Source organism: Notolepis coatsorum (assembly GCF_963971535.1).
Source record: "Notolepis coatsorum genome assembly, chromosome: 3".
Taxonomy (NCBI): Eukaryota; Metazoa; Chordata; class Actinopteri; order Aulopiformes; family Paralepididae; genus Notolepis; species Notolepis coatsorum.
Window position 1 is genome coordinate 31,897,083 of NC_140167.1, and position 144,179 is coordinate 32,041,261.

The 144,179-nt window shown below is 44.5% G+C and overlaps 4 protein-coding genes across 7 annotated transcripts; 3 read left to right on the plus strand and 1 right to left on the minus strand.

The window, feature by feature from the left end:
* The first annotated feature begins 3,044 nt into the window (after nucleotides 1-3,044).
* On the plus strand, nucleotides 3,045-11,532 carry LOC311225531 (KH domain-containing, RNA-binding, signal transduction-associated protein 1-like). Of its 3 annotated transcripts, none has more exons than XR_014619513.1 (10): nucleotides 3,045-3,381; nucleotides 4,162-4,292; nucleotides 4,841-4,957; nucleotides 5,633-5,779; nucleotides 5,908-6,032; nucleotides 6,219-6,489; nucleotides 6,603-6,682; nucleotides 6,774-6,835; nucleotides 7,118-7,291; nucleotides 11,177-11,532. XR_014619513.1 is itself a non-coding variant. In XM_084310864.1 (9 exons), exons 1-9 carry the CDS (start codon nucleotides 3,228-3,230, stop codon nucleotides 7,219-7,221), a joined length of 1,191 nt encoding a protein of 396 aa, XP_084166990.1. In that variant the 5' UTR covers nucleotides 3,045-3,227; the 3' UTR covers nucleotides 7,222-8,453. The 3 variants fall into 3 exon arrangements, 1 of the variants encoding a protein (XP_084166990.1); XR_014619514.1 differs by lacking the exon at nucleotides 11,177-11,532 and adding an exon at nucleotides 9,189-9,241; XM_084310864.1 differs by lacking the exon at nucleotides 11,177-11,532 and having other exon boundaries at nucleotides 7,118-8,453.
* Nucleotides 11,533-17,715: 6,183 nt separating this feature from the next.
* tmem39b (transmembrane protein 39B) lies at nucleotides 17,716-38,963 on the plus strand. Its single transcript, XM_084311018.1, has 9 exons — nucleotides 17,716-17,881; nucleotides 18,593-18,807; nucleotides 19,150-19,369; nucleotides 19,975-20,058; nucleotides 20,368-20,522; nucleotides 22,335-22,668; nucleotides 24,680-24,867; nucleotides 34,200-34,320; nucleotides 38,567-38,963. Exons 2-9 carry the CDS (start codon nucleotides 18,677-18,679, stop codon nucleotides 38,798-38,800), a joined length of 1,467 nt encoding a protein of 488 aa, XP_084167144.1. The 5' UTR covers nucleotides 17,716-17,881; nucleotides 18,593-18,676; the 3' UTR covers nucleotides 38,801-38,963.
* Nucleotides 38,964-40,847: 1,884 nt separating this feature from the next.
* On the plus strand, nucleotides 40,848-50,897 carry ccdc28b (coiled-coil domain containing 28B). 2 transcript variants are annotated; one of them, XM_084309780.1, is made up of 6 exons: nucleotides 40,848-41,002; nucleotides 42,076-42,379; nucleotides 43,608-43,777; nucleotides 44,344-44,498; nucleotides 50,580-50,602; nucleotides 50,736-50,897. In XM_084309780.1, the coding sequence occupies exons 2-6, from the start codon at nucleotides 42,144-42,146 to the stop codon at nucleotides 50,788-50,790; spliced, it is 639 nt and encodes a 212-aa protein (XP_084165906.1). In that variant the 5' UTR covers nucleotides 40,848-41,002; nucleotides 42,076-42,143; the 3' UTR covers nucleotides 50,791-50,897. The 2 variants fall into 2 exon arrangements, with proteins under 2 accessions (XP_084165906.1, XP_084165907.1); XM_084309781.1 differs by having other exon boundaries at nucleotides 42,131-42,379.
* A 5,524-nt stretch (nucleotides 50,898-56,421) lies between these two features.
* togaram1 (TOG array regulator of axonemal microtubules 1) lies at nucleotides 56,422-119,867 on the minus strand. Its single transcript, XM_084310006.1, has 22 exons — nucleotides 118,766-119,867; nucleotides 116,590-116,656; nucleotides 86,002-86,130; nucleotides 85,619-85,870; nucleotides 84,975-85,255; nucleotides 77,304-77,527; nucleotides 68,334-68,434; nucleotides 68,053-68,223; nucleotides 67,042-67,107; nucleotides 66,572-66,714; nucleotides 66,348-66,471; nucleotides 65,863-66,081; nucleotides 65,357-65,480; nucleotides 65,130-65,235; nucleotides 64,716-64,951; nucleotides 61,741-61,899; nucleotides 61,528-61,654; nucleotides 61,265-61,380; nucleotides 58,071-58,254; nucleotides 57,703-57,922; nucleotides 57,518-57,604; nucleotides 56,422-57,371 (listed from the first exon to the last, which is right to left on the minus strand). The coding sequence occupies exons 1-22, from the start codon at nucleotides 119,798-119,800 to the stop codon at nucleotides 57,118-57,120; spliced, it is 4,425 nt and encodes a 1,474-aa protein (XP_084166132.1). The 5' UTR covers nucleotides 119,801-119,867; the 3' UTR covers nucleotides 56,422-57,117.
* Nucleotides 119,868-144,179: the final 24,312 nt, after the last annotated feature.

A 144,179-nucleotide genomic window follows, 5' to 3' on the forward strand; every position in this document is an offset into this window, starting at 1 on the left:
CCTCTAGGATGGAACCCAGGTAGGTAATTTCATCTTTCCTTGTGACAATATTGTCACCCACTGTAACTGAGAAGCCGTCGGTCTTGCTGAGTTTGTTATTTGAACCGAAGAGAATGGACTCTGTTTTGCCCATGTGTAATGATAGTTTGTTGTCGGCGAGCCATATGCAGATTTTGCCTAGTTCCGAGCTGAGGGGTTTTTCAACCTGTAACTTGTTCTTGTCAGAGACCAGCAGGGCTGAGTCGTCCGCAAACAGGAACAAGTTGCAGTCACAAGCTGACGATATGTCATTTGCATAAATTAGGAACAGTAGTGGTCCTAGTATGCTTGTCCTAATAAACTAACCTACACTGTAACACGCAACACTTTGATGAACATTGTTGCTCAGCTGAGTTGTGCCCTTCCTGATGGCTTGTCGTACAGAACTTGTAAGTCACTTTGGATAAAAGCGTCAGCTAAATGACTAAATGTAAATGTAAATAGGAGTATTGCGGCTCTGCAGCTGCATGCTTGCTTCTCAACATTCTCGAATACACGCTGACGTCACGAGACCGTCACGAGACCGCCGACATCTTGGGGAAACAATCTGATATATTTTACTCATACAGTAGTATGTACATCCTCTGGCCTGTTTGTAGAACTTCCCTGTGTTGTTGACAAAGCTAACCCTTATTGATATGAAGTCTAAATAACATGAAAGGATGCCGTCATTATTGCACTACTGAATTATTTGCTAAGAAGAAGAATTATAATAATACTTTTGAGTTTTATATTGTTTAAAACTTGTGACAGTATGATGTCATAATAGAACATTCTAGAACATTTGTGATGTCACAGTATGTCATAATAGAACATTCTAGAACATTTGTGATGTCACAGTGTCATAATAGACCATTCTAGAACATTTGTGTCACAGTATGATGGCATAATAGAACATTCTAGAACATTTGTGATGTCACAGTAGCCTATGTCATAATCAAACATTCTAGAACATTTGTGATGGCACAGTATGAAATAATAGAACATTTTAGAACATTTGTGATGTCACAGTATGATGTCATAATCAAACATTCTAGAACATTTGTGTATCTAAGTTATATATTCAACAATTCCCTCAGAAGATCTCATTGTGCAAACAGTACTGAACAAAAAAAACAGTACTGAACAAAAAAAACTGGCAAATACTGCGGCATGGTCATGCTGGACCTACAAAAGGCCTTCACTGTCAATCACTCCATTCTAATGGACAAGCTAAAAGCAATTGGTTTTGATAGCTTATCAGTGAGCTGGATGCAATCCTACCTGGAGGGGAGAGAACAGATGGTAGAGGTAAACGGTACTCTATCCCCCCCCCCCCCTCACAGTGAGCTGTGGTGTTCCACAAGGAAGCATACTAGGACCGCTACTCTTCCTAATTTATGCAAATGACATGTCGTCAGCCTGTGACTGCAACTTGTTCCTGTTTGCGGACGACTCAGCCCTGCTGGTCTCTGACAAGAACAAGTTGCAGGTTGAAAAAACCCTCAGCTCGGAACTAGGCAAAATCTGCATATGGCTCGCTGATAACAAACTATCATTACACATGGGCAAAACAGAGTCCATTCTCTTCGTTTCAAATAACAAACTCAGCAAGACCGACGGCTTCTCAGTTACAGTGGGTGACAATATTGTCACAAGGAAAGACGAAATTACCTACCTGGGTTCCATCCTAGAGGCAAATCTTTCCTGTGACAAAATGGCATCCAATGTAATAAAAAAAGTCAACCAACGAACTAGATTCTTGTACCGGATCTCCTCTCTGGTAAACAAGAATACCCTGAAGACTCTGGCAGGAGCACTCATTCAAGGGTACTATGACTATGCGTGCACCTCATGGTACCAAAGCACCTCAAAGGCGCTTAAAACAAAATTACAAACATCACAAAACAAACTGGTCAGACTACTACTTGACCTGAACCCCAGAACCCACCTCACCCCTGCCCACTTTGACAACCTAGGATGGCTTAGAGTAGACGACAGAGTACAGCAACTTGCAATGGGCCTGGTCTACAAGATACACTATACGACCGGGGTGCCCATGTACATGTCAAAATACTTCCCAAAGGTCAGTGAATACCACAACCACTACACCAGAGGAAGCTCAACAAATCATGTTAAACCCAGATTCGGCTCAAACAAGGGACTAAACACGTTTCGCAATTATGCCACAACAATGTGGAACGCCCTACCCAAAGCTGTAAAGGAATGTGAATCCCTGCCCACATTCAAAACCGCTCTTAAAGAGCACCTACGGGAGGCTGCAATTCGAAACTGGCCACCGTAAATGCCCAAAACCCCCACCACCTCCTAATAGACAGTCTCCTCCCCACCGCATGTATATATTCCCTCCCCGCTGTATGTATATTTCTCTCCCACCCACCCCCTCCTAATGTACAGTCCCCTCCCCATCATATGTATATACTCTGTCAGGATCTAGGGGTAACAGTACTGTATATTTGAATACCGCTTATGTCACAAATGTATCCGTACTAAATACCTATGTCCCTATGCCATAAATGTCATGTATGTTGTGTATGTCATAAATGTCTATATGAATTGAAAATGGGGGACCCTGATGGAAACAAGACAAACGTCTTTCTCAGGTCTGCATCCCCTTAACAATTGTATGTATTGAGCCGTACTGTATTGTACCCATTCTGCAATCTGTTAAATAAAGTTTTCATTCATTCATTCACAGATAGACTAAACAATAGCATTTCGCAACCACGGTGCCTTGCCTACCGTTTTGCTGTGGAAAGAGACAATACAGACCCTCTCCCCTGTCTAGTTTTTTTTATTATTATTTATTTTCAATTTATGTTCGAAATAAATAAACGCATTCATTCAAGATAGTGCAATACTCCAAATCAGCCAGAGCGCCGCTGGCTCTGCGGCTCTGCAGCTGCATACTATTGGTCCTTGGGGGTAGAAACCGCGACGTCACGGCAGCTTTACGAATACCCGCCATTAGGAGGAAGCCATAGAACTATATAAGGGCTAACGGCAGTCAGCGTCGCCGTCGTTCGCCTTTGTCCAAGTCTAGCGAGCAGAGGGTGCGCGTGAAGATTCAATTCGGCAATATAATTTACATATTTTTGGCTAGTTGCAACCAAATTTCCCCCTGAAATTTCACCCGACAATTTATAAGCGAGCGTAGCTATTTTTGCGCGAGCGATTTCGACAAGAAGATGAGCCAAATGAATCTTAACAAGAAATCGGAATCAGAAAGCCCCGCACAGAAGAAAGGCAAAATGGACGACAGTAAATATCTTCCGGAGCTTCTCGCAGAAAAAGACAGCTTGGATACGTCGTTCACACACGCAACGAAACTAATTTCTGCAGGTAATAATGTCTCGCTAACCGTGGGGGTCAACAGAAAAGCTAACTAGATTGTGTATTTGTTGGTGTATTTTCAACGGGGCCTAGTGGTTTTGGGGCCCAGCCCCGCCTGAACAATGGTGGTCGGGCTTTAGCTCGTGTTTCCACGTGGTGGTTAAAATGGTGCTCGTTTCAAACCAATTCCCTCGCTTTCTCTCAGAGTATCGGTAATATTTCCCCTGTTGTTGACCCCACTCGACTTAAGCATAACTTATATTAGTATTTGCTTTGATATTATCTGCTCATTTGTTGTTTTTCGACCAAATCTGTTATTTTTTTCAAAAATACACAATACAGTAATAATAATTATAAACAACTATAATAGACAGGACTTCACATGACCATAACAGTAGTAATAATAATAAAACAAAATGATAATAAATTGGACTAACAAAATAATGTATAATAAGTCGCCGCTTAAATTCTATGTAAGGAGTAGGTCTTAACCCTGTAGTGGACCTCCTGAGCAGCACCCGCCATCTCCAAATCCACGGAGCTCATTTTTTATATAGCAAGTACCTTTAGTCATTTGGTCTCCATGGCCTACTTGTTTTGTGGCGCAGTATTGGTGTGCTCGGCCCTGATTGTTTGGTTTCCCTGAAAAGCCCATAATCGGCCCTGTGGGGTTCGTTCTGTTTCATATTGTAAATGGTTGGCCTAAGTCATAGTTACTACGTTTTATCATATTACTACTAGCTCATTACTTTTTCCGGTAGAGGTAAATACCATTCGTCCTATTTACAGAGATCGAAAGGATTCAGAAGGGTGACCCCAAGATTAAAGATGGAGACAAAGAAACGTACCTGGACCTTTTCACAACAAGGAATCTTAAGCTCAAGGAGCGTGTGCTCATTCCCACCAAGCAATACCCAAGGGTAAGTCATTCGTGCTTTCAGTTGGATGCTTAGATTTATCATTAACGCCTTTAAATCATTAATGCGTTTTGTATCGACAATTGTATGTCTTTCGTGGTTTGTTACGTTTTTTTTGCAATGAAACTAGTCTACAGCTAACTATGTAATTCAAGTCGGCACATTGTCTTCCTTTGTATTCCAGTCTTTGTTGGTGAGGCACATGTAAAATTAGGTGGGCAGTGTTGTGATCGAATTCATACAAAGACTATGGAAAACCATTTTCCCATAATGTGCCCTCGAACTGCATCCTGCTTCTGTCCTAGGAAAGCCCGCTTCCCCGATCCTGTGGTCTCAGTATTTGTCTAACCATGCATTCAGTTTCCCTCTAAAACATTTTCTCCCAGGAGCGAGTGTGCAGTAGCTTTAAGTGCAAAGAGAATTAGAGTCGCAGACTGTGGCCCTGAAGAGCTGAAACTGCTGACCTGGTTTCATACCACTTGACCTCTTTAGTCTGCCTCGGGACATCATAGTCATAGTTTTAAACCTGATATTTTCTATTTTTTGTGCAGCACAACTTCGTTGGTAAGATTCTTGGGCCACAAGGCAACGTCATCAAGAGGCTCCAGGAAGACACGGGTGCAAAAATCTCAGTTCTTGGGAAAGGATCCATGAGGGACAAGAATAAGGTAAGAGTCGGGCAAGGTTATGGCGGTGTGTATTTGAATGTCCTTTGAACTTAGATTTTGGTAATGTGGTGGACCTACCTATTAGGAATGTGAGAACATTTGATCCAACATCACCAGGGCTCAAAATTACCTGGACCCACCAGCACTTTTTGCTGCACAATATTCGTGACCTTTTCTGATGTTTGTTTATTTACTGCCATGAGCTGTGGCTGACGTTTACAAGTCTACTCTTATGGGTGTTTCCTGTAGAGTCCCACTGGATCAGGGTTTATCTTTAGTTGCATAAGCGATTTAGGCATTATGGAAGTGACGAGAGGGACATAATTAAATTAATTACAAACTGGACACAGTGAGTGCATTAAGCCAAGGCGGAGAATGACTGAGTAGAGTGAAGAATGACATATTCCCCCCCCCCCCCCCCATCCTTATTCTACTCTTAATTTTTGGACTTGGATGAGTAGGCTAGAATGCCCTGCGGTTTCATTTAGCAGATTCTTTTTTGTGGGCCACCATGACATTATAAGCTGTAGTGGTCTAACCATGGTGCAAAGATTAGCCAATAGTGATCTGTCAATATATACTCTTAGAATAAAATTTAATTACAGAACTGTACTGCACTTCTTTGAATTGGTTAATCTGTAAAACTGATTCTATTGCATTTGATGTGATATGTAGGAGGAAGAGCTGAGGAAGGGGGGCGAGGCTAAATACGCTCACCTGTCCATGGAGCTGCATGTCTTCATTGAGGTGATGGCTCCCATACCTGATGCCTACTTGCGCATGGCCCACGCCATGGAGGAGGTCAAAAAGTTCCTCGTCCCTGTAAGTATCCTAAATGTTATCAAAAGCTCAGTGTAATTTCTATTAAATTAGTTTTTGGTGCCATCTTGGGTAATGACAACAAGTTTGCCCCTTGGGTTCCCTGTCTGATGACCTGTTTTTGTGTACAGGACCCCAGTGAAGAGCAGTTCATGGACCCACACTTCCTGAACGGAGCGCAGGATGGCTCCGGCAGGGGGCGAGGAGGACACCCAGGCAGGGGACGAGGAGGACCTCCCAATGCTGCAGGGGCCAGGTAGGATTTTCACAATATATTAAAAAGAAAAAAAATCCTATGCTGTACTGCCCCCATGGATAATAACCGGCTTGCCTCATGATCTGAGCGAGAGCTTTAAAATCTAACTTTTCCTATTAAACTATCCATTATAGAAGATTTGTGTTGATGACAATTCAATTTACAAATGTGGCCAATTTTCCACAGGGGGCGTGGAATGCCACGAGGCGCCCCACGAGGAGGTGCACCACGTGGAGGAGCCCCCAGAGGAGCACTCGGCAGGGGCGGAGCACCTAGAGGTGCGCCCGCTGGCCGTGGTGGACTCCCTAGCTCCCAGTCCAGAGGGGGCAGTGCTCCCCGCTCTAGGCCCCCTGCGCCAGGTGGTAACAGAATGCTCCCAGCCCAAGGCCTCTCACACCAACAGCACCAGATGCTCCCACCTTCGTCACAGCCCAAAGCTGAGGGCTATGAGGACTATGTAAGTCTCATGCCAAAGTCCCCTCTTTGTCACATCACTAGTAACCCTGTTCATGCTGAATGACCAGTTTTTCCACTCTATTCACTGCAATTTCTTCTTCTCCCCCCACCCAGCCTTCATATGAAGAATCTTATCCTGAGGCTAACTACGGCGAGGCCTACGATGGGTATTATAGTCAACCACCTGCCCCAGCGTAAGTCTATAATATTGGGTTCAACTTCTTGAAGAGTTGTTAATGGTCCCGTTTCCTGTGTACCCATCTAAATTTGGTCCTTTCTGCACAGGGATACAGAGTACTACGACTATGGCCACGGAGAGACCCAGGAGGCATCGTATGAACCTTATGGTGAGATGAGGGAAATTAATTCATGTTACTAATGTAAGACACTTATTTTGACGTATTATGTTATCGCCCACCAAATGTTTGCTGTATTTCAGCAAGAGATATGCTATATGACATCCTTTTTTTCTTATTTTTAAGCAAGAAATGTCTTTGCCAGAGTTGAGCCTTGTTTGCCCTATAACTATAAATATCAAGTCTTCAGACAACTGTAAGAATGATTTAGATCTCAATTCTTAATCATACTGTGTGCTTTGTTGTGGATGTTTTCCTTCTCTCACCTTTCAGCTCAAGATGACTGGGAGGGGTCTTGGCCCAGCACCGGAGGGAAAGCCCCCCCTGCCAGGCAGACCAAGGGAGCGTACAGGGAGCATCCATACGGAAGATACTGATTGGGCCTACGGTAGATGGTTGCCCTGGCAACTGTCTCCGATTTGTAACTCACTTTTAACTCTTCAAAAAGTAATTTCCTTAATTCCTTGTACTCTCTTTTAACTCTTCAAAAAGTAATTTTCCTCGTTTGTTCCTTTTTTTATGTTTATTTTACGTTTACTTTTTTTTATTATGACTTGAACGAGAAATTTCATTGGATGTTTCATAGTGAGCGCCAGACAAAAAAACGTGTTTCCGTTGTTCATATATTTCCATTTAATGTTTTTCAGTTTTCGAAGTTGGCCGTTTAAGATCTAAGCTTGTTGTTACTTAATTAAAGAGGGAAAAGTGATTTTCAATGGTATTTGTTATGGATATAATGGATATAATTTCAGTAGGTTGTTCCTAATGAGGTGAAATTGTGGCGATTAGTTTTATCTAGCCTGCATTTTCAAACGTCCTTGATGTCAAGGCAAAAAAAGTGTCACTCCTGCCTCGATGTAACTTCACCAGCTAGAAAAGATCAATTTGAAAAACCAAACGCACCTCCTAAGAGCTGTTTTGAAGAAGAAAAAATAAAATTACAAAAAAAATAGTTGCGTTCATAGCAGATTTATTGTTTATATTTTTCAAATCTTGTTTTGATCCATGTTAAAAAGTGTTCATGTCAATTTCATTCAACTACTGCAAATATATAGTTGCAATGCTTCAGTTTGGCTTACTTGGATCCAAAATGTATTATGTGGTTTTGCTAAATGATCGGTTATCATCCACTATTTGTTGTGAAGTTTGAATGATTATTAAACGGTCCTTACAGTCTGCAGCCAACTCAATATTTTGTACATAACCATAGGACAACTGTATGTGCTCTCTAAAGCCCTGTCGTCTCAAAAATGCTCAATGCTTATGTACTCTTGGCTAAATAGGATACTAAATATATCCACACAAATGTTTTTCTGCCGTGCGTTGTTTCAATAAAGCCTAGATTTTCTTTTTAATGAGTCTAAATATGGTGTTTTGCATTTGTTGTATTAGAAAATGCCTTCAATTTCTGAAAATGGTCCTTTATCTTCAGGATCTCAACAATATTGAATTAAGTTATTCAACTGTATGTATACACCTCATCAAACTGACTCAAAATGTTTTCTCTATTTTGACTAAGAGCACAACCTCCATCTTTTCTGTATACAAAACCGATCTAGATGACACCTGTTATGTCGCCCTCAAAAAAAATAAAGCAATCATTCTTTGAGGTAATGTATTGCGAAATACTTGTTTTATATTTGAGAATGATGCAGTGCCTTGAATATGTATTGATCTGTCATCAACCGTTAGATAGCATATCTCTTCCAAGCTCCCCGGACAGTACCTTTGGCCATTTTGAAATAACTCAATCTCAACAGTATTTCAAATCAAGCTTGCAGGGATCTTACTTGACTTTGATGCAAAGTCATGCTGGCTGGTTTTAAAAAAAGAAAAAAAATCGCTGAGGAGAGGATGCTAAAAGCCAAAAGATCGCCACAAGAAGGTAAAACTAACCCCAACACTCATTTGTTAGATTTTCTCTTTGCTTTTGTTTTTTTGTTAAAAAAGAAAAGAGAAATGCAAGTCATCCAAAACCTGTTTTCAAAAAACATAACGAGTTCAAAATCTTGCTATGAGTAGTTTTTCCCAAGCAAAATTAGCTGCAAAAAAATCAAAAGGGTTGTAATGCAACTCTTGCTCAATAAAACCAACAATAATGGTCCATTCATTTCACTCACAAATATTACTTACTCCCATCTTCCTAATTTGTTATTGAATGTAGAATGCTGAAAATTTGCAATTGCAATAAAATATTTATATTTTATATTAAAACAAAAAAAAATACTTCAGCTCGAGTTGCATGATACTCTCATAGTGTAAAATTAGTATTGCATGAGTGTTCTCCACTGTGCACGTAGTCACTTGACATGTTCAAGGTTCTCATATATGTTTCTGTTCTTAGGTTGTCAGAGTATTGAGTGTCTAGGTGCATTTGAGCCATTGTGCATCTGTTTGAAAAAGCCTTCACGGTAAGTTACAGTAGTGATGGCAATATTTGAGTTCTTCTCATTTTAGACTTCTCGAGGCCTGTGGGGCCTGGCAAGACCTATCAGATCCGTCGAGCCAGGGTTCAGACTGCACATTAAAAGACCTTTTCAAGGGCGGCTACGTGGCGTAGTGGGCAAGGCGCTCGCCACAAATGCGGAGACGCTGGGCTCGCCTGTTCGAGCCCAGCGCGCCACATTGCTTTCAGTTTAGCTGGTCGTTCATACTAATACACATTGGCTGTATTAGGGGGTGGGAAACTGATGGGTGGGGATCGGGTGTTGTGGACAGCGACTCCTACAGGTCGGTTGGTGCGCCTGCGCAGTAGAATCAGGAAGTGTCGGGGGCAGTGTGAGCCTCGCCACTGCGGGATCGAGCTGCGCAGGTGAAAAGATGCGACTGCTGTTGCCTCAAGTACCGGAGGGGACTTGTGCTATGTATGACTTAGTCCACATTGCAGCCGGCTTGTGGGAGGCAAGAAACAGCGTTCGTGACAGGGGAGGGTTGAATTGGATGATACGAAATTGGGATGGGAGAAAGTGGATAAAAAAAAAATCTTTTCAAATGTAACTACATAAACGTTCATAAATTGTTTGCAAATATAGCTGATGGCAAATTATTTGGGCCCAAGCTGTTTCCTAGCAATGCAATTCCATTTGAAAGGGTCTTAAAGTGCTGCTGCTCAATGCACGCAGTGCTCCCTCCCCCCTTTTCAAATGTCCCCCAAACTGGCTCAGCTGCTGCTGTTCTGCTTTGAGAGCATCCACTATCATTGAATGTCCACTATATGGATTAATGGAGTTCTCTGGAGTTTGTATTGACATGCAGGTGTGCCTAATTAGTTATCCTTTGCCTAGTTCCTATTTGAATAGGATCATAATGGCCTGATTATGCGGACTTATCGTGGAGTGAACAAGAAGTTTAGAGGAGAGGATGTCATGTATTTGTGTCAACTCAATACATTTGGCACTATTGTCTTTGTATGTATTCATGCTGCTTCTAAATCTGGCTTAGTTGTATTTGAATGAACCATTTTTTAGCAATGCAAAATGTTATGTTAAGAACAAATTACTACGATAAGAATCTGGACCTATACCTTTTTAATATTCAAGCATGTTTTATTGAGTAGGCCTTAAGTCGGTCTATGCTCTTTCCCTGCTGTGCTAAGCATGTTTTATTGAGTAGGGCCTCTTCAGTCAGTCAGCTCTTTCCCTGCTGTCTGGCTGCTCTGAGGTCCAAGCAGTGTGCTGGGCATCAGTTTCCCCACAATCTGGCTTTCTTTTTCTCAATTTGTGCTGTTCTGCCTTTGGCTCTCATGGGCTCTAATTTTCAGGCTGTTCAGAAGTCTATACCTCATTGTCATAATTGGGACCCACTCCAGTCAATTTAGATTCTTGTAAATGTAATGTTAAAGGCCTTGCATGGAATTTCAGTGTAGTTCGGTCTTCCAACATTTTCTTTTTCTTATTACTCAATTTTGTAAACTCATGTTGCATAATGTTAATATTGTGCTTTTCCAGTAGTTTACCTAAACTCATGTTGCATAATGTTAATATTGTGCTTTTCCAGTAGTTTACCTACTCTACCACTTCACAGAAATTGGGTTATTTTCTCTTGAAATTGGTTACCAATGGTTAAAGGCAGCCATACTGGAAGAAGGAACTACACAAACATTATTGTGCAAGGCCTCTTGTAGAAGCCAGAGTTGTAGCTGTCAAATCTACAAGAATCAAACATTTGAATACAATTTAACTTTAGCTTCAAACTTGGTTACCCATCAAGAATATCAAAGTAGGTTGAAGCCCTGCCAATTCACTATTTCTCAAATTCTATAATATAGAAGGAAATGGGTGTTTGGCTGCTGTGGACATGTGATTTTATTAACTCTGTCCTCCATCTTCACAGGGTCTTATCCATTGAAAGGCGTTGGAGATGGAAGACGGGACTTGTGGTGCCACTCAGACTGCTGTTGACTATCACTCTTTGTGATCCCTGATGGGAGCCCTTTCTGGCGATAGTCATAGAAATTATGTGGAGTAGGCATCTCCATCAATCATGGATAACGTTCTACTCTAATGTCAGTGTTGTAAGTGCATAACTGTCTTGGAGAATCTACTGTATTCAAGTGTGGTGCTCACACAATGTTCTTTTGCCTACAGCTAGGCATGAGTGTTTTAGCAAATGTCATGTTTTTTTATATATATTAATATGAACTCTGTATACATTTTTTAATTTTTACAATAAACAGTTTTTTTTAATGAGTTGTGTTGATGTATTATTCAGTCATAACATGTCAACATTTGTAGGCTTGTCTTGATTGTGACTGGTACATTACTTATGTAGTGAACAAATCTATAATATAGCTTTTAGTAGTGTCCTAGCCTATAGAGTTTCTCAAACTGAACATTAGTCTTGAAAGATTGCAGTTTTTGGGGCCCATCACAAATGACAGTTTGGATGCTTAAAAATAACATGTGGTTAATGGGCTTGGACAAGAAGATTCATAGCTTGCAGCTGGATAGCTTTACTGAACACGGGGAGTATAGTCTGTTCCTGGAGAAGACTAGTGCATTTCCCATAATGTAGATGTTCCTTAAGTGCCATTTCTTGCACTGTAACCGGTCTTAAACACTTTAGTGTGTTGAGGTCATGGTCATCTAAACAATGACATTGGTAAAACCGCAGGGCCTGAAGACTTCACCATGATGTGGCAGCAACTGGGGAGGAATCGATGAGGTAACTCAACAGGGTGAGAGTTCACTGGCAAACACTGATTGATCGGTTGTGGTTAATGGGGTGCCCAGTTATGCCAGACTGCCCCAGATGTGAGTAACGGTGGTTCTGTAGAGGGTGTGGTACAGATGGGATCTCTACTATGAGGTTATAAAAGGGAATGAGAATTTCTGGTTTCCAAGAAATATTGAGATTTTGTTAAAGAGGGCTCGAATACAGGTTTGGTATACTGTGAGGTCTAGACTCTAGAACACAGGTTTGCTATGTTGTAAGGACTAGTACATGTTTGATGTGTTAGGACTAGAACAGGTTTGATATGTTGTGAGAGGACTAGAACACATGTTTGATATGTTGTGAGGACTAGAAGAACACAGGTTAGATATGTTGTGAGAGGACTAGAAGAACAGTTTAGATATGTTATGAGGACTAGAAGAACACAGGTTAGATATGTTGTGAGAGGACTAGAACAGGTTAGATATGTTGTGAGAGGACTAGAAGAACACAGGTTAGATATGTTGTGAGGACTAGAACACAGGTTAGATATGTTGTGAGAGGACTAGAAGAACACAGGTTAGATATGTTATGAGGACTAGAAGAACACAGGTTAGATATGTTGTGAGGACTAGAGCACAGGTTAGATATGTTGTGAGAGGACTAGAAGAACACGGGTTAGATATGTTGTGAGAGGACTAGAAGAACACAGGTTAGATATGTTGTGAGAGGACTAGAAGAACACAGGTTAGATATCTTGTGAGGACTAGAAGAACACAGGTTAGATATGTTGTGAGAGGACTAGAAGAACACAGGTTAGATATCTTGTGAGGACTAGAACACAGGTTAGATATGTTGTGAGAGGACTAGAAGAACACAGGTTAGATATGTTGTGAGAGGACTAGAAGAACACAGGTTAGATATGTTGTGAGGACTAGAACACAGGTTAGATATGTTGTGAGGACTAGAACAAAGGTTAGATATGTTGTGAGAGGACTAGAGGAACACATGTTTGATATGTTGTGAGAGGACTAGAAGAACACAGGTTTGATATGTTGTGAGGACTAGAACACATGTTTGATATGTTGTGAGAGGACTAGAAGAACACAGGTTTGATATGTTGTGAGGACTAGAACACATGTTTGATATGTTGTGAGAGGACTAGAAGAACACAGGTTTGATATGTTGTGAGAGGACTAGAAGAACACAGGTTAGATATGTTGTGAGAGGACTAGAACACATGTTTGATATGTTGTGAGGACTAGAAGAACACAGGTTTGATATGTTGTGAGAGGACTAGAAGAACACAGGTTTGATATGTTGTGAGAGGAACACAGGTTTGATATGTGAAATTCATATCTTGAGTGTTAGAAGAACACAGGTTTAATATGTGAGAAGACTAGAACAGGTTTGATATGAGTGTGTTAGAAGAACACAGGTTAGATATGTTGAGGACTATAAGAACACATGTTGTGAGAGGACTAGAACACATGCAGGTTTGATATGTTGTGAGAGGAACACAGGTTTGATATGTGAAATTCATATCTTGAGTGTTAGAAGAACACAGGTTTAATATGTGAGAAGACTAGAACAGGTTTGATAGGAGTGTGTTAGAAGAACACAGGTTTAATATGTGAGAAGACTAAGAACAGGTTTGATATGTGAGTGTGTTAGAAGAACACAGGTTAGATATGTTGTGAGGACTAGAAGAACACATGTTAGCTATGTTGTGAGAGGACTAGAACACACGCAGCCAGGTTTGATATGTTGTGAGAGGAACACAGGTTTGATATGTGAAATTCATATCTTGAGTGTTAGAAGAACACAGGTTTAATATGTGAGAAGACTAGAACAGGTTTGATAGGAGTGTGTTAGAAGAACACAGGTTTAATATGTGAGAAGACTAAGAACAGGTTTGATATGTGAGTGTGTTAGAAGACTAGAAGAACAGGTTTGATATGTGAGTGTTAGAAGAACACAGGTTTAATATGTGAGAAGACTAGAAGAACACAGGTTTTATATGTGAGAGGGTTAGACGTTTTGGGTTTGGTTCCCAAATGTCGTTGAATGTACAGTTTCATTCCATGTTCTGTCTTTGTTCAATTCCACCACCAGCATGACTGATTCAACTTAATGAGGTATTGATTAGCTGAACCGCCTGTGTGGGGGTGGTGGAATTTAATAAATCCATTATTTACATTAGCTGGGGTGCATAAGGGAGTTGTTTGGGAACCAAGCATGCAAATTCTTGTTTCTTTTCATTGTATAAATGCTCTTTGTATTTATTCTAATGTTATGCAGTGAAATAATAATATACACTGCCAGACAAATACTGTAGCTTTAAATTTTCTTAGGAGGCCTAAGACTTTTGCACAGTACTGTATGTTGGTTCTCTACTGCAGAGGTACCTGGATTAAAGGATTTACATGCATTGATATTGAATCCTCATGGAATTGCTTTATGGCTGAGCACTCCTCACTGAATATTCTGAAGCATTATCTTTCTTCAGTAGCAATAGGCCTGGCAGTTGAGTTGACCCACGAATATCATTTGAATAGGCTGACATGAGATTAATTAGAATATTATAAAATGTAGATATTATCGAAGCAGGCGTAAAATGCCTATAATTAACAAGTTCATTGTTAGTACTATGTATTACATTCAACTGGGAATTTGCCATTCAAAGTCATATATATTATATATTTAATGAAATTAATTCCAAGCCTGCTATAAACCAGCGAAGACAAGATCATTACAAAGAGACAGGAAAATGCAAAAGTGTATCTAACAGCTCTGAGCTTTGTCATCTGTCATCAACACATGAAACCTGAATGACCTGCTGTACTTGATGTCTTTACCACACACACTGTCGACTGCCACAGACATGAACAACTGAACCCGTGCACCGATGAACCATAGAATGAATGTGATATATCACCAGAAAGTACTCAGCCTACTGTCTACGAATGAACACAATACTCTTACCACCTCTCGATAATAAAGTTCGTTTTGCGAACAAACAAAAAGAACAACATTACTCCTCTGAAAACGTAAAACAGAGTTGTATGGTTCTTCATCTATGACACTCAATTCAAAAAGTACTTCACTTGTACATAACGTGGGTGCCTTTATTCAGATCTAATGCCTTAACATTTATCATATTTGTGTCTTGTTTTCCTCTGTAGAGGAGCCATATATAGGAGCTATATATTTAGGTTATTGTATTATATGAATGTTTATATGTTTATTTTTATTACCTTACATTGAAACGGCATTAGGAATATTGATTGTATTTAGAAAGTCATTGGACAGTCTTATTTGTCATAATAGAACATTCTAGATGTAGAACATTCGGGATGTCACAGTATGATGTCATAATCAAACATTCTAGAACATTCATGATGTCACAGTATGATGTCATAATCAAACATTCTAGAACATTTGTGTATCTATTCAACAATTCTCTCAGAAGAGGTCATTGTGCATCGTGAAACAGTGCTGACAAGTACTGAACAGATAGACTAAACAACATAGATTGAAGCCTGCATTTCTAGACCAGGGTGCCTTTCCTACCGGTTTGCTGTGGAAAGAGCCGGCAAGTTGATTTACGGCTTTCAGGTGAGGAGGAATTTTGTCGTGTCGAGTCGGCTGTGATTTTGGAGACTGGGAAAATACAGTTTTCTTACCTTGTAGTACTAGTGACGTGAATATTTAGGAAAATAGCTTTAGGATCACTTCTGTAAAGAAAGACTTCGCTGTGGAAGAGAAATAAACCATTTGGATATCTTTGTTTTACACCGGAGCGGCTGTGGACATTATTTGTCTTTATCAATGAACGTACTACTCACGAGTAAGCAACTTTAACCAGTAGAGTGGAACGTCGGCCCTCATACTCTGCTCTTGTTTTCTCATCTCACACACACCTATTAATACACTAGCGTATTTCCCCTATGAATATCATATAGGCCTACTCTCATTTCTATGTAATAATTTCCATGCACAATATGAGTTGACACAATGCAGTAACAACCAAGAGGACACCTGTCTTCATTCTGAGAAGATGCAAGAGACTGAGAGGTACTACAGCTATTCATAGACTGCTATATAAACTAAAAAGAAAAATCTCAATCTATCTCACTCTGACACCCAGTGGTGAGGGTCTACACATCACTGCTACTCTACCACCGAGCTTCTCCACAGGGGGCTAGGGGATCTGCAAGATGTTAGTAGATTATTGAAAATACGAATGACTAGTTACATGCATAAATAAAAATACACCAACTCCATAAATAATACATAGCGGTTCATATATAATAGCCTTTAAAGTCTATATATTTTATACTTTGTGTATAGATGTCACATCTATGTTTGCTATGAATAAGATAAGATACAATGTTCCCCTTGGGGAAATTGAATGGGGAAAGGGCTGATTTGTAAATATCTGAGGACTACGATATCAACAGTTGCTTTTGAATCATGTATGAGACCAAATGGCATAAGCTGCTGGACTAACAGCATGGTGGTGTGTACAGACAGGCTCACAGGTTATCATACCCCCTGTTGGGGCCCTGGAATAACACCAATTTTTGGTGTTGCCTTGGGGGCAAGAAGGTTGAGAGCTATAATTATGCTATATTATGCTCTACTGGGGCCTCTCTTTATTGAGTACTGTGTTCACCGCTGTTTAAAATGTATTTACAGCAGGTTTGCTCATTACCAGTCATGGAGAAATGTTGAGCAAACAAGTTAATATTCTCTTATGAAACTGATGTTTTTATAATTATTTTACCACACTGCAGATTTCTATACAGACACTGTACAAACATGTGCAGTTTATATAAATATGATTTATAAAGCACACATATTTCCATGTAGTTGTGGGGGCATAGTATTTTTTTTTAATAATAATAATAATTTTACAAATAGGGGTAATTACTTGGAATGAATGGTCATGTGAATGGTGAAGATAACATTTTCATTGTGTGGATAAAGACACAAACCAATGTTCACAACTTGAAATGGTTAATCATGGTTTTGAATCAATCAAGTCTATGTCAATAATTCAATTTGTTAAGTACAATGCATTGGCCAACTTAACTATAACTTCATATTCTACAGTGGCTGGAAGCGTGAATACTTTCGACAACAACTGTTTGTTTCCGCGTGCGCGTTTTGCGCTCTGATTGGCCAGGTCATGTGACATGTGCGCCAATCGTGGGACAGCAAGTTCTGCGCCCTATTTCCGGGTCTAACTGTCTGCAAACTACCTGGCGTTCTATCGCCATGCTCTAAGACAAACTCTAACCACAACCAACTTCGAAAGAGCGCCTAAGCTTAACCAGTGTAGACACTTGCGGTCCCACGATTGGGCGTACATGTCACATGACCAGAAATGACCTGGCCAATCAGAGACGCCGAAACAAACATTTGTTGTCAAAAGTATTCAGGCTGCCTGCGTACGTGAATCCAAGAGGAAAGTACTCTGATTACATTACTGACTAATTCAACGGAGTGCGTTGCTGGATACATGAAGTATTATAAAATTGTATTTGTATCTTACTTAACGTACAAAAATAACAATCTTCCCATTATTTATTACTTATTACAGTGTCATAGCTAGTATATTATTTCTATCAGTACATCATCATGTAAATATTGGCTGGTTGTGCCTTTAACACACTCCCCTCCCACATGGTGCTAAACATACCCGCGCCCCCCATCCAACACAGTCGAGGCTAGTGTTCACATCAACAATGAGTATCTTCGTTCATTATGATGAAAACCCTGCTATTATTTCAGCAAATAATCAGAAAATATATTATGCTTAACCCGATCATCTATGTAACGCGGTTTGATCGAATCTAGATCGTCTGCACTGAGACAACGGTAGGCTTAACATGATTTCTACTGGGTGACTATCCTGTTTGTTAAGGCTTGGCTAGTAGCCTTTAGCTTCAGCTAGCTAGGCCGCAGTCTTTTGTATTTTGTCGAGCATGCATTTTCTTTCCCGTCTTGGCGGAAAGATTGGGGGTAGTTGTGCTCATTGTAGAATCACGCTGTGTTTATGGTTCAAATGTGCAAGCTTATCATAATACGTATGTGCCCTGTCAGTGAGCAACATGATGCAACTAGCTAGCAAAGTCAGCTTCCGCAAAACTTGGTCACATCATCTACTAGTAGTGTAATGTTTTGGCCAGCCTGTGCAAACATGTTTAAGATGAGCTGCTTGCTTCCAAAAAATTGGGGAGGGAGCACGTGATATTAATGAAATTGGGGAGTGTATTAGAACAATGTGTTCTGGGGACATGTGTTGTAGACTCCCATTTGTTTTGCAACCAATTATTACCAGAAATGCAAAGATGCATGTTTTACTTTCTTTGGGATAGTGCCACAACAATAGGTTTTTACACAATTCTTGGCTGAGATTTCACATTATTGCCACATCAAATGGGCCAGTGAATCTCCCTGCTGAATCCACATCACAAGTTGACTTGAATGTGTACCAGCCGTGACTTGCTCATTATCATCACATAGCTGTGTGGAAGAGATGGGATCAGCCTTCGTAATCAGTTTAACATCTGGTCTGACTTCCCTTAGGTGTGATCAGCGGCGAGATCAAGGAAAGAAAGCAAAAACGAAACCCAGTCAACAGTGAGTGAGGTGTGGGTGCGTGTGTTTGCGATGGCTGGTGGAAGGAGAGGGGCGAACCGCACTACTTACTGCAGGTCTCCACTGAGCAGTGAGCCAGGCTCGGTTGGCAATGGAAACCACTCCACCAGCTCCCCGGTCACTGGGGTGCGATCTCGGACAAGGTAAAAGAGGGACACCATTCGACATGTCGATGTGAAACGAGACTCTTCTCGGCCAAAGAGTGTGGGAACATACTGTACTTAGTTCTGTGTGGCTGACAACTTCCGTAAGGTCGTTTGATTTTTGATTGGAGTAACCACCCTCCCCTTTAATGTGATAGTGTTTACGTCACTTGTTGCTGCACAGTTGTATTACCAAGAAATAAAATCACAGGTGTAGTTTGAATCGAAAAAAGTAAACAACAATATATTGTATTATATAAGAAAACATTTCCATATTGTCCAGCCGTGATACATTCCTTAGGGCCTCCCACGTTCTTGCTCAAAAGTCCCTTCTGCCTGCAGGAACGGCTCTGGAACGGGCATCTCTAGCCCCCCACTGGCAGCCCAGACGGTGGTCCCTCTGAAACATTGCAAGATCCCAGAGCTGTCCGTGGACCGCAACGTGCTGTTCGAGCTCCACCTGTTCTTCTGTCACCTCATCGCCCTCTTCGTCCACTACGTCAACATCTACAAGACCGTGTGGTGGTATCCGCCGTCACATCCCCCCTCACACACGTCACTGGTGAGTAGAGGTCAAGGGTCGGGCCATGCTGACCGGCGCCTGTGTCATCTCTGCGCTGGTGAACAGTGCTCGGCTTTATTGGTTTTTTAGCTTTGTGGAATTATCTAGTGTTTTCTTTTGTCAGGGGTTTGTTGTTGGTTAATGATGATGTCATTACTGTTGTGTTAAGGGTTTGAGTGGGTTTGTCTCGGTTCAGATGTCGTTATGGGTCCCTCTCTGTGTAGGTTTGTTTTAGAGGCTGGGGGAATGAACCATCTAGTTGATTAATTCATCGGGGGATGTTCTTGTGGACAATAGATATACTAGGATGGAGCCTTCTAAATGGAGCCTACATCCAGTGTTGCAAAGCACTATTTTACCGTAGTAATACGTTTGAAATTCATATATTGTATATGTTTTACTTAACAGGGAATAAGTCATGTCATGATTGGTTTTGCATCGGTTGATTAATGATCAAAGATACTAGTCAAGATGGGGGTCCCATATATATATATATATACGTATATATATGTTCTTTTGACAAATGATTGAGATTGTTTTTCCTACTACTGTTGTGGAATCAGCAATCACGTGACTTTATTTATTTTTATTTTGTGCTTCTACAGAACTTCCACCTCATTGACTATAACATGCTGGTCTTCACCGTCATCATTCTGGCACGGAGGCTGATTGCAGCAATTGTTAAAGAAGTAAGAAGAGTTCCCCTTTTTAAACATTTTACACTTCTGTCTTTTTAGCATTATGCCATCTTTTTTAGCATTATGGCATCTTTTTAGCATTATGCCATCTTTTTTAGCATTATGCCATCTTTTTAGCATTATGCCATCTTTTTTAGCATTGAGCCATCTTTTTACCATTAAGCCATCTTTGTCCTTGTCACACAGCTTTAGATTTGCTTACTCGATTGCCTTCTGTAAATGAAAACCTATTGGCATAACAAACAGTTTATGTATATCGACTCTCTTTCTCCCTCCCTCTCTCTCCCTCTCTCCCCCCAGGCATCACAGAGTGGGAAGCTGTCCTTTCCACATTCTGTTTTCTTAGTGATGGCGCGGTTCGCCGTGCTGACGCTGACCGGCTGGAGCCTGTGTCGCTCCCTCATATACCTCTTCCGGTCGTACTCGGTCCTCAGCCTGCTCTTTCTCTGCTACCCGTGAGTATGACACACATCTGGCCACGTGGGGAAAGCCACAACACTGTTCGCTCACATCTCAATAGTGACATAGATCAGAGTGACACATTGTTTTGATTACCGCAACACTCGCTTGTATCAAATTATCGTTACCCTCGAATGCTTGGAGTCAGGTAAGAGGTGCTGTAAACTAAAGGCCTCAGGATGTGATTGGAGCTCAGTGATTGATACGCCATGTGATTGGAGCTCGGTGATTAATACGCCGCGTGCGATAGGATGAATGCTTGGAGTCAGGTAAGAGGTGCTGTGAAGGCCTCAGGATGTGATTGGAGCAAGGTAATTGATATGCCGCGTGCGATTGGCTCAAAGCTCTCTTGTGCAGATGACGCGTTGGGCTTGTTTCTCTAAGAAAGTAATATATTCTTCGTTACTCATTTCAAAAGTAGTAATATTACTTAACTTATTACTCTGTGGGAGCATAAAGTTGTTTCCTTTCTTACCATCGCACAGCTACTTGGCCTGTGTAACACTGTGCGAATGGTCACGTCAGGGTAGCACTAGCAACACCTCAATGGACTTTCAAAGCAGACCAGCAGGCTGCATAGCAGTGCTGAGATAGATCATTGTTTCCAACTGGAGGACTGGGACACGGTGCCCACTGCCAAGCCGCAGAGCACAGCACTTCTGCTGTGAAGCTCATTAACTAAGAAGCAGCAGCTTCTCTCTCCAGGACCAGCAGCATGTTTGGTAACCAACAGGCTCCTACAGGCTTGATCAAAAGCACAGCTGGCTTGAATCGATTAAGGACAATCTTTTTTTTAGCAAGTCGTTGTTGTGCTGTTGTTGGATAGCAGGTGCTTCAAGCGATTTGAGGTCAGATCTTTCTAAAGTGGGAGAAGTCGGGGCTCCTCTTGCCCTCTAAAATATATATTTTTTTGGATCCACTTTTTCAATTTTTCTCCCATCCCAATTACCCGCTGTGCCAATTCTCCCCTCCCCTGTCTTGAACGTTGCTCGCATATGCCCCCCACTGGCCGGTTGTAGGGAGGATAGAAGCCTTGCATCACGTGTCCCCTCCGATACACGAGGAGGCAACCTGTCACATCTTTTCACCTGCCAGCGCGGAGAGGTGAACGTGTGGGAGGCTTACACTACCCCTGCCATTTCTTGTCTCTGCTGTGCAGGCGTCCCCAACCGACCTGTAGGAGTCGCTGTCCACAACGTCCAGATTACCACCCATCGACTTCCACCCGCTAACTTTGCCAATTGAGTTAGTATGACGACTGGCCCAAGCCGGAGGCAACCCGGTGTCTCTTGCGTTGGTGACGAGCGCAATGTCCGCTGCGCCACCCAGCCGCCCTAGCCCTCTAAAATTATGAAACCGCACTGATGATTTACTCTGAAACTTTTATTCTACCCAGTAGGGTCGAGGATTCTACCTGCCTCCATGAAATACGTACGGTAGCCCAAGTGAAGAGCACACTTTGGATCGATTACCGATCGACAGTGATGTTCTGGTTGTCTTTGGTGTTGACACAATCAAAGTAATGGAGTAACAAATAGTTTTTTGACAGGGTAACTATCATATTATTACTGAAATTGAGATAGTAATTCGTTACACTACTCTATGGGAAAAGGATGTGGCCCGTGTGTGTGATTGCCCAGCTGTGTAGGTGGTAGCACTCGCTATCCACTGGGAAGGGAACTACCTTTTTAATAATGAATTGAACTCATACCATTGGCTATGTTGGATATATACAGCTTCAAAACAAATGTCCAAGATATGTATCCCCCCCCCAAAAATCTGAAAGTTGTACCCGTCGCCTCCCACAGATTTGGAATGTACATTCCCTTTTTCCGGCTGAGCTGTGACTTCCGACGAGCGGGTCCCCTCTCGCCCATCGCCAGCATCGGCTCCAAGGAGGTGGGCAGCGTGGGGCGGGGCAGGGACTACCTGACGGTGCTGAAGGAGACGTGGAAGCAGCACACCAGCCAGCTGTACGGCATCCAGGCCATGCCCACCCACGCCTGCTGCCTGTCGCCGGACCTCATCCGCAAGGAGGTGGAGTACCTGAAGATGGACTTCAACTGGAGGATGAAGGAGGTGCTGGTCAGCTCCATGCTCAGTGCCTACTATGTGGCCTTCGTGCCCGTCTGGTTCGTCAAGGTGAGACGCAGACAGAGGGGTCTTTTACTGTGGTGCGTTGGTGGTTGGAAAGACTCATCCGCTCACTGTTAATGTATGGAGTCATGATGGGTCTTTTAAGAGTTGTCATACAGCACTTTGCTCCGGGAGAGTGTAGGTAGTGTAGTGTGCGGGTACAGAGGGGGTAGCTCTGGGATGCTGGAACTCTCTATTGAGCCCTTGGGCTGGAGGTTGCATCATGTGCCTAATTCTGTGAAATATCTGCTGTGAGTAGTGCCTGCTAGAGGTGCACCGATTCGGGAATCTCACGTTTCGGTTCGATTTCGATTCCTGGGGTCACGATTCGCTTTAAAATCTATTCTCGATTCAATACATGCATAGAGCTGATTCTAGGTTGCTGTTTTTGAGTTACAGTTCCCATTTGACTGCGGTAGACAGTTAGTTCAAGAGGTCTCAAAGAAAATAAGATAGAATTGCGATTCTTATGTGAATCGATTCCCCCCCCACCCTTAGTGCCTGCTTGATAACTCAAATGACCCCTTCCCTTCCATTCCTTTAACCGCTAATCCATGTTCTTGCATGAGCATGGAAGGCCAACGGCTTCTCTGTTACAGTGGGTGACAATATTGTCACAAGGAAAGATGAAATTACATACATGGGTTCCATCCTAGAGGCAAATCTTTCCTGTGACAAAATGGCAACCAATGTAATAAAAAAAAGTCAACCAATGAACAAGATTCTTGTACCGGATCTCCTCTCTGGTAAACAAGAATATCCTGAAGACTCTTAACAGGAGCACTCATTCAAGGGTACTACGACTATGCTTGCACCTCATTGTACCAAAGCACCTCAAAGGCACTAAAAACAAGATTACAAACATCACAAAACAAACTGGTCAGACTACTGCTTGACCGTACTCCTAAAACCCACTTTACTCCTAAAACCCACCTCACCCCTGCCCATTTTGACAACCTAGGATGGCTTAGAGTAGACAACAGTACAGCAACTTGCAATGGGCCTGGTCTACAAGATACACTACACCACTAAGATACCCATGTACATGTCTAAATACTTCCCAAAGGTCAGTGAATACCACAACCACAACACCAGAGGGAGTTCCACAAATCATGTTCAACCCAGATTCGGCTCAAACAAGGGACTAAACATGTTTTGCAATTATGCCACAACAATGTGGAACGCCCTACCCACAGCTGTAAAAGCATGTGAATCCCTACCCTCCTTCAAAACCGCTCTCAAAGAGCACCTATGGGAGGCTGCAATTCGAAACTGGCACCGGTAAATATCCAACCCCCCACCCAACCCCCTCCAATGTATATATTCTCTTTTAGAAACTCTGTCTCTTAAACATTACTGTATATTTGTATATCTTGTATGTCATAAATGTCTGGATGTAACAGTACTGTATATCTGTATGTCATAAATGTTATGATGAATTGAAAATGGGGGACCCTGATGTAAACAAGACGAAAGTCTCTCTGGTCTGCATCCCCTTAACAATTGTGTGTATTGAGCCGTACTGTATTGTACCCATTCTGCAATCAATCAATCAATCAATCAATCAATCAAGCACTCACCCTACATCCTGTGCACTGTATGCTAACCTTAGGAAGGCACCAACATTAATGGAAATGCACTTACCATCTTCTCCAGAGTCAGACAAGAAGATGGATACCAATTTCCTCTCTGTACGTTCAGTAGAAGGCTATCCGTCTGCAAGCTAGCCTAGTTTAGCACAAATGAATGTAAGTGGATACAGATCAGCTAGCCTAGCTGTTGGCCAAAAACACCTCTGGAGTTTTAAGCTAGGCTAGTGGTTCGTATCCACCGGATAGCTTTCTACTGAACGCACAGAGAGGAAATTGGTGTCTTATCATCTTGCCTGACTCTGGAGAAGACGGTATCTTATCTTTTAAATATAATAATAATAATAAGCTTTTTTGCTAGGTATCTCTTATCAGTCAAAAGGCTTTAGATGTCTCCAAAGTTTCCATTTTCTACCTCTTTCCTACAGAGCACCCAGTATGTGGACAAGCGCTGGTCCTGCGAGCTCTTCATCCTGGTGTCCGTCAGTACGTCAGTCATCCTCATGAGGCACCTGCTGCCGCCACGCTACTGTGACCTGCTCCACAAGGCCGCAGCACACCTGGGCTGCTGGCACAAAGTAGACCCCTCGCTCTGCTCCAACGTCCTCCAGCACATGTACGTACCTGGGACAGGACAGGCTGGGTGATGAACTGGGGGCCTGGAAAGAACTCTAGCCTGAATGCTGTTTATTACCAGCTCAGGTTGAAAGACCATACAAGTAGGGCTGGGTGATTGAATCGAGTTTAACACTTTGATCGCCATGGGTTAAATTCATAATTTACCATCCCTCGCCAGCTCTATTTGTCTATGGAAAAGTTCCCCTTCTTTGCAGGGCTATAACTTTTTAAATTCTATTGCTACATTGCCATTATTATGGCCCATTCAATGTCCTATATGTATTGTTCAGGGTGTAGCAACGTTAAACTTTTTCATTCACATATTCATACTAAAATATGGTCTAAAGTATAAGTATTTTTTTATCGTTTTCTGCAGCTTTCTTCAGAACGTGATTTATAGCCCTAAATGCATTATATTGATGATGAAATACAGTTTGGTAGCGATCGGCGCGAGATGAAAAATTTCAACTGGACGTACTTCTAGAATGATCTACGTATGATCTGATGATGACCGGATGGGCGGGGGATCGTTTATAATTCCGTGGGCAACGTTAGATGATTCATCCAGAGTGGGTCATATGTTCATCATAGCAGTTTATATTGAACACGTTAGAATATAACGCTGAATCGTACCGTATGTTCCTCGCGCCGTTGGACGATCAGCGTGGAGTAGACCGTTTTGATTATGGGATGTAGAAATGCCCGATCCATTTCCAGGTTGTATAATAGTATATACGTCCAAATAACGTTGTTTGAGTTAGGGCGAGCGATCTATTATCCAGTGTTTCAAGATGGAGTCGCGGGAGCTATAGAGAGTGGCCGGACCACATTTGCATGAGTACTACTGGTTCAAAGGTTAATATCCGGTTGGCGATCTGCCACCAGATGGTGCTCTTGAACCGCTAGAGAGTTGAGAGGAGATCACACTTGTGTCTCAGGGCCCCGGAAAGGAAATATGATTTCGATGACAGATTTTTGAAATATTGACATCAAAGACGAGTTAAGGCGTCCTCGGCGTTTTCGGCGGTTAAAGTGTTAAATTTTGATTACGATTTTGGCTTCCCACAATTGTGAAAACAAGATAATCGAGATGAAGCAATTATTGCGCAGCTGTGAGGATGGGGTTCTTGCAGAGCCCAATAGCAAAACACAGGAGGAGAGAATGGAGCGGTTTTAGGGTTCTTTAATTATTCTTCCCAACCAAGCAGAGTATAACAGGAATGTGAAACAGGAATGTGAACAACACAGAGGTTATATTAGTGATGCACGATATATCGGCCGCCGATATAATATCGGCCGATATGGCCGTTTTTTTACACATCGGTATCGGTCCGATATCAAGATAGGGCCGATATTACAAAAAAATATATATATATTTTTTTTTTAATCTTTTTTTCTTTTTACATGTTTTGGCCTTTAGTTTCAAAATATCAGTCATTTCTGAAAATAAGTTACAAAAGTAAAAAAATTATGCGTTTTGGAAAATAGCTCTTTATTTGATTATCATAAAGTGTTTTCTATACAGAGATATCGACATCGGTAAATATCGGTATCGGCCAGAACAGCAATATTAATATCGGTTATCGGTATCGGCCACAATTTTCACATCGGTGCATCACTAGTTATAATGTTCTTGGGGGGGAGAAGAATGAGAGCAGGTGCACTTCAGTGCAGCTGTCGGCAGCGAGAGAGAGAGGACACAGGTCTTGCGCTTGAGAGCGAGCAGGAGTCCTCTTTGCTTGGCTCGAGACGTCAGGGTGGAAGGACGCTGGGGCTCGAGACGTCAGGGTGGAAGGGAGCTGGAGCGAAGTCCTGGGGCACAAGAAACAGAAGGTTAGGGAAAGCATAAACAGGGGTAGTTACAGCTGGTCTTCAGGTAGCGTCGTCGTACCTCGGTAGGCAGTTTAACACTGCGACGTCAGATGACGGGATCTGCCAGTTGAAGTAGGGAACGCTTGATGAGGTGATCTCTTGCAGCCGCGCTGATTGCTCCTCATCTGGCAGACTCAAGCTCCGATCGTGACAGGACACCCCCCTCGACGGGCGCCTCCTGGCGGGCCCCCAGGCTTGTCCGGGTGACGGCGATGGAAATCCCGGACGACCTCAGGGTCCAGGATCATCCCTCGGGAGACCCAGCTGCGCTCCTCTGGGCCGTAGCCCTCCCAGTCCACGAGGTATTGGTACCCACGACCACGGGGACGCACGTCCAGCAGCTGGCCGACGATGTAGGCCGGGTGGTTATCGATGATCAGCGGAGGAGGAGGCTCTGGAGCAGGAGGAGACAGGGGACTGGAGAGAACCGGCTTCAGCTGCGACACATAAAAGGAGGGGTGAATGCGCATGATGGCGGGGAGCTGGAGCTTAACGACCGAGGGGTTGATAACGGACAGGATTTTATACGGACCAACAAAACGGGGGGTGAGTTTGCGGGACAAGGTCAAACCATCTGACCTGGTTGGTAGTCGGGAGCCGGAGTCCGGTGGCGGTCGGCGAAGCGACGGTTCTGCTCAGCAGTGCGGAGCAGCGCGGCCCTCGTGTCCTCCCATATCCTCCTGCAGCGCGAAGGTGGTCCTGCACCGAAGGCACGGCGATCTCCTCTTCCTGTGCAGGGAACAGTGGGGGTTGGTAGCCCAGAGAGGACTCAAAGGGAGACTGACCTGTGGCCGCGGAGGACAGCAAGTTGTGGGCGTACTCGATCCATGGCAGGAACGTACTCCATCCGGAGGGGTCCCGGGTGGTCACGCAGCGGAGGGCAGATCCCAGGTCCTGGTTGGCCCGCTCCGATTGACCGTTGGTCTGCGGGTGGAACCCGGAGGAGAGGCTGACCGTGGCCCCCAGGGACCGGCAGAAAGCCTTCCATACTTGGGAGATAAACTGCGGGCCCCTGTCGGAGACGATGTCCACCGGGATCCCGTGGAGACGGAAGACGTGGAGCACCATCAGGTCTGCGGTTTCTGAAGCAGAGGGGAGTTTGGGGAGAGCGACAAAATGCACGGCCTTTGAGAACCAGTCCACGATGGTGAGAATGACAGTGTTACCGTGTGAAGGAGGCAGTCCGGTGACGAAGTCCAGGGCGACGTGCGACCAAGGCCGACCGGGAACAGGGAGCGGCCTGAGGAGCCCGGCTGGTGGTTGGTGGGAAGCCTTTCCACGGGCACAGACGGTGCACGCAAGGACGAAGTCGCGGGTGTCCTCCCTCATGGTGACCCACCAGAAGTGTCGCTTCAGCAGGGACAGGGTACGGTTGATCCCAGGATGACAGGCGAACCGGGAGGCGTGGGCCCACTGGAGCACCTGGGAGCGGACAAGGTCGGGGACAAAAAGCCGGTTAGGTGGGCCGTTACCTGGATCAGGCTGGACGCGCTGGGCCTCCCGGACGACAGACTGGATCTCCCAGGTGGCGGCGGCCACCAGGCAGGAGGAAGGAAGGATGGTGTCCGGGTGTGCGGAACCCTCCTCGGGGACGAACTGCCTGGAGAGGGCGTCTGGCTTGGTGTTCTTGGAGCCAGGTCTGTAGGTCAGGGTGAAATTGAACCTGGTGAAGAACAGTGCCCAGCGTGCCTGGCGGGAGTTCAGGCGATTGGCCGTCTGGACGTAGGCGAGGTTCTTTTTTTTTTTTTTGATCCACTTTTTCTCCCATTTTCTATATTTTCTCCCATCCCAATTTCGTATCATCCAATTCAACCCTCCCCTGTCACGAACGCTGTTTCTTGCCTCCCACAAGCCGGCTGCAGTGAGGACTAAGTCATACATAGCACAAGTCCCCTCCGGTACTTGAGGTAACAGCAGTCGCATCTTTTCACCTGCGCAGCTCGACCTCTTAGTGTCGAGGAGTAACGCGTGGGAGGCTCACGCTGCCCCCGACACTTCCTGATTCTACTGCGCAGGCGCACCAACCGACTTGTAGGAGTCGCTTGTTCACAACGTTCGATCCCCACCCTTCAGTTTTCCCTCCCCGTAATACGGCCAATGTGTATTACTGCGGACGACCAGCCAAACTGAAAAACAATGTGGAGAGCTGGATTCGAACACGCGAATCCTAGCGTCTCCACACTGGTGGCGAGTGCCTTAGACCACTACACCACCTAGCCGCCCTGACGTAGGCGAGGTTCTTGTGGTCAGTCCAGACCAGGAAGGGGGTCTCCGATCCCTCCAGCCAGTGCCTCCACTCCTCCAGTGCCAGTTTGACTGCCAGGAGCTCCAGGTTCCCGATAACCTAATTGACCTCTGCCGGGGTCAGGCGGCGAGAGAAGAAGGCACAGGGGTGCAGTCTCTGGTCGAGAGCGGAGCGTTGGGAAAGGACCGCCCCCACTCCGGTACTTGAGGCGTCTACCTCCACCACGAACTGGCGGGACGTGTCCGGCTGAACGAGGATGGGCGCGGAGGTGAAGCGCTGGCGTAGCTCGGCGAAGGCGGAGTCCACTCTGTCCGACCAGACGAAGGGCACGGAAGGCGAGGTGAGTTGAGTAAGGGGTGCAGCGACCCGGCTGTAGTCCCTGACGAAACGCCGGTAGAAGTTAGCAAACCCCAGGAAGCGTTGGAGCTGCTTGACGTTGGTGGGACGGGGCCAGTCGGTCACCGCCTTGATCTTCTCGGGTCCGCCCGGATCTTGCCACCCTCGATGATGTAGCCGAGGAACCCGATGGAGGAGACGTGGAACTCACATTTCTCCGCCTTGACGAACAGCTTGTTCTCTAGTAGGCGCTGGAGGACCCGGCGGACATGCTGGATGTGCTCCTCCATGGAGCGGGAGAAAATCAGAATGTCGTCCAGATAGACAAAGACAGAGCGGTTCAGGACATCACGGAGAACGTCATTGACAAGGGCCTGGAAGACAGCAGGGGCGTTGGTCAACCCAAAAGGCATCACCTTGTACTCGAAGTGGCCGAGCGGGGTCTTGAAGGCCGTCTTCCATTCGTCTCCCTCCCGGATGCGGACCAGATTATAGGCATTTCTGAGATCCAACTTCGAGAAAATGGTGGCGCCTTGCAGGGGTTCGAAAGCAGAGTTAATCAAAGGCAGGGGGTACTTGTTCTTAACCGTGATGTTATTGAGACCCCGGTAGTCAATACAGGGGCGAAGGGAGTGGTCCTTCTTGGACACAAAAAAGAAGCCTGCGCCGACAAGAGAGGAGGAGGGGGTAATAATACCCTAGGCCAGGGACTCGTGGACGTACTTCTCCATAGACTCTCTCTCTGGGCGTGAGAGGTTAAACAGGCGGCTAGCGGGGAGCGGGGCTCCCGGGAGCAGGTCTATAGCACAGTCGTACTGGCGATGAGGAGGTAGGGAGAGAGCTTGTTGTTTGCTAAACACAGCCTCTAGGTTGTGGTAAATTGGAGGAACAGTCGAAAGGTCAACAGGTTCGTTGGGAACGGGAGAACCAGTGTCCCCCAGTGGTGACCGCGCCGACCGGAGACCAGAGGCGTGACAGTGAGCACTCCAGCTCGTGACTGAGCCCGTTGGCCAATTTATTACAGGGTTGTGTAGCTTTAGCCAAGGCATGCCTAGAACGATTGGGTTATGGGGGGAAACAGTGACGTGAAAACGGATCTCCTCGCTATGATTCCCGGAGAGTTGGAGGCGTGGTGTGGCGTGTTATTTGCGAGAGCAACTTCCCGTTTAGTCCTTGGGCATCTCGGGGAATGGGTAAGGCGTCGGTGGCAATGTGGTAGTGGGACACTACCCCAGCGTCGATAAAGTTTTCGTCTGCGCCCGAGTCGACCAGTGCGGACAGAGGGAGGGATTGACCGTTGTGGTAAAGCGTGGCACTGAATTGCATATTCGGACCGGAACTGGGAACAAATTTAAGGCTCGTGCATGTGCCCAGCGTCACAGTCGAGCCCCGTCGTTTGGGCGAACCGAACATGAGGCGATGGAGTGGCCTAGTTGCCCGCAGTACAGACATGCCCCTGACCTGAGTCTGTGACGGCGTTCGCGGAGAGGAAGGCGAGAGCGGTCGAGGTCCATGGGCTCCGAATCGTCGGTTCTGCGGTTCTGCAGCGGGACACTATTAACGGGGCGCTCCTGCTCAGCGGCTCTGCAGCGGGACACTGTTGACGGTGCTGGCCTTTTCACGGCGGCGTTCCCGGTGATGCGTGTCCAGATCTCTGGCTAAGTTCATCAAGTTGTCAAGGGAAGTAGGCTTCTCCTTCGACGTCAATTCGTCCTTTAGAACTTCGCTGAGGCCCTGGCGAAAGGCTCCGCGTAATGGTTCATCATTCCACTGGGAACCCGCTGCCAGAATACGGAATTCGATGGCGTACTCGCTCACACTACGGTGTCCTTGGTGGATGGTAAACAAGGCGGCCGTTCTATCCGAACCACCGGGAGGATGGTCGAAGACCTTTTGCATGTCAGCGATGTACCCGGAGTACGAATTGCAGAGGGGGGAATTACTGAAGTGAGCATTCCACTCACACAGCTTTTTCTTGGTCATGCAGGACCGACAGAGGAGAGGACGAACTGGAGGAGAGGCGGGGAGGACATGCGACAAATAACGTTGGGTGCTGGGATCGAACCTGGGTCGGCCGCGTAGATGCGCGAGGCACTATGGTATGGGTCAGCAAACCAGACGACAGGTAGGATATTTTGGATTTGTCGCTCTGGAATGTTAGAGGTTGTTGCCCAAACACTAAAGAGCATTGGAAGAGGAAGGCACGACATTTGGCAACGTTTCCGTCGTAACGCTCTGGCGAGGGTACGTGAGGTTCCCGGGACTGGGATACTACAGGTGGGGATACCACGAGTGGAGAGACAGCAGGCGGAATTGGCTGGGCTGTTAAATATGCTTCGAAACGCTCTAATCGTTTGTCTTGCTCCGCGGCGCTGAGAGTGAGAGCGCTGAGTTGGGCAATAGTCTCATCCAGTATCTGTGAGTGTTGATTTACCAGACTGGCGTGTCCGCTGACGGCGGCCTGGATGCTGGTGCTCCATTCACCGGCCTCCTGTGCTGCTGAGTCCGACATCATGGTCGCAGTGTTCTGTGAGGATGGGGTTCTTGCGGAGCCCAATAGGGTTCTTTAATTATTCTTCCCATTATAACCTCCGTGTGAACAACACGGAGGTTATAATGTTCTTGGGGGGGAGACGAATGAGAGCAGGTGCACTTCAGTGCAGCTGTCGGCAGCGAGAGAGAGAGGACACAGGTCTTGCGCTTGAGAGCGAGCAGGAGTCCTCTTTAGGGATGCCCCGATCACGTTTTTTGCCACCGATACCGATCACCGATCGTTGTGAGCCATATCGGCCGATACCGATCCGATACCGATTGTTTTTGATTAAAAAGAAATTAAAATTTATTTTATATAAATTTTTTTTTTTTATAAAATATATATATTATATAATTAGACTTGTACTTGTATTATCTGCGAGACATCGCCACCACGCAACAAGTCAAAATGCTCACTATCTGCAAACAGCTCCACTGTCTGTGTGTACTCTAGTAGCCCAGCTCCAAAAAGGATTCTCCGGCGCTGCAGCGGGACCCCATTGGTAACGTTAAGTGCTTTGGTCATTTCACATTCAGCAAGCCCTCAGCTCGAATACGCATTAAATCAATGTTATAAGACATTGATATCAAGAGCTATCTGTAGCTACTGCTAGCCGGCTAGATGACGTTAAGACAGAACTTTAGTTCAATGGGACATTTCGTTTTGAACAGTAAACGAACGTCAGCTAACGCAAGCTAACTGAGGTATGAACATGAACTACTAGACTTTCTGGATCATTTGTTGATATCAGGAGCTATCGGTAGCTAGCCGGCTAAATACCGTTAGACAATGCCTACTAAACGTGAATAGTTGACTGGGTAATTTTGTTTAAACAGTAACGATAGCTAGGTAGCTAACGTTAGCGCAGGTCGAATGCAGTGCACTACAGACTCGAGCAGAGGAGCCGCACCTCTTTGTTTACAAACTCTACACAGGGGCGGGCGGGGCTAGGGAGGAGGAGCAGCGGCAGTTTGCAGGTCGTGTGTGTCTGAGACAGACAGCGAGTGAGAGCTTCGCTTGATCGGTTTCCGCTATCGGCGAATATGACTAATTATCGGAATTCACAGATTGCATATTTATACTGAGTATCGGCCGATAACGATCGGTGGCCGATCGATCGGGGCATCCCTAGTCCTCTTTGCTTGGCTTGAGACATCAGGGTGGAAGGACGCTGGGGCTCGAGACGTCAGGGTGGAAGGGCGCTGGAGTGAAGTCCTGGGGCACAAGAAACAAGGTTAGGGAAAGCATAAACGGGGGTAGTTACAGCTGGTCTTCAGGTAGCGTCGTCGTACCTCGGTAGGCAGTTTAACACTGCGACGTCGGATGACGGGATCTGCCAGTTGAAGTAGGGAACGCTTGATGAGGTGATCTCTTGCAGCCGCGCTGATTGCTCCTCATCTGGCAGACTTGAGCTCCGATCGTGACAGCAGCATGCCATGTGTTGCTCTCATTTTGTCTTGTGTTGTAAACGCAGTGCACCCTTCCTTCACAGCGGTGCGCTCAAATTTGCCATAATCAAGCAGCCCTACATACAAATGTAATTTTGACTTCTCGGCTTCTCGCCACTGCCAGAGATTGTATACGGTGTATGTTTTAGTAGATCTGGGCTCACCTTACTAAACGCTATTCACGCTGCCATTGATGTTGAAAAGGAAAAAGGGTTGAAGGTTGCAATGCTAGACATAGAGAATTCACCCTTGTGAATACCACGTGGCTTTTTACACTCGTACGCTCTGAAAACGCTCCACTACAAGCCCTGTGTGTCGAACCTCCACATTCAGTTGGGTGTGCTTGCTATTAAATCCCGGGTGCTTTTGATTGTTGCACGCATCGAATGGCTTTCAGACAGACTAATACAGTAACGTTAGACAAAAGAAAAGGGTGCTGTGGTTTTCTCAAGGGTGAATTAGCTATGCCTAGAGACTTTCACGTTGCATGGAGTGTGTTTCCAACCCTTTTCAACATCAACGGCAGTGTGAAAGGTGGGCTTTGGTAGATCTACCAAAATGCACACTTTATACACCCAACTTTTGAAGTTGATTGTTGCACGGTTACACTGACTGATTGAATTGCATCCAGGAGAAGCTCCAATTAATGAGATGCCAGTCTGAATCAATCAGTATTTTGCCTGATCATTATAGAAAAATAGAGTTGATTCTTTAAAAAAAATCTTATTTTTCTGCAATTAGCCGATTCAAGCATGAGCTCTTGGGGAACCGGATCGGCACTGAAAGCAACACTATCACTGTATCCGATTGGTGCACGCTGTCATCTCTCATCAACAGGTCTGAGTTCTGCTCAGGTTTAAACTAACCTCCTCTCTCTGCTTCCTCTCCTCCCACAGTTGGACAGAAGAGTACATGTGGCCCCAGGGAGTCCTGGTTAAACACAATAAGAACGTGTACAAGGCCATGGGCCACTATAACGTGGCCGTCCCATCGGACGTGTCCCACTATCGCTTCTATGTGAGTATCGCCAGCTGAGCAGACAGGGCCCCTGTACAACTCTGCTGTAAATCAATAACACCCGCAGTGAGCCGCGTGCAAGTTCAAACTGGGCCTAGTTATACGTGAATTATTACTAAGCTGTGATTTATCCATTTCTAGAATAAAAGCAGTCGCACTGCGAAGATAGGTTGCAACGTAACTCCCGAAGGGAACGACTAGTCACACATGCCATAGGGTCGATGAAAATTATACAATGTCACAGGATTATACTTGCTAACGGTAAAGCAATATCTTTCCTTCCACACATAATTTTTTCATTAATTGCATACCATTTTGCAACAAGGTAATCCATTAGAGACCTCATTGATGTGATATTTCAATATCGATCTAGCTCACTACAATGTTCTTTGCTTTTTTTTTTTTTTTCACTTTTTCTCCCATTTTTCTACATTTTTCTCCCATCCCAATTTCGTATCATCCAATTCCACCCTCCCCTGTCACGAACGCTGTTTCTTGCCTCCCACAAGCTGGCTGCAATGTGGACTAAGTCATACATAGCACAAGTCCCCTCCGGTACTTGAGGTAACAGCAGTTGCATCTTTTCACCTGCGCAGCTCGATCTCTCAGTGGCGAGGAGTAACGCGTGGGAGGCTCACGCTGCCCCCGACACTTCCTGATTCTACTGCGCAGGCGCACCAACCGACCTGTAGGAGTCGCTGTCCACAACGCCCGATCCCCACCCATCAGTTTTCCACCCCCTAATACGGCCAATGTGTATTAGTATGAACGACCAGCTAAACTGAAAGCAATGTGGAGCCAGCGTCTCCGCATTCGTGGCGAGCGCCTTGCCCACTACGCCACGTAGCCGCCCAATGTGCTTTGCTTTTATAGATTTTAATGACAGAAATAAACAACATCACATCCCACCCTCTATATCTCAGCACGGGAGCCCCCCAAGGCTGCGTCCTTTCACCCTGGCTTTTCTCCCTATACACCAACCTGCTCATATCCCTCCACAACTCCATCAAAATCTACAAATATGCAGACGACACAACCCTTATAGGCCTCATCACAGACAACAATGAAACAATACCGTACACAGATCAACCACACAATCACCTGGTGCACAGACAATAACCTCCTCCTCAACTCATCAAAAACCCAAGAACTCATCATCGACTTCAGACGCCAGCCAAACCCCAAAACCCCCATATCCATCTCCGGCAAACCCATAATCACCACAGACTCCTACAAATTTCTCGGCACCCACATAAGCAATAACCTCAAATGGAAAACCAACACAGACCACATCCACAAAAAAGCCAATCAAAGACTCTTCTTCCTCCGCCAGCTCAAAAAATACAGAATCAGAAAACATCTCCTGCTCCGTTTCTACCAGGCCATCATTCAAAGCATCCTCACCTTCTCCATAACAGTTTGGTACAGCAGTCCCGACATTCACTCCAAAAACAAACTCCAAAGAATAATCAATAAATCCTCCAAAATAATCCGCACCCCCCTCCCATCACTCGAATCGCTCCACCGCTAAAGCACAATAAGAAGAGCTAGACAAATTATCTCTGACCCCACTTACCCAGCACACCACATCTTCCAGCTGCTGCCCTCCGGGAGGCGCTACAGATCTCTGACCACCAAAACATCCCGCTTTAAAAACAGCTTCTTCCCCACTGCCATACGGACACTGAACTCCCTGTAGCAACCCCCCCCACCTCTGTTGCTATGGACATGGACATAAACTATGATATTGTGGTCTTTGTAATTATGTATTTATGTATTTAACTGCATGTAATATGTATGTATTGTGAGTGATGTTATATGTTCTATGTTGGAACAATGCTGTAACAATGCTGCACTGAAAACAAATTCCACCAGCCTGGCTGGGTGGTCATTAAAGAATCTAATCTAATCTAATCTAAATCCATCATAATCAAAAAGTCAGAAACCTGCAAATAGTCTTTTATAGATTTTAATGACAAATCTATCATAATCAATAAGTCAAATCTATTACAATATATATTTGTATAGGGGCGGCTACGTGGTGCAGTGGGCAAGGCGCTCACCACGAATACTGGAGACGCTGGGTTCGCCTGTTCGAGCCCAGCGCTCCACATTGCTTTCAGTTTAGCTGGTCGTCCGTACTAATACACATTGGCAGTATTAGGGGGTGGGAAACTGATGGGTGGGGATCGGGCGTTGTGGACAGCGACTCCTACAGGTCGGTTGGTGCGCCTGCGCAGTAGAATCAGGAAGCGATGGGGGCGGCGCCCCTCCAAAGCGCAGACCCCTGACGCTGAAAGATCGCGCCGCGCAGGTGAAAAGATGCAACTGCGGCGAGCTCCCGTAGCTCACCGCGTATCTCGGCGCTATTTCGGCGTCGGGGACAACCGTGCTCGTCACGGATCTGGGGTACACGAGTTCGACTCCCGGACTCGCCGTATTTTCTCAGAGTGTCTTCCCCTACTCTACATCCTATTCAACCTGTTTCTGTCGGTCATGCTTGACCAGAAAAAGTGATAAACGCTAAAAAATGAAGTTAAAAAAAAAAAAAAAATGCGACTGCTGTTACCTCGAGTATCGGAGGGGACTCGTGCTATGTATGACTTAGTCCACATTGCAGCCGGCTTGTGGGAGGCAAGAAACAGCGTTCGAGACAGGGGAGGGTTGAATTGGATGATACGAAATTGGGATGGGAGAAAAATAGAAATGGGAGAAGTGGATAAAAAAATATATATATATTTGTATAGATTTGAATGACATGCAAATAAATGTGGGTGGTTTTTAACTCATTCAGCGCCAGCGTCTATCCCCATCCCTGTGGTCAATGGGCCACGCTGTAAAAGATAGGCATTTTCACGTGCGTCACGATGTTTGCAGAGCTATATCTATATTCTATATTATAGCTATGGAGTATTATTTTTTTCATGTATATACGTTTGCTATGTGCATTTTGCTAAAGTCGTTCACGTTGCTCGCCTGGACACGATACTATTTCCAAATCAAAGGTGTATAATAGGTATTATGTTTCATCATGAAGGCATCAAAGGGGGGGGGTCGTTTTGTGATACTCTGATCATCAGCAATGGCATACGTTTGAGTATGTTACATAATCGTTGTGATCAATGTGAAATTGTAGGATCAAAGTAGGATTGATGTCATATAGTCAGTCCTTACCTTTACTAGGAGGTATTCCAAAATGAATATTCCAATTGTCTGATCACGATTTCCAGTATTGATGTCCATCGTGTCCCTGACATGAAATGGGACAAACTATGCATCAAGTGTGCTGGACGCATTCCAAGTGGCTCGAATGAAGCCTTTCACTTGCCCGGGTACCATTTCTCCGCCCGGTCCATATAAAATGTAACACACAGTGGGAAATAAGGTTTCAAAGGGTAGGCGATACTGCCACCTAGCAGGATTCGGCCGGCATTGCATTCTCGAGGTCTCAATGATACACCGAGGTCGGTGAGACTATAGAATATTAAAATCGAATAAAAGAAAAAACGATGAACGATCGAAAACCCGACTTTTCTCTGGTTTTGGTGCTCAACCGTTGGCGAGATAACCTGACTTTTTTTACGCGATTGGCGCTGAAAGTGTTAATGTAAATTCTCTGAATCATGCCAATTCTATGCAAATGTTATGCCTATGTCTATTTTATGTCTACATTACTGCTGTGAAGCACTTTGAGCTGCAATTATTGTATGAAAGGTGCTATACAAATAAAGTTTATTATTATTATTATTACAAGTGGCTCATGCCAGCCAGCAAGCTGATGCGTGCAATAATCATGACGATGGAACTCTTATCTTTTGAAAGTTTATTAGCCCCTAAGTAATTAGTTAGCCCTAAATAATCACGGTGCTATCGATTTTAGTCGCCGATTTAGTTACAAACAAACTAGTAGTTACTAAGCCTCTAGTGTCGACATGACACCCGAACCTGGGAGAGAACCTACGCATAGCTGGCGGTGCAGCCCAGTGCAGAGGACTACTTCCACTGCAGAGCTCTCACTTTAATCTCACAGCAGCACATAGGATTTAGTCATCAAAGGTTTGCTTTTGAAGACTACGATTAATTGTGTCAGGCGTGTTGGTGCCTGGATGGAATGGGAGCCTGTACCGACACAGAGCCCCCCCATCTAAATACCAGAGAACATTATAGTTTATGAAACTTTACACGCCCCTTTGTTTTTTTTTTTGGATCATTGACAAAAGCGTATCTCCTTTCTCTCGTCCTCCAGTTCTTCTTCAACAAGCCCTTACGAATACTGAACATACTCATCATCCTGGAGGGGGCCATGATATTCTACCAGCTCTACTCGTTGATATGTTCTGAAAAGTGGCACCAGACCATATCCCTGGCGTTGATACTCTTCAGCAACTACTATGCTTTCTTCAAGCTCCTAAGAGACAGGATAGTCCTGGGCAAGGCCTACTCATACTCAAACAGCTCGTCCGACCAGAAGATCAGTTAAGGAGACATAAGTTATTTTGTTGCAAATTCAAACCATGGAACAAGAAAGAAACATACATGAGAGCTTTGTATTTTTTCTACAACTGCATTTTGTGTCACTGTTGTTTTTTTTTGTTCTGATCTGCCATAATAAAGAAGAACCATATTTTTGTATTACTTTAAAAGTTTGTTTGTGTTTTTTTTTATACAACAACATACATGTCTTTACGTGTTCTAGCCACAAGAGGCCCCCATCTCTCTCTGAGCTTACTTCATCTCCTATCTCCAGTACTTGAGCAATAATGCCTATCTTTTGTGAACTTTGAACTCCCGAGTTGGAGGCACAAGGAAATTACATGTTGTGCATTTTCATGTTATACTGAAGCCCTAATTGGAATATAATTATATTGACTTAATACAGAAATTAGGCAAATAAGTACAAATGTTGTAAGTAAATAAGTAGGTTATTTATCAGCATAACCTAACTATTTGCAATTAAAGCAAAGCCAGATCTTTGTCATTTGACACCAAATGAAAAATTAACCATGGGACAGCTTCACCAATGAGCCTGTCCAGATTCAGATAGTATTCTAAACTACGTAATCTCACAACGGTGTCTTCTTACAAAACATTTAGATGGCAGGAAGCTAGTATAGCATCATGGCTGCATTAAGCAGTGTATCCTGAATGCGTGATTTTTTTTCGTAGCCTATGTGTGCGTAACTGTGTAACTGATTGGCTAGCCGCGTACAGCGAAGACCCTCTCTGATTTCTTTAGCGCCGAAGGGTCTCTTCCGCCTTGTACATATATATTCTCTGCTTCAAAGTGGTTATGCTTTGGCCCTCTTTCGAAGTTGGTTATACTTAGTAACTTAGAGTTAGGGTTAGGGACCGGTTAAGGTTAGGGTTAGGCGGAAGAGACCCTTCGGCGCTAAACCAATCAGAGAGGGTCTTAGCTGTACGCGGCTAGCCAATCAGAGAGCGTCTTCGCACACATAGGCTACGTTTAAAAATCATGCATCCAGGCCGCGTCTATTCTTATCCTAACCCATGTTTGCATGTTTGCGATCTGATTGGCCACTGACGTTTCTGGTCATGTGACATGTGACCAGCCGCATTTCATTGTATACCTGTATGCCGTGACAATTAAAACTCTTGAATCTTGAATCTTGAAATGTGCGCCCAATCGCGTGACGCGACCATTTCCGCCTCGACCAGCAGCAAACTATCTAACGCCTACGATCCACACTAACCTTAACCAACTTCGAAAGGCGAAAGAACTTGCCATCACACGATATCGCCCTGCTCTAAGACAAACTAACCTTAACCAACTTCGAAAGAGTGCCTAAGCTTAACCGGCGAAAGAACTTGCCGTCACACGATAGGCGCGACCAGAAACGTCAGTGGCCAATCAGTGCAAAACGCGGAAGCGGAAGCAAACATGGGTTAGGAATCGGGATAAGAATTTAGGCATCCAGGCCGCGTCTATTCTTATCCTAACGCATGTTTGCTTCCGCGTTTGCGTTTTGCGAATATGATTGGCCACTGCCGTTTCTGGTGTGATCTGATTGGCCACTGACGTTTCTGGTCATGTGACATGCACGCCCAATCGCGTGATGTGCCCATTTCCGCCTCGACCAACAGCAAACTACCTAACGCCTAGTTTATCACTGGTTAAGCTTAGGCGACTCTTTCGAAGTTGGTTAAGGTTAGAGTTTGGAATCAGGGCTGGCGTTCTATCGCCCTGCTCTAAGACAAACTAACCTTAACCAACTTCGAAAGAGTGCCTAAGCTTAACCGGCGAAAGAACTTGCCGTCACACGATTGGCGCGACCAGAAACGTCAGTGGCCAATCAGAGCGCAAAACGCGAACGCGGAAGCATACATGCGTTAGATCCAGGCCTTCCTGACAAGTCACTGAATAAACAAAACAATTAGACCAACGCCCCCGCCCAGTCCATCCCTGGTACCGAGCATCATGCACTGGCCCTTTAAGAACAGGATAAAGACGAGCTCCGCTCAGCCGAGGGCACTGATGCCGCGCTTTAGATTTCGTTAGGGGATTTCTGGGGGTAAATGTTACGTGAAAGAGGTAGAAATTCCATATAGATGGATTTTTAACGTTGAATGCTTTTACGGTGAATATATAAATGTTAGTCCAAGGAAGAGAAAAGTGACCCAGTGATCACTGGGCTTGTTGTTTGTGCGTACTGTAATTCATTCGGTAAGTATTATTGTCATCTGTTATGAACGCTATTCATTCAATCTACACGAGTCACTTGAGATGCTCCGTGACTTAAATACATAAATTATTCTTATTTCGGTTTTGCTCCAATATTCTGGATAAAGAATTGATTTAAGCTTGGAAAGTTCGCATTGTGGTATAGTAGCCATCTTTGGACGGAGACCCCCTTTGATTCTTGTTCAGTGTTGCACATACATTATTATGTGATGATTGCTATATTTTGATAATATTACGACTTCCAATTATCACTGTATGTGAAGATGCCTCATGTAGGCCAAGTGTCCTAGAATAAACATGATGCGCTGTGTTGGACTTAATGCGGTCCCCTTGTCTGGTCCAATAACACTGTCCCGTTAGATTATTGGCTACGGCGACTCACTCAGACATCCTGTCTCAAGTGTTTGACCTTAAAACATCGCACTGCAATGTGGGTCTATTTGTGTATAATTGACTGTTCTACAAAGTATATGCCTATTACTATTTAGTCTTGCCATATGTATGTAGAATAGTATCTTTGGGTTTGTGTAGTCGGCCTACATGGCGCGTTGTTTAAACTGCAGTTCAGGACCTGTCAGATTGGCTCATGTCTTGCCCTAATTAGGCTATAGTCTAAGTCTATAAATAGGATAGTTTGTTTCCCACAACCCCCCCCCCCCCCCCCAGTCATATCTGTCATATTCACCTTGGAAGATTAACAGACCTCTGAGATACAGATCCTCATGCAAAATAGTAAAGCTTAGAAGGGAAATAATTGGCAGGCTCATACCCAATTTGTTTGTCATATTTTCATGCTGGTGATAATGTTGCTAAATTGCTGTTTGGAATAAGAAGGTTTGGGGGGATACCATTAAAACAGCGATGCTTGTATAAATGCTGCTGTGTGGAAGAGGCATCTTAAGTTTGGCACAGTTTTCTGCAGACTCACCTATAGTCTGTATATACCCTCCAGTCCAGTGCCTCTACGGTCAGGACGTTTGTTAAGGATTGAGAGAGGAGGGGGGGGGGGGGGGGGGGGGTTGCTGGCTCTGAAGTTCCTACCTTTGTTATTTCAGGACATCCTGAACGCCCGCCAGGCATCGCCCGTCTGTCTCCTCTTCTTCCCAACAGGGCTGCTGCACCCATGGAGGACAAACGCAAGAAACGGAGCCCCAAGGTCTCCCTCCCCCAGCCCCCTCCTCCCCCCATCAACCCCCGGAAGCTCCCCGTCCTCCCCGCCAGCAAGAGTGCCACCTTCTCCCTCGGCCTGCCTCAGCCTCCGTCTCCCAAGAACCGAGGGAAGTATAAGAGGTCCATCGGGGCGCCGGGACAATCCAAAGAGGTGCTCGGCACAGTCGCGGCTCCGCCGAAGGTCACCAGGTCTGTGTCTCCAGGACGATGACAATATCATAATAATAACTAAGACTTAAAGGACAAGTAACAACAGCTGCCCGAAAAGCCCTTAAAGGGCCAACAATAATGTTGCCCGAAAAGCCCTTAAAGGGCCATCAATAATGATGCTCGAAAAGCCCTTAAAGGGCCAACAATAATGATGCTCGAAAAGCCCTTAAAGGGCCAACAATAATGATGCTCGAAAAGCCCTTAAAGGGCCATCAATAATGATGCTCGAAAAGCCCTTAAAGGGCCATCAATAATGATGCTCGAAAAGCCCTTAAAGGGCCATCAATAATGATGCTCGAAAAGCCCTTAAAGGGCCAACAATAATGATGCTCGAAAAGCCCTTAAAGGGCCATCAATGATGCTCGAAAAGCCCTTAAAGGGCCATCAATAATGATGATCGAAAAGCCCTTAAAGGGCCATCAATAATGATGCTCGAAAAGCCCTTAAAGGGCCAACAATAATGATGCTCGAAAAGCCCTTAAAGGGCCAACAATAATGATGCTCGAAAAGCCCTTAAAGGGCCATCAATAATGATGCTCGAAAAGCCCTTAAAGGGCCATCAATAATGATGCTCGAAAAGCCCTTAAAGGGCCATCAATAATGATGCTCGAAAAGCCCTTAAAGGGCCATCAATAATGATGCTCGAAAAGCCCTTAAAGGGCCAACAATAATGATGCCCGAAAAGCCCTTAAAGGGCCATCAATAATGATGATCGAAAAGCCCTTAAAGGGCCATCAATAATGATGCTCGAAAAGCCCTTAAAGGGCCATCAATAATGATGCTCGAAAAGCCCTTAAAGGGCCAACAATAATGATGCTCGAAAAGCCCTTAAAGGGCCAACAATAATGATGCCCGAAAAGCCCTTAAAGGGCCATCAATAATGATGCTCGAAAAGCCCTTAAAGGGCCATCAATAATGATGCTCGAAAAGCCCTTAAAGGGCCAACAATAATGATGCCCGAAAAGCCCTTAAAGGAAAACATTAATGACGTGTGAAAAGTTGTCACAACACTCGTTCATGTGTAGATACAGTATGTCATTGTCAACTAGTTTTAGTATCGACTTGTACATTTTCATTCCACTCCTGCATTTCCACTTCAATTGTAATGAATATCGTATGTGAGACGGAGCGAGTGGAATGTTGCCAGACGTTACTATCGTGTTGTCATGAGTCTGATGTTTTCTGCCTCTCGACGTGTGTCTCTCAGGCCCCACAAAGAGAAGCCCCGGGCCCCCCAGCCGGCGGGGCCCAGCAAGGTGGCTCAGTCTTCCCCTCTGCAGCACTCCTTCCTCACAGACGTCTCCGACGTTAGAGAGATGGAGGGAGGGCTCCTCAACCTGCTCAACGACTTTCACTCCGGCAAACTCCAGGCCTTCGGTAAGACGACCTTGGCAAAGCCAGGGACCACACTGGGAATATTCAGTTACTGCCTGAAAAGAAAGCCAGGTGAATAGTGGCTCAAACACATTGGACAGAAAATAAATCGAATAGTCGTGGTGGCGCTATTTGTGTCCAGCTGTCACAATGGAAACTTTTCTCTTTTGACTTTCCGTCGATTTAGTTACAGTGCCGTTGTACTGTAGGTGTTATAGACGCACACATGTTATACATTTAATCATTTTGTGGTGACATTTACATTTAGTCATTTAGCTGACACTTATCCAAAGCGACTTACAAATTGTGAACAAGTCAGCAAGAGAGGTACCTCTCTGGCAACTAAGGGTCAGTGGTATTGTTCATCAAATAGTAACAAGCTTGAGTGTTACACAAGTGCATAGTAGTGCGTTGATTTTTTTCGGTTTATTTTAAATGTACTTAATCATTTTTATTTCAGATATTGTTACAGAATAAATACTCTTTAAAGGTTGGTAACCCCTGCTCTAGTAACTGACTGAGCATAGATATAAATCCAGGCCTGTCTGGCTAAAAGCTGTCCTTTCTAGGCAAGGTGTGCTCCTTCGAGCAGCTGGAGCACGTGAGGGAGATGCAGGAGAAGCTGGCGCGGCTCCACTTCAGCCTGGACAGCCACGTGGAGGAGCTGTCGGAGGACCAGAGGAAGTGTGCCTCCGACCACAACCTGGAGCACCTGCTCTGCAACGTAAGTGAAAGAAAGGGAAGCGTAAAGGACTGTATGATGTCTAACTCTTGCTAGCTCTGAGGGATGGCTACTGTTCGCCTTACTAGCTCCCAGGGATGGCTACTGTTCGCCTTGCTAGCTCTGAGGGATGGCTACTGTTCGCCTTGCTAGCTCTGAGGGATGGCTACTGTTCGCCTTACTAGCTCCCAGGGATGGCTACTGTTCGCCTTGCTAGCTCTGAGGGATGGCTACTGTTCGCCTTGCTAGCTCTGAGGGATGGCTACTGTTCGCCTTACTAGCTCCCATGGATGGCTACTGTTCGCCTTGCTAGCTCTGAGGGATGGCTACTGTTCGCCTTGCTAGCTCTGAGGGATGGCTACTGTTCGCCTTGCTAGCTTTGAGAGATGGCTACTGTTCGCCTTGCTAGCTCTGAGGGATGGCTACTGTTCGCCTTGCTAGCTCTGAGGGATGGCTACTGTTTGAAGACACAGGACATGGGCTACAGGAGACACAGGCGTATTTCAGTGGCTTGTGGGTGTGTGTGTGGTTAACCCTTTCACTACCACACTACCAAAGGGTTAACCCTTTCACTGCGACAATACAGAAGGTTAACCCTTTCACTGCCACACGACAAAGGGGTTAACCCTTTCACAACCACACTACAGAAGGTTAACCCTTTCACTACCACACTACAGATGGTTGAACGTGTAGAATAGGTTACAAGATTCCATCCCAACAGTGTTGTGATGTAAGGGGGACGCTTACCAATAAGGGCTTTAAAAAGAAACAAATACCAATGATAGTTACACCATTCAATTAGAGAAGGCCATCCAACCTTTTCATAAAGGACACAGTGGTGGGTATCATACCGGTTTCGTAGATAATCCAATGTACAGTTACCCCCCCACCCCGCCTACCCCCCCCACCACACCCACCCAACCACCTCCAATGTACAGCCCCACCCCACCTCGTCCAATGTACAGTTTCTTTGTCAAATGTATATACTATTTTTTTCTTTTTTTTATATCCACTTTTTCTCCCCATTTGTCTTTTTCTCCCATCCCAATTTCGTATTATCAAATTCTTCCCTCCCCTGTCTTGAACGTTGCTAGACTATGCCTCCCACTGGTCGGTTGTAGTGAGGACATTGCATCACGTGTCCCCTCCGGTACACGAGGAGGCAGCCTGTTGCATCTTTTCACCGCAGCAGCTCGAGCTCTCAGTGGGAGGCTCACGCTGCCCCCGCTACTTCCTGCTTCCGTCGCACCGACGTCACCAAACCGACCTGTAGGAGTCGCTATCCACAATGTCCAATCCCCACCCACGGCTTTCCCACCCTCTTACAGTCTCTCACAGTCGAGAATGCAGCTGTGACTGCGTCCCCGACCGCCAAGAACCTTGGTGTTGTCCTCGACGACCAGTTGAACTTCTCTGCTCACATCGCAGCGACGACCAGAACCTGCCGATTCCTCCTGAGCAACGTCAGAAGGATCCGCCCCTTCCTGACAAAAGAAGCCACCCAACTCCTCGTCCAATCAACAGTCATCTCCCGCCTCGACTACTGCAACGCACTGCTCGCTGGCCTCCCGGCCACTGCCACTAAGCCTCTTCAACTCATTCAGAACGCAGCGGCCCGCCTGATCTCAAACCTACCGAAGTCGGCCCATGTCACCCCACTTCTTAGGGACCTGCACTGGCTCCCCATTGCTGCACGAATCCGCTTCAAGGCCCTCGACCTAGCATACCGTGCGGCAAAGGGAACCGCTCCCGCCTACCTCCGGTCAATGGTCTCTAACTACACACCCTCAAGACCCCTACGCTCTGCATCTTCTGGCCGCCTCAGACCTACTCCTATCCAAGCTCCGGGAGGGTCATCAAAGAGAAGTCGCCTATTCTCAGTCCTTGCCCCACAATGGTGGAATGAACTACCCACCCCAGTTAGGACAGCCGAATCACGTCCAATATTTCGCCGTCGACTAAAGACGCACTTCTTCAACCATTATCTGAATTAAAAAAATAAAAATAAAAATAAAAAATCTAACCCTAACTAACCGTACTGTCATGCACTTGTCCTAATAAACTAACCTACACTGTAGCACTCAACACTTTGATGAACATTGTTGCTCAGCTGATAGAGTTGTGCCCTTCCTGATGGCTTGTCGTACAGAACTTGTAAGTCGCTTTGGATAAAAGCGTCAGCTAAATGACTAAATGTAAATGTAAATGTCTTAACACTTGGCAATTGTGTTAGTATGAACGACCGGCCAGCCGGTAGCAACGCCGAGAGCTGGGCTCGAACCCAGCGTCTCCTGCGTTAGTGGCGAGTGTCTTGCCAACTGCGCCAATCAGCCACCCATATACTATTTTTTTTAACTCTTTTTGTATCACAAACAGTACTGTATTTGTAAATATGGTATGTCATAAATGTAGCAGTACGGTCTATCTGTATGTCATGTATGTCATATATGTTATGATGAATTGAAAATGGGGGACCCTGATGTAAACAAGACGAAAGTCTCTCTGGTCTGCATCCCCTTAACAATTGTGTGTATTGAGCTGTACTGTAGTGTATTGTATCCATTCTTCAATCAATCAATTCAATCAATCAAAAGTCACCAGTAATAGATCTGAGGGCAGAATGACAGACAGAGTCCAGTGGTTTAAGAGTTGAAGCCACAGCATGCCCATAAATCTCCATAGTACAACATCGATAAGAAAACAGCTTCCACAATCTGTTCTACTAATCACAGGAAAGCTGGATCTATTTACTTATTGCTGTTATTGGCTCCGAATCCAGACTGATGTGGACTTAGTGTTGAGTGATTTGAGAGGAAAAACAACTTGAGTTGATTATTTACCAAGGTCTCAAGAAGCCTAGAAATAGGACGATAGTTGTGCAATTCATCCCTATCACCTCCTTTGTGCAGGGAATCACTCTGGCAGATTTCCAAACTAGAGGAAAACTCCCCCTACCAATGGAGAGATTAAATATGAACTGTTTAGTGTTTAGTAATAACTGGGGAAGCAAGTTTAAAAAAAGAAAAAGAAAAAATGTAAAAAAAAAGAAAAAAAATCACTTAGGCATTTCAAGGCATCAAGTGCATCAATGAGTGTAAAGGGCTGGAAGGAGAAATGAGAGATCACGGGTCGGGAATAATCAGTAACAGCATCAACAAGAGGGGGCCCTGTATAGTTTCTATCCAATAAATGACCAGCCTTGGTGAAGTGCCTGTTAAAGGCAAGATACATTTCGTTCCGATCAGAGATCACACAGTTATCTACTTTAACACGTGTAGATAAGGTATTAGTGGTTTTGGTTTTGTCTACTACTACTTTCCAGAATTTCCCCGGGTTTGAATAAGAGCTAGTTATTACATTTGTTTTGGCTTTTCTCACAGCCGAGGAGCATTTGTTCCTAAGCTGTCTGAATGATAACCAACGTCATCAACCGGGATCACCGGGGCGTCTGGCTCCAGACCAGGCACTGTTCCTTTCTCTTTAATTCTACGTTCTTTGAAAGGCGCATGCTAATCAATCATCTAAATAAAGGTTTTTATTAAAGAAAAGTCCAGTGCTAATTGCAAATCATGGATCTCAGTTGTATATTGTAAGTCACTATGAAAAATGTAATTTAAAAAGGCTTGATTATTAAAATGTCTTAGACATCTTTTAGTAAATAAGATAGTCAGATGAACCGTTTAGACAATTCAGGTTAAAATCACCTACTATAATTAATTCATCATCAGAAAAACAAGAAAGATCCCCCCAAGACATCAATGGAACCCAGATCCGCAGATGTAGGCCCCATCTGAAACTCAAGACATCTTGATCTAGTGACAGCATTCAGAACAGACACAAAAAAAGATTTGACAAAAATAGCTACCCCTTCCAACTCTGTCTACTCTATGAAGGCTGTAGCACATTAAAGCTTCATCTGAGTTAATACTTTTATTTAGCCAGTATTCACTAAAGACCAGGATGTCAGGATCACTCTGCATAACTAGGACATTGCTATGATCCAATTTCTGAGATAGACTTCTAATATTTAAGTAAATTATTCCTAGTCCTTTTCTACTTTTAAAAGGTGAGTGGAGTGAGTGGATAGTTTGAAGTAGGAACAGGAATAGTCATAGAGGGATGTAAGAAACATTTGAAACAGTAACTACGATTTGAATAATAATCGTAATAATAATAAATAATAATAAGGAATGGATGATGAAGTAGTACATTGTTGATAAAAACAGTCTGAACCATTACTAGATTAGGTAGCAGACTCCTGATAACCACTTCAATGTTGTAGTTTAAAGGACTATTGTTCAAAAGTGCATGTATTTTAGAGACAAGAGAAACAGTCATTAAAACGGCTCAGACCCACTCTCTCTCTTATTAGGTTTTTCTTGTTTTTATTTTGGCTCATACCAAGGTGCATAGTATTATTCACAAATGCAAGTCTGGCCCATGCCCTGTAGGGATCACATCCTACATGCTGTTGCATGCCCTGACCCCCCCCTCTCCAATATAATAATTAACAGTCATTCCATTAAAAACAACCTTAAAACATAAAGAAAAGAAACAATCTTGAGATGAAAATGATATCGTTCATAAACCGGTTTTAAATTCTTTGTTGAGGAACTAATATGTCTAAATGCTAAACGTCGAAGGTCAGTATGTACGATATGTATAGTAGGCTACTTAAGAGGACTACTCCTTCCTAGTCATCCACTGCTGGGGTTGGTGTGTGATTGCTGTGGTATGTGTGAGGGTGGTGTGAAAGCTCTTCAGCTCATTACAGAGATAGGGCTGCCAAGAATACTCTGTAGCTGTGAACACGCCAGAATAGTTCCGCTTCAAAACAGACGTGCTGTGAAATGACTTTCTCTCCCTTTTAATTTGGATTTGAACAGAGTGTCTGTACATTTAGCTCCGTCAAATAGCAACTCTATGTTACCAGATTGATTGATTGATTGAAAACTTTATTAACAGATTGCAGAATGGGTACAGTACAGTACAGCTCAATACATGCAGACCAGAGAAAGACTTTCGTCTCGTTTACATCAGGGTCCCCCATTTTCAATTCATCATAACATATATGACATACACGACATACAGATAGACAGTACTGCTACATCTATACATTTATGACATACCAGATTTGCAAATACAGTACCGTTTGTGATACAAAAAGAGTCCAGAAAAGAGAGTATATACATTTGACGTAGAAACTGTACATTGGAGGAGGTTGGGTAGGTGGGGTGGGGTTGGGGGGGGACTATACATTGGAGGTGGTTGGTTGGGTGGGGTGGGGGGTGGGTAGGAGGGGTGGGGGACACTGTACAACTGTACAAGCAAAACTGTACATTGGAATATTGACAACCATACTTGGTCATTTACTGTACATTGGAGGGGGTTGGGTTAGGACATTTACAGGGGCCAGTTTCGAATTGCAGTCTCCCGTAGGTGTTCTTTGAGAGTGTTTTTGAAAGTGGGTAGTGATTCACATTCCTTCCATGATAGTTTGAACAGAGCTTTTGTACATTGCACTCCTTCAAAGAACCACTCTATGTTACAGGATGATAAGAGTTTGATTCTAGTACTGACCTGACCAAGTTATATAGTACCTATCCACACCTGTCTGTATTTACCTGCACAATGTACTTTTACATATCTGTAGATACTATCTGTACATATCCTACTCTTACTAGTTACGCTGCTGGACAGTATGACTACTACTATACTGTCTTTACACCTGTATCACCGTACATATTATACTACAACTCTGGATTAGCACCGATTAACACTCAGTAGTACTAATTTGTATATTTTGTACCCAGTTTAATATCCTGTACATTGTATATTCCTGTTGTACTTTACTGCTACCTTTGCACTCTGGTTGGATTCCAAACTTCCTTTTCATTGTACTGTACCTGTGCTGTATGATGACAATAAATTGGAATAGAATCGAATCAAATCTAATCTTGTGTAATATGATCACGTTGAATGGTTTTCAACCTGTGTTACCACAACATCAGATTCTATTTCTAGCTCAGGTTTTGTTTTTTGCTACAACACTCAACTAATTGTGTTTTTCTTTCATCCCCAAAGCTGGAGGAACTCAGCACCTCAATGTATCCTTTTTGTAAATCAATTTCCGGTCATCTATGGGGGGGGGCTCACCTGATGCGCCAGCTGCAAACCCTGGGTGTGGATCATCTATATTCATAGCTCTCTGGTGTGAATCCTTAATGTCACCGCGTTCAGACAAAAGCTTCACTTGGCTGAGAATCAGGACCCTCCCAAGACATCCGGTCCCTGACCTGACCATCCATGGAGGGGGCGTGGGGAGACGGCTCATCTTCTAGCAACATCCAACCGGGCTCGGTTGCCATGACACCGATCCAGCTGCCTTAGCAACAGAGAGCGTGGTCCATAGGGGAAGGGGCTCATTTCCGTTTCCTCATTATGTCAATGAAGGGGGGGGGGGGGGGGGGGTTATTGCAGTGAAGCCAAGCACCATAATGCCACATGAACTGTGAACCAAAGTCATAGATTCCTCTTTCACAGCACACGGTCCATTCAAATCGGTTTACCGTGCAATTGTGAAGAAAGAATAAAACGTTGATGATAGTTTAGCTGGTTATAGACCTTTTCAGAAGAGGTCTGTTGTTAGGGGGACAGCCCGAGCCCCAGTGTGTTTCCTGTCAGCTTCTGCAACAGGAAATAAACTTGGACCAGTTTAGAATGTTTATGTTGTCATATAGCAAAGGTCTATACATCCCATTTTGGAATCAGCTGGCAAATGCATAAATGCTTGAAGTTAATATATAACTTATGTGTTCCACCTCTCAAAACTACAAGCACATCTGATCAGAATGACCGAATTGGGTCACATTTTCATGCCCACCTCTTACACCGTTCTAGGGAGATATTTGTCTCCATTGGTGAGGTACAGGCAAATTGAGCCATAATGGAAGTAGCAAATGTTCGGCCCATGTGTCGATGGAGCCATTGTGGGTCAGCTCAGGACCTCTTGAAGGATTTTTCACTCAGCCTCAATTGTTCACAAAGCGCTCCTCGTTTTTATATCTTTGATAAAAAAAAAGAACACTGGAAAACAGACGGGATGTCATACAGGCTACACAGAAAGTGGTGTATTCTGGTATAAAGGGGGGAGGGGGGTATTTTGCAGCGCAAGCAAGGCAGACTACATGAGTAGGCCTAATGTACAAAGTGTATATTTCATTCAATTGAACCATGTGCAAGAATGTATGAAATGAGACAACGTATTTACAATGTGCTCCACGACTACTGAATTTGTTGCGATGTTTTGATATTGGGAACTGGAAGGTTTTGTCTGTGACACGTCCGAATGCCTTGGTTTTTATTCTAGAGGGCTCAAACAGCAGCTTCCCTCTTAAGCACAAGCCAACGAGACCTGCTTACCGCAATGCTGTATAAAACCAACAATACTGTAACATGCAGGTCATGCGGATGATTCTGTCCCTCTCTCCACTCTGACAACAGAGGACATTCAGTGGGATATCATCCGTTTTAAGACACGTAGCCTACACACTGCGACAGGACATTCAGAGTATATTCACGTCGTATAGGAGTGAATCTCTGCTCTGAACATTTTCACAACGGCAGCTACTTTCACAAGTACATTATTTGGGAGGGGGTGATCATGGTTTATTATGTAATTGAAAAACAAATTGGGAGGTACTGCACCTCAGGCATGCTGCTGTATAGAGTAGACCAGTGGTTCTCATCCTATTTCATGTCAAGGACCCCCTACATTGATACACATAAGGCGTATATTTTACACACAATATGACGATTGGTTACTCTCAACGATTCTCAAATCTTTCCATACGATGTGTCCTTTAGCTTTGCTGTATGCCTGTGCTCTCTCTCACAAGTAGAGATAATTCACTTCAGTAGTTTGATGTTTTCATAACACTGCTAAAGTGTCAGATTTAGACACCATGCTGTATGCATGACACCAGGCATAGGGTGAAGTATCTTTGTGTTTGTACATTTATTAACTGTACCTATAAAAGCTAATGAACCTTGTGAGTGGTGCTTTTCTGTACTTTTCACCATAAGGAAACACATTTATCAGAGTAAATGTAGTTATGATAGAGCGTGTACAAGACAAAGGGTGCTGAATGTTGAGATATTAAGTGATACAGTCCTGTTTTATTTTAAACTAGTCAATAAAGTAACATATATACTGTACATAGCTACCTCAGAAAACTTCATTCATCATTATAAATCTACCTTTGACGTCTGTAAACAGGCTTGGTTTGAACGAAGTGTCCCTTTTCCCAAGAACATGAGGCTAACCACACTTTATTGTCCAATGTCAGAAGCACAGTGTGTGTGTGTATTCTTTATGAAATAGTTGAGGTCTAAATAATCTATCCAGTCTTCAATATCCCACTAACAATTTAATGAGGCAGCTGGAGGCAATTTTACAGAAATAAAACACTTTATTTATATATATATATATCAATCTGTTTTTCCTCTTGTTCACAAACAAAGTTCAACATAATTTAACAACGAAATATCGAGAAGGCTACAAGAAGACTGGCACTATACTGAAACAGATTCACAGATTTCAGTCACTGTTTCTGAATCCACCGTTAGTGTAAAGCGAAATTATTTTATTATACCCACCCAGCAGAAATGGTTTGATCCCAAAGTTGATTTAGGCATCGGTGTACATAGGTAATCTCCTTAACAAAAATATAAATATTTTCTTAATCCCATGTCAGTAAATTTTGGTCATGCGGAAAAAAATTAAAATAAAGGGAAAAGGACGGTACCGACTCAGCACATTATAGAACTTTAAAACCATTATGTTACACAATAGATACGTTATATACTGTAACATCATACAGCATACGATTACATATTAGGCTAATACTGTGCAATTACACATTAGAGCTGTACAAAATTGTTTTGTAATATCCACACTAATCTCACACATCTTCAAAACAACTGCATAAGACACGTCTTAGAAATATCACGTCAAGTTAAATGAAACGGCAAAAGATCATCTTTCGGGGTCCCGCGCTTCCTCTTTTCTTTTGTGCATTTAATTGTTACATTCTGCAATGATGTCTGATTTGTCTACAGTTAAGATTCTTAAAACACAATAAAAACAGCAATGACAATCATAGGACGATACATCCAATGTAAAAAGTCATGACATCGATCATGATAATGAGCTACTTCTTCAAAGTGCAAAGAGAGCAGGTTGTTTTTGAGTATGTGATACCTGATTCCAACAGTTAAAGGTCTGCCTGGGCTCCTGTACCAGAGGGCATATATCACTGAGATAGGGGGTGGAATTAAAGGGATATTTCACTTTAGTAGAACTTGTCATAAATAAGCAGTCTCGCCTCCCTCTAAAGTCAAGCTAGCATTCACTGTCCAGGTGTCACTTCACTTCCATTCATTTTGAGGACCATGTTTATATAAAGCTGAACTAAATAGAACAAACTACAGTGATATTATTCTGTGTGATATATTTTTCTGTGTCAAAGGTACTTGGTCTTTTTGAGCTAATGTTGCAATTTTCAAATGATCAGTAAAGGAAATATTTCTATCTTGAGGTGTAGTTGCTCAACTGTCAGCTTTTCATAGAATGTTTGGAATATTTCTTTCATCAAGGGAGGAGATAATCATGGGTAAACACTCCCCGAACATTCCATGCAAGGCAAAGATAGACAGCAGCACACTCCAAATTACAACAAATTGACCAGATATGCTCTTATCTTTCAAGGGTAATAAATCTGTAAAGACGCATCAAATGCCAAAACAAACACTGTTGACTCAGAATTGTCTGTTTTATTGCAGAGCATAATTCTTTTTTATGTTAGAAGTATGATTTAGACTTGGTCCTCTGGATGGAGGTGTTGATAGCAGACGACAGGGACAGCAGTGGTTGCTAGCTTACTTGTAGATGCACTGACAGAGTATAGGTAAGACTGCTGATTTCTAATAACGTGAAATATCCTTTTAACACATTGAGTGCCACGCCCCTTCCTGGAAGTGACCCCTTCCTTGCCGTCCATTAACCCCATGTAAACGTAGTTGTAGTTTGTAGAGCTAAACCTATATTTTATAGTATATCTATGGGTCTAATAACGCCGTCGAGTCTCAGTTAGTTGCTTCCAGTCAACGTGCAAAAAACAGATACTTTTTTCATCCGTACGTTTCCGTTTTATACCGTTTTGAATATGAATATAGTTTGGTTGCTTCTGAGTAATTCCAGGGAAAAGACACGAAAACAGTGTTTTTGTGTAATTCAATAAACACGCTGTCATTTTTCGCCTGATTATTGGATCTTCCTGAAATCAACACTAGATCATCATCATTATCCTTCCTCGTGCAAGCATGCAATGTGGTTTAGACCGCCGCTCCGCCCCCCCCCCCCCCCCCCCCCCCCCCCTCCTGCAACCCAACGGAAAACAGCCACACACATAAAACAGATAGCTTCAATCGTGGTAGAAATAAATATCAGATCAACGCAAGCTTTCATATATAGTGTCCTTACCTGGTATCTGATGTAATGCAAAAAAAAAGAATCCAAATATCTGATCGCCATTCCAGTTATCCACAGCGATCCTGTCTCCGACGTTGTTGGGCATTGCACTTCAACGGGCGGGCGGGGTCAGTAGTCCAAACCATCCCTACAAGCGTGTGTTTTGTCGGAGTGTTTAGGACCCGCCCCCACGCCGCAGCTCGGTAGAGAAAAGAAAATAACCCGTTTCAAACGGGGTGCAATAATGGCAGAAGGCGTTAGAGGGCGGTATAAGACCGTCTGCCAACTCAGACACACTCGGAACAGTATGCACAAGGTGCCCCGCTGAATTATGAATGGCAATAGCGAATAAAAGAAATACTGTGAGAAAAACGTAGATCTATGTTTCTGGCACTCAGCGATTGGGCGACAGAAACGTAGTTCTACATTTTCGGCAACCAAATGGTTAAGGGCTCAATCGTGTTTCATCTTAAGGCCTTTCTCTTTTAATGTTGTAAAAGTGCAGGCACTATTAGAAATGTAGAATTTTTTGTTTTTACGATACCCTTAACACTTTGAGTGCCAGCCATGAGAAATCTCGTTATTTCATGCCATGCGTTCAGTGCCAATGACGAGAAATCTCGTTTTTAATCGTTATCTTTTTTATTAGCGATTTCCATTCATTTTTCATCAATCTAGCCTCACGTTACCATTGGGACTGGCTTTGAGCTCGAACAGGGAAAATACCGCCCCTATCGTCTCTCCGGATGGTATTGCACCCATTGGATTGGACTGAATGAAATGGATGGGAAAAAAAGTCTCCGGAATCCACATTTTACTTATCAGGCATGTAACCGGAGACGATCCCATTCATTGCCCACCCTCAGAACAGCGTGCAATATGTGTTTCGAGTACCCAGCTTTGGATCAATAAACTGCAGAATCTAAATTTGTTTCTGGAAGTTTAAAAAAACGAGCGTTTTTATTTTTTTAAAGCTACTTTTTCTCCCATTTTCTATTTTTTCTCCCATCCCAATTCCGTATTGTCCAATTCTACCCTCCCCTGTCTCGAACGCTGTTAGGCCATGCCTCCCACTGGCCGGCTGCAATGTGGACGAAGCCTTGCATCACGTGTCCCCTCCGGTACACGAGGAGGCAGCCGTCGCATCTTTTCACCTGCACAGCGCAATCTCTCAGCGGCGAGGGTCTGCGTGGGAGGCACACGCCGCCCCCGTTACTTCCTGATTCTGCTGCGCAGGCGCACCAACCGACCTGTAGGAGTCGTTGTCCACAACGTCCAATCCCCACCCACCAGCTTCCCACCCCTAACACTGCCAATTGTGTTAGTATGAACGACCAGCCAAGCTGGTAGCAATGCCGAGAGCTGGGCTCGAACCCAGCATCTCCTGCATTAGTGGCGAGCGCCTTGCCCACTGCGCCACTTAGCCGCACAAAAATAAACGAGCGTTTTTCAAAATGGTATAAAACGGAAATGTACCGATTAAAAAACAATCCGTTGGGGAGCTCCCGTAGCTCACCGCATATCTCGGCGCTATTTCTGCGTCGGGGAAAACCGTGCTCGTCACGGATCTGGGGGACACGAGTTCGATTCCCGGACCCGCCGTCATTTCTCAGAATGGCTTCCCCTGCTCTACATCCCATTTCAACCTGTTTCTGTCGGTCATGCTTGACCAGAAAAAAGCGATAAACGCTAAAAAAAAATAAAAAATAAAAAGTGTTAAAAAACAATCCGTTTCGACAATGTTGACTGCAAACAAGTCATTGATAAGAGACAGGCGTATTAGACACATAGCCATAATTTAAGATCTAGTTTATGCGTTCGCAAATGTGCTCGCCCTCCCATTGACTACAGCGCTGGCACTCAAGCGCTAAATCGTGCACCCCCTGCTGGCACTCAAAGTGTTAAAAGAAAATAGAGAACCTCTCATTTTAAACGTGAACCTGTTCCCTGCTTCATTTCCTCAATAAATATATATTACCAAAAGAAAAAAAAGGAAAAAGAAATGTATCGTCTTCAAGTAAGTTCCGTGTTACTTCTCTTCCAGGGGTTTGGTTGTGTTTCGATAGCGTCGTTGATTTCTCCTCCTCGGGGCTAGGGCAGGGTTCTCAGGAACTTATTTAGGCTCATGTGGACGTTGACGGACTGGGAGGCGGCACACTCCCCCAGGCGGGGCCCCATCTGGGCGTGGAGGGCTTGGCACAGGTCGGCGGTGGCCCCCCGCATGCTGGGTGCCCGGCCATGAGCCGTGCCGCTGTGGCTGGGGGCGTCCAGGAGGGGCCACAGCAAGGGCAGCACTTTCTGTTCCACCATCTGGGGCTTGCGGTGGTACAGCTCCGTCACCAGCTCTGGATGTTCAGGACGGGAAGAGAACAAACACACAAGAACCCGTTCCGTTTATTATTAAGGTAGACAGTCGTACAATAAGCGATTCATGTTGAGAACACAGCTGTGTGATCTTAGTTTCAGGGTGGTGCCGTGAGACGAGACAAACCTGCAACCTTCTCGATCAGGTCAACCTTAGCTTTGCCGTTTAGGGCCTGGGCCTTGGAGCAGAAGGGCTGGAGGAGGAGGCCGTTATCTGGAGTGCAAACAAAAGAAAGTCAAATAGAGGTTTATCCAAACATCAGATTCCACAGAGGGAGCAATCCTTTGACTTTAATACCTTGCCATACATACCAAGGTTTGCGATGAGGGCGTCGATGGCTCCGACAGCGGCGGTAGAGATGCCGGTGGTCTTGGAATTGAGGTGATTATCAACGATAGCGGGGATGAGCATGTTGACCACCTGAGACATGTTGTCCTTCAGCAGGCCGACCATCTTCTGGAGGGACTCCAGCGCGTACAGGTTGACCTTACTGTTGGACTCCTGCAGCCTGGCCTTGAAGACGTCGAACACCTGGAGGAGAGGAGGGACAAATACAAGAAATAAACAATAAAGAAGAGATCGCTGGGAAGTCCACGTGGCGATCGAGGAACTAGCTGCAGGCGGGAATAGAATATTGATATGTACAGAAACACACACAAAGCTGATGGAAGTTACTAACCGGGAATATGCTATTGATCACCATGTTGGGGTTGTGCTGGCAGTCGGCCACGAGCTGGTCGATGCCCTTGATCCTCTCTTTGAAGTCCTTTGAGCCTAGCACAGTGGAGAGCTGCTTGATGTACTCCGTCTTGTCTGCGATACTGTGCGTTTGAGATCTGCAGCTGTACTGGCTATTAGACTCCCTGTAGGTTAGAGGAAAAATAGGTCAAATCATGGTTGCAGCAGCTTCCCAGATTGCTAGCAAATGTCTGGGCCGCAGATAATGTCATACAATTGCCCCTATGTACTTTCTCATATTTGCTCCGTCTCGCAACATGTAATCACACACCGAGCACACCCACTCGATTGCTATAATATTATGAAATATAATAATATGAAGTGAAAGGTTGTTCCCAATATAGGGTCTCTGACGAAAGGAGAGCACTGAGGTAGGAAACGGAAGTGAATAGATTTCCTTACCAGACTACGTATAATATTGCAACAATCGTATAGGTGTGCTTGGCGTGCGATTACATGTTGCAAGTTTGTACTTGAGTACATAGGGAAATTGTATGATCTTTTCTGGGGACAAACTACAGCGGCTAGTGATTCAGAGACTGGCGTTCAGATTACAGCATTTTAAAGTCATCCTCGGTGGTATCGGTTGAGGAGGGCGGTACGCCGGTACATTCTGCCAAACCGGCCTGTATAGTTTTAAATAGATCGCACTGCATCTGCAAAATTCAGGAGACAGGGCGATTGCAATAGCAAAAAAAAAACATAATGAGATGCAGGGTGGCTAGGTGGTGCAGTGGGCAAGGCGCTCACCACCAATGCTGGAGACGCTGGGTTCGAGCCAAGCTCTCCACATTGCTTTCAGTTTGGCTGGTCGTCCGTACTAATACAATTGGCAATATTAGGGGGAGGGAAACTGATGGGTGGGGATCGGACGTTGTGGACAGCGACTCCTACAGGTCGGTTGGTGCGCCTGCGCAGTAGAATCAGGAAGCGACGGGGGCGGCGTCCCTCCAAAGCGCAGACCCCTGACGCTGAAAGATCGCGCTGCGCAGGTGAAAAGATGCGACGGCTGCTACCTCGAGTACTGGAGGGGACTCGTGCAATGTATGGCTTACACGTCCACATTACAGCCGGCTTGTGGGAGGCATGAAACAGCGTTCGAGACAGGGGAGGGTTGAATTGGACGATATGAAATTGGGATGGGAGAAAAATTGAAAATGGGAGAAAAAGTGGATTAAAAAAAAAACATAATGAGATGCTCATACTAAAACAATTCTTACAAACTGCTAAATAAGGGGGTCTATATTCATTGTTTGAGTAAAAACTAAGAGCTGAATTTTGCTTGGCTTAACACCTGGTTTAGAAACCCACGCCAGATGATGGCAAAAGGTTGAGATGCCTCTGCCATTGCCGCCAACGTCAGCACCATCATCTCTCACTGAAAATGAATGATGACGTCTGGCCGTGATGTTCCCCGTTAGGACGCTCTCGGTGGTGCATGAGTAGAGATGACATAGTGTCTGTTCCTCAGATGTCTGACCACCTCTCATCAAATATTCTATATTCTTATGTGAACCAAAGAAATTCCAGCGCACACTAGGATAGTTTGATAGACATTCTATTTGATAAATAAAATGTTGTATTGATTTTTTATTTGAGCATTATACATAACCGTACATAGCCATGAACCACAACAAACACAACGCAGAGGATCAATAAGAAGGAGGTGATGAAGGCTGATAAATGATCAACGAGAGGCTGAATACGAGTCTAATCTAACACTATATATAATATTCTATATTCTTATGTTTATAAAAAAATCTATATACTGTGAATACTCTCTGAATATACATATAGTATAGAATAGAATAGAATGACATATCCAATCCTTGGCACATACTGATTGGTTGCATCTAATCCAACTGCACAATACAACCCATCTATCATTATATTTGACAGTCCATCCACTCTTGTATATATTTTGCCTGTATATATTTTGCCTAGTGTATACTAGCTTAATACATTTTTACTCTTACTTGTATCGTATAGTAGCCGACTCTGCAAACAAACATTTCACTGCATATTATACTTGTACGTCACAGTATGTGACAAATTATTCTTGATTTGATATCTTGATATTCACCCGGCAGCTGTGTGTATTTGCCATGTCTCGCCCCTTCATCAAGGCCGACACACAGTATTCCAATACACATCTCACTACATCCTGCGCATGTATAATCGCGGGAGGGGGCCGGGGGTGTGGTCTTTTGTGTGTAACCTGGACTCGCAATGGATAGGTTTGTTGTCTGAAGCGGTGCCGGTTGGTCGCGATGAAATGGGCTCTGCACATAAGCAGCTGCTATACCACACTGAGGTGAGATGGCTATCTTGAGGCAGAGTAATAAATCGCCTTTTTTAACTCAGAGAAGAAGCGCAAATTTTCCTTGCAGACAAAAACAACCGATTGGCAGAGAAATGTGCTGATAATGAGCTGGATTACGAAACTCCGTTAGTGACACTAGGTTGTGTCTCTAGGCCGTCGTGTCTCTAGGCCGTCGTGTCTCTAGGCCGCCGTGTCTCTAGGCCGCCGTGTCTCTAGGCCGCCGTGTCTCTAGGCCGTCGTGTCTCTAGGCCGTCGTGTCTCTAGGCCGCCGTGTCTCTAGGCCGTCGTGTCTCTAGGCTGCTGTGTCTCTAGGCCGTCGTGTCTCTAGGCCGCCGTGTTTCTAGGCCGTCGTGTTTCTAGGCCGTCGTGTCTCTAGGCCGTCGTGTTTCTAGGCTGTCGTGTTTCTAGGCTGTCGTGTTTCTAGGCTGTCGTATTTCTAGGCTCTAGTGTCTCTAGGCTCTAGTGTCTCTAGGCCGTCGTGTCTCTAGGCTGTCGTGTTTCTAGGCCGCCGTGTCTCTAGGCCGCCGTGTTTCTAGGCCGTCGTGTCTCTAGGCTGTCGTGTTTCTAGGCCGCCGTGTCTCTAGGCCGTCGTGTTTCTAGGCCGTCGTGTCTCTAGGCCGTCGTGTCTCTAGGCCGTCGTGTTTCTAGGCTGTCTTGTTTCTAGGCTGTCGTGTTTCTAGGCTGTCGTGTTTCTAGGCTGTCGTATTTCTAGGCTCTAGTGTCTCTAGGCCGCCGTGTCTCTAGGCTGTCGTGTCTCTAGGCCGCTGTGTGTTGTGTGCAGTACAGATGTTTTGGTGGGTGTTGGGACCCACCTGTTGTTCTGGTTGAGAGGTTCTCTGGTGAGAGACGAGGCCCTGACTGTCCCACTGCCCGGGAGGGAGCGTCTGCCCCTGGCTGACGGGGTGTCCTGGGGCATCTCACCAAGACCCTAAGAACATACACACTTCCTGTTACATTGGAAACATGTAAAAACACCAACCTCTGCCACTACCTGCACCGCAACAGGGTTTGGTGTCCCATGACACAAGTGTGACTCTCCAAGGACAAGTCCACAGGCGACCAAACTGTATGTTACCTTAGTCTTCAAGGTAAAGACGGTGTCTTTGACCGTCTGCAGGTCTTTGGCGGGGATGTATTTCTCCAGGATCTTCTCAAAGTCATGATGGGATGACAGGAACAACAGCATCCGCCGCCCAAAGTAGCTAAGAGATGAGAGAAACGGGATAAGAACCTGATGTTGGTGACAGTGTTTTGAAGCAGTACAAAGCCCCTCTGTGTGTCTGCGTACCGGGCTTCCTGTGACGAGTCTTGTGCCAGCTTGGTGACAGCGGGCAGGATTCTGTCAGTGAGGTCCTTCCCACCAGACAGGAGGCGGGCAGCGCCGACCTTCTCTACCAGCTTCGTCAAGTGATGAGCAGTGCATTTCCTCACTACCGAGTTCAGATTACTGCACAAAAAAGAGGGGGGGACACACACACACACACAGTTAAATGGGAATTGAGCAGATTTTTAACCTGAATCTTATCGTTCTGTTGTGAGGAGAGGAGATAATGTGATCTCCCAGTGAAACTCCTAGCAATCGGGTGGAAAGAAGCTACTGGCGATGTGTCTGAGGAGTCATGTGGTAGTTCTACACCCTCCCCAGACCAACAGTAGGGCAGCGCAACGACCAGGAGGGCATTGGCCTAACAACTCTGTAACTGAGGGGTACAATTCCCTGACTGTATTGATAAGTATGGTATCATTAAACCACTACCGCTTTATGTACTTTAACTACTGGCCATACAGTACACGATATCTAAATATGATGAACACTTTCCACAATGAAATCGGTTCCAGTCAAAGGTAATAATCAAATATTTAATATAGCAAAAGGTACATAGAATATTTATCTTACATTTATCATTTGAATGCACTTGTAAGGCAAATGAGTACTCTGGTCAAATCAACACTGAATGTCCAATCTCTGGTTACGCAGGAAGCAAGTATACAACCTGGCTCTTAGGGAATTATAGCTATGGTACACTTAATGATATAGCGGGATATTCTGGAAGGGGTCCTCCCGGTTGTAAGCCGGTAGGGGGGGTAGGAGAGCCGTCGGTAGTAGACCGTCTGGTCAACGATATCTAGGGAGACTTCAAGTACAGAAGACAGTGCGATAGACTCTTGATCCGCAGATGAATACACCTTGGTTCTCTTGTAGGCTGTAGCTCCACAATGAAGAAGAAGCTAGGCGACCTCAGTCTCTCTGAGCGCCGACTCAACTTGACTCCTCTCGGGGGTAAATCCAACACTCACAGGCGTCGGCGATTATCCGCTCCACAAATCACAGTACCAAAGCAAATATATATTCCAGCCGCATAGGGCTCAGCAGTCGTCGGGTAGGTAATCCAGTGTACATGTCCCTCGGTCCTCGCCTAGATCTCCTCGGATGAAAGCGCCATGTGGTCGGCCCAACCTGGATAAGACTCTAGATAACACGAGGAAGCGTTGGAGATGCTGGTCACTTTAGAACTCTAACCGCACGATACACCATACACAATAGACTATTATTAACTTAATAGAAATACGTCGCACTCGACGGTACAGTGCCAAACTCTGACAATTCAGCTATTAATTCGCACGAGGTCTCGATGCTATTCTAAGGCCAAACAGGCCATACTTCACCGCACGTCGTATCGTGGGTGAGGCTTCACGTTCGGTTACTAAGTTGGGAAGAAGGGTAAGGGACTAAGGGACTTCTACATTTACTTGCGCCATATTTATATGCACGGTGAACAAATAGTGCCACTCTCATTTCGGTAGCCGTATCCCTGAGCGGAGCCGGGGCTAGTACGGACATGTCTCGTCGGTACCTTTGAACTTGACGCCAAGGGCTGGTCCCCTGGCGCCTGGTCCTTTTGTCCAATAAGAGAATGAACTATTATGGGCTATAGTAGGCTAAAGGGATATTCCGTGTATATGTACAAGGAATATACAAGGGATATCAAACGATATACAAATACTATTCAATATATATCCATAAATAAATATATATATTCGGTTTAATCTGATCCTTCGTAACAAACTCAATTGGGGGAATGGGAGAAAAGGTGATGCAATTGGCGAAATACCACATTACTTAATGATCAATGGTTGAAAAAGGCTGTGTTTGTTCCCTCTGCTCAGGTCGGGGAGAAGGTACTGCATCCATAACTCAGGCGGAGCTTCTACCCCCAGGCCATCCGGATCCTGAATAAGGCTCGACATCCCACCCGTGCTCTGCTGGTCTAATTAATTAAATTAAGTGCTTTATAACACTGGCCTGTTAGAAATTCGGGCTCATTTATTCATAGTGCCACGTAGTATAGCTGGGGTTGCAGCGCTAACGAACCGAGCGTTAAGGACTACCGCTTGTTGTTCCCAACAGGATGCCCCCTCCCGTCAACAACAACAACAACACTGAACTCATTATTCTGCTCGCCTGGTCAATTCTGTGTACCGTATATTTATAAAATGTGATATACTGTGAATGTTCTGTGAATATACATAGTCCTATGTTATTCATAGTCATATAATATTCTATTGTGCCGTCATGTTTTGTTTTATATTCTATGTAAAAAAAAAAAGAGAACATTTAATTTCTTTTATAAAGAGAAATTGAAATACTCTGAATATGCAAACCTTGGCAGATACTGACTGGTTCCATCAAACCGGTACAACCCACCTATGATTACATATGACAGCCCATCCACTCTGGTAAATATTTTGCCTAGTATATATACTAGCTTAATTTATTCTTGTTCACCTAACCTATTAGTATAGTAGCACACTGAGGCTTTGTGTCCACCGGGGATGTTTTTTTCAAGACGGACCGCTTTGAAAAGCAAAACAAAAAAGCTCAGAGCGTTTTCCTGAGTCTCGCGACTGCCGCGGCTCCACCACTTGCTCGATGTTGATTGGTCGGTCGAAAAAAGTTACCTTGATGAGCGCGCTCCTCTCCAAAAGTTGAACTAGTTTCAACTTTAGGCGCTGGGAGCGCTCCGCCCAAAAACGCTGGCCGCCGAGAGCGCTAAAACGCGAGGCGCGGCGCTGGGAAAAGGAGCGCGCCTGTCGCGTCTGTAGCATAGAAATGAATGACAGAAAGGAGCTGACAACTCATAAAACGTCCCCAGTCGACACTGGCCCTTACGGAGCCGGCAACAAACATTTCACTGCACATTGTACTTGTATGACGGAGCAGCTGACAAATAAACCTTGCTTTGTGTTGGTCTGCATGCTGACCTGAGCCCCCCAGTGATGAGGGCGCTGATGCTGCGGGTGGGGGTGCAGTGCTGCGCCATGCAGTCCAGCGCCGCGTCCACATCCTGCCTGATGAAGACGTTGCTCTCCCCGGCCTTCTGCAGCAGAGCCTTGGCCGTCCCCTCCAGCTCCTGGTCCATGGCTTTCTGGAGGTGGCTGTACAGGTCGCCCAGTGTGCACACTGCCCCCCTGGAGACCACTGACCGCAAGTTCTTCACCTGAGGTAAAAACAGGGAGGGGATGTCAGGGAGGGGATGTCAAATATATCAAGAGATCAATCTACTGTGAATCACAGGCCACACTGCATGTTCATGCTCAGGTTTAAAGAGATAATTGTTGTAGTTGGGATAAGACAACACCGCAGGATACGCGAGTCTGACACAGCGACAGTCCTACCTCTCGGATGAGGGCCAGACAGACGTCATGGAGCCGGTCGTGGAGTGAGTCGCCGTGGTACTGGGCCAGACAGCGCATGACGTTCAGACCCTTCATCTTCTTCTCCCTGCATTCAAAGAACAACACAACTGAAACTCACAACAGATCCAATTACCAGCGCTGCTGATCGACGACGGTAAGAAACACTGCGCTCTGCGCATTTCTACTCTGCAGCGGTGTGTGCTCACCAGTCTTCTGAGGTGAGAAGTTTGAAGCTTTGAATCAGTGCAAGGTCAGGCTTAGAAAAGGGCCGGAGTTGAGGAGGCTCCGCTGGGTCCCTCTTCTGACTGACCGGGCCTGGGAACAATTCATCTGGATGCAGCCACCCAGCACCACACACACACACCCAGCACCACACCCAGCACCACACACACACACCCAGCACCACACCCAGCACCACACACCCACACAGACACCCACACACACACACTTAGCTTCATGTTACATCTCTATCACTCTGAAACCAAGCAGTGCATGGACTGAAGGCATATTAATAGTGTAGGCTGTCAAAACAAAGCACTGTGGCCCATTATCAGAGAAAACATCTTACCAACCCGTGCTCTGCTGGTCTAATTAATTAAATTAAGTGCTTTATAAACACTGGCCTGTTAGAAATACGGGCTAATATACAGGTACATCGATAACAAGGCAAATGTTGGACGTTTACGGTTGTGCGGGTGGCGGCTCCACTGACCTGAACTGTGCGAGAGAGAGGGCTGCGTCCTGTTCAGGTTGGGGGCCCTCCGGCGACGAGGTAGGGTCCTGGGGTTGGGGGGCACCGTGGGCGGGCTGGGCTGGTGGGGCGGGCTGAGGCACTTGACGGGGCTCTGAGGTGCCGGGGGGCTGCAGGGGGGCTCTGAGGGAGGAGAGTCGGCCTGGGTGGAGGGCGGCGCGCTGCCGTTCCGATGCGCGTCTGCAACAATCACACGGATGTCACGGTATGAGATCTACTACACTGCGGTAGTTACCTTGCCTGTGAGGAAACCTAAACCCCAGTCAGTTAAAGGAACGAGCCAACAACTGGTTGGTTAGCTGGTCTGTATCCGCTTCCGTTAATTTGTGCTAAGCTAGGCTAGCTTGAACCCGACGTCTTTCTACTGAACGTACTACAGAGAGGAAATTGGTATCCATCTTAAGACTATAAGCATATTTCCCATAATGCTGAAACATTCTCTTAACCTTTTATGGTGGAGAACTCCTCTGGCTCAGAAAACATCCGTTTGACACGGTGGAGGATCTCGTCTCGAGCACGCTCCCGCTGCCCGGAACGCCCATCCAGCTGATCCCCGCGCTGCAGCCGGATCTTATCCGCGCACACACACAAAGAGAGAACAAATCAGTACTTTCAAATTGTTGCCATTTTAAAATCCTCTTTATATAAGGTATGGTGTGACTCGACTAACCTTAGTCTCCTCTGGACCTGGACGTTCGTCGGTGTCGAGGTGGTCGTCACCGATGCCTGCTGGGGGTTCGCTGGGCGGCCTGGCCATATAGTCACACTGCTCATAAAATGGCCGGCCGGAAAAGACTGCCGAACCCAACATGCCTGGGAAGATGGAAGGAGAGAACATAGACGGCTTAAGCAAATGAGCGGAGAGGTGGAGACCACAATGACAGAGAGCTGGTAAACTAATTGATAATCGGAGAGGACATGAGAGCTTGGCTGTTTTTTTATGGCGAACGGACATGCTGTGAGCTCTTGATGTGGTCAGTATGTTTGCACAAGGCCAAAGCATTGCTGGGAGCCAGCCCTAATGCAAACAGTTCTTGGCCGTCTATCTTTATGGTTCAAACACAGAGCTGAGCCAGGACACCGTGACCACAGAGCAGTGTTGGAACATGGGGTCATAAATAAAGAGCTGTGGAGACTCACCCCTGCCCACCACTGCTTCAGGCATGTCCACGGATGGGGAGTTCCTGTTGCTGTAGCTCTGAGATCCTAAAGGCACAGAGGAGATTCATTATTTGTTATTCCATCATTTGTTATTATTTCTATTCCCTTTTCTCCCCAATTTAGTCGTCATGCCAATTTCCCTTGTGTACCAGGGTCCTGGCCGTGGCACTGCCCTCTGGGGAGGGTGTGGACCGGAGTCGCCAGCCGCTTCTTTTTACCCGACAGCAAGGAGTATCACTGGGAGAGCGTAACGTGCGCAGAGGTTCACGCTACGTCTCCCAGATCCCCTCCCCGCTGAACCGGCCGACCAGTAGGAGTCACTCTTGCAACGACCAGGACTCGTACCCCACCCGCGAACACTTCCAATTGTGTTCATAGTAACATCTGACCAAGCTGCTACCGGGAACTGAACTGCAGTGGTAGGCTAGTGCTTTTACCTCTACACTACCCAGACACGTCTATGCTTTAGGCAAGTGGCTTGTCCTTCCGCGTTCCCGTTTTGCTCTCTGATTGGCCACGCACGTTTCTGGTCATCTGACATGTGCGCCCAATAGCGTGACGAGCTGTGTCTTTGCCCATTTCCGCGTCGAACAGCCTGCAAACTACCTGGCGTTCTATCGCCATGCTCTAAGACAAACTCTAACCTTAACCAACTTCGAAAGAGTGCCTAAGCTTAACCGTCGAAAGAATTTGCCGTCACGCTCTAAGACCAACTCTAACGTTAACCAACTTCGAAAGAGTGCCTAAGCTTAACCGTGCAAAAACTTGCCGTCCCACGATTGGCGCACATGTCACATGACCAGAAACGTGCGTGGCCAATCAGAGCGCAAAACGGGAACGCGGAAGGACAAGCCACTTGCCTAAAGTATAGAAGCTACCCCGACGCCCTGAGGAGATTCATTATTGATACATTATTTAGCAATTGATCCTCCCCATTTCTCTGATAAAGCAAGGTGTTCTAAAATGGCTTCCTTCAGGACAGTGGCTGACCTTTGGCAGGCCTCAGGGCTCTGATTGGTTCGCGACAAGCCGGTCTGACTGGGGGCGGTGAGGGCTCTCTGGGCCGGTCCTCATCCTCAAATTCGATTGGTCCATTGGAGTAGGTGACTCTCTGGCCAATCACACCCACCTCCGGTGAAGCTTTGTCTCTCTGAGACGAGCCTAAAAAAAAAAAAAAAAAAAATCACACAAATTAAAATATTTTGCGAGGACAGCCTGAATACAATATACAACACAATGAAGTGGCCAAAAAGATCCAATCTTTATTTTACCTTGAAGGCTACTGAAGTCCATGGACACCGAAGACCTCAGTTTTGCAGAAGGCACTCTTGCAATGCGAGGCTTTGCTGCTGGGGAGGAAGAGCTTCCTGAGCTGTTGACAGATGTGACAGGTGTGAGACAGGGTTGGTAGCCACTTACCAGAATACTTAACACTTACTAAAGTAACACCAGGCGTATAGTGTCAGTCTTGTCACATGGAATACCACTTCTATCAGCAGCAATAATTAGTCCCTCCAAGATTTTTTTTTGTGATTGTTGCAATAAAAAATACTTGATTATGCAGCAGCTTTTCTGTTGTATGTGATTTTCTGTGGTAAGATTGTGGGACTTTATATACAAAATTGCAATTTTTATATAAAAAAAAGAATAGGGCTGTCAATATTAACGCCTTCATTCTTTCCTCGACAATTAATCACATTATCCTTTTTTACCCCAACCACTTCCCATAGTTACTTTGACTTCCTCCTGGTGGCTGGTGTGTTTGTTTACATCCCTGAATAACTCTGTAGGGCGTTCACTCACTGCTCAGAACGTGAGGAAAACCGAGCATGTAAATACCTCTTAACTCATTGGACACCAGACCCGATCTAAGTCGGGTTAACTCGCCATGCTTTGGACGCCAGACCCGAGATATCTCAGGTTGATAGTTTTTCCTTTTTTTCCAATATTTTTATTCATTATTCATCCAGGGACCTTGGTGTTACCATAGGGCAGGGGTGGCCAACCAGTCAGAGACTAAGAGCCACAAAAATTACTGTGGTACCACAAAGAGCCACACCATATATACCAGCGTTTCTCAACCTTTTTTTCAGTCACGGCACCCTTCATGTGTTTATAGGTCCCACCCTCTGGCCTCTGATGTTGCTAATGTCTTTTTTATTTGGGCCTCACAGGGTTAACCTCTTAAGCCCGAGCGGTCCGGTACTGGACCGCAAATGACATCAGGCAAAATCCATCTCTACAGAATGTATGAATTATGTTGCGTTTTCTTTTCAAATGTAGCCAAGAGTAAAGTAAAGAGTTTCAGCATTACTTTGTTTACCAATGATTGTAACGGTTATTAGTGAAATATATGATTATAGAAATCTCAGGGCATTGAGTCGGAAACCGGCGCATATTGATGGGAGGAAGTGGCGCAGCCAAAGGTGAGTGTAGTCTTTTGAAGGAAGAGACCCAGGGCTTTTGATGGACTTTCGAATTTCGAAAAACTACCCTACCCAGCTCAAGCCAGCCCCTGTCAATCATCGGACTTCTGGATTCACTTTTTTATTTCTCTTATTTTTCGGGATGATCTCCCACAAACCTGAACGTTATTGCCATAATACAGAACACCGTTAGTTTCTCTACCTTTCTGTGAACGTCTAGCAAAAAACGGCGTTGCAATCTGATGAAAAATATTGGAGAAATTTACATTATAAAAAAGGAACTGTACTTGTGAATCACGCCTGGTGATACTAAATCCAGATTGAATTCTGCCATTGGAAAGGGGAGATTTGGCCCGATCCATAGATGTGCGACTTGGCCATAATAAAGGTAATTTATAGGCCTGATATTCTATAATCATATTTCAAATTGCATGTGTCCAGATGGCAGAATTCAGTACTGTATCTACAAAACCTTCTGTTTATCATCTTCCCTTTATTAATTATATCAATTATATGGATCACGGCATCACGCCTCCTCTTTCCAATGGGAGAGTTAAATCTGGATTTAGTACCACCAGGCACCAGTTACAGCGCAACAAAGACTGAACAAAATCTACTGTAAGTACAGTACTTTTGCATAATGTCCATAGCGCTGCAAAGCGAAAAGAAATATGTCACGTCAGACGGCAAGACTCCAAGTTTGACAGGGGCTGGTGTGAGCTGGGTAGTGTCGTTTTAGGACATTTTAAAGCCCATAGAAAGCCCTGGGTCTCCTTTTTCTTAGGACTACAAACTTGAATGACGTAATTTCCTCGCATCTATATCATCCGGTTTCCGATGCTCCAACACTTCACAAAATCATGTGAAAATACACTTTTGACTGCTATTTTGATAGGATTTGGGTCTTTACTCTTGGCTACATTTGAAAAAGAAACGCAACATTAATTAACACATTGGGCGCCGTGCATTGTACCCATCATTGGGTCCAGGCTGCCACCGCTGTGAGCCTATGGAGATATTTACCTTCTTTGCAGGGCTATAACTTTTTAAATATTATAGCCATATTGACATTACTATGGCCCATTCAACATCGGGTATCTATCGTTCCGGATGTGGGAACGTTATATTTTTTCATTCATACATTGTTGTGTTAATACCGTCGAGAATATAAGTATGTTTTTAAGCTTTTCTGCTGTAATTCCAAAGACACGAGTTATAGGCCCTGAAGCATAGATTATCGATTGGCGTTTCTTTCCGATACACGCTATATTAAAAAATTCAAATGTATATGATCGGTATACATTATGCTTCATCATGCGTGAAGGAAAGGGGGGGGGGGGTCGTTTATAATTCCTTGATCGTCAGTAACGGCTTTATTTAGTATGGGTTGATACATTGATCAGATGGATTGCAAACAAAGAAATGGACAATCAAGATGAAAATAACGTTAGATTCCTCTTACCGTTCGCCGATGAGACTGGAAGAAAAATATTCCAATTATTTGACGTCGATCTGCTAGATCCATTTCCCGTTTGTATGACGCAATAAACGCCGAAATCATATAGATTATTGCGTTTCGAAAGTGATCCCATGCACTCGAGTGTTTGTCTGGACCCACGTAACAAGATAGTACTGCTGGCGGGATTTCCTCGATGCACCAGCGCCACTTCCGGTTTGGCGTAGAGTGTAACTCGCCCGTTCATTCACCAGGCGGCGGTATTGACGCATTGCAATATCAGACAGGGTGCAGCTGCAGTCCCGCAGGGAGGCTGGATGAATTATGAATGCCATGGCGAAAAAATGAAATATTGATCCCAACAACGAATTATCACGTTGTTGGCGTTCAACGCATGGCGGGCAATAACGATTGGCATCCAATGTGTTAATATGGACTGTATTGATTATTTATGGCGTGAAATTAATCTCGGACCGCTCGGGTTTAACTCATTCTGCACCGCCCATTATCCTTATCCTGTTCTAGCTAGGCTACGCTTTAAAGACAAGGGGTGCGTCTTTTGTTTGTAGAGCTATATCTATATTCTATATTATAGCTATGGAGACAATACTATGGTCATTTGACAGTCAGTATCTTCCATCGAACATGCAAAAAAGTTTTTTTTTTTTTACATGTATACGTTCCCGCGTTATCCCGTGGTGAATATAAGTATAGTTTCGGAGTGATCCGGGCTAATTCCTGGTAAGCCGAGTTATAGGGCGCTACGTGTATTCTACTATAAGCGTTGGCGTTCCCTGGACACGCTACTATTTCCAAATCAAATGTATACTAGACAATGCCGCGCAGGGAAATTGTGAAAGTGTGGGTGATGCCTGTGCACCGCCGGCCAACGGGAGAGGGTCTGTATTGTCTCTTTCCACAGCAAAACGGTAGGCAAGGCACCTTGGTTGAGAAATGCAGGCTTCAATCTATGTTGTTTAGTCTATCTGTTCAGTACTGTTCAGTACCGTTTCAAGATGCACAATGAGATCTTCTGAGAGAATTGTTGAATAGATACACAAATGTTCTAGAATGTTTGATTATGACATCATACTGTCTGTGACATCACAAATGTTCTAGAATGTTTGATTATGACATCATACTGTCTGTGACATCACAAATGTTGCCTTCAAAATCTTGCGCCTCCATTCCAATGAAACGAAAGTAAGCGGCGCCTCACCTCCACCTCTCTACAACAAGCACGTGGAGATTATCCGTGTTGAAAACAACAAGGACATGTGCAGCAGACATGTCGACGAAGAAGTCATCAGACGTGTGGTTACACTTTAAAATATGCAAAGACATGCAAAGACAATGCCCAAAAAGCAGAGTGCCAGATATGCCAGAAGAAACTCTACAACAACTTTGTCAAATCACCTAAAAAACGTAAGTATCGTTGTACACGACGGCGACGCCACACAAAACATTAATAAGGCTATACCTATGCTGCTATGACTAATGTGTTACCAAGTTGGCTAATTTAATTGTAATCATCTGCTTTTGTAGGTGCATTGTCTGATATAATTATAAATTAAATATAATATAATTGTTTGCTTGATAGACGAAGGTTGCAACATAATTATGTAATGTCATGTCGTTGGCTGTGAGAGCAGCCCCACTGCACCAGGCCCAGGCAGCGCAGCCGAGTGAAACCTTGTTGGCTGCGTCAGTCACGAAAGGGGCTACTTAATTAATGAATCCAATCCACTTTATTTATAGAGCACATTTAAAAACAACAAAGTTTACCAAAGTGCTGTACAAGTCCCACAACATAAGATAAAAAATAAAAATAAAATATTATAATTCATATTTTTTTTTTTTTTTTCTTCAAAGCTTCGAATTAAAATCAAAGCTCGGCCCGAAGCTTCGATTGCCAAAAAAAGCTTTGAAGGTCAGCCCTAATTATGACATCATACTGTGACATCACAACGGAACATGTTTGAGTTCCATTTGAATAATATAAATAATATGTTTGGTAAGGCTGTCCCCGAAGCCTGTTTTTGGGATTCAAACTTTAAAGATTTTTAATTTTTTTATCCTCAAACTAAATCCTCAATTTGAATAAAGTGATTCAAACTTCGTCAGGGTTTTTCGAACGGACGTCCAAACCTTCGTTTTTAATTAAAACATTTAACAATTAGACAAATAGACAAAATAGACAATTCCGCGCGGGGAAATTGTGAATGTGTGGGTGATGCCTGTGCACCGCCAGCCAACGGGAGAGGGTCTGTATTGTCTCTATGACAAACGGTTAAAAAGATACAAAAAGGGAGCGCAGCCTAAGGACGTGGTCAATATAGACCAATGAAAGAGGATATCCCTACTGAGTACAATGGTACAACCCGCAAGTCTCTACGACAAACGGTTAAAAAGATACAAAAAGGGGGCACGGCCAAAGGATTGGGGGAGTGGTCAACATGGACCAATGAAAGAGGATATCCCTACCGAGTACAATGCCACAACCCGCAAGTCTCTAGGACAAACGGTTCAAAAGATACAAAAAGGGGGTGTGGCCTAATGGGGTGTGGCCTAAGGATCGGGGGAGTCGTCAACATAGACCAATGAAAGAGGATATCCCTACCGAGTACAATGCCACAACCCGCAAGTCTCTAGGACAAACGGTTAAAAAGATACAAAAGGGGCGTGGCCTAATGGTCAATGGGTAATCCCCGGAAGGGGGAGGAGCCGAACCATGGGGGCGTAAGAAGAAGAAGAGTACAATGACAAAACCCGCAAGTCTCTACGACAAACGGTTCAAAAGATACACAAAGGGGGCATCAAGGGTTAATGTCCTGAGAGGTCATTGCTAGGCAGGGCTCTACGCTAACCTTTAAATGAAAAAATTTAGGAGCACACAAAGAAATTTAGGAGCACCCAAAAATATTTAGGAGCACAGTGAAAATATTTCAAGTAACAGAGTTATTTTTTTTCAAAAATAAATGTATATTTGTACTGTGCGTGCATGTGTGTAAATTAGCTCTTGCTACAACCCTGCATGTTTACATTTTGTATTTTGTACTTGATGTACATGTGCTGTCTCTATCAAATAAACTATCAAATCAAACTACTGCTACAAAAGGTTCAGTCACTTAACTTTAGCTTTTGCCCCTTTTATGCATACAATGCCTATGTTTTGGCTGTGTTGCTCTTCTAGAAAAATAATCATTTCAGGGTTGCCTATTGAAATACTGTACACCTCCAGTACAGAAACATTGTTTATGAGTTTGCGTGTCAGGTAGACCATTGATTGACAGTCGAGTCTGCCAATTACATCACACCGCTTGCACTCCGGCGGTCCGGCGCTGCAGCTGGACCCTATTGCCCATCTCTGCTGTTGATAACGCTAGCCAAGTTATTATACACACAAGATACACAGTGGGCCAGTGACTTTGGTGTAGGGGTGTAACAATGCATCGATCCTAAGGGGGAAATTCAACTGCATCGATTTGAAAATGTTAGAATAGATTATCGCAATTTTAATGTGTACACGTTATGTTATTGTCATGTCCGTTACAGCCAACACACCGACATACGCTACTGCATCAACGTTATGATTAACAAAGCAAGGCATTCGTTTTGTTGCATTAACGTTATATTACTATTGCTATCGATAAATCTAGGTGTTCTAAAATCTATTGCTATTGGTAAGAGAGATACTATAATAAGTTAGTGTCTCGGAAAACGAGAGCCCTGATCGCAATGGCGGAGTTTCAGGAAGTAAACAAGCAAAATGAGAGCTTCCGATTGGTCATTTGCTTTATTTCCCATGAAACCAGTCACTTCACTCTACTGTGATTGGACCGTTGGCTTGAGTGCAATGTGGGACTTGTAGTTTTTAACGATTCTCAGCGGAGAAATAAAAAGTACACATATTTTTAGGGGCATATGCGAGCAATATGGTCGCACTGTAGAGCCCTGCTAGGTCAGCAGTACTGAGTTGATTGACAGCTCCCTCTGAGTCATGCCACCTGCTAGCCCTTAATTGATTAGAATCCTAACTGATGCATGCAGACTATGGACCCAATGTATTTCAATGAGGGCTGAGGCGTCCTTCACTCTCACGATGATTAAAGCAAAACGATAAGAGATGAAGCTTAGTGGTCGTAATATGAGCACTTGAAGGGTTATGTGAAGGGTTATGTGCGATATTGTGTAATTCCGTCGACAATTGTGGCCTGGGTGGCAATCGGAAAACAAGGGAAGGAACGGTAAAAATCTGATTTTAGCTAGAGTGGAGAGCCCATTCGTGTCTATGTGGAGCATGACTTTCAAAGAAATGGTCATAAGTTGAGATAGAAATGTCCAATTCCATTTATTTTTCTTTTGTGAGCGAGGGGACAGTCGTGTCATCGTTTTGATGTGTTGTTTTTTATATCTATGTCCAAAATTGAGATCACTGTCGCAATTTACAAAAGGTGATGGTAAAACAAAAAAATGCAGCTTCTACACTCTATACACTCTAATTTCCCGTTTAACACATTGGACGCCAAGAACGAGTTACGCCATTTTTGCCCGCCATGCGTTGAACGCCAAGAACGACTTACGCCGTTTTTGGGATCAATATTAAATTTTTTCGCCATGACATTCATAATTCATCCAGCCAACCTCCGGATTGCAGCGAGACCCTGTATGAGATTGCAACGCCTCAATACCGCCGGCTGGTGGATGGTCGGGCGAGTTACACTCTCGCCAAAACCGGAAGTGGTGATCGGTGCGTCAAGGAAATCCCTCCGGCAGTCATATCTTGTTACGTGGCTCCAGACAAACACTATAGTGCATTTGGATCGCTTTCTAAACTTAATAATCGATATGATTTCGGCGTTTATTGCGCCATACAAACTGGAAATGGATCTAGGAGATCGGCGTCAAATAATTGGGATATTTTTCCTCCCGTCTCATCTGCGAACGGTAAGAGGACAGTAACGTTATTTTCAGCCCGATTGTTTATTCATTTCACTGCAAACCATCTGATCAATATATCAACCCATACTAAATAAAGCCGTTACTGACGATCAAGGAATTATAAACGACCGCCCCCGCCCCCCCCCCCCCCCCCTTCACGCATGATGAAGCGTAATGTATACCGATCATATACATTTAAATTTTTTAATATAGCGTGTATAGGAAAGAAACGCCAATCGATAATCTATCATATGCGTCAGGGCCTATAACTCTCGTTTTTGGAATTACAGCAGAAAAGCTTAAAAACATACTTATATTCTAGACGGTATTAACACAACAATGTATGAATGAAAAAATATAAAATTCCCACATCCTGAACGATAGATAATCGATGTTGAATGGGCCATAGTAATGTCAATATAGCAATACAATTTTACAAGTTATAGCCCTGCAAAGAAGGTAAACATCTCCATAGGCTTTCAACGGTGGCAGACTGGGTACAATGATGGGCACAACCCCCGGCGCCCAATCTGTTAAAGTCAATTTGTAGCCAAACGGTGCGGTGAAACTTTCCAAAAAGTAATAACAACTCGAGTTGGACCAAGCCGGTCGTTTTGATACCTTACACCTGTATGTGGTGCGAAAGCTCTGGGAGGAGTTAGCAGACAAAAATCGGCGGAATAAATAGTATAGATTACAATAGTGTCACCCACACTAATAATAGGTATTATGTTTCATCATGAATGCATGAAAGGGGGGGGGGGTCGTTTCTGATGCTTTGATTGCCAGTAACAGCATTCGTTTTGAACACTACACACGCTGATCAGCTGGATCGATATGAAAACATTGTACGATCAAGCTGGAATTTACGTCAGATAGTCCTTACCTTTGATCGGGGGTATTCCAAAAAGAATATTCCAATTGTCTGCTCGCCATCAAGTGTGCTAGATGCGTTTCGAAGTGGTCGGATGAAGCGATCTACTTGGCTCCGTCTAAATTCAGCCACCTAGCAGGATGCGGCCGGTATTGCACTTTGGCAATCTCAGAATAATTTCCTATGGTAACACCGAGGTCAGTGGATGAATAATGAATAAAAATATCGAATAAAAGGAAAACGGACCAAATAACGAGTATACTCGTTGTTGGCGGTCAAACGATGGCGCCCAATAACGAGTATACTCGTTGTTGGCGGGGAATGAGTTGAGGGGTTAAAGCACATCTTGATTGTTGTTATTTCATTGACTGTATATATACGGCTCTCTGGATTTGGACATGTAAAAATACATTTAGCTAAATTGCAAGCCCCTGCAAATATTGCAGAGTTTAGTGGAATTTGCATCAATTATTACGATCACAAGATTTCCTGGAGGGACTGAATAATGGTACAGAACTTCACTGAACAAGAGTGATTCCCTTACCTAGTTTTGGTTCCATTGAGGGTGGAGTAGGGGGGTGAGTAAAGACTGGAGAGGGCACTCTCGCTGCCTGGGCTGGTTACCGTAGGGGAGCTGTGAGAGGGAGAGTCCAGGCCCAGCTCTAGCCTCATGGCTGAGTCTGGGCTGTCTGGGTCCGAACCGCTCAGGCTCACCTTGGCCCTCTTCTTGGCAGCGCTGTTACGCAGTGAGCGCAGGGAGTTCAACATCTGTGAATAACACAGTGGCACGTTAGAGCAGTGTTCCAAAGCAATTGGTTTGATAGTCTATCAGTGAGCTGGATGCAATCCTACCTGGAGGGGAGAGAACAGATGGTGGGGGTAAACGGTACCCTACCCCCCCCCCCCCCCCCCCCTCCTAGTAAGCTGTGGTGTTCCACAAGGAAGCATACTAGGGCCGCTACTGTTCCTAATTTATGCAAATGACATGTCGTCAGCTTGTGACTGCAACTTGTTCCGGCTCTCGGACGACTCAACCCTCAGCTCTGAACTAGGCAAAATCTGCACCTGGCTCGCTGATAACTAACTATTATTACACCTGGGTAAAACAGAGTCCATTCTCTTCGGTTCAAATTAGTGGTCTGCAAGGGCCTTGAAATGAAGCCCGTGCTCAGCCCGAGCCTGTGAACTTCAGGCCCTGCCCGAAAATAAGCCCGACTGTAAATAAAATTTTAAGCCCTAGCCCGAGTGAAAACCTGAAAAAAAAAATATATATATTAGACTTAATTTTTATTTTTTTGTATTTGTTTTAAATATTCTAAACACGGTTTTATATGAACTTAATGAATAAACAAAAACGAAAATGTTCAATAGGTCTACCTAAATAACAGATAGTGAAAACTAAAGAAGCATTACCGGTAATTATATAGCCAAATATTAAATAATTTTTTTGTATTCGAAACACTGTTTATATATTAACCCTTTATCTGCCAGGGATTATTCTGATCTTAATCCCCTCTCTGCCACCACTATAAATCTATGGAGATGTTCCCCTTCTTTGCAGGGCTATAACCTTTTAAATTGTATTGCTAAATTGACATTACTATGGCCCATTCAACGTCAAGTATCTATCGTTTAGGATGTAGCAACGTTCTACTTTTTCATTCACATATTCATACTAAAATACGATTACGCATGGCGGAGAATGACGTGGAAACTCGTCCTTGGCGAATAAAGGGTTAACTTAATAAATAAACAAAAACGAAAATGTCCAATAGGTCTAACTAAATAACACATATCACGCTGAAAACTAACAAGCCTGTACTATAGCCTGTTTCGCAAATGCCTCTATTTCCCAGCGCTCGCGTTAGACTGACACGGTGCCACGTCACAATCAGTCCAAAATCACTGCTATGCTACCGAATCCGATGTCGCGAGTATACAGAGGTACTGGCAGACACAGACTAAAACATTATTGTCATCATCATGACACAAAAGTATACAGAAAAAACTCGACCGCAGCAGCCAATTATAATAAATAATTCAGGACTCACCACGCTGTTGACGTCAGCAACAAAAACGTCTGGCGTTGAATAACGTTAACAAAACTTCGCCAACCAGCTGCTACATCCAAGAACAAATTAAAACGTTCGCCAACTGGCTATATTCCAACTTCAACAAACAATTGAAGTTATTGAACCACTTCGGTCTGCTCTTGTCCACCATCCACCGTTGATGTCCTGTTCAGCACTGTTCTACTGTCCTAAAATTCTCCCTGCGGTAATTACATCCAAATGTTTCCAAAAATCCAGCTTTCCCAGACGCATTGGGAACTTTCAAAAGCTCTCCCTTTCCCTAATTCCATATCTGTTAACTTATCCATCGCACTCAGAGACACGCTCTGACTCTCTGATCTATGATGACAGCTGGCGCAAAAGAGAAACCGAAACTTAAGGTTATCCTATAACCCTAGTTATACGAGTATAGAGAGCGCACAAAAAAAAAAAAAAAAAGGGCGCTGCCCGGCCCAGCCGAGCCCGAATTATTTATTTAAAAACAAAGCCCTACCCAGCCCGAACCCGTCGTGTCGGGTAGGGCCCCGTCGGGCTCGGGCAGGGTTGCAGTGCACTAGTTCAAAATAACAAACTCAGCAAGACCGACGGCTTCTCAGTTACAGTGGGTGACAATGTTGTCACAAGGAAAGATGAAATTACATACCTAGGTTCCATCCTAGAGGCAAACCTGCTGGTCTCTAGGACTAGTGGTGATGTCTGTCCTCCTCTAGGTGGTATTAATCCTGCTGGTCTCTAGGACTAGTGGTGATGTCTGTCCTCTAGGTCAGTGTTTCTCAACTGGTGGGTCGCGACCCAAAAGTGGGCCGCAGGGCCATTTTGAGTGGGATGTGTTAAAAAATAATAATAATAATATTTTTTTTTATATATACTTTTTTTTCACTACCTATCTTTGTGAAAGTGGCTTCTCGGCTCTGGTCCAGCTGAAGACAAAGCGGAGGAACAGATTGGACATTGAGCATGACCTCAGAGTTGCTTTGTCTACCATCACCCCAGACTTTGAGACTCTTGTCAGGAGCAAACAACATCCCCCCATTAGTTCCCTGGGATGTTAAGCTAAGAAGTCTGCTAAGAAGGATATATTATTTATTATTATTACATGGCGTTTTAACATTAGCTGAAATGCTTGATTGTGATTAGTCAATAGCGCTCGTCAGAGGTCCGTTATTACTCGATAACGGAACTCTGCCGAGCAATAATGACCGCTGTGCGCAGCTGTTCGCAATCAAGCCCACTGACACACTGCATCAGTGCAGCCAATCAGACACACCTGCCGGCTGCCGGGGAAGCTGCCGGCGATGACAGGGCGGAGCGACAGAACAGAACTGCGTCTGCATTTGATCTCGTCTTGTCTGATGGTGTAAAATGAATTAGGTATATTGTTAGTAAGTTAGCCATGTAATAAGCGGGATAATGTATAGCTATACTCGGTCATTGTCGCAAAATAATTGACCTTCACTACGTTTAAAGAACACCTCTGCGAGGCGCCTCGGTATTCTAAACTCCGTGTCGGTCAATTATTTTGCGACAATGACCTCGTAGCTATACATTATCCCTTAATTATTATTTTATTTCATTGGGTTTTTAGCCCTAGTTGCACTTTTGTTGCAACCCCAGTTATCCCATTAGTTCCCCCAAACTTAGGTCTGTTATGTTAAGCTAAGAAATATGCTAAGAAGCATATTATTTATTATTATTTTATTTCATTGGGTTTTTGGCCCTAGTTGCACTTTTGTTGCAACCCCAGTTATCCCATTAGTTCCCCCAAACTTAGGTATGTTATGTTAAGCTAATAAATCTGCTAAGCATATTATTTATTATTATTTAATTTCATTGGGTTTTTAGCAATAGTTGCACTTTTGTTGCAACCCCAGTTATCCCATTAGTTCCCCCAAATGTAGGTATGTTATGTTAAGCTAAGAAATCTGCTAAGAAGCATATATTATTTATTATTATTTTATTTCATTGGGTTTTTAGCAATAGTTGCACTTTTGTTGCACTTTTTTTGTGTTTATTTCATGTTTTGAAAGATTGCGTATTACTGCAAATTTTTATTTTTTTTACATAAATCATAGTGGTTCAACATTTTGGGTCGCGACTTAATGACTAAGGAAAATGTTGGGTCCCGAGGCTAGACCAGTTGAGAACCACTGCTCTAGGTGGCATTAAACCTGCTGGTCTCTAGGACTAGTGGTGATGTCTGTCCTCCTCTAGGTAGCATTAAACCTGCCGGTCTCTAGGACTAGAGGTGATGTCTGTCCTCTAGGTGGCATTAAACCTGCTGGTCTCTAGGACTAGTGGTGATGTCGGTCCTCCTCTAGGTGGCATTAAACCTGCTGGTCTCTAGGGCATTATTATTATTAAATGTCCTATTAAACCCAATAATACACGAGACCCTCTTCTTGGGACCAAGTACGTTTTCGTCGATAATCCAATGTACAGTTACCCCCCCCCCCCCCGCCTAGATGTAGCAGTACTGTCTATCTGTATGTCATGTATGTCATATGTTATGATGAATTGAAAATGGGGGACCCTGATGTAAACAAGACAAAAGTCTTTCTCTGGTCTGCATCCCCTTAACAATTGTGTGTATTGAGCTGTACTGTATTGTACCCATTCTGAAATCCGTTAATACAATTTTCAATCAATCAATCGATCCATGTGTCTCGTGTCAAACAGCCGTCAACAGATCAGATGGAGATCAGATCCAGCGGTGGCCTAAAGGTTAGAGAAGCGGGTTTGTGACCAGAAGGTCACTTGTTCAATGATCCCCAGGAAGTGGATGAATACAGGGGTGTCATTTTGGTATGGCAAGGTATGGCACTCGCCATACCTTGGCAAAAAAAAAAAAAAAAAAAATGTATTACAATTTTTTATGTTGATTTAGAATTTGAATGTCAACATTATGAACGAAGCTTCGAACTATTCGGTACAGCCCTAGCATGTTTTGATATTGTCAATTATCTCACTTTTACTAGGTGACTTTTACTGTGTCTAACTGAAATATGCCCCAAAAAAAAGGAAAATGGACATAGGGAAGTTTTTTAATCAAAGGGCAGCAGAGACAAGTGATACAGGGACACAGATAAGGTCTGGCTTAGTGATTATAACAGTGCAGTTCAGCATTCAGTAACCCATACTTTTTGTGAATGTGTTTTTGATACTACATTCTGTTGAACACACCTCAAAACCGTACCTAAGGAAAATTGGCTCAATTGCAAGAAAAGTAATAGACAGTTATGATATTACATTCTGCATAATTCGTATGCAAAATATTGTGGTTCCCTGCTTTAGTCTGTTGACACATTTCTATACTAAAAATGCTTGTGTAGTCCTGTGTCATACCTAAATGTCATATAACTGAATTGTATAGAAACAACTCACCAAAAGTGACTATTGCACAACTGATTTTACCAAAAAAATCCACCCTTCAACCCCCCCCCCCCTCCTCGCCATACCTTGCCTTTTACTGAAATGACGCCACTGGATGAATAACTCTCTTCTGTCCTTCAATACCAACCGCTGAAGTTCCCTTGAGCAAGGTACTTAAACCCCAACTGCTCCAGTGGAGCTGCTCAGTGGCCAACAGTGTCTGCTGCGAGACAGTGGCTCAGGAGGTAGAGCAGTCGTCTAGTAATCGGAAGGTTCCCGGTTAGATTCCGGCTCATCCTGGCAGTCCTCATCTCCCGCCTAGAGCACCATGTGGGCATCAGAGGTACTGCTCTAGAGTGGTTCAGGTCATATCTGTCGGATAGGAGCTTTTCTGTGCGTCAGGGCGATTTCCAGTCATCATCTGCTTCCCTCCCCTGTGGTGTACCTCAAGGTTCCATCCTGGTGCCCCTCCTCTTCGCTCTGTATCAGCTCCCCTTAGGGTCTATTATTTTTTTTTAAACTTTGACCAGTCAGCTGGTTCTTTTTAGCGTTTATCGCTTTTTCTGGTCAAGCATGACCGACAGAAACAGGTTGAATAGGATATAGATCGGGGGAAAGACACTGAGAAAATACGGCGAGTCCGGGAGTCGAACTCGTGTACCCCAGATCCGTGACGCGCACGGTTGTCCCCGACGCCGAAATAGCGCCGAGATACGCGGTGAGCTACTGGAGCTCCCCTAGGGTCTATTATTAAGAACCATGGCATCTCATTCCATTTGTATGCAGACAACCTACAATTATACCTGCCTTTAAAGCGTGACAACCCCAACTCTTTAAAACCCCTGTTAGACTGTATCAGTGACATTAATGCTTGGCTGGCTCTGACATTTTTAAATTATAATGACAAAAAAACCGAGGTCATTATGTTTGGACCAAGCGTGCCTGGTACCGCACCTCCAGACATGGGTGCCCTTGACTCATGTGTCAAACCCATAGTCACCAACCTGGGGGTGAAAATAGACAATGATTTTTAAAATGGACAAACAAATTAACTCTGTGGTTAGGTCCAGCTTCTTCCAGCTGAAGCAACTCTCCAAGGTCAAGCCTCTTCTCTCCTTTAAGGACTTTGAGAGTTATGCATGTCTTTGTGACAACACGGCTGGATTACTGTAATGCGCTCTACAGTATGTTGGCGTTGGCCAAGCCTCGCTGTCGCGTCTTCAGCTGGTCCAAAACGCTGCTGCTCGGCTGTTGACAGGGACACGCAAACGGGAGCACATCACTCCTGTCCTCACCTCCCTTCATTGGCTGCCTGTGCAGTTTAGGGTACATTTTACAATCCTGCTGTTTGCTTAATAAAGCAATGAATGGTCTGGCCCCACCCTACCTCACCGAGATCCTGCACCCCTACACCCCATCACGGTCTCTGAGGTCTGCTGACCAGTCCCTCCTTGTTGTCCCTAAATCCAGGCTAAAAAACAGGGGGGACTGTGCATTTCTGGTTGCAGCCCCCAAACTGTTTAATTAGGTAATTTCAATACGGCTCTTCTTGTTTTCAATGACCACAAGTGTAATTTACTCCCCTCATGTGACAGCAATACACCTCCCATTTACATTATAGTAACATAACCTCTGAAACTGAAATAGCTCAATGCAGATATTCACTGTAGCTGACCCAGTTGTCTTCTATAGCGGTATGAGAGTTAAAGCAATGATTCATATTATTACAGAGTCATGAGTCTAGAACAGCGGTTCTCAAACTACGGGTTGCGACCCAAAGTGGGGTCGTGGCCCGCGGGTAGGTGACAGTGGGGTTGTGCATTGGCAAAAAGTTGGATCGAGTTTTCCACCCGGCAGCTGTGTGTATTTGCCATGTCTCGCCCCTTCATCAACGGAGGCCGACACACAGTATTCCAATACACATCTCACTACATCCTGATCCTGCGCATGTATAATCGCGGGAGGGGGCCGGGGGTGTGGTCTTTTGTGTGTAACCTGGACTCGCAATGGATAGGTTTGTTGTCAGAAGCGGTGCCGGTTGGTCACGATGAAATTGGCTCTGCACATAAGCAGCTGCTATACCACACTGAAGCGAGGTGGCTATCTCGAGGCAGAGAATTAAATCGCCTTTTTTAACTCAGAGAAGAAGCGCAAATTTTCCTTGCAGACAAAAACAACCGATTGGAGAAATGTGCTGATAATGAGCTGGATTACGAAACTCCGTTAGTGACACGTTTTTCGTGTGACGAGCTACTGAAAGTCAAGTTCACTGGACAACAGGCCCTCTCTAAATTCTGGATATCAGTCCGGAACGAGTACCCAGTGTTGTGTAATGCTGCGCTGAGAAAGCTTGTCCCCTTCTCATCAACATACCTCTGTGAGGCCGGATTTTCAGAGTAGAAGCGGATCTCCGCCAAAGCGCACATGAGCACATTTTCTTTTTATGTTCTGGCAACATATTTTGGCTAAATATGCCTCGTTTTATAAATGTGTATACAGAAACAATTCCGTCGCTTTTGTTGATAATATGAATTAATTTCATTGACATAGTGCTGTAATTGAATTTTCTAATAAATATGCATGATCAAGTTCAACAACGTGTGCTTTTATTTTGATATTCCTTATTTCCACGTTGAAATTACGCGATACATTAAGTGTGGGGTCGCCAAAAAAAATCCTAAATCAAATGGGGTCGTGGTATAAAAAAGTTTGAGAACCCCTGGTCTAGAACATGAACGAGACTTTCTGCAGAGAGGACCCACTGGGTTGCTCACCTCCTCCATGTCCAAGGGATCCTCCTCCCGGGGCTCCCGCACTGTATTGGCGTTAGCCAGGTCCAGGTTCCTGTCGAACGGCTGGCTCTGGGGGCTAGCCGGGAGGTTGGACGTCCTCTGGCCATTCTGAGATGGGATACGCTCGGTCGGAGGGAAGACCGGTGAGACCGGGAGGGCGGTCCTCGTGCCACTCAGGGCCCGGCGGAAGGAGGAGGTGGAGGAGGAGCTGACCAGGGAGGCGCGGAAAGGTCTGGGAGAGCACCTGCTGGATGTCATGTCTGCTGGTGGGAAGAGAAGGTATAGAGACGACACTCGCATTTAAAAAGATACACAAACACCAGGATTCTACATCATTATTTTAACCTTCAGTTGATACTCTTGTACAGCGGTTTCCAAACCTTTTGGGTATGGGGACCAGCAGCAAATGGTCTTTTCGTCAATGGGACTGGTAAGCAATGGTATTGCTACGTTCAGGGTCAACAAATTAACATTACTACTAATGCTAAAGAACAGTGTATCTTTATACCAGCTGTCCACTAACATTCTAGGAACCAGTACTGGTCCCTTGCCCCTTAGTTTGAGAAATGCTGCCCTTGTAAGATATCCATTTTCAGCAGATCTCTCTACAAGACGCCGCCCCTTGCCTGTTATGTCTCTCCAGGGGCTAGGGTCTCTCTGGTGAGGGCTGCTCTCCCTCTTGTTGGGCCAGGTGTTGGACATCGACAGGGAGGAGTCCACACTGCGCCGGGACAGCGTAGGGGTGAGCAGGCCCCCGGGGAGGGTAGCCAGTGGGTAGGAGGGCAGTAGGAAGGAGCCTGGCGTGGCGGGGTTAGAGGACAGAGAGAAGGTGCGCTCCATGCCAGGGTTCCCCGAGAGGCTGCACGCTTTGGGCGCCACTGCAGGAAACAATCACAATGACATTCACCTTTAAAAACCCTGCACAGATACCAGATTCAATCAAAAAAGGTAGATCGTTTTGATACGAGACTGAAGGCTGAAGTAGGGTAGCGTGAGGAGGATTCCTTGCCTCCATCCGTGTCGGAGAAGATGGTAGATTTAAAGATGTCTGGGTCGGAGTCCAGGCTTCCACTTCTCCTCAGGCGTACCGGAGACTCCCTCCTCCTGGAAGACTGCAGCCTCTGGGGCTCTGCAGAACCTAGACCGAAAACACAGTGAGTCATTCTTTACCAGACACCTAAGTAGTATCGCTACAGCAATCCCTTTCCAATACCGGTCCAGTGATACCAAAAATACTGGGCAAACAGGTCTCAAAGGAATCAATTAATATCATCCTTTTTAGGTAAACTAGTTTAAAAAAAAAAAAAAAAAACATCTTAACGTGTCAGCTTGTGCAGTCGGCCACACACTGCTCTGATCAACTAGCAACTTTCTCTATTCTTTGCCGTGGCATCGTGAAGGTATTTGGTAGGGATGCAGCGATCCGACTTTTTCAGTCCCGATACCGATACCTGGGCTTTGGGTATCAGCCGATACCGAGTGCGAGTACCAATCCGATACCCATTGTTCAATTAATAAACTGTATGCCTCACTGTGTGGAAGAGACTGGGATCATTCTTTTGTGCAAGGCAACATCAGTCTTGACTTAAAACATTACTTTCCTAACTTAGTGAAACAAAATGTAACAAATTAACACAGATATAAATGTACTGAATTGTTATTTATTATTTTATTTATTATTATATTATACATTTTCTTTATATATATATATATTTTTTTTTATACCCAATCCAGGTATTTTAGTCATATCGGGCCCGATATCCAATATCAATATCGGAGCATCCCTAGTATTTGGCATCATGATATTTGGTCTTGTATATTAGAATAAACATAAGAGACACTGAACTGGCAGCTGCACAATTTTATTCTTGCGTGTTCCATACAAGCTCTCTCCAGATGCACCAAGCACCCGGCAGCCCAGAAAAAAACAACGACTTTAATACAAAAACATTTAATATATTTAATATTATTTCATCTCCCAAAAATGTAATACCTGTGCAAATGAAATCTAAGACGTCTTAACACATTCGGGGCCAACCACGTATATATACGTCACGTGTTTCGGCGCCATGCTTAAAAGGGCCAACCACGTATACGTGGCAAGGTTGTTTTGGCTTTTATTCCATTTTAATATCCTACTCAATGTCACAGAGCGGCACTGCAGATTTACCCTACTCTTCGAATTCGGAAAAGTGCATTACCGGCCAGATCCTCGTAGGGGCGCTGTCTTGATAATGCAGTGTTCCCTGTTACAGACCGGTGTTTTTTCTTTTTTGTATTATGAATGGACTTTTCAGCCTAAAGCTATGCATGTAGCCGATCGCCTAGAATAGTTTTTGGGACGCTGAATTCAGTGTGCAGTAAAGGAATATAGCATCAGCCAATGGACATATGGATCTACCAGATGGCGATAGATAACTGGGAAATCCTTTTTGCAGTCCAACCAGCCACAGGTAAGAGCGATTTGACGTCAATTTCAGCTTGGTCGGGCCTTGCTTTGATAGCCATCCACCCGGTCAGTGAATGAGGCTACTGAGGCTAATGCTGTTATTGGTAATCAATCATCAGAAACAACGTCCCCTGCCCCCCCCCCCCCCCTTTCATGCATTCATGGTGGTGGACCATGATACCGACAATATGCATTTTGAGTTTTAACTCTAGCTTGTCTATAGCCGAAACGCCATTCGATTTAACCTTATTAGCTTAGCACCCTATATCTCGCGTTCCAGGAAATACCCCAGAACATTCTGCTATAACGTTCATATTCAAGACACTATAAAATGGGAACGTATTGATGAATTTTTATTTTATTTAAGGCATATTAAAGGGACGGTTTATAGTGTCAATTGACAATGAGAATGGACAGATAGCAATAATATAAAGTATAGATTTAGCTCTACAAACAGCCTCACGCACAATGAAAGGTTATTATGATAAGCTGGCCTTATAGAGTGGGCCCCGTCTAATCCCAATGGCCCTGAATGTGTTAATACTTAATACTTTTAAGGCCTTAAATTGAGAAGTATGAATACTTTAAGACTTTTTAATACCAGGGCGGCTAGGTGGTGTAGTGGTCAAAGGCACTCGCCACCAGTGTGGAGACGCTAGGATTCGCGTGTTCGAATCCAGCTCTCCACATTGTTTTTCAGTTTGGCTGGTCGTCCGCAGTAATACACATTGGCCGTATTACGGGGAGGGAAAAACTGAAGGGTGGGGATCGAACGTTGTGAACAAGCGACTCCTACAAGTCGGTTGGTGCGCCTGCGCAGTAGAATCAGGAAGTGTCGGGGGCAGCGTGAGCCTCCCACGCGTTACTCCTCGACACTGAGAGATCGAGCTGCGCAGGTGAAAAGATGCGACTGCTGTTACCTCAAGTACCGGAGGGGACTTGTGCTATGTATGACTTAGTCCACATTGCAGCCGGCTTGTGGGAGGCAAGAAACAGCGTTCGTGACAGGGGAGGGTTGAATTGGATGATACGAAATTGGGATGGGAGAAAATATAGAAAAATGGGAGAAAAAGTGGATCAAAAAAAAAAGACTTTTTAATACCCTGCAGATACCCTGATAAAGCATAAATGTAGTCACACACTGTAGACATTAGAGCTGTGAATCTTCACTGGCCTCACGATTCGATTACGATTCAGCCGTCCACGATTCGATTCTATGACGCATCTCAATAATATATTACATCCTCAATTTTATAATCTATATTACTGCACATGGCTACTTTTTCATCAATTAATACAAAGTCAGATAAATTTTCTTTTATTTAGAAAGTTCTTAAATCAGAATGTCAAAATAAATGTTGCATGATACAGATACTAGAAAGGTATCTCGATCCCAGCTGTTAAAAATGGTCCAATACTCTTTGTATTAGTAGTATTAGTATCAATACTTTTAGAATAGCCTGATGCTGTATTTTCTATGAGTTGAGTACTGGATGTATGACCAGAGCACTAGCTTTAATAATAATAATATTAGGGCTGTCAGTTTATCGCGTTAATTAGATTAATTAATTACACAGCAAATTATCGCGTTATGAAAATGAACTAAAAATGTATTACAAAAAATAAAACATATATTTTTTTTAAGTAATTTTTTTTTTATCTCATTCATTCCATAAGAACGTAGAATACACGGGGGGTGGAGCCAGGCATTCATGGAGTAGGACGTGTTTCACGAGAGCTCCCTACTAACGTGCTAAAATACACTTTTCACCCCATTAGTCTTTCTTTTATTTTTATTTGTTATTGGTTTTCTTGTTGAGTCGTCGAGTGTCAACTACTTTCGTCGACTTTTTTCAACTTTCTGCGGTGTTAATGGAGACCCGGGCCATGAGTACGCCAGCCGGCAGACTGTCACCGAATCCATCCTCGCCTTCGCCCGGAATCAGTGAAATAAGTGAAGCTGTTCTCTCGGTCATGACCAAACTTCATGCAGACTTTGAAGTACGCTTCGCTGAAGCGCAAAGAAAAGCACAGGCGGAATTTTTTGATACCCTTCATCGGGCAGTGACGGAGGAAATTAGGTTGGCGGTCGACCCGTTGAGAGAGAAGATGGAGTCGCTACACGCTGCCTCCGTGACTAATGCTAACGAACTAGCTTCGCTAACGACAGAGGCCTCACAACAGGGCGAGAGGATGGCGTGTCTGGAGAGCTCCCTGCTGGCTAGGCAGGCTGACGTTGCCAAACTCCAGACGGTAATTGTTTAAATGCAGTCCCGGGAGAGGCGTTACAACATCAGGATCGTTGGTGTCCCGGAGGGCAGTGAGGGAGGTCGTCTCTCGGAGACCATGTGGGGCGGCGTGGCTCAGGGGTAGAGCGGGGCGTCCAATGATCGAAGGGTTGGTGGCAGGGAACAAAATTTACTTTTTGACTTACCAGCCATTTGGCTGGTAGATTTTAAAAACTACCAGCCAGGCAGATTTTTTACCAGCCAAAAATTTAAAATAGCTTTTTAGTATATCGCCATGTGTTATTATGTAAGGGATAATGTATGGCTACGAGGTCATTGTCGCAAAATAATTGACAGACAGAGTTTAAAATACCGAGGCGCTGCGCCGAGGTGTTTTAAACGTAGTGAAGGTCAATTATTTTGCGACAATGACCGAGTAGGCTATACATTATCCCGCTTATTACATGGCTAACTTACTAACAATATACCTAATTCATTTGACAAATCGCAGTTGTTCTGTGGCTCTGTCAGCCCAAATAAAGTGATTATTATTATCGCGGGCAGCCTTCTGGCTCCGCTGTATTCTGGCTCCGCTCGTCGCTCCGCCCCCTGTCATCGCCGGCAGCAGAACACTGTCTAATTGCACTGAAACAGTGTGTGTCAGTGGGCTTGATTGCCAACAGCTGCGCACTGCGGTCATTATTGAAAAAACAGCGGTCATTATTGAAAAATAATGACCGCAGTCGGGGGGCTATTGACCAATCACAAGCAAGCATTTCGGCGAATGTGAAAACGCCATGTAATAATACTATATAATACTCTCATATGCTATTTTCAATTAATATCATAAACATCATAAGGAATATTAGCATAATTTTGAGTGGACTGAAGGAATGAGTCAGCGTTAATAGTTTTAAATGCAAATAATTTATTGAAACAGAAGTGGGGTCGGGGACACACACACTGTTTCAACTCACCACCCCCGCATCATATTGTAGTCTAGTCTGTCTTCAAACTTCCACTCCTCTCGAAACCTTTTTATATTTGAATATCAACATTATCTGTGCATCCTCAGTAATCCTCAGTTTACTACAATATACTCCTCTCCTGAGTCCTGACTAGTGACTTCATCGTCTTTCCAAACGCACGCACACACAGAGAAAGGGAGAGTGCCCCCCCCCCCCCCCCCCCCATTTCCCTTTCCCCAGTCCACACCGTCTGCTGTTCTCTATGGCTCTGCCGCTGATCAGGATTAGCTTGTTAGCTTACGCTAACATAACGTTCATTTCGGGCGATGTGGGCATAAAGGAATGGCGACGATGCAATGCATGTTAGATGCATTTGACCCGTTGTGAGAAGAAGAAAAAACCACAGACTTATTTCGGCTCGCAAAATAGGCGCACTGCTGTGTAGCTCTGCTCTCAGGGAACAAACTTAACTTTTTGACTTACCAGCCATTTGGCTGGTAGATTTTAAAAACTACTTATTGTGTTCCCTGGTTGGTGGTTCGAATCCCGCTCAAGCCCATGTCCATCCCATTGCCGTTGTGTCCTTGGGCAAGACACTTAACCTACTTGCCTCGTATGAATGTGTATGCATGTGAATTAATGTTGGTGGTGGTCGGAGGGGCCGTAGGCGTTGATTATTCGCCACGCTTCCGTGAGTCTGCCTCAGGGCAGCTCTGGCTGCAATTGTAGCTTACCACCACCGGTATGACTGTGTATGAACGAATAATGGACTCTGTGAAGCGCTCTGAGTCAGAGCAACAGTCAGTCAGAGAAGAGCGCTATATAAATCCAATCCATTATTATTATTTATTATGCCGGAGTTGTTGCAAAAGATACTGGGGGAGGATGTCCTCCCCAGCCCACCCATGTGCGAGTCGGCTTACAGAGCGGGCAAGACCAGTCCTGGAGGGAACAAGGAGCCAAGGCCCATCATTGTTAAGCTAAACAGGCTACAACAGAGGGAGCTCATCATGCGGTCGGCCCGTGCCAGGAGAGGTGAACTCAGTCTCGGCAATCACAAAGTGGCCATTTTCGAAGACTTTACGCCGGAGGTTCAAGCACAGAGAGGCGGATACAAAGTGGTCATGGCCAGGCTATGGAAATTGGGCCTGAGGCCTACGCTATTCTTCCCCGCAAGATTATCTGTGCTGTGTAAGGGCGATGATCGTCGATCCTTTTGGTCGATGGCTAAAGCGGAGGAATATCTCGGGGGGATAGCCGAGACCGTAGCTTGATAACTGTGTCGGGTAAGTGACGTGGCGATGTGGGCCTAAATACATTGATATGGTGGACTAATCACAAATGTATAATGTCATGCCCAAACAGGCTAACTGGTCCTTGCCCATCCAAACTAGCGGGGCATCTCAATGACTTCTGTTACTTGCTAATGCTGACCTCGTGGTCGTACGTGCTAGCTGGACAATGTACATAACAGATGCTAGCTGGATTCATCACTAGCGGACGCGGTGGCCTTGGGCTAACTAGCATGCTATGTCTATCGCCCGTACCGGGACATTCGAGACCCGTTAATGTTTACAGATTTTGGTTGTTGTTGCTGTTTAAGTGACATCGGTTTGCACAATTTAACGGTGATCGGGTCCTGCCTTAACTAACTTCTTGTATGCTTTACATTTTTTATATCCATTTGTATTCGAGTGTCCGTAGTGGGACGCTAAAAGCTGATCATACAGGAGCAACGCATTGTGGTAACCGGAGGCTCTTTTTTTCTTGTTGCTGTTTAAATGACATCGGTTTGCACGATTTAACTGTGATCGGTCCTGCCTTAACTGTCTTCTGGTATGCTTTAATTTTTTTAAATTTCTTTTATCCATTTGTGCTGAAGCATTGCGACGTTGATACGCAGATTCAGAAGTAGTTGGTTACAGGGATGGCGTTGAGTTATTATATAATAATAGCACATTTTTCCCTTATAGTTGGCTCATATTAGGGCCAATGCTCACGTTTGTTTTCACTAGTAATACCTTCGGTTGATCTGTTTTGTTGTGTTTCTAGGTCTTGTTTTTTTTTTTTGTCTAGACTGGGTTTGGCCGGATTTGAGCTTTAGGCTCCGGTCATTGAATGTCGGTTATATATATGTAATATACAATAACAGGTTGTGTCGGGTATAGCTTATTACTACCTCCGGGTTAATGAAGGTGTTTAATCCTATTCTTATATAGGATTTTGTCATTCCAGCCTATGTGCCTGACCAGAGGGACTGTGAAATGCTTGCACCTTGACCAATTTATTTTTATTTTTGTTTCTTAGACTAGTGGGGGGTTTAATCAGGGTTTTATCTAGAGAGGGGGTCGGAGTGAAGAGCGTCTTATTGGATCCATGATTCCAGTGGGAAACAATAGGAAGATGACCATCCTTAGTGGATGGAGCATAGGGAGGGGATTGGAGAGTGGGTATAGGAAGGTTAATATTAGGATGGGTGGGTTAGTGTATAGAGTAGAAGTAGGGGGGGTTGTAACTGGGGTGGTATTTTTCTGTGTTTTCTGTACTGTTGTCCTATATGTGTGTAATTGTTCCTCCTCTGAACTCTTGGGATTGACCGTCTGGGCCCGCCTGGATCAGTGCCTCTGTCCTCAGCCTGGCTGCACTGGTATGTTCTCTACGCATTTAGACAAATTCGACCATGGCTAAATTGAATATTTTAATTTGGAGCGCAGGAGGTCTTAACGCCCCACACAAGCGTGCCAGTGTTCTTTGGTTATTGAAGAGAAGAAGTATTGACATTGCTCTCCTTAGTGAGACGCATTTATTGGTGAGTGATGTATCAAGGCTAGCAAATCGACAATATCATGTTATCTCCTCATCCTCAGCCGACAATAAGACAAAAGGAGTCGTTATAGTTACAAGATGTAACCTTGATATCAAAGTCCTGGATGTGTGGTCGGACACGGAGGGAAGGATTACTATAGCAAAAGTTGAGTTTTCTCATAGGAAGATGGCAATAATCGCATTGTATGCCCCTAACATATTTGATTCAGCGTTCTATAATACAATCACAAGGAACATGTTGGAACTTACTGGATACGCTCTCATTGTGGGTGGCGATTATAATGCGTGCTGGGATGCGGAGATGGATAGGTCCGGGTCCTCTGAAACACCTGACCAAAAACAGTCCTCTAAGGCCCTCAGGATGTGGGCCCAGGACACGGGGCTCGCAGACCTCTGGCGCATATCCAATCCCACCCTCAAGGATTACTCTCACCTGTCAGCCAGACACAAAACCTTCTCTCGAATAGACTATGCATTCGCGTCCCCTAATATTTTTGATAGTTTCGACGTCTCATTGGTTCCCCTAGCTCTCTCGGACCACAAGGGGATTTCCCTTATAGCAACCTTTGGCAAGCTCTCCACGAGAGCTCCCAGATGGCGTTTTAACTCAACCTTATTAAAAAGCGATGATTTCTGTACTGAGTTCAGGAGTAAACTAGTTGAATTCTTGCAGATCAACGTCGGCACAGTCGAAGACCCTAGGGTCCTGTGGAACGCATTGAAGGGATTTATCAGGGGTCATGTCACACTTTTCGCCTCCAATTTGCGTAAATCCCGGTCAAAAAAGCTAGAAGGACTGGAAACACTATACGCGGACCTATACGCATCTTTGCAAGCTAACTATAATGAACGACTAAACACACAACGCAAGATGGTCAAGAAAGAAATAAACTCCATACTTAAACAACAGTCTGAGTTCTTGATACATAGGACAAGGCAAAATTACTACTTTCACGGTTCCAGGCCTAGCCATCTACTGGCAATGAAAATACGCTCAAATGATCATTTCTCGGATATTCCTTCGATCAAGACGCGACAGGGAACAGTCACTACTGATTCGAAAAAGATCAACAACACTTTTAAAGAGTTTTACTCACAGTTATATAGCTCAGAGGTTAATTTCGATAATTCTAAATTTGAATCGTTCATTGGCGGGCTTGAGATACCCCACATTTCTGAGGAAGAGGCTAAGGAACTGGGGAAACCGATCACTCTTATGGAACTTAGGGAGACGATTGCTGAAATGCAAAGGGGTAAGGCACCAGGCTGGGATGGGATTCCACCCGAGGTATATTTAGCTTTCTGGGACCAATTGGGTCCATTGATGCTCGATATGATCAATTGCGCTATCGAACAAGGGGAGTTCTCAAGAGATGTCAACATGGCATTGATTTCTTTACTTCTCAAGAAGGATAGAGATCCCAATGACTGTGGTAGCTATAGGCCCTTGAGTCTTCTCGGGCCGATCTAAAAGTGTTTGCCAAGGTACTGGCCCGCCGCCTGCAGAAGTTTATGACGGTACTGGTACACTGCGATCAAACTGGTTTTATCCCGGGGCGCCTGGCTGCAGATAATCTTAGGAGGCTGTTGCATGTAGTAGATAACAGTAAAGACAATACAGCTCCGGCCACAGTTCTGTCCTTGGATGCCATGAAGGCATTTGACAGACTAGAATGGTCATACCTGTGGAAGGTACTTGAGGTTATGGGACTTGGAAAGAGTTTTATTCATATGATTAAAGTCCTGTATGCCTCGCCGTCGGCGATGATACCGACAGGCAAAAACTGTTCCACACTTTTTCCAGTCTCCAGATCTTCTAGACAGGGTTGTCCTCTGAGCCCAGGACTATTCGCGCTTTCCCTCGAACCATTGGCCCAATTTATTAGGCAATCGGAGGACATCGTCCCCATAATGATCAACAATACACCACACAAAATTGCTCTCTATGCAGATGACCTACTGATTTTTATGAATGACCCCTCCCAGTCGGCCACAAAATTACTGGAAATAATCGACGACTTTGGCTAATTGTCAGGCTTTAAGATTAACTGGAACAAATCAGCCTGCCTACCTCTTAATGAGCTGGCCAAGGCGGTGCGACTACCAGCTGATATCCCCATAGTGGAACATTTTAAATACTTAGGCATAGAGATATTCCCCACACTAAGTCAAACTACTAAATACAACTTCACGGGTACTTATGATAAAATACACCAGGATCTAGATAGATGGTCGTCCCTTCCTAACTCCTTACAAGCCCGGGCTTCCATAATCAAAATGAACGTCCTGCCTAGGATACATTTTGTTAGCTCAATGCTCCCCCTGCCCCTCCAATAGACCACTGGCGCAAGGTACAGTCGATGATATCTAAGTTTATCTGGAATAACAAACGCCCGAGAATCAAAAGAGCCACCACTCAACGTAGGAAACAAGATGGGGGCCTCGCAATCCCTGATTTTAAGCTTTATTTCTGGTCCTTTTCACTGAGACCTCTGATGTGCTGGCTAGACCCTGTAGATGCTGTATCTTGGCGCTCCTTAGAAGCGGCGGCGGTCTCACCGCTAAGTTTACAGGATGTAGTATACTCCACTATCCCTATTTCAAAATGCCGACTAAGATATGGACCGATCATAACTCACGTGATCCAAACATGGCGTAATGTACAGAAGTCGTGTGCGGTTAAATGCCCATGGCACCTGGACTCTCCAATTTTTTATAACCAGCAACTACTTGTTGGGCACAAACCGGTTAGTATTCCTCAATGGCAAAGGAGGGGAGTTCATACTCTGGGGGATATTTATGATAAGAACAGCCTTCAAGCGTTTCAGGACTTAAAATAATTTTATGATCTTCCCGGCGAGTCCTTCTTTCTTTACCTTCAACTAAGGTCAGCGCTGAGGGCGCATGGCATGCCGTGGGCTCAAGCTTTGCACCCACACCCCTTCCTCAGGCTCATAGTGGACAGGACGACCTCCAGAGGGTTTGTCTCAGACTTTTATACGCTCTTAATTCAATCCACGTATAAAAATTTATCATTGGATACAATCTGGCGTGGGGATATCCCGGAGTTGGACCCCGAGTTTGACTGGGATAAGGTTTGGACAGATGTGGCATTGTCCTCCCGCAACCCCAATCACCAGCAAATTAATTTTAATTATATTCATAGGACCTATCTTACACCTAGGAAGCTATTTGCTATGGGACTGGTAACCGACTCTCGGTGCACTTTGTGCTCTCAAAGGGCCACTGGCACTTATATGCATATGTATTGGGATTGCCCACCAGTAGCCCGCTTCTGGAGGTCAATAACGGACAAACTTTCAGATCTATGTGGCTTAACAATCCGATTCACAGCTGTTACGCTACTCCTGAACGATATAACAACACTACCGCGTCCGTACAACAAAAAAGGGTTATCCTAGCAGGCGTCACAGCAGCGAAGAAGCTGATAGCATTGAGATGGAAGGAGCCTGAGAAGCTCAGTGATTAACTGGTCCCCAACACTGATGGATGTGATTTATCTTGAGATATCCACGGCGCGGGTGATTGGGGTGGGGCAGGCTGGGATTGAACTGTGGGTCGCAGCAGCTGAAAAGGTCAGAACCGCCGTGTGCGGCTGAGCGGGGTTGGGGTGCTTGTCCGGGGGAGTCCGGCGGTCTCGTGGGAGGGGGAGGAGGAAATGTCTTGTCCGTCTTGTCTTTTGTGTTGTCCTCTTGACTTTAACTGGGGGGGGAGCTATTTTGCTATTTCTTCACTATTTGGGCACTTTTACACGGTTCCTGTGAGTCTATGGAACACCTCTGTAGGTTTTTGTTTTTCAAGAAGGTTCATTGTTTTGTATTTCTATTCGGGTACTCAAAAGCAGCGTTTTTCTACCTCAAGACCTTAAGCCGTTTTGAGGCTGGGCTCCAACCACTGTGTGGCCCGGTGGCAACTGCCACATTGTTGTGCAGCTGGGAAATCTCTGACATCACTGATATGCACATTTTGAGATGACTCAGTTCGGTGAGGGTGAATGTTGTGAGGGGAATTGGAAGAATACGCCATTATGAGAATTAGAGACATAAGTTTTATTAATATAGGGCCACACGGCCGGGAAACGGTGCTGAATACTGGGAAAGGCCATTTATGAGATAGTACCCCTTTAAATTTAAAATGTTGTACTGTTTTTTTTATTTTTTAATATGTTATTTCTGTATTATTATTGTTTCTGTTATCTCCCTGTGAAGTTCTGTGTATTGTTATTGTGGTTATTGTGTTGTCTTGTTTTCATGTAAGTAATAAAAAAAAAAAACGTAGAATACACATTTCCAGACTTTTTTTTTATATGGTCCATTTGCATGTTCTTGGTATCTGATTCTAGGGACATCTATGGATCTCAGGGAATGTATTCCCAGTGTCAGAAATACTGTGCCCGTTACTAGGCTTGAGTAAATTGTAATGAACCAAATGGGAATATCAATTACAGTTTTTTTTTTATCTTTGACTGTGAATAACACTATGCTCAAATTGACCAGACCTGAAAAATATAAGCAAATTAATAGATGGAAGATGATTAAACAGAAGGTTTTGTAGATACAGTACTGAATTCTGCCATCCGGACACATGCCATTTGAAATATGATTATAGAATATAGAATATCTCACCAAGTCCACACATCTTTTTTTACATACAGTTATTGTTATGTTTGAAGACTCAAGGTGTTCCATTAAAGAAACCAATTGAACACCACAGATACCACAAATTCTTCTATGAAAGAGAGACATCGAGAGGTTTTGTTTCAGATTTTTATCATCAATTACTAACGTCCTTGTATGAAACCCTCCACCTAGACTCCGTCTGGAGGAGGGATATACCAGACCTGGAAAGTGATTTTGATTGGCAAGAAGCCTGGGCAAACGTTCGACTCACATCAAGGAACCCGGACCATCAACAAATCAATCTTAACTATATTCACAGGACATACTTGACTCCTATAAGACTGAAAAAAATGGGTCTTATACAAGACTCCAAATGCTCCTTATGTACAAATGGGGACGAGGGGACATGTATGCACATGTACTGGGACTGCCCACCAGTTAAGATATTCTGGAAAGAGGTGACCCAGCAATTATCAAATCTCTTAACTTGGAATATACCTGTACACCCCTCTGTATTACTGCTGAATGATGTTTTTGAGTGTGCAGTACATCCACAGCTAAAGAGATTGGTTTTATCGGGTATCACAGTGGCTAAAAAGCTGATAGCATCACGATGGTTCCAACCGGAAAAAATGTGCCGAAAGGTCTGGATTATTACATATCTCGATGTGATCTATCAAGAAATATCTACAGCAAGAATTTTGGGTCTCAATGAATCCAAAATGACATTGTGGTTAGAAGTGGTGGAGAAAATAAAAGCTAGCATATAATGGTAATGTCTGGTTAGGAGCGAGGGAAAATGGATGGATTATCCAATGGGGGGTCCGGGAGGGGGGGGGGTACGAGCTAGAGCATATGTGTGTAGGTTTTTAGATAACAGGTATTAAGGGTATATCCTGTATAAGACAATTAACTAAAATGTGATTTCATTGGATGTGCACTGTCAACTAATGCTTGTATATCTTATCGTGTGTTGTCATGTTTGTTTATGTGTTTGTTTAAAAAATAAAAAAATAAAATACAAAAAAAGAATATAGAATATCAGGCATAAAATGGTTATGCGATTAAAATGTGATTAATTAGATTAATTAATTACAAATCCTGTAATTAATTAGATTAATTTTTTTTAATCGCCCGACAGCACTAAATAATATATTTGATCTGTAGGGCGCTTTATAGTTGTGGAGCAAATCCCAAAGCGCTATATTGTAAAAGAACATAAAAGCTAGAAAGAGAGTATATATATTTTTTTTTTTTTTATTTTAATAATCGATTATGTTCCGTCACTGCATCGATGAATCGTCCGCATCGCGATGAGTCTTAGAATCGAGAAATGTCCACACCCCTAGTAGACAATGAGACTATAATGTTGACTTGAATCAATTATTCTTGCAGTGCAGACTACCTTCTTTCTCTTTCTCACTGTTTGCTGTGGTCAGCACCTCTGCATCATTAAGCTGCCTGTACATGGTCAGTATTCTGCTACAGTCAGATAATTCTATTGGGGCACAGTGCAGAATCCTGCCATGATCGTGATCACTTCCTGTTAGTATCCCAGTTGCTCTAGGTGAGTTAGTAATATCCCAGTTTCTCTAGGTGAGTTAGTATCCCAGTTACACTCTAGGTGTGTTAGTATCCCAGTTACACTCTAGGTGTGTTAGTATCCCAGTTACATTCTAGGTGAGTTAGTATCCCAGTTACACTCTAGGTGTGTTAGTAATATCCCAGTTGCTCTAGGTGAGTTAGTATCCCAGTTAGACTCTAGGTGTGTTAGTATCCCAGTTGCACTCTAGGTGTGTTAGTATCCCAGTTGCACTCTAGGTGTGTTAGTATCCCAGTTACACTCTAGGTGTGTTAGTAATATCCCAGTTGCTCTAGGTGAGTTAGTATCCCAGTTAGACTCTATGTGTTAGTATCCCAGTTGCACTCTAGGTGTGTTAGTATCCCAGTTACACTCTAGGTGTGTTAGTATCCCAGTTTCTCTAGGTGTGTTAGTATCCCAGTTGCTCTAGGTGTGTTAGTATCCCAGTTGCACTCTAGGTGTGTTAGTATCCCAGTTGCTCTAGGTGTGTTAGTATCCCAGTTGCTCTAGGTGTGTTAGTATCCCAGTTGCACTCTAGGTGTGTTAGTATCCCAGTTACACTCTAGGTGTGTTAGTATCCCAGTTGCTCTAGGTGTGTTAGTATCCCAGTTGCTCTAGGTGTTAGTATCCCAGTTACACTCTAGGTGTGTTAGTATCCCAGTTACACTCTAGGTGTGTTAGTATCCAAGTTACACTCTAGGTGTGTTAGTATCCCAGTTGCACTCTAGGTGTGTTAGTATCCCAGTTGCACTCTAGGTGTGTTAGTATCCAAGTTACACTCTAGGTGTGTTAGTATCCCAGTTGCACTCTAGGTGTGTTAGTATCCCAGTTGCACTCTAGGTGTGTTAGTATCCCAGTTACACTCTAGGTGTGTTACTCTAGGTTAGTGATTCCCAACCTGGGGTCCGCGGACCCCCTGGGGGTCCGCCAGGGGGCGCAGGGGGTCCGCCAGACCACACATGATTTGAGGTCTTTTTTTTTTCAGAGAAATATTTAATTAGCATATTTTTATCATCAGAAGCATGAATAGTCTCTCCACTACAATAAAAAATAAAGATAAATAAATAAACATCTAGACATGATTTTTGAACGTTAACAGTAGGCTACCGGGTAGCCGCTAAAACGCGAATCAGTTGACTGTATCACTTTCCGTAGCTAGCCTAGCACGCTAGTTAACTTTCTCGGCTCGTCTGCAGTCAGCCGCCAGAGGCGAAAATGTGTGACAAACGAAAAGGAGATGATGGCAGCTCATCTGCAAAAAAAGTTAGGACCTACAGCAATCGCGAAAATTACATCACCATGGGCTTCACTGAGGGACCAGACAAACGACCTGAGTGTGTGATTTGTGGAGAAAAGTTGGCAAACTCGAGCCTGAAGCCCAGCAAGCTGAAGAGACATCAGGCGTCTAAGCACCCAGAAACCGTTGGGAAGGATCCGGACTTTTTTCGGAGGAAAGAACAGTCTCTCAAGGCGAACAAGCCTGTTGATGTTAGAGTAGCGTGGAGCAGGGGTGGCAGTGATTTACAGAAGGCTACCGAAGCCTCCTTTGAGTGTTCGCTTTTAATTGCAAAAGCAAAGAAACCGCACAAAATTGGCGAGCAGCTCATCAAACCAGCCTGCATCAAAATGGTTTAGAAACTGTGCGGCCCACAGGTGGCGGATAAACTAAAATCAGTACCACTCTCGAACAATGTAGTGAAAGACCGAATTGATAAGATGTCAAGTGATTGCGAGCAGCAGCTGTCAGAAAAGCTTAGAAAGGGTCCATTTGCCATACAACTTGATGAAACTACAACTGTCGCAGACGAGGCTGTGCTCATCGTTTATGTGCAATATATCGAAAATGAGGATCTGAAGCAGGACATTCTCATGTCAGTCAACCTTACTACCACCACCCGAGGTGAGGATATTTTTACTGCAGTGGATTCTTACTTCATTCAACATAAATGCAAACCGTTCACCATTAGGGCCTGATTTGAGAGGATGAATACAGGATTTGAATATTGGCCAAACATTTTGAAATACATATGGTGCAAGATTAGATTTGTTGATTGAAGGCACAAGTCAAAGAAGCATAGTGGGTCTAATTATGATGCATATGCCTGTGTATAAGCAGTTTGTTATTAAAATGACAAAAAAATTATTAGTATTTTATGGTATTTTATTAGGAGGGGGGTCCAGGAATTTCATCAGAGATGTTTGGGGGTCCCTGGGGGAAAAAAGGTTGGGAACCCCTGCTCTAGGTGAGTTAGTATCCCAGTTACACTCTAGGTGTGTTAGTATCCCAGTTACACTCTAGGTGTGTTAGTATCCCAGTTGCTCTAGGTGTGTTAGTATCCCAGTTGCTCTAGGTGTGTTAGTATCCCAGTTACACTCTAGGTTGGTTAGTATCCCAGTTGCACTCTAGGTGTGTTAGTATCCCAGTTACACTCTAGGTTGGTTAGTATCCCAGTTTGACTCTAGGTGTGTTAGTATCCTAGTTACACTCTAGGTGTGTTAGTATCCCAGTTACACTCTAGGTGTGTTAGTATCCCAGTTGCTCTAGGTGTGTTAGTATCCCAGTTACACTCTAGGTGTGTTAGTATCCCAGTTACACTCTAGGTGTTAGTATCCCAGTTGCTCTAGGTGTGTTAGTATCCCAGTTGCTCTAGGTGTGTTATTATCCCAGTTGCTCTAGGTGTTAGTATCCCAGTTGCTCTAGCTGTGTTAGTATCCCAGTTACACTCTAGGTGTGTTAGTATCCCAGTTGCACTCTAGGTGGGTTAGTATCCCAGTTGCACTCTAGGTGAGTTAGTATCCCAGTTACACTCTAGGTGAGTTAGTATCCCAGTTGCTCTAGGTGAGTTAGTATCCCAGTTGCACTCTAGGTGTGTTAGTATCCCAGTTGCTCTAGGTGTGTTAGTATCCCAGTTGCTCTAGGTGAGTTAGTATCCCAGTTACACTCTAGGTGTTAGTATCCCAGTTGCTCTAGGTGAGTTAGTATCCCAGTTGCACTCGAGTCTCTAGGTGAGTTAGTATCCCAGTTACACTCTAGGTGTGTTAGTATCCCAGTTGCACTCTAGGTGTGTTAGTATCCCAGTTACACTCTAGGTGTGTTTGTATCCCAGTTACACTCTAGGTGCGTTAGTATCCCAGTTACTCTATAGGCAAAAGAGCCTGCTTGGTATTGTGCTTTTTTCACTTTTCCTTTTGGTTTAGTCCGACATGTGGGTTATACAGTTTAGTAACTTATTATACTGTGAATTTCTCTTGACCTCTTTTGGCAGAGCCTGAGGTGTGGCCAGCAGTAGCATACCCACTGAAATACAATCCACACATCAGACAAAAATATACACAAAGCGCAGTACCATGTTGTCGTCTTTTGCCTAGAGGTGCCCTAGTGGTTTGAATTTCTCAACTTGCTGCCAAGTGCATACCCAATCTGTGATGTCAGAGTGCCTCTTTGGAGGCCCTATCACAGTCTTGTCTAGGAGAAAAATAGGTACTCTCGACATCACAGATTGGGGCGAGGCAGAGTGTGCAGCAGGTGAAAATATTAAGCACTGGGGCAGCTAAATGACAGCAAAATGACCACGGGTGTAGTTACTCAAGAGAAGTTATACTCTGTGGGAAAATATTCCTCTCCATTTGAGCCACCCTAACCACGTAGAGGCAGTGGTCACAGACAAGCGCCTGGGGACCAACTCCAGTTGTGATACCAGTACCTTGGCCAATGGCAATAGCAGGAGTATGTACCTAGCATTAGGGCTGCAACTAACGATTATTTTGGTAATCGACTAATCTGTCGATTATTTTTTCTATTAGTCGACTAATCTAACGTTTATTTTTGTCATTCGATTAGTCGACTAATCTAACAATTATTTTTGTCACACCCTCAATCTCTGCTTCCTGTGGGCATGGCTCCTTCTCCAATGAATGTTTTACCTCACATCCTCAAGTCTGCACACCTGTGAATGTCACCCTGTTGTCCAGTCCCTCTGCCTTAACAGTTAACTTAACATAACATGACGATCCCATAGCAAATTAAAATAATGACTCATGAAACATTTGAATTTGAATCTTAAGCAACTTTAAATCAAAATGTATTTGAACAATACAACAATCACTCATAACAAGATAAATAAATTAAATAATACAAATTAAAGTGGAAGTGTTTAAATAACTAAAAAAATATATAGCAGACATCTTAGCTTAACATCACAGGGAACTAATGGGATAACTGGGGATGTTGTTTGCTCCTGACAAGAGTCTCAAAGTCTGGGGTGATGGTAGACAAAGCAACTCTGAGGTCATGCTCAATGTCCAATAAGTTCTGCTGCTTTGTCTTCAGCTGGACCAGAGCTGAGAAGCCACTTTCACAAAGATAGGTAGTGCACGAGATTTTATGATCGACGTCGTCGATTATGTCGACTAATTGTTGCAGCCCTACCTAGCATGCCAGTAGTCATGTGCCGCTTTAGACACCACACGGTACAAATAATCAAATTCTGCTATTGAGAAACCGCAGACAGGAATTTGAGTCCAGACAGGAAGACAGATTTGAAGAGATAGAGCAGCTAATGGGAAGATTAGACTGACATGTTTGTTTGAACTGAGAGGTCAAATGAGAATGTGGGCTCATAGGAAACGAGGATCCATTACAAGATTTACGAGAATTCAAATAAAACGTTTTTTTTTTTTTTTTTTTTTTTTTTTAAACTGCCGACATAAAAAAATAAAAAAGTCCAAGTCCAGTCTTGCCTGTTGACATATGGGCCGATTGTGTACATAGTGGCCATGAAGGGGGGTCCCATGTATTTTCCAGTGTACCTCCTGCAGTTGTAATCTTCATTTAAGGATTACCACCAGCATGTGTCCAGATTACATACACTATAGTAGTGGCGGTGGAAGTGAGCATAAACGGCTGTGTAAAGCAGTCGAAACAGCGGAGGATCACGGAGGGAAAGTCCAGGATCAAGGCTACGGCCTGCATCTCATCGTAGTGACATTTGTTTAATACAGGCTCATTAAAGACTTTACACATGTTAAAGTTGGAGAGACAATATTCTGTCTGTAAATAACCTATGGCACCTACTGGAACTAGGAACCACCCAAGTTACTATTCTGGTGTACCTCCCCTCTCGACTATTCACTTCCTAGCAGGCTATGGGTTAACCAATGTGAGCTAGCAGCTGGCAAGTCGCCTGTAATTGGACTGCAGTGGTAGGACGGCCACAAACGAATCCCTTGGTACTATTACAGCATCCCTTGGTAGCATTATAGCAGCCTTAACATAGAATGTAGGCCAGGCCAGATTCTCTCGTGCCGTTGGCTAATTGCCGGACCCTCTCACTACCAAGCTGGTGAGTGCTCCATAAATACCCTGTCCCTCCCTCTGTGGATTCATTAGTAGAGTGATGAATGTCTTCCATGCGAAGCTCCGACACAGAGAAAGGACATAGTCTGAGTCTCTGTCTCCCATGGCAACAATGAATGAATGAATGAATGAATTTATTCACACACACACACACACACACACACACACGATACATTACATGTAAATATCCTCATGTGATACAACAACGTCGCAATTGTGTGCATGTGCCAGGTCTCCCAAGAAGCTATTTAAAGCTTTTGGAGGGAGCCTGAACACAAATATAAACAGAATATAAACAAAAAAAACAATAAGCAAAAAACAAAACAAAACATACGTGGGTAGGTTTACACACCTACCTACTAACTGACATAACATAGATACATAATACAGACAATTTATATTCCTAAATTATAATTTTAATTAGAGATATGATTTAAGCAGTTCCTCTTTCAGTGATTTTTTTTATGTTTTTAAGGATTTAGTCATTTTCAGATTCTCGTCAAGCTTGTTCCAGATCTGTGGACCCCTGCATGCTATGCTTAGGCTAGCACAATTTAGCCTTCTCCTCTTGCCAAATATAAGATGCCTATTTCTTGTGTTATGGATGTGCAGTGGTTGGCAGACTGGGACAAGCTCAGACAGTCTGTGATTCATGTTGTTGACAACTTGATACATAATTGATGCGTTTTGATGAATGTTAAATTCAGCGAGCCTCAGGAGACCATAAGCGATGGAACAGAGGTTGTGAGGGCGCTTTATACCCGGACCATGATAGTACTCGTAGTATTTTCTTTTGTAAGCTTTCAAGTTTCTTGAGGTGGCTGGGGTAAGTGTTGCACCATATGACATTACAGTAATTAATGAGGGGTTCATACAAGGTTTTATATAGAGCGAGAACAATCCATCAGAATGAGTTCAATCCACTCCAAAGATGCTCCAACAAGGGAGATGACGTATTACAAACTGCGCCACAGGGATGAAAATGGAACGGTTCCTGTCTCGTAAGTGGGCGGGGCTTTTACACAGGTGGACGGGACTTTTACACAGGAATCATCGTTAACGCAGAGAGATCTCTGGACAACTCTCAGACAAACTTGTTTTGCACTAGACACAGGGTTCCCACAGACATTGCAAAATTAAATTCAAGGACTTTCAAGTACTTTTCTAAGCAATATTTTCCATTTTAAACGAGCATTTAAAAGGATACAATTCACTTTTAACTCGTTTTTTTATTGAAAAGAAAACAAAATTTATATGTATGTTTATAAAAAAAAGAAAAAAAAAATTAAGAAAACCGGATCAAATATTTATGACTTAGGGGGGGGCAGGTGGCGCACGGAGATTACGTTCGTCACCAACACCGGGAGACACTAGGATTCGCCTGTTCGAATCCAGCTCCCGGCGTTGCTATCAGCTTGGCTGTCCTCTCACGCTGATACAATTGGCTGTATCAGGGGGTGGGAAGCTGAAGGGTGGGTCCTGGGTGTTGTGGACAGCGACCCCTACAGTTCGGTCGGGGCGCCTGCTCAGCGAGGGTTGGATCTGAGGAGAGATAGTGTGGCCTCCCACACGCTACACTCTCCCCGGTGAGAACCAGCTTGGCCCGCCCCAGGCTGCACATGCGTCGGAGGAAAGCATGTGACAGTCTCCGGTCTCCCGGACCAACAGTAGGGGAAAGTACGCAACAACCAGGAAGGGTGGGATGGGAGAAAAACCGGGAAAAAGGAGGGGAAGAAAGATAAATAAAAACAAAACAAAAAATGTATGACTTAAAACCAATTTCCAACAATTAGTTACACTTTAAATTAAAAAGTTATATTTCTTGATTCAGAACTATTTTATCATGGATGAACAAAACTTTCAATGCGAATGGTTGATTTGAATTTCAATGACTTTTTAAGCACCTTGTAAAAAAAAGGGCTGTTTCAAGGATTTCCAGGCCTTGACTTTTTTTGGAACCCTGTGGACAGGTCGGAAAAACATCTGTTTAGTGTCAGAAAGTTGTGAACATTTTCACCTTGTAAGAGACGGTTGAATGTTTACCTTGATTTCTATGGTAAATAAAGGAAAATAGCCACATTAGGTCAAAACCTCTACATCTCATTGGGGTGAATGAAGCCTGTGCTGCTGTAGTCTCCTGAAGTGGAGGGGCAGTAAGCCTGCCGCACCTCATGTAACTTACATGACGCATTGGAGGAAGTGAGAATGACTTGGTCCGTCTCCCTTTGAAAAGGGATGTCTGCGTTTGTTGAAATGTCAAATCCATTTTTGTAATCCAAATAGGTTTAGCCAATTGTCATCTTATTACAAAGACAGGAAACGCCAGATTTAGACCACAAAGTACCAACAGCGGCCAAGCAGGGAGATTCAATTCATTGCCTATGGCAGGGGTGGCCGATGCGGCTCTTTGCCCGTCAATGTGCGGCTCTTCCATCCATACATTTTTTTTTTTAATATTTCTCTTTATTATTATTATTATTATTATTTTTTTTTTTTTTTTTTTATGTCACTCATTCCATAAGGACATAGAATAAACATTGATTTTTTTTTTTAAATGGTCCATTTGCATGTTCTTGGTATCTGAATCTAGGGACATAATGGATCAGTGTCAGAAATAGTGTGTCTACTAGGCTTGAGTAAATTGTAATGAACCAAAGGAGAATATCAATTCTATTTAAAAAATGTTTTATCTTTGACTGTGAATAACACCATGCTAAAATTGACCAGACCTGAAAAATCTAAGCAAATGAATAAAGGGAAGATGATTAAACAGAAGGTTTTGTAGATACAGTACTGAATTCTGCCATCTTTTTTATAATGTAAATTTCTCCACCATTTTTCATCATATTGCAACACCGTTTTTTGCAAGACGTTCACAGAAAGGTAGAGAAACTAACTGCGTTCTGTTTTATGGCAATAACGTTCAGGTTAAGAAAGAAAATAAGAAATAAAAAAGTTTATCCAGAAGTCAGATGATTGACAGGGGCTGGTGTGCCCTGAGTCTCTTCCTTCAAAAGACTACACTCACTTTTGGATGTGCCACTTCCTCCTGTCAATATGCACCGGTTTCCGACTCAATGCCCTGAGATTTCTATAATCTTATATTTCACTAATAACAGTTAAAATAATTGGTAAACAAACGTAATGCTGAAAATATACACTTTTACTGTATATCTCGGGCTTAAGAGGTTAACCCTGTGAGGCCCAAATTAAAAAGACATTAGCAACTTCAGAGGCCAGAGGGTGGGACATATAAACAACACATTTACTATCAAATAGCATTGTGAGGCTGAACAACAGGACCAATTGACTATACATGTGCTTAAAGGGGAACTATCTTATAAATGGCCTTTTTCAGTGTTTACCATTGTTTCTTAGCTATGTGGACTTATATTAATAGGATCTATGTCTCTAATTCTCATATTGGCGCATTCTTCCAATTCTCCTCTCACAATATTCACCCTCACTGAACTGAGTCATCTGAAAATGTGCATATCTGTGATGTCAGAGATTTCTCCGCTGCATAATAATGTGGCCGTTGATGTGGCAGTTGGCACCAGGCCACACAGTGGTTGGAGCCCAGCCTCAAAACGGCTTAAGATCTTGAGGTCGAAAAATGCGGTTTTTGAGTACTTGATTAGAAATACAAAACAATGCATTTTTATTTTTTTTGAAAAAAACCTAGGTGTTCCATAGACTCACAGGAATTGTGTAAAAGTGCCCAAATAGTGAAAGAAATAGTAAAATAGTTCCCCTTTAAATTTTTTTAAATAAACATAATTTTTTTAAATGGCTAGAAGTGATTTTGTAATTTTGCAACCGTGGGTCTCACAGGGTACTTTTAACCCTGTGAGGCCCATATAAAAAAGACATTAACAACTTCAGAGGCCAGAGGGTGAGACCTATAAACACATGAAGGGTGCCGTGACTGAAAAAAAGGTTGAGAAACACTGGTATATGGTGTGGCTCTTTGTGATACCACAGTAATTTTTGTGGCTCTTAGTCTCTGACTGGTTGGCCACCCCTGGCCTATGGGGAACCGCAGACAGAAGAGGGGAGGGGCAGAGCCGCGTCTCTACAATTCGTAGCCGCATTTCTGCAGACCCCTCTCTGATTGGTTGAGCTCCATTTCTGCAGACCCCTCTGATTGGTTGAGCGAAGCCCCTCTCTGATTGGAAATGTACTACCAGATTCGCTTATAACGTTATTTCGCGAGACTTCGCGGTTTATTCATAACGTTATGCACATTTCACAACACAGCCAGCTGTCAGAAACTGTACATTGTAACGTTGTTATTTCGCGGCCTGCCCATTTGATGTTCCCAAATCATATTCAGAAAGTATCACAGAGACTTCTATTGACCAAGGAATTAGTTATTATTAGTAAGACACATTTCCGTAGCAATTGACCACCAGACTCTCTCTTAAGGCATTAACTGGGTTAATTAATATAAATGTTATATTGTAACCGTCTAGTTACACATTGGCTGCAGGCTGCAATTAAAACTTTGAATCTGAGAGAGCTCTGGTCAGCGAAGCCGGCGAGCGATTATTATTGGTTTTTAATGACAAACCAATTACATAATCCTATCCAACATATGTGTAAAGGCACACACAACATATTCCAGTTAACGGTATATTTTTTTAATGATTCGTTATGGCGTAATCAATACTTCCATGCGTATAAATTGCGTTCGCGACCTCCATGTTTTGGGGCTATTCATCAGAAAACTCGGATCCGGGATTCGGCTCCCATCCGTCGGGCAACAACTGTGGGTTTTCAGCCTCTCTCTGGAGCTTAACGGAGTTTCGACTCCTGGCTAGAGGAGCTTGTCGCGGCTCATGCGCATGCGCGCGCTCGGCCAATCAGAGAGGGGTCTGCAGAAATGGCCTCAACCAATCAGAGAGGGGTCTGCAGAAATGCGGCTACGAATTGTAGAGACGCGGCAGAGCCTGGCCAACGGCCAATGGCTGCCAATCAGAAATCATCACTCCATGAGTAAATGCTAATGACAGCACAGAAACAACAAATTAGGAAATGTAATGCTTTGAACAGAATGTCATTACTTTCTTAACCTCTTAAGCCAGAGCCCTATTTTCTGAAAATCCGCCTAAAAATACATACCTAATTAAATGGAAGATTGTGCCACTTCTACAAGGTCCATTTGCATGTTCAAGGGACATCTATGGATCTCAGGGAATGTATTCCCAGTGTCAGAAATATTGTCTGTTACTAGGCTTGAGTAAATTGTGATGAACCAAAAAGGAGAATATAATTTTTTTTTTTTTTTTGTGAATAACACCATGCTAAAAATGACCTAACACACAAATGGCCACTGAGCTCATTCAGCACCTTCTTGAGATTGTAGCGGTGGTCGGCCCAATATAATCAAAGTGTAAATGTTACAGTGGTGCATTGGGCGCCAGACAGGCTAAAACCTGTCAATAAATTAAATAAGCAAAATTAAAGCTTACTGTTGTTACCGGCTAGCTCCAGGTAACCTCCACTACAAAAAACAGCATGTGATAAGGTTTGAAATAAGAGGCAGGCAAACCGTATTCAGTGAAATAATATATACTGTATTCAAAAATAATCAAGTGCAAAACAGATACATAGAATACAAGTGAAAATGGTAATAAGTAAAACAAATAAACAGTCCAGATTGGGGATTGGGTGTGTGCTCAGTGAGTGTGTGTGTGCGGGGGGGGGTAGCAGGCTGGGGTAGGCTGAAGTGGTGGCTGAGGACAGCTTGGAGATTGGTAGGGGGAAGCTGGGAGAACAGGGACACTGGAGATCTTGAGTGAAGGTGGTCAAGTCCGGGATAGTTGTAGCCCCTTTCGTGACTTTCGGTTTGCAAGCCTGGGGCTTTTGTGACCGGAGTCACTTGCTTTTACGCCCCGATTACCCAGTAAGGAAACGACCAAGCGTCATCAAGGGGCTCGCGGTGTGTCAAGAATACATCAGATCTGAATTTCAAAGATACCCAGCGTACAATATGGGTCTAACACAGCTTCACGATGGGGTCTGGAAGCTCGGAGTTGCTAATAAACAGTTTAAAACATTGTTACTCGACGAGTGGTATTTACAGACCGAACGTCCATCTCCGCCGTTGGTGTCACAGCGCATGCGCACCAGGCAGCTAATGCCGCGTTCACGTTACTGGGAAGAAGCGGAAGAACCAGCTTCCGACTGGGAAAAACCATTCACGTCAGCCTCCTAGTGGTAATTCCTACTAGGACATATGGGATTCTTTTATAGACCCGATATCTCCCACTTCGCGTCACGAATTGCGGAAGTATGGATGTGGGCGTTTCATCCATAGATATATATAGAGTCAAAGCGTGAAGGCTTCCTAGTTGTAGCAAAGAGATGTCCTCTGGTTCTTCCGCTTCTTCCCACGTAACGTGAATGCGGCATTAGCTGCCTGGTGCGCATGCGCTGTGACACCAACGGCGGAGATGGACGTTCGGTCTGTAAATACCACTCGTCGAGTAACAATGTTTTAAACTGTTTATTAGCAACTCCGAGCTTCCAGACCCCATCGTGAAGCTGTGTTAGACCCATATTGTACGCTGGGTATCTTTGAAATTCAGATCTGATGTATTCTTGACACACCGCGAGCCCCTTGATGACGCTTGGTCGTTTCCTTACTGGGTAATCAGGGCGTAAAAGCAAGTGACTCCGGTCACAAAAGCCCCAGGCTTGCAAACCGAAAGTCACGAAAGGGGCTAGGATAGTTGGTGGTTTGAAGAGACAGTTCATGGAAGGGGTTAACTTGCCAGCACTGGTGTCCTCTCTTTACAGGTGATACTATCTTTGATCGGCCATGTTGTAGGCCACAGGATACATGAGGAGTCTGTCACCGTTTCCTCCAAATCGACTTGTTCTTTGCCTTCTTAACTCAAATTTTCTTCTCAGTATTTCCCTTGCTCTCACTTCACTCCTCTCTCCTGCTCTGCGTCCTTGTGCTGCTCCACTTGCTCTGCTTCACTCTGCTCTGCTGCCCATGCTGCAATCAACTCAGCTGAGTCCTATATGGCAATTAGACTGCCTGCCTTAAAGGGGCAGTGCCAATAGGCTACTCTGCTACAAGATAAACAATCTAAGCAAATGAATAAAGGGAAGATGATTAAACAGGAGATTTTGTAGAGACAGTACTGAATTCTGCCATCTGGACACAATTTGAAATATGATTATAGAATATAGAATATCAGGCCTATATAAAATACCTTATTATTAGGGCTGCACAATTTTGGGAAATAATCGAATTGCGATTTTTCTCAGATATTGCGATTGCGATTAAATTTGCGATTATAATCATTTAAAAAAATAAGCAGCGCCACAGAGGTTTATTGTAAAATGCGGCTTGCATCTGGCCTACGCGGTGGGTATTTTCGGGACACCTAGCCTGAAAATGTTTCTTTTTACCTGGGAATCGATACCGGTACCCAACGGTACCTTTTTTTTCTGTACTTTACTCTCCCTCTAAAGTCTAAACTTCACAACACACAATCTAAAACCCCTTACCTCCCTCTCCCAAACCGATCTTGTATCTCAATTGGACTTCCTGGTTAAATAATGTAAAAAAAAAATAAAAAAAATAAAAAAGATTTTTTTTAAATTGCAGACCTGGCGATTTGATAATTGCATCATTCCAAATCGCGGTTTCGATTAAAAATCGATTAATCGTGCAGCCCTACTTATTATGGCCAAGTCGTAGATCTATGGATCGGGCCAAATCTCCCCTTTCCAATGGCAGAGTTCAATCTGAATTTAGTATCACCAGGCCTGATTCACAAACCGTAAATTAAATCTACTGTAAGTTTTTATAATGTAAATGATTTCTCTGCCATTTTTCATCAGATTGCAACGCCGGTTTTTGCCAGACGTTCACAGAAAGGTAGAGAAACGAACTGTGTTCTGTTTTATGGCAATAACGTTCAGGTTTGTGGGAGATAATCCCAAAAAATGAGAAATAAAAGTCAATCCAGAAGTCAGATGATTGACAGGGGCTGGCATGAGCTAGGAAGTGTAGTTATTATTTTTATTCGAAAGCCCATCAAAAGTCCTGGGTCTCCTCATAGGACTACAAACAAAATGGCTGTGTCATTTCCGACTAGATTTCTATAACTCATATTTCACTAATAACACTTAAAACCATTGGTAAACAAACGTAGTGCTGAAAATATACACTTTGACTTCTGTTTTGACAGGGTTGGGGTCTTTACTCTTGGCTACATTTGAAAGAAAACGCAACATTAATTCATACATTCTGTAGAGATTAATTTATGGTGTGATGTCATTGTGGGTCCGGTACCGGACCCCTCGTGCTTAACACTTTGGTCGCCAGGCTTATATTCTTAATAAACCATCCCACGCCAGCTCTATTTGTCTATGGAGAAGTTCCCCTTCTTTGCAGGGCTATAACTTTTTAAATTGTATTGCTAAATTGACATTACTATGGCCCATTCAACATCAAGTATCTATTGTTCAGGGTGTAGCAACGTTATACTTTTTCATTCACATATTCATACTAAAATACGGTCTAAAGTATAAGTATGTTTTTATCGTTTTCTGCAGCTTTCTCCAGAACGTGATTTATAGCCCTAAATGCATTATATTGATGATTGTATACAGTTTGATAGCAATCGGCGCGAGATAAAAAATTTCGAATGGACGTGCTTCTAGAAGTTACTACTTATCATCTGATGTTGACCGGATGGGGGGGGGGGGGGGGGGGTCGTTTATAATTCCGTGGCCAACGTGAGATGATTCATCTAGTGTGGGTGATATGATCATTAGAGCAGTTTGTATCGAACACGTTAAAAAATAACGCTGAAACTAACCGTAGCTTCCTCGGGCCGTTGGGCGATGAGCGTGGAGCAGAAATATTCCTATTATGGGATGTAGAAATATGCGATCCATCTCCAGGTTGTATAATAGTATATACGTCCAAATCATGTTGTGTCTAGCGCGAGTCCTGGGACTATTAGCGAGTGATCGGACCGAATTGGAATGAGCACCAGCTTCCATTGCCTGTTTCCGGTTTGAGCGATCCGCCGATCGGCCACCAGATGGCGCTCTTGAACCGTTGGAGAGTTGAGAGGGGATCAACAGTAGATCTCAAGTCTCCGGGGGAGAAATATGATTTCGATCACAGATTTTTGAAATATTGATATCAAAGACGTGGTACGGCGTCTTTGGCAGAATGAGCATGGCGGGGAATGACATGGTAAGGCTTTTGGGCGACCATAGTCTTAAGAGGTTAACTACTAAAACACCTGCAAGTACTAAGTATATGCTTAGAAAGGAATTGGTAAATGTGGTCCATTTATCAGATTACTGTTTATGTCTCATCTGCCAATCTGCATTTTAAATCGCCTCCTTCAGGGTTTGTGATTCAGCTGTTGGTAGTCCTTGGGTGTACATTCAGCATAAGAACAGTGTGACCAAGTCCAATCTTGAAAGACATTTGTTTTAAAAAGGACAGACTGCTCAGAAGCTTCCCAATGTCTGTAACATGCCATTAAGCTAGTCTTTAGATGATAAGACAATGAGACTGATTGAGAGAGGTGGTGGAATGGGCTCGGCTGGCATTGGGAGGGACCTGTGTGGCCCTGATGTGCCAAGCAGCCTAGCGACCTGGTCATCTGCAGCCTAGCGACATGGTCATCTGCAGCCTAGCGACCTGGTAACCTAGCGACCTGGTAATCTGCAGCCTAGCGACCTGGTAATCTGCAGACTAGCAGCCTGGTCATCTGCAGCCTAGTGACCTGGTCATCTGCAGCCTAGCGACCTGGTCATATGCAGCCTAGCGACCTGGTCATATGCAGCCTAGCGACCTGGTCATCTGCAGCCTAGCGACCTGGTAACCTAGCGACCTGGTCATCTGCAGCCTAGCGACCTGGTCATATGCAGCTTAGCGACCTGGTCATCTGCAGCCTAGCGACCTGGTCATCTGCAGCCTAGCGACCCGTCATCTGCAGCCTAGCGACCTGGTCATCTGCAGTCTAGCGACCTGGTCATCTGCAGCCTAGCGACCCGGTCATCTGCAGCCTAGCGACCTGGTCATCTGCAGTCTAGCGACCTGGTAACCTAGCGACCTGGTCATCTGCAGCCTAGCGACCTGGTCATCTGCAGCCTAGCGACCTGGTCATCTGCAGTCTAGCGACCTGGTAACCTAGCGACCTGGTCATCTGCAGCCTAGCGACCTGGTAACCTAGCGACCTGGTCATCTGCAACCTAGCGACCTGGTCATCTGCAGTCTAGCGACCTGGTCATCTGGCAGCCTAGCGACCTGGTCATCTGGCAGCCTAGCGACCCGGTCATCTGCAGCCTAGCGACCTGGTCGTGTCTATGCTTTAAGCAAGTGGCTTGTCCTTCCGCGTTGCTCTGATTGGCCACTGATCTACGTTCATCTCTCTATATTAACGTAACTAGCTATTCATATCAATTGAAATAACGTATTGTATTGTTTTCATCTCTATATTAACGTGATTCCATCAACACAACATAAATGTTCAAAACACGACTTCATTATTGCTTATCTCTGCACATTATTGCTCATCTCTGGGTTATGGGTGGACGAGCAGTGAGTTTTAATATTGAGCACGGCATAAGTAGGTAATATGCTCTTGCGCGTGACGCGACTTTGGGCTTCATTATTCAGCCACAAGCAGGAGTTTTTAGATCACAGGCTGGTCATGCATAATCTCACCCACCAGACTCCTTAACACTTTAATCGCCAAAAACGCTGGGACACGTCTTTCCCCGCCATGCTTATTCTGCCAAAGACGCTGGACCACGTCTTTGATATCAATATTTAAAAAATCTGTGATCGAAATCATATTTCTCCCCCGGACACTTGAGATATACTGTTGATCCCCTCTCAACTCTCCAACGGTTCAAGAGCGCCATCTGGTGGCCAATCGGTGGATCGCCCAAACAGGAAGTGATGCGCCGGAAGTGGTGCTCTCCCATATTTCGTCCGGGCACTCGCTATCGTTAGCGGGACTCCATCTTGATACACTGGACATCGATCGGTTGCAAATAACTCGATAAACAACATGATTTGGACTTTTTATACTATTATACAACCTGGAAATGGATCGCATATTTCTACATCCCATAATAGGAAAATGTCTGTTCCACGCTCATCGCCCAACGCTATGAGTCATCTGCAGCCTAGCGACCTGGTCATCTCAGCTTTGACATGTGGTCGTGTGGCCCCTCGGACTCAGCATGTTAATCCAGTTGAAAGCTGCTCTAATTTTGAATCTGGCTAAATTGAACCATGACAACCACCATCGCATTTGTGTGATCTTGATGTGATCTTATAAGCAAGGGACACACAGTGTCATATATTCTTGCGTCGATTAAACTGGTCTTACATAAAGGGCCATGCTTGTGAGCCGCCACTAGGGGGCAGAGTGGAGAAGTATGAGTGAGTGAGTGAGTGAGTGAGTGAGTGAATGAGCAAGTGAGTTAGTGACATTGCCGGTCATAGAGGTGCTTTGCATCTAAAAAGAGGGGAGCGGGGAGTGCTTACCGAAGCTGGGGACATATGTCTCTGGGCTCGGCTTCCTGGTGAGGGATAGGGAGTCTTCACTGGCTGCCTATGAGGGAACACAAAGTCAAAGTCAACTTTATTGTCATTTTCCCATTTGTGCAAGACATACAGAAAATGTTCACCATAAACAGTAGCTAAAATGAAATGAATGAGTGAATAAAATAAAAAGAGGTAAAAGAGAACTTTCCTAGCAGCAGTAGTACATAGTAAAATAATAACATGATGCAGAGGAAAATCATCGCCTTTGAGAACAACAAGATAAGGGTCTAGTTAAAATTACAAAACATGAACACCCTGAAGACAAGTGGGAGCCCCTAGAGAGCATCCACTGTAATTTTCCATCCACCCTCCCCCAACAAAGGCATGTAGCTGAGACTACGGCTCACATGAGACACGCTTGGCTCTCTAGGTGGGATACTGCCCATGTGAAGAGGCACACACCTCTGTGTGCATGATGTCAACTGTTCATCAAACTTTTACTGTCGAGATGTAGCCTCAGTTTGATCAGATAAATGAGGCAGAGTAAGGAGATGGATAGAGAGAGAGAGAGATGATAACAGGTTTTCACATCACTGCTCATCATCATCCACTGAACTGAGACTGGGTCTCTGCCTGGCTGAGATCAATCTTTTTTTTTTCTCTCTCTCTCTTTTGGCTGAGATCAATCTTACCGCCAGCTATCCAATCAGCTCACATGACGGTGCACTCACTGGAATGACAATCAACAGGAGCAATAAATAAACTGTGTTTCACAGCCACAGCCCGTTGATATTACCAGTTATGTTTCACGGAAATTCACACCCCCTCCAACAAGTGCTCTGTGTGGTATTGGTGTTGCTGGGAGACTGCTGTAAACACAAGGTTTTCAATGGGAGACTGTGATGACTAAGGGTTCACAATAAACTATGGGGAATGAATGAACAGAAATCAAACTATTTGAGGCCTGCGGACATCAGCCTAAGATTGATAGTAGCTGAATCATGATCAATTTGTTCCTCACATTTTACCCATTCACTCACACATTCACACATCGACGGCGGAGGCAACCATGCTAGGTGCCAACCTGCTCATCAGAAGTGGGAATTGAACCGGGAACCTCCAGATTACCAGATGACTGCTCTACCTCCCGACCGTACTACTGACCATTATTATAAATAAAGTATTATGTTATTATTTCAGTTGGGCTGATGTTTACCATATGTATGTCTCAGCTGGATGCACTAAACGACTAAAAAGAAGAGGTAACAAAACCACTGTGAATGATGCAGACAAGACACACCACAGAGCAGTGAGATGATTATGATATGGCCTGGGGTTAGGCTACCTGCCCCTCCCCCCTCCCCTACCTGTGCATCCAGCATCATGATGGGTCTAACGGTTCTTCTAACCACATCTATTTCTGTTTTTTCACAATCCTTCTGTGAAAAAGGTGTCACTGCTGGGATTTCTCTAGGCCGCCTACCGGTGGCTACCGATGCCTTTGGTCGTTTGACCGCATTCCACATTTACTGGGAAGAGGCCCTTCAAATCGATATTCTGACTCTGTACTTACTGCATGTTGTGCAATATTGAATATGGGCAGCTCATGAAAGTTTGTTCTTGGCTAAGATGATTTTATTTATTTTATTGAGGTTGAACTTAATCTCTCCGATATGGATTGCATAAGAAAGCAAGCAGAAAACAGAAAGCATCATCACACACCATTTTCATCATCATGCTCCTTACAGTCACTGGCTGCCCTTGCCATGTGATTAGGAACCAAGGACAACAAATCAACCAAAACACGTGGCCCTTGAGATTCACAGTAATGGTAGCAAATGAGTGACTGATTAAGGGCCACTCAGTGACCTGGATTTACATGTCTATTTTTGGAAACACATGGCAGGACATGAAAAGGGTCAAGATAATCACCTCATTAATGCCAATCAATGACAATTAAAGGATGACCAAATTTGCATTGGCTGCTTGCTGGGCAAGCACAGCTATATTCGACTGCAGCCCCTTCATATGTCTGCAAGTCTACAGTTGCAAAGAGAATGTAAATACACAAAAAATTACAGTCTTAACATAACAGGAACTTATTGTGCATTATAAAAACTGGTGGTTAACAGAATAGGCAAGTTGGTACTTGTTACACCCGTGTATGCAGTCCCACCTGTTCAGTGGACATTCCATTGGGGGCATTGCATGGCTGGTCATTCTCTGTGGATGAGAAGCTTGACATCTCCCATGGCAGCTTGTTTTTTCCTTTGCCCGCGCTGACGATCCTCCTCTGCAGCGGAAGGTCATCTGTGAGGGAGCCTAAGCTGCCGTAGCCATACAGCCTATTAGAGTCCGGTTCAGACCTGTGGCTTCTAGCACTGCTGACCCGCCCTCCGTGGAGCACCCAGTCCAGGTCGGCCCCAGGCCTGAACTGCGGAGACCATTGCTGTCCTGGTTTGGGCACCACAAGAGCATATTCCACTATTCCCTCCGAGGAGAGCCTTGGGAGAATGTGCCTTGCTTGCCTTGCTTGCACAGCAGCCATAAGACCCTCAGCATCCTCGTTGAGCTCCACCATGTCCACAGCTTTAACCAGGGGCTGCTTTTTCCCTGCGTCAAAGCAAGAGTCAAGAACGGCAAACAGTTCCAGGGCTGCATGTCGAACCTTCTTGTTGCTGTCTGCCAGATATGGCGCGACTTCAAAACAGAGGTTGGGGACGTTGAAGTCCTTCCTGTGGTGAGTGAGCATAGCTGCTGTGATGATATTGAGCACATCTTCTCGAACGCGGGAGTTCTTGTGCCTCAGGTGTCCTGTGACTAGGTCCAACACTTTCTGTGGCCCCACTGTTATCATCAACCGTCGGAACACATTCATGTATTCATTCCTGGTGAGAGTGTGGGTGTCTCCGAGGGACTTGCGTGCCACGAAAGCTATTTGTTTGAAATATTTGTCCACGCCGCAATCCAGCTTCTGAACGAGTAGGTTTATAACTTGTAAAGTGCCGTACAATACTTTAAAATTGCTGTCATCCAGAAGACGACAGAGAAAGTTGATGAATTCAACAATACTGTCGGACGGGACCGACTTCAAGTCCAAGCCTGAGAGAACGTTTTTCAGTTCTTCCACCCCATTTGTTCGATTCTGGTAATTCTTCAGATCCAGGAGCTGCTCATGTAACTCCTGGGAGATCAACCCAAAGATCATCATTGATGGTCTTGTTGTGGATGTAGTCAAGGTCAAGAATTCGAGGAAAAAATCAACATCCTGAGAGGATAGCAATATCCCTCTTCTTTCCTCTGAGTCTCCATGTTGGCGGGTAGGCGACCGTTGCACTCCACTCTTTATGGTGTCAGGCAGCCATACTGTGAATGCAAAATAAACACACTAAACACAAATGCGGCAACAAGATATCGAACGGAGATCGGCTGACAAAAATAATCCTGTAGTGTTACCCCCACCACCTCCTAATAGACAGTCTCCTCCCCACCGCATGTATATATTCCCTCCCCGCCGTATGTATATTTCTCACCCACCCACCCCCTCCTAATGTACAGTCCCCTCCCCATCATATGTATATACTCTGTCAGGATCTAGGGGTAACAGTACTGTATATTTGAATACCGTTTATGTCACAAATGTATCAGTACTAAATACCTATATGTCCCTATGCCATAAATGTCATGTATGTCATAAATGTCTATATGAATTGAAAATGGGGGACCCTGATGGTGATGGAAACAAGACAAACGTCTTTCTCAGGTCTGCATCCCCTTAACAATTGTATGTATTGAGCCGTACTGTATTGTACCCATTCTGCAATCTGTTAAATAAAGTTTTCATTCATTCATTCATTACACGCTAGTGTTACATGGGAAACCAAAAGCACCTACGCACCAGCGAACGTTAGATCTGCAAGAGGCAAATGCGTCGCGACAGTACAGACGAGTGTGTGTATTATAATAACAACGACCATCCATACATAACTGTTATATGACGAGGTGTCTTGGTGACTGAGAGACTAACATCAATATAGCCCACATATATCGTAATAGCAAAACGAGCATAGCGTTAAAATGAGTTAACCCAACATTTTATTTTGCGTCAGAACCATGCAACCACTTGTGGCACCGCGTCTGGTGTACACAGGTTATAACACAGCATCGCTTTGCTATGTCTTGTTTTATCGTAGCAACTTAATATAACTGTTTACACAACGATACATGTCAACTGCAACCGTAGCGTTACAGGAACACTTACTATATAGCTTTGATACAGCTAGCAACATTATCTCCAAGTAAGCTGAGGTTAGCTCATTAACGTTAGCGGACAGGCAACGTTAGCATTTTGGCTGCAATAATAACATCGCTCCTCCTCCAGCTAACGAAGCTAGCTAGCAAGACATAACAAAGTTAGACAAACTGCATTAAGACCTCGTCTTCCACCAAGTCCTCACTCGGTGACGCTCGGGGAGACAGGGACGCGGGCTATGTTGTCCATATTTCCCGTGACGTGCTGCTCAGGCAGAACAACAACTGTTCTTTAAGCGGAGATCCTTCTTATCCGCATCATGTAACATTAGCTGATGTGTGTTGTGTTGAATGTTTGGAAGCAACACAGAGGCGACCAGCAAAGCAGCGCACACGGACGAGACGGCAAAATGGCGAATTGAATTGTCGCAAACGCACCGCTTCCATGGTGACGCGAGTTCGAGTCTTCAGAACCGAGGGTGGTCTTGGAAGTGCCTCCCCCTGGATATAAGCGGCATTGTAAGCACTGTACGCGGCCGCGTGTGGGGGGCGCTTCTTCTATCCAGGGACCCTCATCTATGGGAAACAGTGTTTCCATAATTTTATGGGCGTAACTTGGACAATCAAGAAATCTTAAATAGTCTGCATTTGTGGATATTGTGTTTAAACTAATGGTTAAACCAAGAGGTGGACTGGAGAGAAGAAAAGAGGCCCCCCAAATCATTAACTGAATGAATGAATGAATGAATGAAAACTTTATTAACAGATTGCAGAATGGGTACAGTACAGTACAGCTCAATACATACAATTGTTAAGGGGATGCAGACCAGAGAAAGACTTTCGTCTTGTTTACATCAGGGTCCCCCACTCAGCTTCCACTAGCATTCAGTGGTGTGGAGTGGACTCTTAAGACTCTTGTCTCTAGTCTAGTCTAGTCTAATATAGCCTACTAGAATTTCAGTCATAAAGATTTAAATCAGCTTAAATTCTATTTATCAAATACAACAGTATTTTAATCTGAATGTAGGTAGGTTTACCCTCCACCACACTCATATTCCAATCTCTATGCCATACTCTTCATATTGGCCTACTTGTTGAACGACTGTCTTCAAGACAGTGTCTTGTAGGCTTGGATGGCCATGTTTATGCAACAACGTCTCAATTTCTATGCAAAAAAATCTTCTAGACCTCAATAGTTTTCTCATGGTTCATTGCTGTTTCATAGTTTATTGCTTTGTAAATGAAAAGTTAAATAATACCTGCCTACTGCGAACTGTAAATTTGAGCGTCGTCTAATTTTCAGGCATTCCAGCATCTCAGTAAATCTATCAACATCTTTAGATGAATGGTTCCCAAAAGGGGACCTCAGGGAGCTGTGAACTCTTTTTGTATCACAACAAACAGTACTGTATTTGTAAATCTGGTATGTCATAAATGTATAGATGTAGCAGTACTGTCTATCTGTATATGTAGTGTGTGTCATATATGTTATGATGAATTGAAAATGGGGGACCCTGATGTAAACAAGATGAAAGTCTTTCTCTGGTCTGCATCCCCTTAACAATTGTATGTATTGAGCTGTACTGTACTGTACTGTACCCATACTGCAATCTATTAATAAAGTTTTCAATCAATCAATGCCAGGGGCTTTGAGATGATAGGAAATTATTGAAAACATGAATTAAATAATGCTTCAATCACAAAACATCAAGACATACAGTAAGTAAGTATTGAACTAAATTAATAACACAAAGCAGGCTGTTAATATTATATATTATAACAATAGCTTTTTTTTTTTTCTGCTTAGGGCCTCAGAGACGCTAGAACCAGCACTATACATGGGCTCCCAACCTTTCTGATTGCTGGGGTCTATAGTCACTAATCTGGTAACTTTCATCCCTGGTTTACAGCCTTGCAGCATAATTGTATTGTATCTGGAAGGTTTACCATGACAGACAATGAGTTCTGTGGATAGAGGGGCTATAGAGATGTTTGTACCTCGGGGCTCTCAGATTCATAATCTGTCCCTGGTGGACACAGGGGGGGCTTGGGGGCAAGAAGGTTGAAAACCAGTTACAGATCAGATCTAGTTTATTTATGCTATACTACTTTTTGAAGCTTCTCCCTTTCATCGACTTAAACCATTGTTTACCCCGCCAATATTTCCTATGCTTTGAGTGTTCCAACTAGCATTTAATTAGTAGCAGGGATGCACGAAGAAACGCCTGCACAGCCGTACGGTGGCCGGCCTACTGATTAACTATCAACTATCACACACGATTAACGAGAGAAACGACAACAAGGGAGCACAGCGGGAGAAAGGGCAAAAACAGGAGTGTTGAAAGCAGGTAAGTTATTCTCTCTGCTGTTAATACAGTGGGTTGTCTGACTACAAATTTGTTTCAAAGCTCCTCCTTGCTCAGGACTTTTTTGCTTCAAAAGTTCATACCATCAGCTTGGCCTGCTTGCTGCATTCACATTACATTGAGTAATAGAATGTACTAGACTAGATATTTTGGTCTCTATAACGTTTTGAGTAGTGTTACGGATCATTGAAGTGGGAATATGGAAAATGCTAATAAACGCTGGTATGCCTGTGTAACACATACACCACTGCTAGCATTGGTAACGAATGCTAATAGTTTGACTATGATCGTAACAAAGAGTGCAACTGGGCCCATTGCGGTGGACAGCCAAATAAAGCCCCTCTCAAGAATACCTCGTGCCAATTATAAGGAGGGGCCCCCATAACAATGTCTCCACCCAGGCCCAGCTTGACCTAGTTCCACCAGTCAATTTCACCTTCTTATATCTCAAAACACCAGTGTAAGTGCTTTTGGGGTAGACTCAAATTACTCCCTATTTGTGAAGTATCCCTTTAACACTATAACCCTTTCACTGTCGCACTACACAGAAGGTTAACCCTTTCACTGCCACAAAACAGTAAGTTAACCCTTTCACTGCCACACTACAGAAGGTTAACCCTTTACTATCACACTACCGACGGTAACCGTGATAGTAAAGGGTTAACCTTCTGTAGTGTGGCAGTGAAAGGGATAATGAATGTGCAATGTTCCCTACGACCAGTATCAAGGGTAAATTGATCTGTCTGTTGGTCAAAATGTTTAAAAATGCAGAAGGCATGTAACTTAGGTGGATTGAGGCCCTGTGACCCCGATGGTGGCCCAGAATCCCCCCCACCCAGGCCTCCAGGGGGCATCATTGAATGGAAGAATATCTTGAATGCATGTGACTCTGGCTAGTAAAAGGGTCAACAAAGTCAACTGTATTGCAGAGCGCCTGGGGGCCTGATGGGGGCCATGTAGCCCCTGGGGAGTGCCACTGGCAGAGGAACAAGCTCCACTAATTGTGATTTAATTTTGAAGGAAAGTGGTGGACTTTCATTCAGTAAATGATTTTATTCAGGGAAGAGTGAGTGGTGTGAGAACATTGAATCAGGCAGATTCAGAGTTGGCTTTACACATTCTGCATTGAATCTGCCTTATAGACCTATTTGCATTTTGTAAACAATGATGGCGTACATTGGTATACTCGTGCATTTTGGCAATAGAGAGACGGCAGAGTGAAAACGTTTAACCAGCTACGTAAGTGCACCACCAAAGATCAAAACTACTAACTGAAGACTGAATGAATGAATGAAAACTTTATTTAACAGATTGCAGAATGGGTACAATACAGTACGGCTCAATACACACAATTGTTAAGGGGATGCAGACCAGAGAAAGACGTTTGTCTTGTTTACATCAGGATCCCCCATTTTCAATTCATAGTGACATTTAGGACATACACAACATACATGACATCATGACATTTATGGCATAGGGACATACATGACATACAGGTATATAGTACTGTTAAATTTTTGACATACGATATGCAAATATACAGTAATGTTATCCATAGATCCTAACAGAGAATATATACATATGATGGGGAGGAGACTGTACATTAGGAGTGGGTGGGCGGGTGGGAGAAAAAATATACATACGGTGGGGAGAGAATATATACATACGATGGGGAGCAGACTGTCTATTAGGAGGGGGTTGTGGGTTTGGACATTTACGGTGGCCAGTTTCGAATTGCAGCCTCCCGTAGGTGCTCTTTAAGAGCGGTTTTGAATGTGGGTAGGGATTCACATCTTTTTACGGCTGTGGGTAGGGCGTTCCACATTGTTGTGGCATAATTGCGAAATGTGTTTAGTCCCTTGTTTGTGCCGAATCTGGGTTGCACATGATTTGTGGAACTCCCTCTGGTGTTGTGGCCGTGGTATTCACTGACCTTTGGGAAGTATTTTGACATGTACATGGGTACCTGTGTGGTGTAGTGTATCTTGTAGACCAGGCCCATTGCAAGTTGCTGTACTCTGTTGTCTACTCTAAGCCATCCTAGGTAGTCAAAGTGGGCAGGGGTGAGGTGGGTTCTAGGAGTAAGGTCAAGTTAGTAGTCTGACCAGTTAGTTTTGTGATGTTTGTAATCTTGTTTTTAGCGCCTTTGAGGTGCTTTGGTACCATGAGGTGCAAGCATAGTCGTAGTACCCTTGAATGAGTGCTCCTGCCAGCGTCTTCAGGGTATTCTTGTTTACCAGAGAGGAGATCCTGTACAATAATGTAGTTTGTTGGTTGCCTTTTTTGATTACATTGGATGCCATTTTGTCACAGGAAAGATTTGCCTCTAGGATGGAACCCAGGTATGTAATTTCATCTTTCCTTGTGACAATATTGTCACCCACTGTAACTGAGAAGCCGTCGGTCTTGCTGAGTTTGTTATTTGATCCGAAGAGAATGGACTCTGTTTTACCCAGGTGTAATGATAGTTTGTTATCAGCGAGCCAGGTGCAGATTCTGCCGAGTTCTGAGCTGAGGGTTTTTTCAACCTGTAACTTGTTCTTGTCAGAGACCAGCAGGGCTGAGTCGTCCGCGAACAAGAAAAAGTTGCAGTCACAAGCTGACAACATGTCATTTGCATAAATTAGGAACAGTAGCGGTCCTAGTATGCTTCCTTGTGGAACACCACAGCTCACTGTGGTGGGGGGGGGGGGGGGGGGGGGGTAGAGTACCGTTTACCTCCACCATCTGTTTTCTCCCCTCCAGGTAGGATTGCATCCAGCTCACTGATAGACTATCAAAACCAATTGCTTTTAGCTTGTCAATCAGAATGGAGTGATTGACAGTGTCGAAGGCCTTTTGTAGGTCCAGCATGACCATGCCGCAGTATTTGCCCGTGTCCACCTTCAGCAGTTCCTTCACTTCTCTTCAAATAGAGAAGGCATGTGTCAGTGGAGTGGGATGTTCTTTATTTTTTCCATGACTTTCGAGATGGAGGTAAGAATAGAAACAGGGCGGTAGTTGCCTGGGTCTAATTTACTGCCCTTTTTGTACAGACATGGACTTTGTTAAATGGTAACTGACTTCCAAATCTGTGTGCAATTAATGAATAGGTGGAGGACAGCGAGTGGCCTTATCATCATCAATCAACAAACTCAAAAGTTTCATGACGTTACATCAGGCCAAAGGCAAAAGCCAGTGAGTCCAGGGCCCAGTTTCCCCAAAAGAATATACAGTAGTAGAAAATAAATGTTTTTTGGTAAACCCAACCCTGTTCTTTCAATAAAGGTCCTTCTAAAAAAACACACAAAAAAACACAGTAGCTCTTTGTCTCTAAAGAGCTCCAGCTCACAGCAGTTGTGTGGCCTCAAGTTTTAAACCTTTATTTTTACTAGGATAGTCTCTTGAGATTGAAATCTCTTTTTTGAGAGAGTCCGGGCCAAAATGGCAGCACAGTTTATACAAGTCAACACACACACACACTCAGAAATAAAAGAGGGGAGCAAGGAAAAAGAAGAGCATATAGAAGAAGCATTAAAATCCCTATGGCTGAAACTATACATTATAACAGTTGCATTTTTGTTGCAGTCCTGTTGTGCTGCATTCACGTCAAATAGAAATAATGGTTGGAACAGCAGGTCAGGTCGGAGTTACAAATTGGAAGTGTTCATGCATTCAAACTTGTATGAATCTGTCTGATGGTAAAAGTGCGGTTTCTCTCACACTTTGCTTTAATACCTTTTTACATTTTCAGATTTTTCACACTTAAAAGCTACTGCCTTCTTAGTCCACCGTCATTATGCTTAATTGCAATGTCAAGCACAAAAGGAACTCCCAGCTAGTAGCCTTGTTATGACATAATATTACATTTCAAATGTTTGAAAATGATTTATGTGATGAAAGCTGATGAGATGCTGATATCTGCTTTGGTGATGTCAGATTTCTGAAGTGGGAGAAATCTGATCCTACAAAAAACTACTAAAAAAGGCTACTATTGTAATTAAGGAGGTGTAGTCTGACGTCACTGGTTGTTCCACCCGTATAGGGATTTATCATTGGGAAAATGGATTATTGGCCATTGTAACAATTCTGCCACATGGAATTTGAAAAACGTTCCACTTTTGCACAAAATGAGTTCCCTTCTATCACTAACATTATTGTTTAAGCATTTTTTTATTGAAATAAAATTCTGCGATTTTTTTTTAATGATTAATTGCGAATATTTTCATGTTGAGCTATATATTGTGGATGAATAAGCACAGAAAGGTACACCATGCCAATGTGAATGCTTTATTTGTTTTAAAACGAGACAATTTAGAAATGGGCAATGGGGAAATGCATTGGGTTGGACAGAGAGTGGAACACGAAAAACGGCAATGACGTAACCACTAATGAATGAATGAATGAAAACTTTATTTAACAGATTGCAGAATGGGTACAATACAGTACGGCTCAATACATACAATTGTTAAGGGGATGCAGACCTGAGAAAGACGTTTGTCTTGTTTCCATCAGGGTCCCCCATTTTCAATTCATATAGACATTTATGACATACACAACATACATGACATTTATGGCATAGGGACATATAGGTATTTAGTACTGATACATTTGTGACATAAACGGTATTCCAATATACAGTACTGTTACCCCTAGATCCTGACAGAGTATATACATATGATGGGGAGGGGACTGTACATTAGGAGGGGGTGGGTGGGTGGGAGAGAAATATACATACGGCGGGGAGGGAATATATACATGCGGTGGGGAGGAGACTGTCTATTAGGAGGTGGTGGGGGTTTTGGGCATTTACGGTGGCCAGTTTCGAATTGCAGCCTCCCGTAGGTGCTCTTTAAGAACGGTTTTGAATGTGGGCAGGGATTCACATTCCTTTACAGCTTTGGGTAGGGCGTTCCACATTGTTGTGGCATAATTGCGAAACATGTTTAGTCCCTTGTTTGAGCCGAATCTGGGTTTAACATGATTTGTTGAGCTTCCTCTGGTGTAGTGGTTGTGGTATTCACTGACCTTTGGGAAGTATTTTGACATGTACATGGGCACCCCGGTCGTATAGTGCAGTGGTTCCCAAAGTCGGGGTCGCGACCCAAAGGTGGGCCGCGAGCAGCCACGGGTGGGCCGCGAGATGATATAAAAAAAAAAAAAAATTATTTTTTATTTTTTTATTTAAATTTTTTTGGTCAGGCCACTGAACTTAGAAGCATGCCAGGACAGTGTTTCTAGTTGTATTCTAAAATTCTATTCTATTGTATTCTAAAATGTGACTATATGGTTTTATATTAACTTAATAAATAAACAAAAACGAAAAATCTACTTATTTCAACGAACATTTCAAACTAAATAACAGATTATGCACATAAAATGCTGAAAACAACCGAAGCAACAATCGTATTTTAATGAGGCTATTATTATTATCATTATTATTTTGCAACAAGTTAGCCCTCTCATAAATAGCACATATAAATGAATAACTAACTTGAACTAACTTAATAGGATTGAAGTGATATTTGGCTTAAAAAATCGGTCGCCTGGCAAAAAAAAAAAAAAAAAAAGCCAGACGATGTGCATTGGGCCGCGGCTCTCTGACGCCTTATTTTCTGGGCCCCGGCCTGAAAAGTTTGGGAACCCCTGGTATAGTGTATCTTGTAGACCAGGCCCATTGCAAGTTGCTGTACTCTGTCGTCTACTCTAAGCCATCCTAGGTTGTCAAAGTGGGCAGGGGTGAGGTGGGTTCTGGGGTTCAGGTCAAGTAGTAGTCTGACCAGTTTGTTTTGTGATGTTTGTAATTTTTGCGCCTTTGAGGTGCTTTGGTACCATGAGGTGCACGCATAGTCATAGTACCCTTGAATGAGTGCTCCTGCCAGAGTCTTCAGGGTATTCTTGTTTACCAGAGAGGAGATCCGGTACAAGAATCTAGTTTGTTGGTTGACTTTTTTTATTACATTGGATGCCATTTTGTCACAGGAAAGATTTGCCTCTAGGATGGAACCCAGGTAGGTAATTTCGTCTTTCCTTGTGACAATATTGTCACCCACTGTAACTGAGAAGCCGTCGGTCTTGCTGAGTTTGTTATTTGAACCGAAGAGAATGGACTCTGTTTTGCCCATGTGTAATGATAGTTTGTTATCAGCGAGCCATATGCAGATTTTGCCTAGTTCCGAGCTGAGGGTTTTTCAACCTGCAACTTGTTCTTGTCAGAGACCAGCAGGGCTGAGTCGTCCGCAAACAGGAACAAGTTGCAGTCACAGGCTGACGACATGTCATTTGCATAAATTAGGAAGAGTAGCGGTCCTAGTATGCTTCCTTGTGGAACACCACAGCTCACTGTGAGGGGGGGGGATAGAGTACCGTTTACCTCTACCATCTGTTCTCTCCCCTCCAGGTAGGATTGCATCCAGCTCACTGATAAGCTATCAAAACCAATTGCTTTTAGCTTGTCCATTAGAATGGAGTGATTGACAGTGTCGAAGGCCTTTTGTAGGTCCAGCATGACCATGCCGCAGTATTTGCCCGCGTCCACCTCTTGTTTGATGTGGTCGTTCAAATAGAGGAGGCATGTGTCAGTGGAGTTGGACATTCTGAAGCCAGATTGGAATTCGTAGATTAGATTTTTTTCCGCCAGGTACTTTTCGACCTGTTCGTAGACTATTTTCTCCATGACTTTCGAGATGGAGGTAAGAATAGAAACAGGGCGGTAGTTGCCTGGGTCTAATTTGCTGCCCTTTTTGTGCAGAGGGGTCACTCTCGCAATTTTGAAGTCCTTGGGGACGTGCCCCTGTTTTATAGAGAGGTTTATTATGTGTGTGATGACTGGGGTGATGGCGGCTGCTGCGTCTCTGAGGAATTTGGAGGGGATGTTGTCATGGCCAGTGGCCTTGTTAGGTTGGAGGGCGCTAAATTTTTTGAGTACCTCATCGGTTGTTACCATTTCAAGTTTGAAGTCGTCTTTGTGGACCCCTAGGTTTTTGTAGTATGTTACTATGTGTTCTACCCCATAATGCCCTGAGTGGGAGGGTAGTTTGTTTACCAGTGTTGTGGCTATGTTTGTGAAGAAGATGTTTAAGTAATTGGCTACATCCAGCTTGTCTGTGATGAGCGTGTTGTCCGTCTTTATGTTTATGTTTGAGAATCTGGTTTTAAGTTTTTTACTGCAGTTGATTATTGAGTAATTTCCAAAGTTCGCGGGGTTTGTTTTTGTTTTCCTCAGTTTTGTCGTTGATGAAATTTCTTTTTGCGGTTCTGATCATGGTATTTACGTCATTTCTTAGTCTGTTTCTTTGAATTTTTAGTTCAACCACGTGGGCTTGGCTACACCTACACCTACACCTCCCTAGAGCTCTGCGATGCCTGCCCTCCCTCTGGTTTGGGAAGTATTTTCTCTATAACCTCTTGTGAAGTATAAGTCACAATAATTTGACTGTGCAACAAAGAAACCCACAGTCCTCCAATAGTGTAAAGCACTGGCAACAGCCAGAAGTTACAACCATGGAGAAAAGGCCTCCAGAACAAGCAAGGTACTGAGTGGCGCCAGGAATGTTTCAACTCTCTGCTACAGTGCCCCACCCTCAGTCCCTTAGTATGAATTTAAGTGATGGTATTAGCAGTTTCTTCATTGCTAAATCAATGGAAATGTTATAGGAAATATTAGATGTAGAAAAGATTTTATGGCCAATTTACTGACATTAATAATTGATTTAATCATAAAACTAAAATATGTAATATACTGTACTAAATATATTAATTCTTTGTTATGTTTATAGTCCAGTGGCTAAGAGCCTTATTTTGAGGGATGTGTGCAAGTTGTTATAAAATTCATATTTTGCACACACCTATGGGAGGTTTTTTGGAAGTGTTTTAGCCATTGCAGATTTAGCTTATAGTCAGACCGTTTCAAAATGGCAATAATAACATTGTTTGTATTGAAAATACATTTGAGACCAAACCGTTCCCTAGAAACGGAATTCTAGTGAAACTACGCCCCAGCAGCCATTTTTAAATGGCCACCAATCACTGCCAAGGGGGCCAGACCATAATAGCTCTATGGGCCAGACTGCAGTGTGCTTGGATGACCATGATTAAACAAAAATTGTGTGCTTCAAGCCCAATAATGGAAGGTAAATCTACCTTAACTAAATATTTATTAAGTCAGCTAGACAGGGAATTAAAAATATGATCACAAAAATATTCTATGTTTTACATCAAATCAAATCAATTTGTAGAGGCCGATATCACATGGCATTGCCCCCATGGGCTGTACAAGTCAAGAAGAAAAATAACAAAAACCACCATAAAATACAAATATGCAACACTCCCAGACTTTCCCCAATGAAGATGAGGAACGACTCACTAAAAACCTAGCAATAGGGGAAAAAGCACCACAGTTCATGACGTGGACGAGAGAAACCTCAGATGAGTTGTTCAAAGAGGATCCCCAACTGGATGTTGTGATAATATAGTGCTATGGATGATAGATGGATGGGGAATAGAACAAGCGAATAATTGTAATGTAATGAAACACATATACATATATGGTAGCAATAGTATCTAAGGTACATAAGAACTTAACAAAAAAACAAAAATGAAGCCACAAGAGTGAGCTCAGATAAAGTCGTGGAAGAATCTGTGTGTACAGTAAAAGACACAACGATCATTACGCATCAGCCCTACAATAACACAACACTCCACCTGACACAAACAGCTAGACAGAACTAAACTGATGAAAGGAGGGAATGCCCGCACTGGGGACGGCATGAGAGATACAGTAGAACTCTCAGCCATGTCCAGTGGGTAAAACCAGATAAAAGGACCCAGAGAGGACCACGATGCAGCATTTGATTTGATAAGAAAAGCCACTTAATTGTGACGTCTGTAGTCAACGCACTATAAAGGACTACAAATCCCATGGCGCCGGGCTAATAGCCGTTGTGAAGGCAACCTATTGAGAGACTCGTAGGGAAACAACTTTTCATACCTTTTCATAACGTACCCTGTAAGGGTTCTTCATTTCCTGGCCAGGCTTCGCCTGCTGCTCCCTCCTCCCCACCTCCACCCATGAACAATATCCCTCCACCCATGAACAATAATCCTCCACTCATGAACTATGCTCCTCACTCTGTACCTCCCCCTGCTGGACATTCATCCAAACTTCCCCTTATCTCCCTCATTGGTGTATCTTTAATGTATACATGTCTCTCTGTGCCCTTCCCCTGCTACTTTGCCTCTTGTTCCCCTGTTAAATGTTATGTTCTTTGTTTATTAGTTCCTTGTGTGGTTGTATGGTTGTTATGTTACTCTGTCTAGTGTCTGTCTAGGGCTAATTGCCCTGCTGTCTCTCTAGTGTTAATTGTTCCCCCTATATCTGGTGTGTGTTCCCTACCCTTGTTGTGGGTTCATTGTTTCGGTTCCTTGGTTGATGCTTGCGTTGTTACTGTTGTGTTTCATGTCCACTGTTCCTGATTCTGTCGTGCTCCAGTTTAATAGTAAGTGTATTCTAGTGTTCCATGTTTTGTTGCTGCTCATCTTTGTTTTCACGTCACAGTATCGTTTTTTGGTTAGTGTTTATTTTGTAGTTCGTTTTTGCAATCCTTTTTCCTGCCAGCCTTGCTGAGTTTTTGTTCTTGCCCTTGGAGAATCCTTTGTTTGTTGCTACTGCCCATTTTTGAAGTAAAGACCTTTTTGTTACAATTCACCCTTGGCTCCACGTCTCGTCTGCCTATCTGCCTATACTCTCCTCGTTCTGTTCTGCAATTGGGTCCTCCGACAACACTATCCCTAACAGAATGAACCCAGCGAACAGAACGAGGCCTTGAGCACCCTGGCTACCCTAGCCATGAGTGATCTTCGATTTTTCTCCTTGATGGAGAAGGTGGCCACCCAGCAGCTAATCCACTCTGTAATGGATTGGAACCCTGAGCCGGCCCCACAGCTGGACAATTACCTAAGGACCTGGTTGGAGTGCCTATTCCCAGTTCCAGTCTCCAGCCAGGCCTCTACTGCCAGCACAGCCTCCAGCCAAGCCACTACTAGCAGCTTAGCTCCCTCTGCCATTGTAGCTTCCACAGCTAGCACGGCCTCCACAACTAACACAGACTCAACTGTCAGCTTAGCTTCAACTGCTAGCTTAGCTTCCACAGCTAGCAAGGCCCCCACGGCTAGGTCTGTGTCTCCCACAGTTAGGAGAGTCTGTGTGGGCTCCTTGGTCCCTACTGCTAGCTTAGCTCCTGCAGCTAACCAGGCTTCCACAGCTAGTACAGCCCCGTCTGCTAGCTTAGCCCCTGCAGCTAACCAGGCTTCCACAGCTAGTCCAGCCCCGTCTGCTAGCTTAGCCCTTGCAGCTAACCAGGCCTCAACAGCTAGTTCAGCCCTGTCTGATAGCTTAGCCCCTGCAGCTAACCAGGCTTCCACAGCTAGTCCAGCCCCGTCTGCTAGCTTAGCCCCTGCAGCTAACCAGGCCTCAACAGCTAGTATAGCCCTGTCTGCTAGCTTAGCCCCTGCAGCTAACCAGGCCTCAACAGCTAGTACAGCCCCGTCTGATAGCTTAGCCCCTGCAGCTAACCAGGCCTCAACAGCTAGTACAGCCCCGTCTGCTAGCGTAGCTCCTGCAGCTGCAGATCTAAGAGAGCTAGAAAGGCTCGGAGGACTAGCTTAGCCCCTGTAGCTAGCCCCTTTGCTCCAGACCCCCTCTCCTGGCCTCTGTCCCTGTTTCCAGCCCTCCTCTCCGGGCCTCTGTCCCCGTTTCGAGCCCCCCTCACCGAGCCTTTGTTCCCGTCTCTAGCCCCCCTCTCCGGGCCTCTGTCCCCGTCTCCAGTCCTCCTGATCCTGTGCCCCGTTCTCCCTTCTCCTATACCCCTCCTGGGTTTCTGTCGCCACCCCTCTGCCCCAGTGTCCCTCGTCCCAGCCTTGTCCGTCCTTACTTTTTTCCCCGGACTCTCCCAGTGTTAGCCTTCCCTGGGTCCCGACCCCCCGTCTTGCCCGTTCCTGGACATTCTTTTTTGCCGTCTGGAAGCCGTCCCTGGAGGGGGGAGTACTGTAAGGGTTCTTCATTTCCTGGCCAGGCTTCGCCTGCTGCTCCCTTCTCCCCACCTCCACCCATGAACAATATCCCTCCACCCATGAACAATAATCCTCCACTCATGAACTATGCTCCTCACTCTGTACCTCCCCCTGCTGGACATTCATCCAAACTTCCCCTTATCTCCCTCATGCATACCCTCCTGGTGCATTGGTGTATCTTTAATGTCTACATGTCTCTCTGTGCCCTTCCCCTGCTACTTTGCCTCTTGTTCCCCTGTTAAATGTTATGTTCTTTGTTTATTAGTTCCTTGTATGGTTGTTATGTTACTCTGTCTAGTGTTCAGTATTTTCTTGTGTGTTTCCTTCCTGGTTGTCTCACCCCTTGTGCGTCTCGTTTTGCTAATTGCCCTGCTGTCTCTCTAGTGTTAATTGTTCCCCCTATATCTGGTGTGTGTTCCCTACCCTTGTTGTGGGTTCATTGTTTCGGTTCCTTGGTTGATGCTTGCGTTGTTACTGTTGTGTTTCATGTCCACTGTTCCTGATTCTGTCGTGCTCCAGTTTAATAGTAAGTGTATTCTAGTGTTCCATGTGTTGTTGCTGCTCATCTTTGTTTTCATGTCACAGTATCGTTTTTTGTTCTTGCCCTTGGAGAATCCTTTGTTTGTTGTGTTGTGGAAAATGTGTACACGGGGGTGGAGGTAGGAGAGGGGTTAGTCTTGACTAGTTTAATATAGGTCAACTAGCAGGGCTCAAAGACACTAGGGCGACAGTCTGGCTGATGTTCTTAAAACAGCCTCAAGATAGGCAGATGGACATTTCAGTACATCATATCGTGTGCTCTAATCTTGTGTCTTTTCTCTCTTTCACACAGACACAGCACACACACACAGACACACAGACACACACATACACAGCACACACACACAGACACAGCACACACACACAGACACACAGACACACACAGACACACAGACACACACATACACAGCACACACACACAGACACAGCACACACACACAGACACACAGACACACACAGTCACACAGACACACACACACACACACACAGACACACACAGTCGCACAGACATACACACCGACACACACACACACACACACATTCCCTGTGACACAATACACACATACAATACACACACGTCTGTACGCAGACGCACACACACACAGACACACACACACATACACACACACACACACACACACACACACACATCTCACTCTCTCTTCGATGTTCTTAATGTTTTACATCATATCGTGTGTGTACATCATATCTTGTTTATCTCTCTTCGATGTTCTTAATGTTTTTATCTAAATCTATGTTCTTCTTAATGTCTTTATCTCTCTTCATGTTCTTAATGTTTTTATCTCTCTCCGATGTTAAATCTACGTATCATCTTAATGTACGTCATATCAGATCTGACATGATATGATACGTCATCATATCTGTCATGGGGGGGCAGGACTGAGAGGGGATTTAGGGGACAAGCAGAGGGATTGGGAGTTAGAGTGTTTTTTGTTCAAGCTGTGGTGATCCTCTGCTCGATCCATAGTTTTTGCTGTTAAGAACTTCTTTTCCTAAATAAATTACCTACTTGTTAAAATTGGAAATATCGTCTCCTGCTGTGTTAAACAACCATCAGCCACAACATTTGGTGACCCTTGACCTGTAGACCGCCCTGCCGGGCCCCCTCACACGGCCAGCTCCGGACCTCTCCCGTAGAAATTCTGGCGGTGTCGACAAACAAACACAGGTGAGCATTTTTGCTTTTGATTAGAATATCCGTAAGAGATTCTGAGGGAGGAATAAGTTGAGCTGACTGTGTGACGAGGGTCTGGATGGACGGCTAAAACGAACACGACTGGTGAGGTGTTTACACTGGGGCGATTCCTCTTTTAACAGGCTATAAGTGCGCCACTAATCAATTTTAATTGCATGGTTTCGACCTCTGGTCAAATTTTTCTCCATCTCTTCAAACCTCTCCCCGACCCCTTTCCCTGATTTCTTTACGACACTCTCCACATACAGACATAACTGTGCCTTCTGTCCTCTGTAGATAAGACTCTCAATTTTCAAAACAAAAACCGGTGCCGCTCTGCTGTTATTCAAAACACACTATCACAGCTGGCATTCTCTGTGTCAAACTAATTACGTTTACGGATACACTATTGTTCGTTTTCTTATTGGCTTGTGAGGTTGTTGCTACAGAGAGGCTAGCTGTCCTACACACACACACACACACACACACAGTCACACATACAATACACACACACACACACACGCACACACACACACAGTCACACACACGTACACACACACAGTCACACACACGCACACACACACAGTCACACACATAAACACACATACACAGTCACACACACACACACACAGTCACACATACAATACACACACACACACACACACACACACACACACAGTCACACATACAATACATACACACAGTCACACACACGACACACACACACACAGTCACTACACACAGACACACACACACACACAGACATTCACACATACAACACACACACACAGTACGCACACACACACAGTCACACACACACACACACACACAGTCACACACACACACACACACAGTCACACACACACACACACACAGCAAAGACACACACACACACACACACACACAGACACACACACACCGACACACACACACACACACACACATTCCTGTGTCCCGGTAGACAGCGGGTTGTGACGCACACACACACAGTCACACACACACAGTCACACACACACACACACACAGCAAAGACACACACACACACACACACACACACACACACAGACACACACACACACACACACACACACACACACATTCCTGTGTCCCGGTAGACAGCGGGTTGTGACACACACACACAGTCACACACACACACACACACAATCACACACAAACACACACACACACACCGACATACACACATACACACACACACACACACAGACACACACACCGACATACACACACACACACACACACACACACAGTCACACACAGACACACACACACCGAGTTGTAGTAGCGTTGTAGTGGTAGATCTAGGTTAACTGTGTCCTGGGGTAGAGTAGTGGTAGATCTAGGTTAACTGTGTCCTGGGGTAGAGATTTAGGTTAACTGTGTCCTGGAGTAGAGTAGTAGTAGATCTAGGTTAACTGTGTCCTGGAGTAGAGTAGTAGTAGATCTAGGTTAACTGTGTCCTGGAGTAGAGTAGTAGTAGATCTAGGTTAACTGTGTCCTGGAGTGGTAGTTGTAGAGTAGTAGTAGTTGAAGTACAACCACACACACACATACACAACACAATAAACACACATACACACTAAACAACGATGCATACAGCAGAGGACATACTGTTAGACCGGAACCCGCTCATAAAGAACCTAATTCTTAAGGTTGGTGTCCGGTGGCAGAGGCGTACAAAGGCCGGGGACACAAAATGGCCTTCCGGAGGTACTTTTGATCTCGACGTATGCGAAGAGATGAATGTAATGATTCGTAACCACAAGCCAGGCGACAGCAGCAAAAAGAGGTTGAAAAAGAGGACAGAAGAGTTGGGGGTAATGAAGCTCTACGCCCAGAAGGGGAGAGCATACAGGCAGGAAGCTTTAGCGCTAAATCAGAGAGAGACGGATATAGGGAAACCAACATCCCCACCTTATGTCACGCAATTGCCGGTGGGCACTGTGACAATAAGAGGAGAATATGAGGAGACGGAATTAGGGACCCCCGCTAGGTCAGAAACCCCCGCTAGGTCAGAAACCTCCGCTAGATCAGAGACCTCCCTTAGGCGAGATACCCCCCCCAAACTGACCCCGCAGGATCTCTATCCGAAAGTCCTGGCGGCATATGGCGAGACAGTACGTTGGAAGTTGTATGATGCAGAGGAAGAGGAGGTAGAGAACCTGGGCAGGCAGAGGGAGGGAGTCGGGAGGAAGATAGAGGAAGAGGCCCGTCAAAATATGGCACAGCAGACATCAGGGAAACACGGGGCGTGTGGCCACACCAAACTGTTGACTGATGAGGAAGATGAGAACGACACGAAACCAGCACAGGAGAAAGAAAACATTACAGGAACCCTGACTTTCGCCCCTACATTCCTGGGAAGTGTGACAAGTACAGGCCAGTTTCCCCTGCTAATAAAGGGGAACGATATCTTTCACATGCCATGGTCACCTCTAGACATCGATGGCATAATAGCAAGACTACCGGACCTTTCAGAAGGAGCCTCCAGGTGGATCACGCAGTTTGAGGAAAATACGTCATCTTTTCTGCTAGCAGTGGGTGACGTCAAATCCCTGTTGACGCGCTTGCTAGGAATTGGTGCCTGCCGGGACATCATGGGTGATACATCGATGCGAGTGGCATGCGACACGCAGGCCCATGATGGAGACATATTCAACGCGCATAGAGCGGCGTTGTGGTACAAACTCAGGAATCAATATCCATCACGTATTAATCCGGCAAAACTGGCGGGCAACCCCATAATGGAGACGGAAGGGCCTGGCACCTATGTGAACAAAATACTGAAGGAGTGGAGAGGTGAGCTAGGACACAACCCAGAAATAGACCCGTTGCAGAGGGCGATGTTTAGAGAAAGTGTGATGAGAGGGCTTCCAGAGGTGGTTAAGAATAGACTGGAAGACGTGGTGGGGTTAATGGACATGACTTATCCTTTGTTCTGTGCACATGTAACACATAGTGTGGAGAAGCAAAGGGCTCAGGAGCAGAAAGTCAGGGATCAGGATAGAAATGACTCAAGGAAGTTAACTCAGCAACAACTGCAGCCCCAAAGGAGGTTGCAGGCAGTAATGGTGTCATCTGCTACCTCTCCACCCATGCAGGACCAGGGACCCCCGCCTGCACCTCAGGTAGTGAGAAGCTATGGCTATAGTTCACAGAACCAGGCGTCCAGGCGGCAGGCAGGGAATGGGCAATCAGGCCCACGGTTTACACAGGGACCGGGGAACGAACAACAGTTTCCCCGTTTCCACTGTTGGAACTGCGGCATGCAGGGACACAGGGAAATGAGATGTAGGCAACCATACCGTCCCGGCTCGGAGTATGGAAGACCCGTGCGCCAGGGGGAGTCACAAGGGCCCCACGACCAGGGGGAGACAGGAGGGCCCCGAAACCAGGGGGGTAATCACTAGGGGTGCCCAGAGAATGCGACGGGGGGAAATCAAATGATTGTGGTTTCCAAGGGAGCTGAGCAAGAACCTATTCTGCAGGTCCTAGTGGAGGGCAAATTAACAGAGATGATGGCAGACACTGGAGCAGGTTTTTCCTGCATAAAGCAAAAATACGCCGCTCACTTACCCCAGTCTGGACAGTATGTTCGGACGGTCGGATTCTCGGGAAAAACACAATTAATACCCACATCAGATCCAATCTCTATGACGTATAACAACAAGACCATAACAATACCTGTATTAATTTCGGACAGCACCCCGCGCAATCTCTTGGGACGAGATGCAATGTGTAAACTAGGCTGTAAAATCCTATGTACGCCTGAGGGGATTCAAATTGAACAAGACGTGTACCAAATGATGCTACAAGGGACGGGGGAGAAAGAGGCCACTGTGTTCTGGCTGGGCAACATAGATGCAGAGCTGCAAAGGGTCTGTGACCCCTGGGAGCCATTTCTGAAAACCCAACTGCCTCAGTCTAGACAAACAAACATGGAGGCACATTGCACACTACAATATTTGACGAATAGTGACCTAGTTAGGAACAAGGCATGGTTGCAGGGACAGCCCGAGCAGGTGCAGATTGACTCATCTACGATAATTGTAGGGAGACAGGGCGCGGCGTTGAGGGTTAACACGGGTAAGTATCTACGGGAACAACATAGACTAAGAGACGCCGCCCCACACATCACTCTGAGAATAAATCCTGGTTACGAATCCGAACATCTAGGTTCAATGATACAGGAATCCGAGACTCAAAGGTGGGTCTCCACGGAATCTCCGCTAATTTGGAACAGCGCAGATGGGAGTTTCATAAAAATAATGATTTCCTTTTCAGTTTTGGCAAAACCGCAAGTAATCAGATTACCAGGAGACCCTTGCGTTATTCCAGAGGCGGATGCTTTGCTGGAACAGGACATGTTGGCGCGCACCCCGGAACGGTTGTGGTCAAAACACGACACAGATGTGGGTCTAATATTGTCGGCACAGCCAGTGAAGGTCAGGTTAAAGAAGGGTTGTAGACCACCCTTTATCAGACAGTATACAATGAAGCCAGAGTCGGAGGAAGCTATATCACATCAGATTGAGGGACTGTTAAAGGGGGGAGTGCTCGTCCCTTTCAAATCCAGATGTAATACACCTATCCACCCAGTGCTAAAGGCGGACAGGGCTAGGTACAGACTGGTACACGATTTGAGGGCGGTGAACGACGTGGTGTCTGGACCAGAGGCGGAAGTCGCTAATCCACACACCCTCCTGACAAACATCCCGAGTAGCTCGCAGTACTATACGGTCATTGATCTCACGCAGGCATTCTTCAGTGTTCCATTGGAAAAAGAGTCTCAGTATCTGTTTGCTTTTACCCACAGGGGGAAACAATACTCTTACACCCGGTTGCCACAAGGGTTCGCGCACTCGCCGCATTACTTCTCGAAGGCGCTCAAGGAAGACTTGCAAGGAGTGTGCGACACACTACTCAGCACGGTTTTACTGTATGCAGATGACATTCTAATCTGCTCGGATACACGTCAGCAGTGCCATGAGGACTCCATCAAAGTTTTGAGTGGATTAGCCGTGGGAGGCCACAAGGCATCCCGTTCAAAACTGCAGTACTGCCAGCCAAAAGTCTCGCGTCATTCAAAAGGGCATAAAAAACATCTCACCCACGCAACTCGAAGCTGTATCCAAGGCACCTAGGCCATTGACGGTCCGACAGATGATGACGTTTTTAGGGATGACTGGGTACAGCTCTGAGTGGGTGGAGGACTATACGATAGCGACAGCGCCGTTGAGGATGATGATAAAAGAGGCGGGTACAGACAAGCTTCGCGCTCCCTTGACATGGACTGAGGAGGGGGAGGACGCGTTCATAAACATTAAGCGTCTGTTGTTACAGGCCCCTGCCCTGGCGCTGCCGGATTATGAGAAGTGTTTCCACCTATTCGTCTCACATAGAGCGCAGCATGCGACAGCTGTCCTGACTCAAACACAGGGGGGGAGTGGGAAAAAACAACCGATAGCATATTACTCTAGAGCTCTTTCGCCGGTGGAGCAGGGTCTGCCACCTTGTTATCAGGCCCTGGCCGCAGCACATTTGATGTATGAGAAGGCAACGGCCGTGACAATGGGATATGACATTTGCATTTGGACACATCACAAATTGGCAAACTTGATTGAAAGAGGCAAATTTGTTCTGACCAGCCAACGGCAACAGGCTTACATGAGGCTCCTGCAGTACTCGGACGTTACGATAAAAACATGCCACGGCAGTAACCCGGCGGATCTGGTACCACTCCCGAGCGAGGGTCAACCGCATGAGTGTGAGGTGGAGGTACAGGCTTTCATGAAACTCCGTCCTGATTTGGGAGTCGACCCGCTCGCGATAGCAGAACTCTCACTTTTTGTGGATGGGTCCTGCTATCGGGAGGGGGAAAATTTAAGGTCAGGATACGCCGTCGTACAGTGCAAACCTAACGGAGAAACACTAACAAGAAAGGCCGGACAATGCATGCAACCATGTTCGGCCCAGCTTGCAGAACTAATAGCACTAACAGAAGCATGCATAATAGCTAAAGATCGCACGGTTAACATCTTTACAGACTCTGCGTATGCGCATGGCATATGCCACCTATTCGCGGCCATTTGGAAGGCAAGAGGCTTTAAGAAATCGGACGGCTCACCGATCCTTCACCACAAGCAGGTTGTGGCGCTTATTCAGGCTGTAAAGTTGCCCAAAAGCATTGCTATCGTAAAGTGCCAGGCACACAGAAAAGACCTGTCCTTTGTGACGACGGGAAACAACGCGGCGGACGAGGCCGCGAAGGCGGCGGCTGCGGTGCCGTCCACGGCTGTTCTGATGTTTGCGGCCGAACTGACGACTGAGGTAACTGAGGATAATTTGAGTGATCTTCAGGACTCAGCCACGCAGGCCGAGAAACAGTCGTGGACGGAGAGGGGGGCTGTAAGGGGGGCAGATGGTCTGTGGAGGAGTCATAACGGTTTGATAGTCGCCTCCATCGATCTTCTGTCCTTAGTGATACCTGAGGCTCATGGTGTTGATCACTGTGGAAGAGCAGAGACCCTGAAACGAATCACGAAAATGGGATTTTGGTCCCCAAAGCTTCAGGCACAAATTGACGTTACACTAGCCAGGTGTTTAACATGCTTACAGGGCAATGTGCGCAAAGGAGTACCGACAGTGGCGGCTTACACACCCCTCCCTGAGGGACCATTCAGACATCTGATTATGGACTATACAGACATGATAACGCCAGTGCAGGGCAAACGATACCTCCTGGTAGTAGAGGACTGCTTTAGTCGCTGGATTGAGGCCATTCCATCTAAACACAAGAACGTGGACACAGTGATCAAGTTCCTGTGTCGCGAGGTCATTCCGAGATTTGGAATTCCCACGATATTACAAAGCGATAATGGCCGCGAGTTCATCGACAAGGTGGTTAAAGGGCTGATGCAGAAATTAGGTATAAGACAGCGCCTTTCCTGTGTCTATAGTCCCGGGTCGCAGGGGAAGGTGGAAAGGGCCAATCTGGTCATTAAAAACAAACTGTTGAAAATCTGTATGCAAACTAAGCTTAACTGGATTGATGCTTTGCCACTTGCTCTGATGGCTATTAGAAGCAGCGTAAACCGCCAAACACAGCTAACACCGCATGAAATGCTTACAGGCCGCAGCATGCCAGCACCGCCATTTAGACACCTGGCTAGGGGCCCGGCATTAGATATTTTTGAGCAAGATCTGAAAAAATATCTTCAGCAAGTGACTAAAATACATGAAGCTGTGTTTCGACAGGAGCAGAGAAAGGAGAGAAAGGGGGTGAAGGAGGCGGAGAAGGAAGCCACCAAACCGAGACTGATCCCTGGGGACTTGGTCTTCGTAAAGGTCCACAAGAGAAAGTGGTCATCACCCCGGAGAGAGGGCCCGTACGAGGTGATCCGATCGACTGGAACGGCAGTCCAAGTCAAAGGATCAGCGACCTGGTTCCACTTCAATCACTGCATAAAGGCCAGTGGCGATCTCTTGGGGGATACAATCGATCGCAGTTATGCAGAACCCGACATGGAGGGTCCGAGACGGCAACTGGAAGGTGCAGTGCCTGCTGATGCTCCCGCAGATGTTGGCAGCAGTGTGCGGACGGTCGGCCGGGCACAACGACGTCATTGAGAACCGTCACGGTCGACCCGTCCTTGAGGATGACGGGTTTGAGTGGGTAGGAGTCCCACGGGGTCCCGCTCAGGCTCAAGTACCAGCAGGCTTTCATGACCAGGCTCAGAATCAGGCGCCCCCTCTTCCCTCCATCGAGGAAGGGGGGGAGAAGATAAGACTACAACCAAAAGGGGTGTTTCCCGTAGGACCGCAAGGGCATGTTTTTGATTTTGACCATTCCCCCGTTACAGGCGGGGATACTTACCATTATACTAACGAGGATCGGGTTGTGGGGGTAGATAGGAGGGTTGAGCCTGTCCCGAACCAATCACAGGGGACAGGGGTGAGGGGAAAAAGGGAGGTCAAGGACACTGAGTCGGAAGAGGTGGGGGGACAGGATATGTTCCAGAGGACAGCCGGAACGTTGAGGGACTCAGTGGGCTCACTCTGGGCCAGGTTGAGGGGTTTGCTTCCTTCCGGGGAACAAGATGGGGGCGACTATGACTATGACGAGGAAGACCCGGAGGCTGACCCGATGTATAGGGCGGCTTTAGGGAATG

Coding starts and splice junctions, on each gene's coding strand:
- LOC311225531 (XM_084310864.1), top strand. CDS start 3,228: ATGAGCCAAATGAATCTTAACAAGAAATCGGAATCAGAAAGCCCCGCA. Junction 5,780..5,907: donor TCAAAAAGTTCCTCGTCCCT/GTAAGTATCCTA, acceptor TTTTGTGTACAG/GACCCCAGTGAAGAGCAGTT. Junction 6,490..6,602: donor CTGAGGGCTATGAGGACTAT/GTAAGTCTCATG, acceptor CCCCCCACCCAG/CCTTCATATGAAGAATCTTA.
- tmem39b (XM_084311018.1), top strand. CDS start 18,677: ATGGCTGGTGGAAGGAGAGGGGCGAACCGCACTACTTACTGCAGGTCT. Junction 18,808..19,149: donor GGGGTGCGATCTCGGACAAG/GTAAAAGAGGGA, acceptor TTCTGCCTGCAG/GAACGGCTCTGGAACGGGCA. Junction 20,523..22,334: donor CTGCTCTTTCTCTGCTACCC/GTGAGTATGACA, acceptor CGCCTCCCACAG/ATTTGGAATGTACATTCCCT.
- ccdc28b (XM_084309780.1), top strand. CDS start 42,144: ATGGAGGACAAACGCAAGAAACGGAGCCCCAAGGTCTCCCTCCCCCAG. Junction 42,380..43,607: donor GCTCCGCCGAAGGTCACCAG/GTCTGTGTCTCC, acceptor TGTGTCTCTCAG/GCCCCACAAAGAGAAGCCCC. Junction 43,778..44,343: donor CGGCAAACTCCAGGCCTTCG/GTAAGACGACCT, acceptor TGTCCTTTCTAG/GCAAGGTGTGCTCCTTCGAG.
- togaram1 (XM_084310006.1), bottom strand. CDS start 119,800: ATGATGATCTTTGGGTTGATCTCCCAGGAGTTACATGAGCAGCTCCTG. Junction 77,528..84,974: donor ATCCCTTGGACATGGAGGAG/GTGAGCAACCCA, acceptor TGTTATTCACAG/ATGTTGAACTCCCTGCGCTC. Junction 67,108..68,052: donor AGCCCTGAGGCCTGCCAAAG/GTCAGCCACTGT, acceptor CTGTGCCTTTAG/GATCTCAGAGCTACAGCAAC.